A 140,453-nucleotide genomic window follows, 5' to 3' on the forward strand; every position below is an offset into this window, starting at 1 on the left:
TGCCTGCATTGGGCTCGTTGGGGCAATTTGCGTGCGGGGGGGGGGGGGGGTCTAAATCCAATTAATGCTTGTTTAAAAAAAATGCATGAAAACGTGTGCGAGTTTTTTAAATCCTGTCTCTGAGCGTGAAATGCCCCGCGGAGAACAGTCCGGGTAGCCTAATAACGCACAAAAACCAGCCAGGCAGCAACTCCTATCTGCACGAACAGCCCCGGCAGGGCGACACAGCTGCATTCGGCACCCGATCCCGGCCGGAATCCGGCCCGCGCTTTCCCTCGGCCTCGCAGCTAACTTTTTCCAACTAAGTTTAGCTTTTGGATCATTCCGAGCGGTGCGTCCGCGAGTTTCTTTTTTGGAGCCCTGAAGCCAGCGACTGTCGGACGCTGTGCAAACGCGGCTTGGCCAGGAAGGAAGGAGGGCGTTTCGAGGGGGGGGAACGGCCAGATCCCTCCCTCCCCCCAGCAGCCCAGCCTAGAGAGATCAAGGCCCAGCTGAGCTGACCCACCCCGCCTTGTCCTTTTATCAGTTCCGACCAAGAGGAGGCTACTGAGCCTTGGATCCAGTCGCCCCGATGCAAGTTTGGGGTTTGTTGTTGGCAGGTGGGTCCTTTGCTTGGGAGTGGGCGGCAGAAGGGGGTCTGACACCTGCCTGTCAAAAGACTTCCTGATGCCCAAGGAGAAGGCAGGCGACCGAGGCACCGAAGGGTGGAGTGGCTGGGCTGGCACAACACTGAATGTATGGGGTGTGTGGTCGATCTTACTATGTCAGGGGCAAGAGAGGGACCCCTCCCCACCACTTGCATGCCTTCTCCTGCAGCCAGCCCCCGAGCGATCGGGGGCAGACACCCAGACCCCGAGAAACCGCTTTTAACCCTTCAAACATGGGGGCATCTCTCTGGCTTAACTCTGGGGTGGAGGGGGCCCTGGGATGTGGCTGCAGAGCTGCGAGCAAAATGATGGGATCCTCTGATTCTCCCAGAAACGTGATCCTTTTCTCCAGGATGTGAGGTTCCCTGGCCCTCTGGCTCCTATGGTTGATATTGGAGCACCTTCCTTATGAGGAGAGGCTGCAGCGTTTGGGACTCTTTCGTTTGGAGAGGAGATGTCTGAGGGGGGATATGATTGAAGTCTATAAAATTATGCATGGGGTAGAAAATGTTGGCAGAGAGACATTTTTCTCTCTTTCTCACAATACTAGAACCAGAGGGCATCCATTGGAAGTGCTGGGGGGAAGAATTAGGACTAATAAAAGGAAACGCTTCTTCACGCAACCTGTGATTGGTGTTTGGAATATGCTGCCACAGGAGGTGGTGATGGCCACTAACCTGGATAGCTTTAAAAAGGGCTTGGACAAATTTATGGAGAAGTCAATCTATGGCTACCAATCTTGATCCTCCTTGATCTCAGATTGCAAATGCCTTAGCAGACCAGGTGCTCAGGAGCAGCAACAGCAGCAGCAGCAGAAGGCCATTGCTTTCACCTCCTGCATGTGAACTCACAAAGGCACCTGGTGGGCCGCTGCGAGTAGCAGAGTGCTGGACTAGATGGACTCTGGTCTGATCCAGCAGACTAGTTCTTATGTTCTTATATTCTTATGATACCAGTTGACTAGAGTTGTTGGCACTTTAAATGTGTGGGTGGTGAGGCCACACAGCCCCCATGAGATCCAGGGAGGGGGGGGGAATCTGCATCAGTCTGTTATGTGGTGACCCACTTTCTCAGTTGTTTTCAGCCAGCATCCCAGTCCCGTGCGGGTTTACAGGGAAAAACTCTCAGAGACCTTAGTGCGGTGATGAACCCTGAAAGGATTATATCTGGGGCGCCGCCTGTTGAGGAGTGAGCTATAAATGCCAAGGGAGCTAATTGGTCCATTTGGAGCAGCGCCTGACTTTCCGTCGGGTGCGAACTGCGGGCACTTATGAATGCCGGATTCACAGGATCACACTGTGAACACTGTTGTGTGCAGGGATTTTTGTCAATATTGTAAGGAAATGTTTCATATTTGGATTTTACCTAGAAAGCATCTTGAGGACCTTTGTTGGAAATACCCTAAATAAACAAATGCCAATTAATTAATCAATCCCAAATAACTGTTTCTTCTGTACTTGCTGTCACGAATGCACATTAGAACCCTAGCTGACCCACAAACGCAGGTGAAATGTTGGTGGTGATATCAGGCTTGCAAATTTGCCACGGTCCTGAAGGATGTTGAAGGTTTACCAGTTTGGGGTGCTGTGTGGTTTCCGGGCTGTATGACTATGTTCTAGCAGCATTCTCTCCTGGCGTTTCTGTGGCTGGCATCTTCAGAGGATCAGTTTGTCATTTCAGAAGGTGGCCATGTTGGTCTGCAATAGAACAGCTAGATTTGTGTCCTAGTAGTACCCTAGAGAGCAACTAAATGTTCAGGGCTTAAGCTTTCAAGAGTCAAAACTCCCTTTGTGAGATATGGTGACAATTTACAGCATGTGTCCTCAATGTGTGGTGTAGCAGATTGCTATTTAGAGCAATAGGCCAGCTCTATGCCCTATGTCTGGTTTTCAGTGGAGATGTCGTCTACCAAGATCTTGCATTCTGATAGAAGGAAACTTGCTTGGATGTCCCCGCCTCAGGGCTCTCAAGGTTGAGAGAATCCCACATATAGCATCCATACAGTTTAATTCTAGATTGCCATCACAATTAGACCCTTGTTTCAAATTTACTTAACTCACACCTGTCTTAATATGCATTGTTGAGTGGAAAAGTCCATTTTTTCCTTAACAAAAAGGACTTCAAGCCGTCTACATTTAAGTCTGCTTATCAGGATCATTCAATAGCGACTAGTAATCCCTTTGATGCACTCCAGCCCACCCTGGTGTGTGTACTTTAGCTGAAGAATACATAAAAGATAGATTTGGCTACCCTTTCAGTGCACCCTTATGAATCGAATCAGGGTCCTAAGTTGGGTTTGTGAATATGAATCAAGAAGGTGGCTATGATGCCAGTTTGTTTAATCCAGAGCCGTGGTCTGCAACCTGCGGCTCTCCAGATGTTCATGGACTACAATTCCCATCAGCCCCTGCCAGCATGGCCAGTTGGCCATCTAGAGCAGTGGTGGTGAACCTCTGGCACTCCAGATGTTATGGACTACAATTCCCATCAGCCCCTGCCAGCATGGTCAAGTGGCCATGCTGGCAGGGGCTGATGAGAATTGTAGTCCATAACATCTGGAGTGCCAAAGGTTCGCCACCACGGATCTAGAGAGTTGCAGGTTGCAGCCCCCTGATCCAGAGTAACCCAGTGCGTATTCTGAGCATGGACGTTTACCTAAGTGATTTTAACCTCAGCTCTCCTCCCTTTTTCACTTTGGGAACTGGATCTCCTTTTGTTGGTTTATTCCCCCCACCCCTCATGTTGGTTCTGGGGAAGCTGCAACCCCCCCCCCCCCAGCCCAGCTCCCTAATTATCTTTGTCCCTGGCTCTCTTTGAAGCTCTGGCTCCAGGGGATTTAAGGCTGAGAGAGCTGGCACCGTGCCTAGAGCAGCCAGCAAAGCGAAAAAAAGGGGGTTGGGGGACAAGAAGGATCCCGTACCTGCCCCACCTCCACTCAGGCAGCTGTAGGATTCCTGGCGGGTGGGAGTGTGCCTAGAAGAGGAGAGAAGAGACCCTTGAAGTTTTCTCCTGCCAGAGCTTCATCCCCCATCGTCTGATCTCTTGCCATGCTGAGCAAGGGAGAGGCCAGGGCAGCCTGAGGGACCCCGAGCTTGCTGAAGTTATGATCCCAGCTTGGTGTGTTGCCATCTCCTCCCCCCCCCCACCACCGTCAGGCATCCCATGGAGGTAGTCGCTGAAGCCCAGCCATACAGACACAGCTCCATCCCCCACAATCCCTGGCAGGGGGCCAGCCTGGCCAAACAACAGAGCCAATCCCCGACTGGGTTATTTCTGGCACTGTTGCTGTTTCCGCTCCCAGACCCCATGGGGAGGGGGCTGAGGACGGAGGAGCCCAGCTGAGACGCTGCTCCCTCCAGCCCCACCCTTGTCTGAGCAGCAGAAACAGGTGGAAGAGTGTCTGAGGGGGGGGCGGCGGTCTGAGGGGCGAAATCTCAGCTCGAAGGGAAAGGAGCACAAAAGGTGGGCTCCTCAAACTGCAGGACTGTTTATTTGTCCGCTAAGCCGTCCCGTTCTGGGCGTGGGTGGCGAGATTCCAACAGCAACGATCGGAGAGGAATTTTAGTCCTCAGATTTCTGTTCGGTAGGTGGGAAAAAATTGGGCCACAGAGATAGTGACTACTAGCCCATGGGCACACAAGGAGTCCCTGGCAGAGGTGAAATCTGAATCCAGGCTCCCACCCAATCTGATGAATTCATGTTCTTTCTTTGGAAAGCTCAGAGCAGATTATATGTGGGAAGGTCTACTGTGTGTGTGTGTGTGTGTGTGTGTGTGTGTGTGTGTGTGTGTGTGTGTGTTGCTTCCGATTTACGGCAACCCTATAGGAATCTGTGGCGTCCAAAATAGCCTGTTGTTAACAGCCTTGCTCAGATCTTGCAAACTGAGAGCTTTTACAAAGTCAGTCCATGGCCACTTACACCCTTACGACTCGTCTCAAGTGTTGTGTTCCAGTGATCCAATGCTTTCCCCCCTGCAGCATCTAGTATTAATTTTACACACCCCTTTCTCCTACCTTTCCCCCTGAATCTGCTGTGCGGCATCATTTTCTGTCCTGCAGAGGAGTCGGCTTTTGATGCCCCAGGTTTCCATTTTACCCCATGATGTCAAGGCTCGATGGTTGAGCACGGGGGCATTTAAAAAAACCCTGCATGCAGTTGGAACGTATGCACCAGCGCAGCATAGAACCAACCAGCTTGTGTTGGTCATCAGTGCAGGCACACGAGGAGAGTTGAATAATTGTACTTGTCTGTTGGGTCTTCCTTGTTTTCCTACTACCTTCAACTTTTTCTAGCATTATTGTCTTTTTCAATGAGTCTTTTTTTCTCTTGATGCTACCCAAGTGTGATAGACCCTGGAACATAGAGTTCTCCCTATCTATCCTCTCCTTGCTGTGGATTGGATGCTAAAAATTCTACCGAAGGGCAGGCTAACTTGGGATCTGTATTTCCCTTGAACAGCTGCACTGCCACGGGAAAACCCTGGTTGCTTCTTGACAACAAGCTGTCCAAGCTGAAGTTTCTACATTTCTGTTTCTAGAGCAGGGGTTGGCAACCTTTACCACCTAAAGAGCCATTTGGACCCATTTTCCACAACCCTGAAGATCTACCGAGCCGGAGAGGCAGCTCCACATGGAGCCACCTCTGGTTTGGCCCCTCCACTCATCTTTCCTTCCAGCGCTGCTCTGGAGGGCTGGAAGGACATATCCACAGTACCCTCTGACCTCCAGGCCATGTGGAGCCGCAGTACAAGGCTGAAAGAGCCGCATGCGGCTCCGGAGCCGTGGGTTGCAGACCCCTGTTCTAGAGCATTCCCTAGGTCAGAGTTTCTTAACCTTCAATCTACTATCACCCACCAAGTATATGATGTTCCACAATCCCCTTGAGACATAATTTAAAAATTAGAAGAAGAAGAAGAGTTTGGATTTATATCCCCCCTTTCTCTCCTGTAGGAGACTCAAAGGGGCTGACAATCTCCTTGCCCTTCCCCCCTCACAACAAACACCCTGTGAGGTAGGTGGGGCTGAGAGAGCTCCGAGAAGCTGTGACTAGCCCAAGGTCACCCAGCTGGCGTGTGTGGGAGTGCACAGGCTAATCTGAATTCCCCAGATAAGCCTCCACAGCTCAGGTGGCAGAGCTGGGAATCAAACCCGGTTCCTCCAGGTTAGATACACGAGCTCTTAACCTCCTACGCCACTAAACACTTTTTATAGATGAGATCCATGTACAATACGCAGATATCAGGCATATATTCAATGAAATCCTTGTTCCTGATCGCCATCAGCCAGGTGCATTAATGTTAGGTTTGATTTCTATTTATGTCGTGCCATTTTAAAATGGAATGGGGTGAGAAAGCTGGGGTTGGGGGGCTGTAATAAAGAAATGAATTAGGCAGAACAGAGCAAAGAAGCTAGCTGGATCGGTTTGTCCCTATATGTCTTTTCGGAATCTAAGAAAACCAATACATTTGAGTGGACTGCTCATTTCAGCCACTGCTGTTTTGACAAAGCAAATTTCAAATAAGCCCTCCTCACTGAACATTTTTTTGTGTGTGTACTTCTGAATCCCATGTTTGTGTATAATATCGCCATCTGTTAGGGATCTTGAGCAATTCCGCAGGGCCTGTAAAACAGAATTATTCTGTCGGGCTTTTGGTGAGAAATAGCCGTTGATAGCGCCATCCCCTGCATTTACATTTATAGTCTATTATTTTATGTTGAGACCACCCTCACAACATTTTATAGGCTGTATTGTTGAAGGCTTTCACACTAGGGATTGGTGTTGTATTGTTGGGGATGGTTGCTTAGTATTTTGATGTTGGCCAGAATCTGTGGCTGGGTATCTCTTCAGAGGATCTCTGAAGATGCCAGCCACAGATGCAGGCGAAACGTCAGGAGAGAATGCTGCTAGAACACGGCCATACAGCCCGGAAACCACACAGCACCCCATTTTATAGGCTGCAATTTGAATTGCAATTTTCACCATCTGATAATGTTATAATTGCAAATTGGCATTTGTTTTTGCTATTCATGGTTTTAGCTTGCTGTTATTGGTTTTATCTGTGGAAGTTTTTAATATGTATATTGTACACCGCCCAGAGCCCTCCGGGGGTGGGCGGTATATTAAATTTAACCAAAAAATAAATACAATGTAGTAATATAATATAATTTCTAGGGGTTCCACCTTCCAGGTGGTAGCTGAAGATCTCCTGGGAATACATTTGGTCTCCAGGTGACAGAGATCATCTCCCCTGGAGAAAACAGCTGCTTTGGAAGGTGTGCTGTATGGCATTAGACTAAGGTGACCAGATTTTCACCTTTTAAAAGCGGGAGCACACTGCCTTTTGGGGCACTCCCCAGTTTCCCGCCCTGTGACAGGGCGCCCCAGGGAAACGGGAGCGCCCCCAGAAGGCAATGCGGCGGCACGGGAGGCATCCCAAAAGACAATGCGCTCTAGCGGCCGCGTGCGCAGGAGGCTGCTGCACTGCCTTCTGGGGCGCTCCCTTGTTTCCCGCCCTGTGACAGGGCAGGAAAAGGGGAGCGCCCCAGAAGGCTGTGCGGCAGCCTTCCAAAAATCGGGAAATTGCTTAAAAGCGGGACTGTCCCGCCAAAAGCTGGACATCTGGTCCCTATGCATTAGACCCGACTGAAGTGCCTTCTCTCCCCAAACCCCACCTTCCTCAGACTTCACCCCAAAATCTCAGTATTTCCCAATCCAGAGCTGGCAACCCTTATAATTTCTTTTTTTGGGGGGGGGGGTTAACGAGGAAAAAAATACTTTGCTTTAAGCAAAGTAGAGTTGCATTTTGAAGTAGAGTTGCCTTTGTTACCCGCAGTCTCAGCCAGTCACTGATTTGACGTCTCTTTTGACTGTTCCCTGTCTCTGCAGTGCTGGGGGGAGCTCTGTGCCAAGAACCAGAGCTCCCCCATGGCTGTTCTCAAGGCAGTTGCTATCCAGCCACGGGGGATCTGTTGGTAGGCCGGGCCGACCGCCTCTCCACCACCTCCACTTGCGGCCTACGACGTTCTCAGCCCTATTGCATTGTCAGCCACCTGCAGGTAAGTGCTTCAAGCACAGGGAAGGGTCTGGTGAGGGGTTGGTTCCAGGGAGGGACTTGGAACCATTAAAACGAGAAATGGCACCTGATCTTGGACAACGTTCCTACTTGGGCTAGTCCTTGGAGGTGAGGTGAGTGGAGTGGAACGGGTGGGGAGATCAGAGAGGGGCTGTAGTAGGCTCAGTAGCCAAGCGTCTGCTTTGTTTGTTGAAGATCTCACCCTCAATCACTGGCATGTCCAGTTCAAGGGCTTTAGTAAAAGGTGATGTCAAAGATGGCTGCCTGGCACCCAGGAGAGCTGGTTCCAGTCAGAGCAGGTCTACTGACCTGAAGAGAAGCACTTGACCACTCTCTGTTTGTATGCCCTAAATACAATAAGATACGCCAGAGGCGTAGCTAGGGAAAATGGAGGCCGGTGCAAAATCTGAGTTTTGCTGCCTTCCCCCCATGTTCATTTGTGTTTTTTGTATTTTTAGTGTTTTTTTCAGCTTTCGGCCTGCAGGGGGTGCAGTTTTTGGCTAGCAGCATCAAAATTTCAGGGTATCTTTAGGAGACTCTCCGGATGATATCAGCCAGGTTTGGTGAAGTTTGGTTCAGGGGGTCCAAAGTTATGGACTCTCAAAAGTGTAGCCCCCATCTCCTATTAGCTCCCATTGGAAACAATGGGGGATGGGGGCACCCCCTTTTGTGAGTCCATAACTTTGGACCCCCTGAACCAAACCTCACCTAACTCATCAGGAGAGTGCCCCGAAAACTCCCTGAAAATTTGGTGCTGCTAGCCTAAAAACTGCATCCCCTGGAGGCCAAAAACTGAAAAACACTAAAAAATACCCCCCCAAAATCCTGAAAATGTTGCTGCCTCCCCAGGCAGGAGCCCGGTGCGATGCACACCCCAAAGTCCCCTTGCAGCTACACCTCTGAGATATACATGGAATATATGAATTCCATTTTCTTGCAATGTTCTCAGTGGCAAGAGTGTTATAAGATACCCCGCCTCCTGAACAGCTCTGATGTGGTCTTTTGTGAAAATCTTGCAAATTTTATTCTGGAAATTAGTAATTGTAATTGTGTTTTTAAAATCTTTTTTGCTTTGAAATTTTGTTCTGTTTTGTATGCCAATAAAGGCTACCTTGAACTTGAGGTCTACTGACCTTGATCGATGAATAGTTTGCCTCCCCAACTTTGTGCGTTCATGTATGAGGAAGTGTAGTGTAGGATAACAGAACAGAGCGGCACTTGGTGAAGTGGAAACTCACAGTGTTCAATGTTACCCTGGAGATTCTGTCACCCTAAATAGGCCATCTCCAGTTTCATTGGGGGAATTAGCTGGAGACAGAGAGCAAGAGGGGGTAACCAATAACCTTGCATACCAGGATGGTCCTGGGTGAAAACTCTCCGATGAGCAGGCAGTTGTATAACTAAAATGGATTTTATTAAAGAATAAAAATAGTCAAACAAGAAATATATTTTAAGCTATGAACACAGGCACGCAAAGCACACAAGCGCTGACCAAGAGGAAAAGGGAGGAAGTTGGATAAGGTTTCAGGGATGGGTGATAGTTACCAGTCTTGAAGGGACGTCCAGGGAAAGCAGTGCTGAAGAGGAAAACGACCAGCATTTCCAGGAGCAAAGAAAAGAAACACATACACAAGTGGGAGTGCACACATGAATCCAGAAAATGCAGCACAAATGACCAAAGGACCAACATTTATACCCCCAAATGAGACCTGAGGTAGTATGAGGTAAGCTGGAAGGGAAGCCAGGAACTTTTGGAGGGTTCAGACACAAAGATAGGAGAGGCTCGAGGACTTGTCAGGATCCAAGAAAAGGCCTCGACTATTCTTTTGAATACTGATTGATTACTGGGACTAGTGCAGATAGGATAAATATGGCCTGCTCAAAGCACTGATTAAATCACCTCAGGATGACACAGTGGAGATTAGCTAGCTTTATTATCCAGCTCAACATACCCTAGGTCAGCCATTCTCAACCAGGGTTCCGTGGTACCCTGGGGTGCCATGAGCATGTCCCAAGGGTACCACGGCAACACTACCGCCCCCCCCTCATTTTTGTGGTGTGTCTCCCACTGGCGCCAGCAAGGACATGGAGCTGGCCCATGGGCAGGGCCTGCCACAAGGTCAGCAGCCACCACCACCCCAGTGCTTCCTTTCACCCTGGGAGGGGAAGGTGGGTGTGTGTGGTAAACAGGGGCAATGGGAGGGGAAGGTGGAAGGTGGTGGCAGGGGTACCGTGAGATATGAAGAGTGAGGTCAAGGGTACCCTGACCTCGAAAAGGTTGGGAAACACTGCCCTAGGTTCAGGGGGAAAGTTTAGCGGCCATCCGTCTTCCTGCCCAGGCTTGACACAAAAGATGGATCCCAAACCTCTCCGAGAGTCAGTGTCTTGCTCTGAAGCCAATCTTTGGCCCCTGTGGCACCTTGGGAGGAATGAGTCCAACTGCTTACAGTTCCTAGTGCCAATGCCAGTCCTTGATTAGGGCTGGATTCTTCTGTTACATTCTTTGGTATCTTCAGTGGTCTAATGGTAGAGCTGGTCTAAGACTGGGTGACTCTGGTTGAAATGTTGACTCAGTCATCAAGCTTGTTTGTTGAACGTGTGTTGCTTTCCCTTTCAACCTTCCCACAACTTGAGAGGGTTGTTGTGAGGGTGAATTGAGGGAGGGGCCATGGGTTAGATCAGGGGGCGGCAACCTTTACCACCCAAAGAGCCATTTGGACCCATATTCCACGGCCCCGAAGATCTACCTAGCCGGAGAGGCAGCTCCACATGGAGCCACCTGCGGTTTGGCCCCTCCACTCACCTTTACTTCCAGCACTGCTCTGGAGGGCTGGAAGGACACGTCCACACTATCCTCTGACCTCCAGGCCACGTGAAGCCGCAGTACAAGGCTGAAAGAGCCGCATGCGGCTCCGGAGCCGCGGGTTGCAGACCCCTGGGTTAGATCAAGCCATTTTTTTTCACTCAATCCTACCCAATTCCCCCACCATACTATTGTCCCCATCCCTCATGTTTTTTTTTTGTTGATGCAGGTCCCATGATCCCTAGCATAGCCGTCTTGGTCAGATGTGTATCAAAGAGACCCATCCTTTCTTTTGGATTCAATGTCATGTATACCCTGAAATCTTTAGATAAAGAGGGGAACAACAATGTGATGCATTTTATATGTGGGCCTGTGTGAATTTGGGAATTTATGCAGAAAAAATGCAAGTATCAGAATTGAGCGTCCTGCAGATTATGAGTTTTATGTTTTTAAAAGAGGGTCAACAAGTTTCTACTTATTATTCCTCTTTTTTTGGCTCTTACATGAAGTACTTTAAATGCTAAAAAACATCATATAAATTCTTATTATTAGCCATTGGGGGTGGGCAGAGGCGGAGCTACCAGAGGACCGGGGTGTGTGCGTTGCACCAACAAAAAAATTCAGGTTTGTTTTTTGTATTTTTTAGTGTTTTTCAGTTTTTGGCCGAAAGGGGGTGTAGTTTTTTGGCTGGCAGCACCAAAATTTCAGGGAGTTTTCGGGGGACTCTCCTGATGATACCACCCAAGTTAGGTTAGGTTTGGTTCAGGGGGTCCAAAGTTATGGACTCCCAAAGGGGGTGCCCCATCCCCCATTGTTTCCAATGGGAGCTAATAGGAGATGTGAGCTACACATTTGAGAGTCCATAACTTTGGACCCCCTGAACCAAACTTCACCAAACCTGGCTGGTAACATCTGGAGAGTCGTCTAAAGATACCCTGAAATTTTGCTGCTGCTAGCCTAAAAACTGCACTTCCTGCAGGCCAGAAACGGAAAAAAACACTAAAAATACAAAAAACACAAACGAACAGAGGGGGAAGGCAGCAAAACTCAGATTTTGCGCCGGGCTCCATTTTCCCTAGCTATGCCTCTGGGGGGTGGGGGGAGCTATGGAAAACAGAAACATGCACAGCTATGTGAAAAACTGAAATTCCTGGTCCCCCCCCCCCCCCAATTGTCCAGCTTTTGAAATTGTATTGGGCACGGCACATTCACGTTCTTAGATCTGCAGCCTGAAGGACTGCAAATTAGAGGGTTTTTAAAAACGATATGATCATGGATGTAGTATGTACACATTCAGTCCTGTGTATCTGTGACTGTCTGTCATACAGGATGAGAAAAAGTGCTTTGTATGTGACTCCCGTCGGCCCTACGACCCCTTGGCCAATCCGAACAGCCATCGCATTGAGAATGTCATCACCACATTTGCGCCCCACCGCAAGAAGGCCTGGTGGCAGGCAGAGAACGGTAAGAAGCTGTTTTTCATCCCTGATATTCAACTGCTGTTTTGTGCTTAACAGTGCACTCGGTGCTGAACGAAAGGTAGAACTGCACTGGGAATGAATTGCTTTGCTTCCTGTCATCAGGGAGCATCTGTTACCATCTGGCTTTTTAAACTTGGGTCCCCATAGTCAAAACAGGATTGACAACAGGGCAATCCTTGGCAGATTTTCTCTGCTCTATGGTCTTTGCTTTCAAATAACTGTGCCTCAGATTGCACAGTTAGCTACTGGAGGTTAGTTCCCTGAACTCACTGTAAGTCATAGTGACTGCCACCGATAACGAGAACTGCAGAAAAGGGATGCAAATAACCAATAGGGTCTGGGAACTCTGGGGAAAAGGACAAAAGCCATAGATAGTAGTTCCTATCTAAGGAGCAGCAGTGGCGTAGTGGCTAAGAGCAGTGGCTAAGAGCAGGTGCACTCTGATCTGGAGGAACCAGGTTTGATTCCCAGCTCTGCCGCTTGAGTTGTGGAGGCTTATCTGGGGGATTCAGATTAGCCTGGGCACTCCCACACACGCCAGCTGGGTGACCTTGGGCTAGTCACAGTTCCTCGGAGCTCTCTCAGCCCCACCTACCTCACAGGGTGTTTGTTGTGAGGGGGGAAGGGCAAGGAGATTGTAAGCCCCTTGGAGTCTCTTACAGGAGAGAAAGGGGGGATATAAATCCAAACTCTTCTTCTTCTAAGTTCCAGGGAGATAAAATTGCATACACGGTGGTCGCGTTCCACTCCTAGACCAGAGCTGGCAATCTTGCATGCTCCTTTGAAAAGAAACGTAGCTGTCCGCCACCAAGCCTCTGTGTGTGCTTTGGGGGGCCCTACCTTGCTCCAGGGCTCCATATGGCAAGCTTGACTTGTGACGGATCAAGCCCAGCATGCCCTGGGCACACAAACAGGCTGTCTGCAGAGCGTGTTCCTCTGCTTGGGACTTGGCAAAGCCAAGGCCTTGCAGAGGGTGTCCCCAGAGCACCGTGTCTTCCTTTCTCTCCCACGCAGAGGAAATGTTGAATCATACCCTTTCTTTCTTGAGCCTTTGCCAGGCGGGGGTGGGGGACAGGAGCCCTGCTGACAACAGAAGAGAGGCTGGCTGAACACAGGGATGGCCTTCTTGCCACTGTGGGAGCCTTGTCCCAAACAGCTGGACCGTCTGTCTCTGTATCCCTGGGCAGCAGCGTGGCATGTGGGTATCTAAGGCTCTTCCATAAATGCCACTAGCACAAGATTCTTCTAGGAGTCACTTTCACCCTGGGTTCTGTTTTTATATTCCCATGCGCTAGACTTTCCAGCAGGCCCTGAAGGGGGTGCAAGTCAATTTTCACCAAGTCAAGGGTCCAAAATTAAAGGCAACAACGTTTTTTTTTGTTGCTATCAAATCTCAGCTGACATTATAGGGTTCCAAGGCAAAAGACCGACAGAGGCGGTTTGCCGTTGCACCGCTGGCCTTCCCCTCCAAACGCTAATTAGGGCTGACCCCGCGTAGCAGCTGAAATCGGATGTAATTGGGCCATCCAGGTCATGGCACAACAGCTCTGAAGCCAATAAAGACCCACAATTAGCAACAGCTGGCAAATACCGCATGTAATGCAATGTTTTACATCAGTCTAGGACAGTGGTGGCGAACCTATGGCATGGGTGCCAGACGTGGCACTCAGAGCCCTCTCTGTGGGCATGCGTGCACAGAGTTCGTCATGTGGGGGGGCAGAAAATCACCCCCACACACACACATCTAGGCTGGCCTGGGCCGCTGGGCACGACATGTAGGTAACCCTGTTAAGTGCTGTTAAACCCCACTGATTTTTATGGGAAGAACTGAAGCACAATTCTTTACCTGGGAGTAAGCTCGGATTTGCTGTGCAATGGGAGAAACTTTGCTTCCTAAACCCTCTAGGGTTAAGTGAATTCACCCATTTGAAGTGTTGCCACGGTTGCTTCCAAAGCAAAGCCACCCGACCACCACCAAGCTTACTCCCGATGTAATGCGGCACCTTGGAACCAACCGTTTTCTAAAATAAAACCTTCACTTTAGTATTCCAGGTTGTGGTTAATAAGAGTGGGTTTTGGGTTGCAATTTGGGCACTTGGTCTCGAAAAGGTTCACCATCACTGGTCTAGGACAGCGGTTTCCAACCTGGGCATACGTGCTCCCAGGGGTACCATGCCAAAGTGTTTGGGGATATGCGGGGAAAAAGTTACATAATCTGAAAACTGGAGACACTGAAAACTGGAGACATGGGAAAATCTGAAATATCCAGATATTTTTGCTAAATAGAGTTGGACCTAAGCCTTTTTAAAACTAAGCAGATTTCAATCCCACACAAATGCTTATCTCTGATATCAGAGGCTGTTTTTACCAATCAGTGCCATATCCCTTATAGCAGTGATGGCGAACCTTTTAGAGACCGAGCGCCAGGGGCGGAGCAAAGGGAAACTGCATTTGGGGCACGCGTGCGCACTGTGCCCCTGCCATGCCTTGTCCGCCCCCACCCTGCCCTGGAACATCCCAAAACAACCCTGCCACGCTCCCGGAGCGCCCTCACCATGCCCCCATAGGGGCACGCGCCTAGTGCATTGTGCACCCTTCACCCCCTTGGCGCTGTGCCACTGCCGAGTGCCCAAACTGGGGCGATGGCGCACGTGACCACAAAGAGGGCTCTGAGTGCCACTTCTGGCACGCGTGCCATAGGTTTGCCACCACTGCCTTATAGTCTCCCCTCCACCAAGCATCAAGGGCTTGGAACTTCCATGACAAATAGATGGTCTCGTCTAAACTGGTTTGTCTTGTCCAAAAGAGGTTAAGTCTGCCAAAGGGTTAAGTCTGGTCCAATGTGGAACGGAACTGAATACCACAATGTCATGTGATATAGGGTTCCAGATGCTCTGGGGGACACTCTTGAGCCTTAGGAGGTTTTTGGATCTGTCCCAGGGAAATCCCTAGAGATGTGGGGGTGGAGTCTGGGGAGGATGGGGTTCGGGGAGAGATGGGTCCTCCAGTAGGGTATAATGCCACAGAGGGCAACCTCCCAAGCAGCCGTTTTCTCCAATCTGGAGCCTGGGGTTTCATGGTAATAGCAGGGGATCTCCGGCCTCACCTGGAGAGTAGCAATCCTGTGTTCAAGCAAAATGTTGTTGACAGCTGTTGCACCTTAAAGACTGTGGCATTAACTGAGTTTTCTCCCTAGAGAACAGGTGTCAAACCCGCGGCCCTCCAGATGTTATGGACTACAGTTCCCACCATCCCCTGCCAGCATCATTGCTGGCTTTGGGGAAGAATGGGAACTGGCAGAACCCATAACCTCCTGGAGAACCCTGGATTAACACCCTATGCCCCTAGAAGCAGTGATTTTTCAATAGCCAGGGTTCCGTGGTACACCTGGCAAGGTACCGCGATCGGAGCATGTCCCAGGGGTACCGTGGCAATGCTAACCCCCACTCACTTTTGTGGTGTCTCCTGCCGGCGCCAGCAAGGACAGGGTCTGCCACAAGGTCAGCAGCCACTTCCTGCCCCCCCCCCCCCCCAGTTCTTCCCTTCACCCTGGGAAGGTGGGGGAGTGAATTACTGCTTTCTGAGGGCACTGGGGAGGAAGGTTAGGGGGGGGGGATGGCAGGGGAGGTACCGTGAGGATATGAAGAGTGGGAGTCCAAGGGTACATTGATGACATCGAAAAGGTTGGTAAACACTGCCCTAGAGTATACTTCTCAACTGTCCTGTGGTCGTACACTGCAGATGACAGACATCAGCCGCGGGCTGTTAGTATCTTCCTTTTAAAGAAGCCTTGATTATTTCAGAGAAAGCCCAGAGACCCCTCTAAGGAGAGACTGAAAATCACTGGCCTCTGAGGAACGGAGTTTTGCCAGGGCCTAACACCAGTTTCTGTATTTATCTAGGTATGGAGCAGGTCAGCATCCACCTGGACCTGGAGGCAGAATTCCACTTCACTCACCTCATTATGACTTTCAAGGTACATCCTCTTCAGGAATAGGTAGTCTTCTCCTGTAAAGGACTCCATGTTTTCCTAGTTGGCTTCCCTGGGAGAGCCAGTGAGTTGTAATGGTTAAGAGCAGGTAGACTCTAATCTGGAGAACTGGGCTTCATTCCCCGCTCTTCCACATGAATGGTGGACTCTTATCTGGTGAACCAGGTTTGTTTCCTCCTTCCTCCACATGGAGCCTGCTAGGTGACCTTGGGCCAGCCACAGTTCTTTCAGAACTCTCTCAGCCCCACCTGCCTCACAAGTTATCTGTTGTGGGGAGAGGAAGGGAAGGAGTTTGTTGCCCATATTGCCCCAGTAGGCCCCTCCGCTCCTCGGAGAAGGACCTACTCGTGATCCCTAGCCCAAAAATGATCAGGCTGGCCTCACCGGCCCAGATGGAGGCAGAAGAGGGGGCCTTTTCAGCCACTGGCCTACCTGGTGGAACCAGGCTCCTACAAGGGAGATCTAGGGACCCTCTGCTTGGGACTTACAGAGTTTCCATGGGGCCTACCACCGAGATCAGACCCTAGTTCCACCAGAGGGCGTTTGGCCAGCCTGGTTAAAAAAAAAAACATCTACCATGTCATCTGGCCTCCCGTGGGCACAAGGGGGAAGGGGAGTAGTCAGATGCCATCCACATTTTAAAATGGGTTCTGTTTTTATATAATTGCTATTTAAATTATGTTTTAATGTTTGTTTTAACCTGTTGTGAACCGCCCTGAGCCCTCAGGGGGAGGGCGGTATATAAAACTAGTAATAAATAAAATAAATAAAATTAAAAATAAGCTGCTTTGAGACTCCTTGCAGGAGAGAAAAAACAGGGCATGAAAACAAACTCTTCTTTCTCTTCTTCACAGTCACACTAGCTCAGAGATCTCTGGCAAGCACCAAAGGAGCAAGTAGGCGCCCATGCGTCTTGTTTACGTTCTTCTTCTGTCACCACTGATAAGTGGCCTTGTAGATTTCCTCACAAGCTAGGATTCACATTTGCCTGCTTATTGGTGGGAGACTTCCAGCCAATTGTAGCCCTTGCCCTTTGATGCTCTGCTGAATGTGGGGTGGAAACTGGGGCATGACAGTCCTGGTGAGCGAAACTAAAATGAAAAATAAGACCTTGGCTACTTAACTGGAAGTTCTGACCATTCAGTTCATGATTATTCCTAGAGCTTCCCGTAAATGACAAGAGTAGTTCTACCCGTTGCCAAAAGCTCTGTTCTGGCAATTACGAGAGCTACTTTCTAACCTCCAGGGACATTGTCAGGAAAATTTTGGTCAGAACTTCCAATAAGTATCCAAGGCCTCATTTTTCTTTTGCTTTTTCTCCAGGGATGCTGCCTCTCCCCCCACCCACCGTCTTACTGGTTGCCCTGGCAACTCTATCACAGGAGTAATACATTTGCTTTCTCATTCTTTCTCCTTAGAATAGTGGTTCTCAGACCAAAACCTAACAAATTCAGGAGTAATACAGGAGTAATACATTTGGTTTCTCATTCTTTCTCCTTAGAATAGTGGTTCTCAGACCAAAACCTAGAATAGTGGTTCTCAGACCAAAACCTAACAAATTCAAGACAGCTTTACAGACAAAGTAGCTTCAAAAAAAATCAATGTAATTCTTCTACATATAACTAAAATATGCAGTAGTATAATAAAAATGTGCAACGTTGATTGGTCAGAACTAATTACCTAAATCTATTTTCTGAATGCAGGGCAATCAAACTGAATCTTGCACATTTAGTCATCCACCTTTCTGAAAATAAGTAAATTAAAGCAACACATATGTTTACTTCATTTTTTTCAGTTCATTCTCTAATATCTAGAGTCACTTCCTTTTTCCAGCACCTAGCAGAGAGAATTTTAGCGATAATAATCATGTGTAACATAAAGTCTTGGAATCTTTTCAGGGAAATTCTCAGTGTTAAACTATTATTGACCTACAAGAGCCATAATTTACTTTTTCCGATTTTAAGAGAAGACAAGAATCACTAGAAGAGACAATGGGAAAAGTTGAAGGCCCAACATGAGGTAGATTGACTCTGTAAGGGAAGTCCCGGCCTTGAGTCTGCAAAACCTGAGCAAGGCTGTTAACGAGAAAGCATTTTGGAGAACATTAATTCATAGGATCGCCGTAAGTTGATGGCAGCTAGATGGCACTTAACAGACACTCATACAAATTGATATGCTGTAATTCCAGACTTTAACTATCTGATGATCTCCATTTTGATTTTTAAAAAATCCATGAACCCTTAAGCCTTCTCCTCCTCCCCTACTAATGCCCTCTACGTACCCCAGAGACCCCTTTAAAAGTGTGCATGGTAGGCTCCATATACCTCATGGAGCTTCTGTCCTATAGTATCTTTAAAATAATGTGAAGGAACTCTGTTAAAAGCAAGTTTGAACACCATATTTTGTGGCCATGATCTTCAAGATCAGACCTCAGATAGTAGCAGATTCTGCAGGGCTACAACTCAAAAGGTCTGACTTCCAATCAATCTCACTCCTTGATAGAAAGGAATTTTACACCAGAGACACCAGGACACTTCTGCATTGGTTAATAAGACATGGAAGATAAAGGCCGACTGAACAGAGATTGGAAGACCGCTGGCAAAGTTTACAGTGCTGATTAAGTGTGAACAGAATAAGAATTGCTTGTTTGTTCTTCCATTTTGGTGCCTGTTTCAATGGGGTGTCAAAGTGTCCTTAGTGCCGTGGGGCCAGAGGTGGGATCCAGCAGGTTCTCACAGGTTCCCGAGAGTCGGTTACTAATTATTTATTATTGTGCCCTTGAGTGAGGGGGTTATATGGTGGTGATTTTTTTTTGTTTTTTTTTTTTTTTTTTTTTTTTTTTTTTTTTTTTTTTTTTTTTTGGTTTTTTGCCACGTGATTTTTTTTGCCCTTGAATTACGCCCCTCCCCTTTTCAGCAGTAAGCGGCGCAGTACTTGAAGCGAGTCTAGCAGGAGGTGGACCAAAGCATCGCGGGGCGAAAGCCTAAGCACAAAATCCTTCGTGCATTAGTTTTCCGATCCAAGGACTGGCATAGCGACTGTGTAATCACTTACACTTTAGCCACATCCCCGTCATGCCCCACCCAGCCCCATTGGTGCTACACCACAGTTTGAATCCCACCACCATGGGAACCTGTTACTAAATTTTTTGGATCCCACCACTGCGTGGTGCGTCTCTATGGTCATCACAACAGTACCTAATAATGCCACATCATTATATGCCTTTACCATAATATTGTGGATGTTCCCTGTTGGTTGACATAACGGATGTAAAAATCTAGGAAACGATTGTATGCTTGGGTAAACTTTTATTGTTCTAATATTGTCTGAGGTCCAGTGGCGGAAAAATAAATAATATATAAAGATGAAACATATTTTTATTAGACAACAGGCGCTTTCAAGAGTATGTTTGCAAACATTTTATAATGTAGCACTAATTTGGTGTGCAGCCACTGCTTAATGCCACTTGTAATTCTACGCGTATTTCTCTTAATTTAATGGAATATTTAAAAAACCCTTAATGTACAGAACCATTCCATTCTATGTGCAAACACATATACTGCTGTGCTTTATGTAGGACTTTTTCTTGATGCACTGTAGGGTGGTTTCCTTGTTGCTGGTGTTGTTGCAGCTGCAGATAAAGCACAGAGGCAACAGGATTTCCAGATGGCAGATTTCCCCCATTTTCTTTCACCCGCCCCCGGATCACTCAGGCTTTTCAAATGTGAACAAAAGGCATTAGAGTACTGTTGTTTTCTCAAGCAAGTCTCTAGTCTTTTCTTTTGCAGAGAGACACCTTCCCCCTTATAGTTCCACAAGGAAAAGAGCCAGAGACTGTTTTTATTATAAAATGAAAGCTTAGGACTCAGAGAACATGGTACACATATTGTTACAATTGTGTATCTCTACACCAATAGTCCAGAAAGTCTCTTCCAAAAAGTACATAATTGGGTTTGCAGATGAGAAAAGAAGAAGAGGTCTTCTGTCCACCAGAAAATGCTGTGCAGGGATCATGTGACCTACCTGGACAAAGTCATATGGGATGGGGACTATGATCTAACCCTGGGGTGGCGAACCTTTGGCACTCCAGATGTTATGGACTACAATTCCCATCAGCCCCTGCCAGCATGGCCAATTGGTGCTGGTGCTGATGGGAATTGTAGTCCATAACATCTGGAGTGCCAAAGGTTCTAACCCAATGAGAGTATGTACTCCATAATATGAACGCCTAAGCACCCACGTAAGCTTACATGTGTGACTGGACTGCTGGCAGCTCTGTCCCAACCTGACCAACCAGGGTGAGCAATTTGGGTATATGCAGTGCTCCTTACTTCTCCTCCACCCTTACAGACCTTCCGTCCAGCAGCCATGCTTGTAGAGCGCTCAGCAGATTTTGGCCGCACCTGGCAAGTGTACCGTTATTTTGCCTATGACTGTGCTGCATCCTTCCCTCATGTTCCCCATGGAGCCTTGCGTCGGGTGGATGATGTCATCTGTGAGTCACGTTACTCAGATATTGAGCCTTCGACAGAGGGAGAGGTAAGTGCAAGGCCAGAGAGTCGAGAGGGTATGGGATACCTGCCTCTGTGTGTGAGAGAGATGGGTGTGGCCTCAGAGTTCCGAGGGGGGAGATGGGTGTGGCCTCAGAGTTCTGAGGGGGGAGATGGGTGTGGCCTCAGAGTTCCGAGGGGGGAGATGGGTGTGGCCTCAGAGTTCAGCAGCACCCAGGCCATATTGACTTATACCTTTTGGGATTGCCTTCTCCTTAAGATGGAAGTTTAGACCAAGGAGTGCTGATTTTATTTTTATGTATGGTATGTATGTAATTTATACCTGCTCCTCTCTCCAATGGAGACCCGGCTTACGCCATTCTTGTCTACTCCATTTTGTCTTCACATCAACCCTGTGAGGTAGGTTAAGCTGATGATAGGCGATTGGCCCATGAACACCACCCACGCAAGGTGGGGTTTCAAACCTGGGTCTCCCAAATTCTAGCCTTATTCTCTGATCGCTATACAGGCTTGATGTGCCCTGCACTTATTGATTTCATGCAATATGTCCAGGCTCTCCTGCCTTATGACACATCTTCCTTCCTCGCCGCAGGTCATTTACAGAGTGTTGGATCCGGCCATCTACATCCGAGACCCCTATAGTCCAAAAATCCAGAGTAAGTTTCTATGTGGGATGTGGGTTGAAATGAAGGAGAGGTGGACGGGGGCAGCAACTCGGCTTCCCTTGGAGGACGGTTGCAATCCTGAGCCACAAATAGGAATCTTGCACTTCAGAAAGACAACGTGTAATCTTGGAACACCGAATTTGTAGGGCCGAGTTTTGGATTGTTGATACTTTTAAGACAGAGCTTATTCTTCTTACGAAAAAGTTCATAAAACATAGCAGCCAGAATGCTGAATCAGTATCTCTAATTCTGCAAGCCACACACACTCCACGTAAAGGTGTGCAGTCACCCTAATCGGCTCCTGTGAAAATGGCCCTTAAGATGTGTCTCAGGTTATCCTTGATTTTATCTTAAAAAGTCACACCCAATGGTGTCTGAAACCTTTTTGAGGTGGCTGTCATGTTCACAAATGCAACGTGTACCACCTGTGTTTAAGAAAAGGCAGCTCCTTAATTGGAAAGGTTTGCAAAGATCATCCACGCACGATCATCCACGCCCCCCCCAAAAAAATACTAGGAAATTTGGGATGTTGCTGCATGTCAGCTATTGAAAAGTATCCTGTTTCATATGTGATCCCAAGTTCTTGAGTAAATGTATTACCGGCATAAACACCAGACCTTCCTTTTCGAGATAATGGTTTGTAGATAAAAGACATGGCACAGTGTGTATGTAAAGTGATGTCAAGTTGCAGCCAACTCCTGGTGACCCCATAGGGTTTTCAAGGCATGAGACAAATGGAGGTGGTTTGCCTTCGCTGGCCTCTGCATAGTGACCCTGGCATTCCTTCGTGGTCTCCCATCCAAATACTAACCGGGCTCAACCCTCCTTAGCTTCCTAGAGCTGACAAAATCAGGCTAGCCTGGACCATTCAAATCAGGGCACAGGGCACAGACACCCCCCCCCTTCCTGTTTCCTAAGGAAGATCTCTCTCTTTTGTACATATATAGTATGTGTCCGCAAGCATTAGTTAGTTAGTCGTCGTGATCCTGGTACGGTCTGCAGCCGACTCTGTGTCTGGTTCTATTTGGGACTGGATTATTTTGGTCCTAGACATATTTCTGTTTTGGCTGTGGATGGATTTAGCTGTTGGCTCCAGTCGCATCTGGGGGGGAAAAGAGTTTACCATAGCGTGCTCTGACTGAGAACTCAGATATTGCAGCTTGGATATCCCAGAACCCGCCTCTTCTGGGAGGTGGTGCCAACAGCAATGCTCCTCTGTGTGAATGTGTGTGTTTCCTTCCCCCTTCCCTCCCCCAAATACTTCCCTCCCAGACCTGCTGAAGGTCACCAACCTGCGGGTGAACTTGACCAAGCTGCACACGCTCGGAGACAACCTGCTGGATTCGCGCCGGGAGATCAAGGAGAAGTACTACTATGCCGTGTATGAGATGGTTCTGCGTGGCAACTGCTTCTGTTATGGGCACGCCTCGGAGTGTGCCCCTCTTCCTGGCAGCCCTTCTGATGCTGAGGGCATGGTAAGGCCCTGGTACTCTTAAAATTTATTTCAATATTGATGATACCCAGATTTTCTAACTAGTGGAGACCCGGATACCTTACAACATCATTTTCCCTTTCTTAATTTTATCCTCAATCCTGTGAGGCACTTTGGGCTGAGTGACTGACCCAAGGACAGCTGGCAACTTTTCTTTGTAGAGTGGGGGATTCGAACCTTGGCCTCCCAGCTCCTAGTCCAACACTATCCATGCTGGCTTTCACTTCTGAATAAGTGCATACATACACACTCTCTCTGTGCATATGTAACCTCAGCTTGTGGGTTCTGTGGGGCAGAACTTGGAAGAAGTTTGCAACAACTAAATTTTTAAACAAAAATGGTTTACTTTCTTTAACATATGACAATTATCAAACATTAAACCACAACCATTCGCGTTGCACCTGCCGCAATTTTATAAAGTGAACCAAATTCACACAGGCCCACATATACTCCTAGAAAGGGGAGCAATAAGAGACGTGATAGCATCACTGTTATTAACTACCCTCTGAAAGGCTGAACATCCATAGAAAATAACGTATCTGATGAAGAATCATCTCGAAAACGGCAAAAGTAACGCGAAAACCGTTTAGGTGGATTGAGATACGGACTCTTTGCTTTGCTAATGGATTGGAGATACGGACTATTTGCAGTGGTGGGATCCAACCAGTTCTCACCACTTCTCTAGAGAAGGGGTTACTAAAGCAACCTCCCTGCCAAATAGGGACTGGAGGTGTGTGTGTGCGGCGGCGCCACTGTTTGAATCCCACCACCATCGGAACCTGTTATTAAAATTTTTGGATCCCACCACTGACTATTTGTCCTTCTTGAAGCTTGAATTCCAGGACAATAAGGGAGAACTGTAATGTTACCCTTTTAAAGAAATTTCTGTAATAGCCTAATGTATGGAACTGTAGATATTATTATTGCACTTGCACTTCACGTATTATGTTAATTGCACTGTTCACTTTATAAAGTTGCGGCAGGTGCAACGTGAATTGTTGTTGTTTGATGTCATATTGACGTTGCACTAATGTAGAGAATATAACTGTGTTAATTATCAAACATTAACATTTAACTTAACACTTCAAGCTCCTGTTCAAGTTTCATTCCAAGTCCTTCCAATTACAGTCTGATAATGCCAAGTCCATTCTTCCTGCTGGTGGTTGGCTCATGGAGACTGCAGAGGCTGGGTGAACTGGATTCAAGATGTTGAAGGTCCCCAGAAAAACTCTCACCAGTTACATACCAAAAGCCCTGAAACAATAAATTCTAATATTTACAATATAGCAAAAAAATAAACAACTCCCTTCCTACTAGTTCCCAACAACATTGTAGTTACCTTAAACAAGGTGTTAAGGGTTTACAGGTCCCAGCCTGGTAGCCTTGCTTCCTCCAACCTCATGAGTTCTGCAGTCTTCTGCTTCTTTTCAGACTCCATCCCTTTCTGGGTCATCCCATTCTTAGCATAGGGGTTACACATACACACTCATTCCTTCTTTCTCTGTCATATACACACAGAAAGAATACGCATTTCATTTCATTAACCTTTGATTTCTTGGATCTTTCATCTTTCCTGAAATGAAAGAAAGAATACCCCTTATTCCCATCTTGAGGGATGCCATAGATAGTCTTTTGCCTTTAATAGTTTTATGTCATGGAGATATTCAACTGGTACAAGTTCTCTAATCAATACATAGCTGTAAAGCAGCTGCAGCCATTGTATGGCTAACTCCACCTTCTGTGGCAGCCCCTTCATGGCTATGCCCACCAGCCTGTGTCACAGTTCCAAAGGTGACCATAGGTTGGGGACCCCTGTAGTAAACGCCACACCATATTTGCTACTGTGAGAACTGGATTCACAGTGTTAGGTTGGTTTGTTGTTTAAGTTGCTTAAGGTGTTGAATTTTGTGCCAAAACAGAACATAACTCACAGCTTTTGTCCCATATGTGTGGGATGTAGCAGTGACATCTGTGGCTGCACACTGTGTGGGTAGGGCGAGGCACACGTGTGACTTGGTGTGGGAGGAAAGTTGGGTCTGCTGTAAGAACCCGTGTTCCTGAATGATTCCACTCACCTTGAGTGAGACCCGTGTCCTCCTTGTTCGTCAACAGGTGCACGGTCGCTGTGTCTGCAAACACAACACCAAAGGGCTGAACTGTCAAGAGTGTGACAGCTTCTTCAACGAGTTGCCCTGGCGGCCAGCTGAAGGGCGCCGCACCAATGCTTGTAAAAGTGAGTGGAGATTGGCTGCCTGAAGAGGAATGCCTGAAATTGGGCTGTGTCTCCTGAGGGAAAACTAGGCCAGAGAGAGGTAGCATCTGGCAAGTAGAAGAGCTTCCCCCTATACGCATGATAAAATTCTACTATCTCTTATCCCAAGAGAGAATGTGGGACCTTTAAGAACTTACTCTGCTTATAGGGGAAGGAGGAGGTTCGACCCATCACTAAATTCTGGGACTTCGTAGCTAACAGTGACAAGGTCAACTTGACCATTTGAGGGAGGTGACTGCCTCAGAAGACAGAATGAAAAGGCTGTGAATTGTCATTGAATTAAATAAATGATATCTATTTTTAAAATTGGGGTACTATGGGGGTTGGGCAGTGTATATCTTGAATGAAAATTGTGTGATTGTTTACCATGCTTCAACATTGCATCTAATGATACTCCCAAGTTTCTTGCAGGTTCAGCTTGTGGAACCCTTGAAAAACAAATATTTGCATGATATATTCATTGTATTGTTCTGTTTCTATCTGCATGGAGGTTATTTTTACATGGGACATCTCATCAGTGGCTTTGTTGTGGGATTTTTAAGGGATTTGAAATGGGTATTATAAGCAGCCATTCTCATGTCCATGTTTATATAGTGGTCCCTGAGTTGGATCAGTTTCTCCACCTCTACAGAGGAAAAACAAATACATTATTCCCTTGTTTCCTATCAGCGTGTTTTCTGGCACCCTCTTGCTTCTTCCTCAGAGAATCTCTTCCGAAAAGCAAAGGGTTAAGCCTAGATTTTCTCTACCCCATTGAAACAGGGGGTGCTTTAGAAAAGCCCAAACACCTTTGTGTTGGGGAACACACTTTCAGAGACAGTTGCCTCCACTGTAGGAAGATGCTGGGCTTTTTTGTGGAACCTTCTAATATTTTGAATTGACCCAGTGGCGGTCATTTTGTCATTGGTCCCATCCTTTATGGCTGCCATTTTGTGTCGGTGCCCATGGTCTCTTCTCAGAATTCCAAAACAATCCACAGGCTTAGTTTGGTTGGGGACCTCTCTAGCCCACACAAGAGGCAACATGAGAGATTGTGCTTTGCTGTTTCTCATAATTTCTAGAAGAGACTAATAAATATTTAGGTGTTATGGGCAGAGAATAGGTTTGTGACCCAGCATGTCAGCATGTGTTACTGTCTCCACAGAGTGTAACTGCAATGAGCATTCACACAAGTGCCACTTCGACATGGCTGTGTACCTGGCTATGGGCAACACCAGCGGCGGGGTCTGTGACAACTGTCAACACAACACCATGGGGCGCAACTGCCAGCTCTGCAAACCCTTCTATTACAAGGACCCCACCAAGGATATTCGTGATCCCAGCGTGTGCCGTGGTGACTATCCGTGCCTTTGCAGTGGGAAGTGCCCAGGAGGGGTGATGCTTAGGAGATGTCTCATTTCAGGCAGGGGTGAAGGACTTTCCTGAACCTCAGAAAGGAAGACTACCCCTCAGTGCTGGAAAGATTTTCAGAGGCTGGTAGCATCTGGATTTGCCGATGGTACCAAAGTTTTGCTAGTTCCTGACCCCTGTCTTCAGAGTTCAGAACATAAATTTTGAGACTTCAGGTTCTGATTCCACTGTGAAGTATCATAATCCTTAATTCCTAGGACCAGAATGAGTTAAGCTTCCTTCTGGAAAATGGTTAGTTCAGAGCCCGTTGTGTGCAAAGAATGCTGAGAACTTGGAGGGTGGGGCTCTAGTCTAGTGGCTTCTTTTAAAAGGGAACGTGACCTTGGCATGTTGCCCTGAGGACACTGGGGCCCCAACAGCGGCACACAGCATGAACAAAAGAACGTAAGAAAGAGCCTGCTGGATCAGACCAGAGTCCACCTAGTCCAGCACTCTGCTACTCGCAGTGGCCCACCTGGTGCCTTTGGGAGCTCACATGCAGGATGTGAAAGCAATGGCCTGCTGCTGCTGCTGCTGCTGCTCCTGAGCACCTGGTCTGCTAAGGCATTTGCAACCTCAGATCAAGGAGGATCAGGATTAATAGCCATAGATGGACTTCTCCTCCATAAATCTGTCCAAGCCCCTTTTAAAGCTATCCAGGTTAGTGACCATCACCATCATGAGCGAGCGTTTAGCTTTGAAAGCTAAGTTGAGCCTCCAAATTCTAACTCTTCCATTGGGTACCATTTCTTGCCTGTTGGTTGTTTGGAGAGGACACCAAGACTTCCGATTAGATTAGATTAGAGTGTTCTTCCTCCCCTGCCCCCACCTCCTGTGTTAAGTCAATGTATTCAACTTCTGTGTTGAATTTAGTCTGTGATTAAGTATATTTGCTGGCATTTAAAGGACAGAAGAGCCTGAAGTTAGCTTTAGGGCTGGATTAAGTTTTTCCCCCTCTAAAGCTCTCTTTGCATCTTGCATCATGGACTCAGTTCTGTTTGCACCTCTAACGTCACCTCCTTTTCACTTGCTTTCCAGCCTGTGACTGTGACCCTGACGGCACACTCAATGGCGGAGTGTGCGACACGCATGACGATCCGGCTCTGAGGCTGATTGCCGGACAGTGCCGCTGCAAAGAGCATGTGCAGGGACCACGGTGCGACAAATGCAAACCTGGCTTCTTTGGACTGAGCGTGGAAAACCCACAAGGCTGTCAACGTAGGTGCCCTTGTCTCTGAGGGGTTTGGTTGGTCTGTGTCGGCCCTCAAAGCAACATGGAGCTTCCGTTGCTATTTCTTCCACCATAGGGTGTGTTTGTGGGTGAAATTCTGGGAAGTTCTGGTATCACCTTTCAAGGGCCAGGTGTTGATCTTGGACAGGGTGACCTTGGACCTGTCTCTGAGTCTAAGTTTAGCCATAGTTTAGCCCTGAGGGGAAAATGAGATAGCTGTTTGTGGCCTTCTGTGGAGGCACACATTGCAAGCACAGTCCCAATGTGTGCCTGCACAGAAGACCACTCAAGTAAGTGCAACATTGTTTTAATTTCACATCCCTTGTCCTCAGGGCCTTGGAAGAAGGCTGGAATATGAAAGGAATAGCTATGTTTAAAATGTATTTCTGAGCTTAGAGAATGAAGGCTGTTTAGTCTGAATGATTTGATCCATTCTCCCTCCCAGGCTGCCAGTGCGACCCACGAGGCACTGTGCAGGATGGGCCTCAGTGTGACGCCATCACAGGTGACTGTTTCTGCAAACGTTTGGTTACTGGACGTAGCTGCAGCCAATGTCTGGTGAGTGTCAAGCAGTCCTTTCTTTAGATTCTTATAAGTGACATTGCTTCCTGGGCTGGACACACCTTAGTGCCGTAATGGCAAACCTTTGGCACTCCAGGTGTTATGGACTACAATTCCCAACAGCCCCTGCCAGCATGGCCAATTGGCCATTCTGCAGGGGCTGATGGGAATTGTAGTCCATAACATCTGGAGTGCCAAAGGTTCGCCACCACTGCCTTAGTGGAACCATCCATGTATCCTCTGCTGTTCCTGCCCAAAGTCCTTACACCTGAGAACATAACAGAAGCTGCCTTCTGTCAAGTCAGATGATTGATGCATCTGGCTCAGTATTCTGACTAGTAGGGGCTCTCCAAGATCATGGACAGAGGTTTTTCCCCAATGGCTACTACCTGAGATCGTTTCTTGGGATGCCAGATGTGTCTCTTGGACCCTTCTGCCTGCAGAGTGTGGCCTTTGCTGGTCACCTGTGCCCTTTCCCCAAGGCATGGGCTTGTCTGGCATCTGAGGCCAGGCCCTCTTGCCCTCAAACTCAGAATTGTACTCCTAGGCCAACAAGCCTCTTAGATCGAGAAGATCACAGCAGTCCACTCACCCACCAAGTTCCTCCTGTCTCCAAAGGAAGGGTGATTGCTGAATATGTTCTCCTCCTGGATGGATGTCCTTCTTTTACTTTCACTGTCTAGCTCTGTCAGATAAAAAGGGTCCCTAACGTGTTCTTTGTTTCTTTTCAGCCTGAACACTGGGCCCTGAGCCCTGACCTGCACGGCTGCCGGCCGTGTGACTGTGATGTAGGAGGTGCTCATGACAATCAGTAAGGAAATGGCAGAGTGTTGGGCCCCATGGAGGGGCGGCCCAGGAACCCAGCAGTGCGGAGTTCCTAAATGTGCCCAGGGACTGATTTAGTAAATTATAGGGGGAGATGTAGGGAGAGGCTGGTAGCACTGCTGTGGCAAAGGAACAAGATTGCTTTGGGAGGTGAGGTGAGGAGAGGCCCAATCTGTCATTCTGCAACTATCTACCCCTCCTTGCCATAGGTGCGCCACTGAAACGGGACAGTGCCGTTGCCGCAACCACATAGTGGGCCGGCAGTGCAACCAAGTGCAGACGGGCTACTACCACATTGCATTGGACCACTTCACATATGAGGCGGAAGAGGCCCGACTTCGCCAGGTGAGAAAATGGCTACCGGTATGAAGGGGCCAGGAACCGTCACCCCACCTCCCACCCTCCCATACACACACTGGGTCAGTGGTGGGATCCAAAAATTTTAGTAACAGGTTCCCATGGTGGTGGGATTCAAACTGTGGCGTAGCGCCAATGGGGCTGGGTGGGGCACAACGGGGGCATGGCCGGGCATTCTGAGGGCGGGGCATTCCTTGGTGGGGCTGTGGCAAGGACGCAGCTGCTGAGCTGGTCCTTGGGCGGGAAACGAATGCACGCAGGCGCAGGCTGCCACGCACGCCGGTGCACCTCCTGCTAGACTGCTTCAAGTTCTGCGCGCTACTGCTGAGAGGAGGGGCGTAACTAAGGCAAAAATCACGTGGCAAAATCACCAATTAGTAACCCCCTCTCGGCACACACAAATAATTAGTAAGCTACTCTCGGGAACCTGTGAGGACCTGCTGGATCCCACCTCTGCACTGGGTGAGGATCTGGAGCTGTGTGCTGGGTCCAGTGAGCCAAGAAGCACTTGAAAGGAGAACTGGAGTCAGGGCTAGTGCAGAAGGGTCTGTTAGCCTTGGCCCTCTGCCATGCTGTGGGTGTGAATGAAATAATTGTGTGTATCCAACTTAGACACAGTTGTGAATGCTCAGTGTACCTACCAGTCTTTTAAGACGGAAGAAACCCTGTGTGACTGATAGCAGATTTGTCCTTACTCATGCTTGGTGAAGATCCCGAGTCAGTATTGGTATTGTATTTATATCCCACTCTTTGTTGTTGTTGTTAATTTTGTTCAATATCACGGCTGCCAGTTCTTTAGCTGGTTGTTGGGTTTTCGTTACAATTCAAGTCTCACCCAGAGGCCTCGGACATTGTAATGTATCAGCGTAGTATTCATGCAGATCCCAGCAGGGCAGCCTTCTGAATCTGACAGATGTCAATTTTGTCGATTTGAAGATGTTTCAAGTGTGGTCCTAGTGTTTTCAGAATGGCGCCCAGGGGATGACCTCAGCTGATTGGCGCCCAGGGGATGACCTCAGTATTTTCAGAATGGCCACTGTCGATTTTCAAACTGTGGTATTTAATGACCTTCTCATGTTCTTTTTCAACAACCCGCTGTCAACAGGTATTGCTATGTCGATGATGGTCACTTTCTTGTCCTCTATCACTGTGATGTCTGGTATATTATGTGCCAACACTTTATCTGTTTGGATTCGAAAGTCCCACAGAATCTTGACCTTCTCATTTTTCATGACTTTCTCTGGACAGTGTTCCCACCAGTTTTTAGCTGTCCTAATGTTGTAATTTTTACATAAATTCCAGTGGATCGTCTTGGCCACATAGTTGTGTCTCTGTACTCAGTCTGGGCGATCTTTTTCCATAGCTGAATACATGATCTACCATTTGATCAGCTCCCTTGCACAATCTGTACTTTGCATCATCAGGACTTTCCATTTGGCCTTGATTGCATTTGTCCTAATTGCCTGCTCTTGAGCAGCTAAAATCAGTGATTCAGTTTCCTTTTTGAGAGTTCCAGTTGTTAACCACAGCCAGGTCTTTTCATGGTCCACCTTGTCCTTGATCTTCTCCAGAAATTGGTTGAGCAATGCTTTGTTGTGCCAGTTTTCAGTCCTAGTTTTCATCACATTTTCCTGTACTTCTGTTTGGTTTTCTGAGCTTTCAGTAAATGCCTGTTCCTCACTTCAATCAACGCCTATTCTTGGCTATCATTGATGTAATTGGCCAGCACATGTTTCTCCTCCTCCATTGTTCGTTTTACTTGCAGTAATACTCTACCACCAGATCTCCAGGGAAGGTATAAGTATCACTGTGTGGGTGTAAGGCATGGTCCATTATCATAAGCTTTTGAGTTTTTCTATCCAATGCATCCAAATCAGCCCGTGTCCAGTTTATTATTCCAGTGGTGTACCTGATGATGGGTATGGTGTTCATGGCCTTGATGCTATTCCTACCATTTAATTTGGATTTCAAAATTTTCCTGACCCTCTGAGTGTGCTCTCTGCTGACCACGGTCTTCAGTTGCCAATGCTTGATGTTATCCAGCTGCAAAATGCCCAGGTATTTATAGGTTTCCTTTTGGTTACACTTGATTAGTTGGTCATCAGGCATTTCTATGCTGTCACTCTCTGTGATCTTGCCCCTCTTTATCGTGGTGCATTTTTCCAGACCAAACTCCATCAAAATGTCTGTGCTGAATATTTGGATTGTGTTCTCTAGTGACTGGATTTCTGTGTCTGATTTCCTGTAGAGCTTCAAATCATCCATGTACAGCAAATACAAGATTTTTTTCTGAGTCTTTAGCCCAGGGGTCAGCAACCTTTAACACTCAAAGAGCCATTTGGACTCTTTTTCCACGGAAAAGAAAACACTTGGAGCCGCAAATACTTTTTGACATTTAAAATGAAGATAACACTGAATATATTGTTTTTTTACCTTTTTACTCCGCTCATTCTCAGAAGCGCATGGATGCGCCCCCGCCCTGCTGCCTGCAGGGGGGGCGAGGATGCGGCCGGTGGCTCAGCCTAGCCAGCCACCAGGAAAGCGCCCGCCCCGCTCCAACGGTGCGGGTGAGAGATAATGGATGTGCCCGCCCTGCTGCCTGCAGGGCAGGCGAGGATGGGATCAGCAGCTCGGCTCATGGAGCCACAGTGCAAGGGCAGAAGAGCTGCATGCGGCTCTTGAGCCGCGGGTTCCAGACCCCTGCTTTAGCCATTTGATATCCCAACTTTGTTTTCTTTAAAGTCATTCTTAGTGGGATCATGGCGATGATAGACAGTAAGGGAGATAGTGAATCACCTTGGAAAATTCCTCACTTGATGTTGATGGTTCTGTAGTTTTCATTTCTGACTGTCAGTTCAGTTCTCCAGCATCTCGTTGCTTTTTCAGTGACTGCTCAAATGTTTTGCTGACGCCAACGGTTTCCAAGCATTTCATGATCCAACTGTGGGGCAGTGAGTCGAATGCCTTCTTGTAATCAATCCAGACCATATGCAAATTTCTTTTTTTATTTTTATTTATTTATTATGTATTATTGGGTCTTGTATACCGCCCTACCCCCGAAGGGCTCTGGTGTATTTACAATTCTCAGTTATCATTTTGTCTACCAGGAGTTGTGCACACTTGATCTTTTCCTTCAGTTCCTATTGCCTTTCAGTCAGTTCATCAGTTGTTTTAATGGTAACTTGCTCCAGTGGTTGAACTATCGTTTGCTCTTCTGTATTGGCATTTTCCTCTGGCAGTTCTACTGTTACATCTCCTGATGTTTCTGGAGTATGTACTGTTCTTTCTTCTGGTGTTACAGTTGATTTTTTCCCCACAATTTTTCTGAATTTATTCCAGTTCTATCTCTGAAAACACTTTATTTTGCATGATGGACCTTCTTTGATCTGCTAGTCCTTGCTCAGTGATATTCAAATCTAGATATTGTTGTTCCCACAGGACGCACATTTGCTTCAAGTATCCTCTTTTTTCTGGCTCTGAGTTGTAGTAACAGGCCACAGTGGCATGATTTTCTTGTGCACTATACTTGTGCCTTTTTGATAGTTGGTCTGCTTAGAGCCCACTTGTTGATGCATGCCCAGGGACCTCAGCATGCGACATGGCCCTTGTTAACCCACGCAACGACTGATGTGGTATCAGATTATTTTGTATTGCTTTCATCATACTGAATGGGTTGGTGGACGCTCTTGAAATGGTTTCTTGATTGAGACCTGTCTGGCTTGGGAGACCCTTCTGGTAGAATATACTGCCTCCAGCATAGCTGTCAATGTCATCGAAGCATGCAAGCCCCTTCCCCACAACAAGGGGGTGTCCTCGAGAAGTTATTATTATTTAAAGTCACAGCTGCCAGATTTTCAGCTGGTGTTGGCCTTCACATGCATCAGGTTCTTCTCAAGAACCTAGGATGCTATAATGCAGTGATTCTCAACCTTCCTAATGCCGCAACCCTTTAATGTTGTGGTGCCCCGCAACCCTACCATTTATCCATTTTACAGATGGAGAACACTGATGCAGAGAGTCTTAGGCGACCCCTGTGAAAGAGTCGTTTGACCCCCAAAGGGGTCGCGACCCACAGGTTGAGAACCGCTGCTATAATGTATCAACATAGCAAAGTGGCCTTTTGTCATTGACGAATGGATATCTATTTATTTGGCATTTATACCGCTCTCCCCACAAACGGGCTGAGAGCATGGATATACAATTAGAACAATATGCAAAATAGTTCTTAATGTGAGAACCTTCTAAGTACATTCTGCCAGGGTTATGATACGAGGCTCCCAGGTTATTTCCCACTCAGGCACAGAGGAGACCTGAAACTGATTGGCTTTAAGAGTGTTGCAGCATCAAAGCTATTCCTCTAGGACATTTTTATTTGGGATAACGAGATACGTGTTCCTAAATAAGCATCAATTTTGGCTGCTCGTGTGCTGCGAGGCCCAGATAGCTGACAGTTAACATCCAGAGCAGCTAAAACTTTACAAACACGTCGCTCAGGGACAACACTCTTCTTGTCCTGATTCAAAGTCCTTTGCAATACAGAGCAAGGAGCTTCATGGTGTCACATATGCAAGCATGGCTTATGTTTTAGTCTGTTGTTAACGGATAGATTTTTAATGCAGGTTTGGCAGGGATAACACAACGGACTGACACTTAGGGCAGGGGGTGCTGAGGGAACAGTGGCCAGGTGGGAGTTGAGTTTACCTTGTGTTATCTGGCAAGATGGGCAAAATTTTATGTGGTTCTCCTCTTGGCAGGGAGCAGAAGTCATGGAGCGAATGCACCTCACGGGCCACCCGGCCACATGGACTGGGCTGGGGTTTGCCCGGGCTTTGGAGGGCAGCGTGGTGGAGTTCCAAATCAATGATGTGCCCTACTCCATGGAGTATGACATCTTGCTGCGCTATGAACCTCAGGTACCCTCTCTTTGGCCTAGCAGTAGAGTTAGGAGGGTGTGCTTCAAAATTTTTTCCAATTAATTTTGGATTTAAAGTGTGGGTATGGCGCTGTTCTCATTGTCCTGATCTAATGCATACCAGAAGAACATAAGGATGCCAACTTTTAAAACTGTTCAGGCTCCTGAGTCTTTCATGCTAATCTGCCGTGCCAAAATTGAACTTTTTCTGTAGAGGAAAAAGCTTTATTTGTGCCAATAAAAGCACAAAAGCAGGGTCAGGAGAAAAGCTTTTAGCATTCATGATATGACTCTTTTCCTCAACCCTGTGAACTAGAGTCTATTTTAAGAAATTATATACCAGACAAGTTACCTGTAACTGTCTGTCAACATTAGTCTCAGAAGTTATTGTTATGTTTACTATGTCTCTTTTGTCCCTTAATCCCCTCCCTACATCAAGGAACTTTCTAGAATATCTGCCTGTCTCTTTCCCCCTGACTAGAAATCTGGGTCTCTTGCAAGTTTATTAAAGCCAGAGAAATCTGTGGGTAAAGAGGGGCAAGCAAGTGGCAATCCTGTTGCAGTTTGTCTGGTAGAGGACTCAGCCAAGGGTAAATAGGGGATCAAGAATGTAAGCTTGCATTGGGAGTCTGAAGCACTTTCTTCCCTGAAGCTGTCCTATAGCTCTTATAAAAAATGTTCCTCCATTCCCCTCACATCTGTCCTTCCCAGCCCTTGGGTTTTTCCATCTCCTTACCTGAGGTGCTGAATTCCTTTGGCCCACAACCACTTCATCCACACGTTGAGTTGAGAGATTTTGACCTTTAAAGGGGGCTGTAAAGCAGTGCCAGTTTCACCCTTGGCCTGACTTCTCTAGGGAATTGCTGACTGTACCCAGTGGTGGGAGTCAAATAATTTAACAGCCGGTTCCGGTGGTGGGATTCAAATAATTTAACAACCGGTTCCAGTGGTGGGATTCAAATAATTTAACAGCCAGTTCCAGTCGTGGGAGTCAAATAATTCAACAGCCAGTTCCGGTGGTGGGAGTCAAATAATTTAACAGCCGGTTCCGGTGGTGGGAGTCAAATAATTTAACAGCCGGTTCCGGTGGTGGGATTCAAATAATTTAACAGCCTTTTCCGGTGGTGGGAGTCAAATAATTTAACAGCTGGTTCCGGTGGTGGGATTCAAATAATTCAACAGCCGGTTCCGGTGGTGGGATTCAAATAATTCAACAGCTGGTTCTGGTGGTGGGATTGAAATAATTCAACAGCCGGTTCCGGTGGTGGGAGTCAAATAATTTAACAACCGGTTCCAGTGGTGGGATTCAAATAATTTAACAGCCGTTTCCGGTGGTGGGAGTCAAATAATTTAACAGCCGGTTCCGGTGGTGGGATTCAAATAATTTAACAGCCGGTTCCGGTGGTGGGAGTCAAATAATTTAACAGCCGTTTCCGGTGGTGGGATTCAAATAATTTAACAACCGGTTCCGGTGGTGGGATTCAAATAATTTAACAGCCTTTTCCGGTGGTGGGAGTCAAATAATTTAACAGCTGGTTCCGGTGGTGGGATTCAAATAATTCAACAGCCGGTTCCGGTGGTGGGATTCAAATAATTCAACAGCTGGTTCTGGTGGTGGGATTGAAATAATTCAACAGCCGGTTCCGGTGGTGGGAGTCAAATAATTTAACAACCGGTTCCAGTGGTGGGATTCAAATAATTTAACAGCCGGTTCCGGTGGTGGGATTCAAATAATTTAACAACTGGTTGTTTACAAGCACCATTTTAACAACCGGTTCTGCCGGAGTGGTGCGAACCTGCTAAATCCCACCACCGCCTGTATCCCACCTGACCAACCTTCTCCATGAGCACTACTGTATCCTCTTCTCTCCCTGCAGCTACCTGGGACATGGGAGGAGGTGAAGGTGTCTGTTGTGCGGCCTGGGCCTATCCCCACCAGCAGCCCTTGTGGGAACACTATCCCTGCAGATGATTTGATGTCAGTGGCTCTGCCCTCCAGCTCCCGGTGAGTGCTGGCGAATTTGGAATTGATAGCATCTTGGCTTTAGTGCTGATGGAAACTTATGCCTTCCTGGGGAAAAAGAGGCTGGGGAGCTATGGATTTTGATTAGGGAGGTGGAGATGTTTAGTCTGGAGAAGTGTAGGTTAAGGGGTGACATGATAACCATGTTTAAATATTTGAAGGGATGTTATGTCAAAGAGGGAGCAAGCTTGTTTTCTGCTGCCTCAGAGACTAGGACACGGAATAATGAATTCAGGGTGAAGGAAAAGAGATTCCACCTAAACATTAGGAAGGACTTCCTGACCATCAGGGCTGTTCGACAGTGGAATTCACTGCCTCGGAGAGTGGTGGAGTCTCCTTCTTTGGAGGTTTTTAAACAAAAGCTGGATCAGCATATGTGAGGAGTGCTTTGATTGTGTGTTCCTGCATTGCAGGGGGTTGGACTTGATGGCCCTTGTGGTCTCTTCCAACTCTATGATTCTATGATTTATTGAACTATATGACCCTTTGCATCTGAAGGTTTGTGGTACTGCCTCAGCCAGTCTGCCTGGAGCAAGGAATTAGCTATACCATCCGGCTGGAGTTCACTCGCTATGGAGGCCGTGAGCATTTGCAAGGTGCCGCAATACTTCTGGACTCGGTAAGCTCTGGTACATTCAACAGGGAGGTCTATGGTTTGACGGAGGAACCACTCACCAAGTAATACACTGTCCTTCTCTGTGTCTCCCTCATTTCCTTTCTCCAAAAGTTGGTCCTGATACCACGTTACTCCTCCTTAGAGATGTTCATTGCTGGTGATGCTGCCTCTATTGCCCGCAAGGAGGTCTTTGAACGCTACCGCTGTTCCCAGCAGGCTCGCCCTGTGGCTAAGGCGCCCCTTCCAGAGCCTTGTGCTAACTTGATCGCCAGCATGTCTGCCATCATCCTCCAGGGGGCGCTGCGTGAGTGTTTATTGATTATGTTATTTATAGTCAGCCTTCCTTGCTTGGACTCAAGGCAGGCCGAGTGTTGAACTGCCCAAGCATGGAGACCTTGCCTGAGACCTCATCTCACACTGGAAAGTTTGCCCGCATTGCACAGAACTCCTGGTGGGATAAAAGCACAAAGGCAGAGAGGGCGAAATTGTGGCTCGTGTCAGATGGAGACATCTGTGACTCTGCATCCATATTAAGGGGCATGCACAAGTGGGAGCTGTCTGTGCCAAAAATTCATATGGTTTCACTGCCATCCTGTTTTGGCGTGGGGAAGCTAGAGATCTCCCTCCTCTTCATTCTCTGCTTAGGCCTCAAATCACCTTCATGTGATTTGGCCTCCATATGCCACCCGGGAAGGGATTCCCACTGGATTCTCCTCACGTCTCCCAGATCCAACCCAAACATCACATTGAAACACCCACGTGCTTGGTCCAAGATCATACCTCCTTCCCCTGAATAAACAGTCCACTGATCTTATAGCCGCTCCCTAGTTGACCAGGGCTCTGGGATTTTGTTCCCCTGGTCTCCTTCCCCCATTCTCGGCTGCCCTCCTGTCATCTTTCTTGCCACCTCCTTCTCACTCTCCCTTTGCCTCCAGCCTGTCTGTGTAACCCTCAGGGCTCCTTGAGCTCTGAATGCCATCCAAACAGAGGACAGTGCCAGTGCAAACCTAACATCATGGGCCGCCGGTGTGAACGCTGCTCCCCTGGCACCTTTGGCTTCGGACCCAGTGGCTGCAAAGGTGAGTGGAACTTGGGCCTTGGCCATCCCTTTCTCAGCCATTTGAGGGAATTTTAAGTCCTTGCTGGGCTACTCGGTTTCAGTTACTGCCAAGGGGCCAGGACAGAAATGTTCGGTTAGATAATCTATCTGGTGTTGTCGAAGGCTTTCATGGCCAAATTCAACTGGTCCTGGTGGGTTTTCCGGGCTGTGTGGCCATGGTCTGGTGGCTCTTGTTCCTAACACAATGTGTAACAGACTTTCCTCTGTGATACACCTCTGAAGATGCCATCCACAGACGCAGGCGAAACGTTAGGAACAAGATCTACCAGACCACGACCACACAGCCCGGAAAACCCATCAGAACCAATCTATCTGGTGTTTCTTATTCCTGACATATTGTGTGGGAAGAGGGTTGCTCTAAACTGCAGAAGAAGAGGTTTAAAGCTCCATGAGGTTTAGAAGAAAGAGAAAGGTGGTTTTGGAGAGGAGGAGAAGTAAACACCCTTCCTATAATCCATAGTGGCACTTTCTCAAAACAAAACATTGCATCAAGTTTTAAGACATTTATTTACAGAGTTTTTAGGTCTCTTATATGCATGTCTGCACCTCTATGTATTTACCTGGCATACCATATGATCTTCAGTCCCTTTTAGAACTAAACATCCTCCCTGTGTGATCCACCTGCATAATTTTGCTGAACAGTTGTTCAAATGTTAATACACTGACCAGTAGATATATGGAGCTTTTCAGAGAATCATTTTTCTCTTATTGTGTCCTTTTTTTTGTAGTCATTCTGATTCTTCGCCTCAGAGTAACATGTACTGATATAATGGCTTTTCCAAGTACCGCTACTACCATGTTATTGAACTGAAGCAATGGTGCATTTGAATACAGTCTTCAATGGTTATCTGACTGTTCCTCGCAGTACCTTTTTGTCTGACCATTGTTCTTAATAACAGATTCTACCAAAAAAATTAGAATACCAGATTCAGGAAAAGTTTGGCAAGGAATTAATGTCATGCAGAATAGACATAATTTCTATAACTTGATTTACATAACTGAATGAGAGCAGAATTTGAATCTTCTATACTGTGTTCCACAGAAAGATGATCATACGTCAGTGAAGGTGCAGCAATTGAGAAAATTGTACGCTTCTGCACTGTATGCTTCTGCATAGTCCTGAACAAATATTTTTATTTATTTATTTATTTATTTATAATCAATTTTATATACCGCCCCTCCCCCGAAGGGCTCTGGGCGGTGAACAACATAATCATAACAGAAATAACATTAAAATCCCAGTTAAAACAGCGAATTAAATAAAATTACAGCGGCATCCGACAAATTTCATAAAACGTAATACACCCACCCTGGAAGCAGAGACCCAAAAAGCTGAGGGCCTCCCCTACAAAGATTAAGGGCCCAGAGGCGAAAGGAGGGGAGGGCGCACTTCCAGCGGTCGGCCCCTCCAAAGCGCCCGGTGGAACAATCTTAGGTCTTACAGGCTCCTGCGGAAGGGGCCTCCCACAAAATTAAGGGCCCAGATGGAAGCGAGGGGAGGGCCTTGCACTTCAGCCGGTCGAAGCCCCTCCCAAAGCGCCGGTGGAACAGATTCGGTGCTTACAGAGCCCTCGCGGAACTCTCAAGATCCCGCAGGGCCCGGATAGCTGGTGGTAAAGTGTTCCACCAGGGCGGAGGGGCCAGGGCTGTAAAGGCCCTACAGCCCGAGGTAGAGGCCAACCCGCATCGACGGTCGAGGGGCTAGGGACAACCAAGGCAAGTTGGCCTCTGCCGAACGCAGAGAGCCGCGCAGAAGAGGGACATATGGGGTAGGACGGATCCCGAAGGTACGAAGGTCCCAGACCGCTGTATAGGCCTTAAAGGTGAGTACCCACACCTTATGAATGATTCGGAACTCAACCCGGAGAAGCCAGTGCAAGCGGGCGCAAGCACAGGTTGAATGTGTTCTTCTAAAGGCACCATACCCCTGTGAGCACAGCAGCGCCGCTGCATGTTGCAATCCAGTTTCAACTTCGGATCCAGCAGGCGTAAGGGAAGGCCAGCGACTAGAAGCCGAGAGTTACAATAGTCTAGCCTAGAGGTGACCGTTGCATGGATCACAGTGGCGAGGAGAGTCTGCTCTGGGAGAGGAAGGGGCCAACCGCCGGGACTGTCGAAGATGGAAAAACGCAGCCCGGGTTATATGCGAGCCACCTGGGTCTCCATTGAAAGAGCCGAATCCAGGAGTGGACCCCCAGGCTGCGGGGGCGACGGAGGAGGCTGAGAATTGCCAATGAAGCCCCTCCCACTCCGGCTGGCTGAAAATCCCCGCCTCCCGGCCGGCCCAGCCAAAGGATCTCCTGTCTTCGATGGATTCAGTTTTAACCTGCTCTGTTGCAACCATTCAGCAACCGCCTCCAAACAATGCTGTAGAGCTGCAGAGGCGGCAACTGTCCCCCTCCATCAGCGCAGAATGAGCTGAGTGTCATCCAGCATACTGATGACAGATCAGCTAAAGCTCCGCACCAACTGAGCAAGAGTGGTGCAGCATATAGATGCTGCTAAACAATATCGGGGAGAGCAATGCCCCACTGGAGGCAGCCACCACACACTGGAAAGTAGGCAGCACCTCTGGGAGGCTTGGTCCCCACACCACACTACTGCTGACTCCGGTCCCGGAGGAATCGAGACAATCCACTGAAAGGACAGTGCCCCGCGACCCCGGAAGCTGACCAGGCGGTGATTGGCCAAAAGGTGCGTGGGTTTCGACCATATCAAAGCGCTCGCAGTAAGGTCCAATTAATACCAGCAGCAGCCCGCATCCACCTTCGGCTCCAAGTTGTATCGCCCGGAGCTGATGTCCTCGTGATGGCGACAAGAACAGTCTCCGTCCCATGCCCAGCACGGAAGCCGGACTGGAAGGGATCGAAAGCCTATGCGTCCTCCAGGAAGCCCTGAAGCTGCTCCAACACCACTCTCTCAATTACCTTCCCCAGAAACGAAAGATTCGAGACGGGGCGGTAATTATCATTCATTTTTACAACCGGCCTTATTCAAATCCATTATTTTGTGCATTGTTGAGCATGGTACTTTGATACAAGACCATTTATAGTTCATTGAACGGCTTTCAAACAGATGGGAGGAGCAGGGCTAGGTAGGCACTAGGACCCAGATGGAATATTCTACAACAAAGAGGTCCCAGCATGCTTTGTTCTGTGGCGGAGGAATGTACAACCCTATCATCTTTCTGTGGAACAGAGTATATAAAAGCTTAATGACTGGAAACAATTCCCTAGATTACCAAGGTGAAGTCAAGACATGATTCGAGAATGGTGCTTTTGTAAGCGCAGAAGAAAGAAAGAATGATAGAAAGAAATAGAAAGTGGTAGAAAGTGAGAGCAAGAGAGAGAGAAAGAAAAAGGAAAGGATTTTAGATTTACCAGAAGGTTATTTCTTCCTTCTCTCCATTATTTAGGAAAATAATGGGGAGAAAAAAAAGATTCTGGCAGAAATACGAGAAACTTAAAAGTCATTGCACAGAGATCATAAAAGTGTCTTTGTTACAGAAAAAGCACATTCAATGTTCCTACATTTCCAGAAAAGATACATCTTATATTAGCTTGTGTGCAAGGAGACAAAGCTCATGAAAATAATGTCTTCAACTACAAACATATCTAAAGCTAACAGACCCAGGTAAAATTAGAAAATAGAAATAAAGCATTTAAAACATTTCAACTATACCTTTATAATGTAACTTTAGCAGAGTTTTTCTTTTTTATTATTGATTTAAGCAAGATTTTTTTGCAAGAACATTTTAGTATTAAGAATTATTGCTCCAGGAGATAAGCAAAGGCACTTTGCTTTCCAAAACAGCCCTTATTATCTCTTCCCACATTCCAAAGAAAAGATACTTTCACTTAGCAACGAGCTGAGAAAGTGTGTGTAAAGGAGAATAACTGATCAGCAGAATTAAAGCAAAGAGAGAGAGAGTCAAGCCATGTGAGAAACTATATTCTTAAGAATTCTATTTAACAATGTATCACCATGATTAACAATGATGGGAATACTGAAACGTCATGAATTGACAGGGTTTGGCTTTGCAACATTTATGATGCATCAGCTGTCTTTATCCTATAAGAACTGTGACTTTTGTATACTCAGCACGACTCCTCTGATTCTAAAACAGACTCTCTGTGGGTTTGGAATAAAAATTATTTATTTAATTATTCCTTGTCGGCTCAAGCTTATTACTCTTATTAAACACGTTACCCCGTGCTAACACTTTAATTAGATAATCGGGCATGTCATGAAGCGTGTTTGGGTCTGTGTGATGAGTTCAAGGCAGGTTGTGGTGGTGTGTTGGCAGGACGAGCAAAAAACAAGGATTTTTCCTCCCTCCCCTTACAGCGTGCCAATGTGACAGAGAGGGGTCCTTGACCAGCTTCTGCGACAGCTTCAGCGGACAGTGCCCATGCCGACCAGGGGCCTTTGGGCCTCGTTGTGACCACTGCCAGCCCGGCCACTGGGGTTTCCCAAACTGCCGCCCCTGCCAGTGCAATGGCCGCTCAGAAGAATGTGACCCGCGGATCGGCAGCTGCCTGCGTTGCCGCGGCCACACAGAAGGAGAACGATGCCAGAGGTGAGGGAGAACATTAAGACATTCAAGGGTGGCTGGCAGCTGCCTTTTTTACCAGAAACTGCCTTCTCTCACCCTAAGGCTTGAGGGCTCAGGTTTGACGTATGTGAGTGAAGGCCTCAGGATTCTACTTACCGTATATACTCGAGTATAAGTCAACCCAAATATAAGTCGAGGCACCTAATTTTGCCCCAAAAAACTGGGAAAACGTATTGACTCGAGTATAAGTCTAGGGTGGGAAATGCAGCAGCCAGCTTCCCCTGCCCACTTCCATCCAAGGCCCCGCTGGGTCTCCGATGGAGGTGGGCAGGGGATCTCTGCACCCTGCTCCTCACTCCCCCTGCCATGGCAGCTAGAGCGAGGCTTCTGCAAGGGTTTGGGGGGCGGGGGCTTCAAAGCCTCCCCTCTCTCGCTGCCATGGTGGGAAGACAGGGCACTGTCAGGGCTGTCAAAGCCTTGCAGAAGCCAGAAAAGACTCGAGTATAAGTCGAGGAGGGCTTTTTCAGCACAAAAAAATGTGCTGAAAAAGTCGACTTATATTTGAGTATATATTGTACTTATGAACCCAACTGCTAAAGGATCAGACGGTGGCCTGTAATTGTAGGTTGTGAACAACACTACTGAACCTGTGTCCCCTTTGACTGAAGTGATGAACGCGCCAGTCGTATCTGCTTATTACCATGAGATAATGAGTTACCCTAGATCAGTGGTGGCGAACCTTTGGCACTCCAGATTTTATTTATTTATTTATTTGTTTGTTTGTTTGTTTGTTCCACTTTTATACCGCCCTCCCCCAAAGGGCTCAGGGCGGTTTACATCATAATATAAACAAGTGGATAAACAGAATAAAATACTAAAAATTCATATCAGTTAAAATGCAGCGCTCCAAATACATAATCAGTTAAAACAAATGGCGTTCAACCATTAACTCCTCAACTCCTCTGAGAGGGGAACAGCGGATCTTAATTGTTAATGGGCAGGGGCTGGCAGGGGCTGATGGGAATTGTAGTCCATAACATCTGGAGTGCCAAAGGTTCGCCACCACGGCCCTAGATTATCATACCAATAGGCCGCATAAACTCCCAACCAACCCCCATCCTCACCCCAGAACTTCTTCCTTCTGTTCCAAAGAAGTCCAAATACTGTGTCAATCAATTATATAAAAAGTTCATTTCCATGTATGAACAGTTTTGCATAAAGGGATTAGATAGTTGGTAGGGCCTGAAGACAGAAAATAGAGAACTCTACAGGCCTTTTAATCATGGGAAGCCTTTGTCAAATTCCCTTTCTTTTTATAATTATCTCTTGGAGCAGCAGTAGGAGGTTAAGAGCAGCAGTGGCATAGGAGGTTAAGAGAAGGTGCACTCTGATCTGGAGGAACCGGGTTTGATTCCCAGCTCTGCCGCTTGAGTTGGGGAGGCTTATCTGGGGGAATTCAGATTAGCCTGTGCACTCCCACACATGCCAGCTGGGTGACCTTGGACTAGTCACAGTTCCTCGGAGCTCTCTCAGCCCCATTACCTCACAGGGTGTTTGTTGTGAGGGGAGAAGGGCAAGGAGATTGTAAGCTCCTTTGAGTCTCCTATAGGAGAGAAAGGGGGGATATAAATCCAAACTCTTCTTCTTCTTCTTGGTTGGAGTCTGTTCTCTATATTGCTGGGGGCTAGAAAATTTGCTGACAAAACCATCAAAACCTGCCTACAAAACCAGTGCAGGATGTGCTGAATGTAACAAACTCCCAGAAATGTGAAATATGCAACCCACCTCTTTTTTTTCACCTGCAGATGTGCGACTGGCTACTATGGAAACCCTGTGCTGGCCTCCGGTGGCCATTGCCGCCCCTGCCCTTGTCCTGAGGCACAAGGATCTGGACGCCATTTTGCTGCTGCATGCCATCAAGACAGTCGCTCTGGGACTGTAATGTGTAGCTGCCTCCCCGGCCACACAGGCAAGGCGCGCCTCCACATCCATCTGGTACAGCCAGTCATCAGGGGGAATTCTAGAAACCGTAAGACGAGCTGGAAGGATGTAATAAGTCAAGATCCCCAGCTCATGACCTCATGCCACAGCAGGCTTTGGTAGGCCGCAGGAGTTGAGCCTTGTGGGTTGCAATGCTGGTGGCTCTAGTGCCGTGGTGGCGAACCTTTGGCACTCCAGATGTTATGAACTACAATTCCCATCAGCCCCTTCCAGCATGGCCAATTGGCCATGCTGGCAGGGGCTGATGGGAATTGTAGTCCATAACATCTGGAGTGCCAAAGGTTCGCCACCACTGCGGTCTAGTGTATTTTCTGAGTGGGGCACTGGTCTGCTGCTACTTCTGTTAGCCCCTCAGAAATCAAACCTTTGTCTTACATAGGCCCACGCTGTGATGAGTGTGCTCCCGGTTACTACGGCAACCCTTGGCAGGCCGGAGGGCGATGCCAGCCCTGCACGTGTAACAACAACATTGAAACATCAGACCCGGAGTCCTGTGACCGTCGCACAGGCCGCTGCCTGCGCTGCCTCTACCACTCTGAGGGGGATCAGTGTCAGCACTGCCAAGCAGGCTATTACGGGGACGCCACCCGGCGTGCCTGTCGCCGTAAGTGTCTTCTGTGGAGAGACTTTGCTTCCAGCCAGCATTTAGCACAGGTTGCTGCTAGGTCTACCATTTTAGTCCAGTCCTTCTGTGAAGGATATATTTTTAAGACTGGAAGAAACTTCAAAGAGGCATCTGACTGGTTAAATGATGGGAGTGGATAGATTAGGAGAGGTTGAAGTCTAGTTGCACTGTACCTGCTTCATTTTGTTGTTGCAGTGGCGTAGTGGTTAAGAGCAGGTGCATTCTAATCTGGAGGAACCGGGTTTGATTCCCTGCTCTGCTGCTTGAGCTGTGGAGGCTTATCTGGGGAATTCAGATTAACATGTGCACTCCCACACACGCCAGCTGAGTGACCTTGGACTAGTCACAGTTCTTCTGAGCTCTCTCAGCCCTACCCACCTCACAGGGTGTTTGTTGTGAGGGGGGAAGGGAAAGGAGTTTGTGAGCCCCTTTGAGTCTACTTACAGGAGAGAAAGGGGGGATATAAATCCAATCTCTTCTTCTCTTCTTCTTCTAAATCTTAATGAAACTGTTGGTTAAAAACATTCTCTGTGATGGCATCGACACCCTTTTATATGAGGTGGAGGGAGACCGGTCATGCTTACAAGTGGAAAATCTATGCAAGGCTTGGCGGCAAAAATGTCCTGTGTATCTCTATTGCCATCTCTGGCATCTTTTTCAGAGCGCTAAGAATTTCTGTTCTGCGCTTTCTAATCCTCATGATAATTGAAAACATGAGATTAGTAATGGCCCATTGGGGCTGGATTTAAGGGAGGTAAGTCTCTGTCACATATAGGAATAGGAGTGACTGCTTCTCCTATCAGTGAGGCTTGATGGATCAGCGGAAAGGCAGACGGCCTTCATCCTCACATCAGGACAAAACAGTGGCTTTGAAGTGAGAAGTGCAAAAACAACTTATTCCTGCGCTCATGCTCCCTCCCCCTACTCCCTTTACCTTCTTCCACTCGCCGAACTGGGCTTATTGTTCTGCCCCCCAAGTGAATCTATTTTTGGTGCCCTGGACTTGGCTAGGACAGAGTGGGGGAGAGACAAGCCAGGTTCAACAGTTCAACAATAGGTTTATTACTGGAGAGAATCAAGACCCTAACTCCTCCCTTGGGTCTATCTAAATCAGAGTATTTGCTTGTCTTGAGAAGGTTTGAAGCTGTAGACTGTGTCTTCTCTTGGCTGCTTTCAAGAAAGTCCACTGTGTCTTGCTTCCTTTCAGTTCTTTCAGTCTTTGTCTAGTTCTACCTACTGTTAAACTTAACTTGTGCTCTATGGACCACCATATAATAATATGTACGTCACGAATATTCCAGTCTCCAACTACCCTTAGCACCTCACTCTGACTGACTGGCTATAACTAAAACAGGGGATTACTGGGTAAAGAAAGGAAACGGCCTCTTGGGAAATGTCTTAAAGGGACAGGGGCTAACTAAAATACCCTCCCTTAGAAGACTTAACAATGAAGTAAAACCATGCTAACTATGGGGAAACTGAAGCTTAATGGGGAAATAACAAAAGCCTCTGTGGGGGCATGACACTGATTGAGCTCCAGTATGCTACATTCTCCAAATTCAGGTGCTTCAGCAAATCAGATTTTGTTCATTTCCTCCAAACCAAGATTTAATCTCCCCTTCAGAGTTCCTGTTTGAACATATGGGTCTGTCTTATCCAAAATCAGGTCACTGACCTGACTCTGGATGAGGCAGAACCATATGTTCAAACAGGAACTCTGAACTGTCACAGGGTCACTGCTGTCTCTTTTGACAGTAGTGCGTCAAAAGCTGAAATCCATTGCAAGATCACTACCGTCTCTTTTGGCAGTAGGGTGTCAAAAGCAGTGGCCTTTCCCTTCACCTTCTACCTGATTCTTTCAAGTGGAGATGCCACAGATTGAACGTGGCATGTTCTACGTGGAGATCAGGTACTCTGCCACTCAGCCACGGACCCACCCAAAGGAGTAAATAGACAAGCTCCAGTTTGCAAAAGCTCCTGTGTTTGGAGCTCACGATGCATTGAGCTGGTTGAAAACCAGAAAGTCTTGACATGTTCTCTACTCATGCAGGAAGAAAGGGCAAATCTCTACTCATGTAGGAAGAAAGGGCAAACCTAGGCAAAAGGAATGAGGAGGGGCAAATCTCAATCATCATGATAGCATTATTTTTGTTTGTGCTCCTTCCTGCCTCACTGGACACAAACTCAATTACACCACAGCAGAGGCATAGTTAGGGAAAATGGAACCCAATGCAAAATCTGAGTTTTGCAAGGGGGCATGTTCGTTTGTGTTTTGGCCTGCAGGGGGGACAGTTTTTAGGCTAGCAGCACCAAAGTTTGGTTCAGGGAGTCCAAAGTTATGGACCCTCAAAGGTTTAGCCCCCATCTCCTATTAGCTCCCATTGGAAACAATGGGGATGGGGCACCTGCTTTGGGAGTCCATAACTTTGGACCCCCTGAACCAAACCTCACCAAACCTGGGTGATATCATCAGGAGAGTCTCCTAAAGATATCCTGAAATTTTGGTGCTGCTAACCTAAAAACTGTGCCCCCTGCAGGCCTAAAACTGAAAAAAACACTAAAAAATACAAAAAACACAAACCTGAATTTTTGCGGGGGGTCCCCGGTGCGCACCGGTGCAACACGCACCCCCTGTCCCCCTTGTAGCTTCGCCTCTGTACCACAGTATTGATGCTGCCCATAGATCCTCATGAAATGAAAGTCTTTTGTTCAGCATTCCAAATGAAGCACAATTTCCATTTCCCGCATTGGCATAATATTTCTGTGGCTTGTCAAGTAACCTTTGCTTTTCTCCCTGCAGGTTGCTCCTGTAACTTCCTGGGCACCTTGCGCAGCGAGTGCCCATCGCGGGACCACTGCCTGTGCGAACGGAGCAGCGGGCAATGCCAGTGCTTGGCCAACGTCCAAGGGCAGAGCTGTGACCGTTGTGCCCCCCACTTCTGGAACCTAGCCAGCGGGCAGGGCTGCCAGCCGTGCAACTGCCACCCCCAGTATTCACTGAACCCTGCTTGCAATCAGGTGAGGCAGGTCTCTGGGGCTGGTGAAGGCAGATGGGATTCTCCTGGGCAGTTCAGCGATGGAAACTGGAGGAGCACAAAACATCTATTGCGGAGGAATAGCAACTTCCCTGAGGCCTCCTAGTAACCTTCCAGCAGAAGCAACGTTTGAGCATTTGCTTTCTTGCTTCAGAGACTTGGGGGCGCTGCCACCAGCTCAGTAAAGCAATTACAGCGAGCAAGAAAATGTATGCAAAAGAGACCAGAGGATGTATTAGCCAATCAGACATCTGCGCTCATCTTTACTCACCCACACCCAGCGGCAGGTTCAGTTCAGACCGCTGTCTATCCCATGTTCATCTAGCACATTTTTTCTCCTTCGCGGAGCCTGGGATACATGGCTCTCCTTTCCCTATTTTATCCTCACAGCAGCCCTGTGGGGTAGGCTAGGTTTTACTCTGCTTTACAGGTGTGAAAGTTTAGAGTTTATAATGGAAAAAGCAAACACGTTGCGGGGAAAACCAGGGAAAAAGAATTAGAGCCTAGGCCAAGGCTATAGGACTCAACGTCCCGCAGGGGAAAAAAACGAATGAATAAACACTTAGATCAACAACACTGTGCATATAAATAGTCCTTCTAAACATCAATTGTATTGTGCAAATAAACCAATTAGGTGATAAGCTATTACATTAGGAATACAGATGCAAATCTAAACCCCACAGCCATATTCTGACAAAAGACCTCAAAAGTCCGGCAGATGTGAAGGTTGAACCACAATTCTTATTAAAGAGATAGTACAAATGAAAGTGGTATCCTGCCAGGGAAGGACTGTTTATATGCACAGTGTTGTTGATCTAAGTGTTTATTCATTCGTTTTTTTTCCCTGCGGGACGTTGCGTCTTATAGCCTTGGCCTAGGCTCTCATTCTTTTTCCCAAAGTTTAGAGTTTCCCAGTCCCATCCACAAGGTGGCTATTTTCCTGCCCCTCTTCCTATGGTGGCCATATCCTCCCTACCACCATTGGGGAAACTTTTATAGGTTTTATAGGTTACAGGTTTTTAAAATCAGCAATTGAATATCGTTATGTCATTAAAACATTACAGCAATTTGGGTATCAGGTCATCTGTATTCCCGGCTTTCATTTTACAAAGCAAGTTTCCAGCTGCTTTTGTTGCAGATATGCCATTTCTCTTCTATCTCTGCAACAAATAAGGCTGGAGACTTTTAAAATTGTATTTTACATGCTGGCAACCACCCTGAGCCCAGAGGGGGAAAGCAGCATATAAATACAATAAATAAAGAAAAGAAAAGAAAGCTAGGAAATCAGTGTGAACTCCACACACAGATTCTTATGACATTATAATCATAGTCAAACTGGGAAAGACCAGGTGGGAGATTGCTACTAGGGAAACTTCCCTCCTGGAAGCCTGCTTACTGCTGCACGGAATTGGCAGTGATAACAGGAAAACTAGAGAGACTAGTTGCCATGTGGAAGACCTTAAAACCATATGGTTCGTGCAATTGCTAGAATAAACTAGGCCTAGGATTGCTGGGAGGAGCACTCAGGAAAAAATCTGCGATCGTGAGTACTTTCCACTGGCTGATTGCTGGATCCTACCTACTTCTTTGCCCTGCTAAGAGTAGTAATACCCTAACCTTATATTTAAGAACATAAGAACAAGCCAGCTGGATCAGACCAGAGTCCATCTAGTCCAGCTCTCTGCTACTCGCAGTGGCCCACCAGGTCCCTTTGGGAGCTCACAGGCAGGAGGTGAAAGCAATGGCCTTCTGTGGCTGTTGCTCCCGAGCACCTGGTCTGCTAAGGCATTTGCAATCTGAGATCAAAGAGGATCAAGATTGGTAGCCATAGATCGACTTCTCCTCCATAAATCTGTCCAAGCCCCTTTTAAAGCTATCCAGGTTAGTGGCCATCACCACCTCCTGTGGCAGCATATTCCAAACGCCAATCACACGTTGCGTGAAGAAGTGTTTCCTTTTATTAGTCCTAATTCTTCCCCCCAGCATTTTCAATGAATGCCCCCCCCTCCCCGGTACATATTTCAGTGCCTAGGCAAGGTTCTCCTTCTGCCACTTGCCCCTGGGGGTAGTGTGCCAGGGTTTGCTTTTGGGACTCCTGCCACTTCGCCTCCAACTGGCCATCTTTTGCAGTTCACAGGGCAATGCCAATGCCGGCCAGGCTTCGGGGGCCGCACCTGCTCTGAATGTCAGGAGTACCACTGGGGAGAGCCCAGCCAGCAATGCAGAGGTGAGTGCGGTCAGCTTGGGGGGAAAAGATCCTTGCAGGAAGGGCACAAAACCAAGAGGTGACAGAGAGCCAAAAATATGCCTGACTTTAACCCAGGGGATGCTGCATATCTGTGACAGACGGCACAGTAATCCTGGAAACATCCATGTTTATTAACACACACACACACAAGACATATGCCATCGAGTGAGCTTCTAGCTCAGGGGTCTGCAACCTGCGGCTCTCCAGCTGTTCCTAGGCTACAAATCCCATCAGCCCCTGCCAGCATGGTCAATTGGCCATGCTGGCAGGGGCTTATGGGATTTGTAGCCCATGAACATCTGGAGAGCCACAGGTTGCAGACCCCTGTTCTATCTCTTATGACTGTGGAGTGAATCACTTTCATCCAAAGAACTGTGAGCCGAGTTCCACTTGGGCCTGTTCCTTCCCCTGCATTTCCTGGTACCCTAAGAAGGCTACTTTGGAGGGTCAGGGGACACTTTAGACCGGAGTTCCCCAACCTTTTTGAGTCTGTGGGCACCTTTGGAATGTTGGACCCTGCTATCAAATGGCTGCCACGGTTTATCTTCAGTCACACGATGAAGATTTTGTCCTGTGGTGGCAGCTACTGCCGTAGCAGCACTTTTAAACATCTGCCCAGCCAATCAAATGTCCAGTGACCAATCAGCAGCCTTGCTGGGCAGAAGGCCCATCTTGTTCCAACCACTTTCTAGAACCATCAGTGGGTGTCATGGCACCCAAGGCCCCCATGTTGACGACCCCTTCTGTAGACCGGCGTGTGAGCTATGGATACTTCTGTGGGAGGGGCTCTCTGGAACAAGCTAATGATTTCAAAAGTGGAATTCCTTGGGTGGTTGTTGCCTTGTCGTGGGAAAGTTCTGGAGTTGGATAGTGTCTTAGTAATAATTGTCTTATTTATAAATAATTATGTATTGAAAATATTGGCCAGGCCCTCTTTCTCCCAACAACTTGGGACCCAGGAGGGAAACAACCCCTAAATCACCAAAAAGCTAAAAAAAACAATAAAGACAGTATCTAAAACGGAGAGTGCAGATTCAGCCGGGATAATAAATAACACAGCAACCAGTCACGGCACCTTCATAAATGCGCCCTGAGAAATAAATTACTAATTTCCTTGCCTTCAACTTCACACATCCCTTTGAAGAAGCCACAGATGTTCTCCTGAATAATTCAGGCTTTCAGCTCCTCTGGAATACTATGAAATATACAAGCTGTTGGAAGCAAACAGATGTTTCTTAATGCAGCAAGCACTACTACTAATCCAGATTCCCAAATAGCACCAGCCACCAGCTGAAATGCAGCTCTCTCTCTCGCTGCTGCTGCTTCTATTCCTCCCTCTCTAAAAGACCGACATTCCAAAAGGCTGGACGGCCTTTTCAGCCGTTTCAGAATTTCCGCCCTTAGTTGGCACCCTGATCGGCAATTTGTTTTTAGGGAAATGAGGCACAACTAGAGCGATAGGTCTGGTGGCAGCCCTCAGGGCCTCTGAGCTTCAGAGGACGGGCTTGATAAAGCGAGGGCAGTCAAAGCAGGCAACCCTGTTGTGAATTTCTGTTTTAGAGAGTTGTGATTCCAGACCTCTGGCAGGTGGCCCATTTGGTGAGAAAATAGGTTTGTGTAAATAAGTGGAACTGAAAATAGGAAATGAGTATTTTAAGAGCCTGGCTTCAGATTCGGCTAGGGGAATCCCAGCCTTTTTGTCCCTGTGGAGGCACCTGTGGAATCTGACACAGTGTGGTAGGCACAGCCACAAAATGGCTGCCACAGGAGGCCATATAACAGCGGTGGCGAACCTATGGCACGGGTGCCAGAGGTGGCACTCACAGCCCTTTCTGTGGGCACACGTGCACAGAGTTCATCGGGGGGTGGGAATCACCCCCCCCCACACACACACATCTAGGCTGGCCTGGGCACGATCCTTTACCTGGGAGTAAGCTCGGTTGCTGGCAATGGGGTTTCTTCTGAGTAAACACTCCTAGGATCATGATTCACCCATTCGAAGCGTTGCACGGTTGCTTCACCAGGCTTACTCCCGAGTAACGTGCACCTCTGTTTTTTCTAAACAGTTTTTTCTAAACTAAAACCTCAGTATTCAGGTTAAATTGCCGTGTTGGCACTTTGCAATAAATAAGTGGGTTTTGGGTTGCAATTTGGGCACTCGGTCTCAAAAAGGTTAGCCATCCCTGCCATATAATCATTGCTGCTGCTTGTCCTCAGTCGCACAATGAAGATTCTTGTTTTGTGGGGGCAGCTGCTGCCAAAGCAACATTTTTAAAAAAACTGCACAGCCAATCAGAAGCATGGCTGGGCAGCAGCCCCACTTTCTAAAAACACCTGGCGGACACCTGGAAGGATGTTGGTGGGTGACATGATGCCCAAAGCATTGAGGATCGCTAGATTGGGGACCCCTGGATCATGTATTTGAAGACTGGGTTAGAGGCTAATGCCTTGTGGAGCTAGGCCTCAAAGATTCATGTGTTGCTCATAAACTCTTTCTTGCTTTCTACGTTTGTGTGGTGGGCAGCTTGTGACTGTGACCCTCGAGGGATTGAGACCCCACAATGTCACCATGTTTCCGGGCATTGTTCCTGCCGTCCGGGCATATCGGGCGTGCGCTGTGACCAGTGTTCCCGTGGCTTCGCCGGTGACTTCCCGGCCTGTCAGCCCTGCCACCAGTGCTTCGGAGACTGGGACCGCATTGTGCAGGATTTGGCAGCCCGCACCCGCAGCCTAGCTCAGCGTGCCCAACAGCTCCAGCAGACGGGCCTCGCTGGGGCTTACGAGAGCACCTTCCGCCGGCTACAGGATAAGCTGAGTGCGGTTCAGGCCATCGTCAATGCCCGCAACGCCACTGCCAGCGCCATTACCCATCTCCTGCATAATATGGATGAACTGCGGTGAGTAAGGGGAGTCCCGGTTCTGTATAAATTAGTGCAGGAGGTAGGGGAAGCACCCATTGGCTGCACCAACATATGTGTTCATCTGGTCCAGTGTCCTTCCAGCAATGCCTTGCTGGCTGGGAAATTCACAAGGGAGGCACCCTGCCTCCCTTCTTCGGTAGTCAACAATGATCTAGCAGCCATGGATCAACAGATTCATTATGATTCAGTTTGACATCTGTTCCTGGTAAATTAGTAGAATCTGTCATTAAAGATAAAATTATAAAACATGTAGAAAAGCAAGACCTGCTGAGAAAGAGTCAGCATGGCTTTTGCAGAGGCAAATCCTGTCTTACAAACTTACTAGAGTTCTTTGAGGATGTAAACAGGCATGTGGATAAGGGGGAACCAGTGGACATTGTCTACTTGGATTTCCAAAAGGCTTTTGACAAAGTTCCTCACCAGAGACTATTGAGAAAACTCAGCAATGAAGGAATAAGAGGGGAAGTCCTCCTATGGATTAAAAACTGGTTGAGAAACAGGAAGCAAAGAGTGGGTGTAAATGGGAAATTCTCACAATGGAGAGATGTAGGGAGTGGTGTCCCCCAAGGATCTGTTTTGGGACCAGTGCTCTTTAACCTATTCATAAATGACCTGGAAGTAGGGGTGGGTAGCGTGGTGGCCAAGTTTGCAGATGATACCAAATTATGTAGGGTGGTGAGAACCACAAAGGATTGCGAAGAGCTCCAAGCGGACCTTGATAAATTAGGTGAGTGGGCTCAGAAATGGCAAATGCAGTTCAATGTAGCTAAATGTAAAGTGATGCACATAGGGGCAAAAAATCCAAACTTCACATACACGCTACAGGGGTCAGTGCTATCAGTCACAGACCAGGAAAGGGATTTAGGCGTCTTAGTTGATAGTTCCATGGGAATGTCAACTCAATGTATGGCAGCTGTGAAAAAGGCAAACTCTATGCTGGGGATCATTAGAAAAGGAATTGAGAATAAAACTGCAAAGATTGTCATGCCCTTATATAAAGCAGTGGTGCGACCGCACTTGGAGTACTGTGTCCAGTTCTGGTCGCCGCATCTCAAAAAGGATATTGAGGAGATAGAAAAAGTGCAGAGAAGGGCAACAAGGATGATTGAGGAACTGGAGCACCTTCCCTATGAGGAGAGGCTGCAGCGTTTGGGACTCTTTAGTTTGGAGAGGAGGCGGCTGAGGGGGGATATGATTGAAGTTCTACAAAATTATGCATGGGGTAGAAAATGTTGACAGAGAGAAATTTTTCTCTCTTTCTCACAATACTAGAACCAGGGGGCATTCATTGAAAATGCTGGGGGGAAGAATTAGGACTAATAAAAGGAAACACTTCTTCACGCAACGTGTGATTGGTGTTTGGAATATGCTGCCACAGGAGGTGGTGATGGCCACTAACCTGGATAGCTTTAAAAGGGGCTTGGACAGATTTATGGAGGAGAAGTCAATTTATGGCTACCAATCTTGATCCTCTTTGATCTGAGATTGCAAATGCCTTAACAGACCAGGTGATCGGGAGCAACAGCCGCAGAAGGCCATTGCGTTCACATCCTGCATGTGAGCTCCCAAAGGCACCTGGTGGGCCACTGCGAGTAGCAGAGAGCTGGACTAGATGGACTTTGGTCTGATCCAGCTGGCTTGTTCTTATGTTCTTATGTTCTTATGTTCTTAACACAACACAAGCCTTTATTGGCATATAAAACAGGACAAAATTTTAAAACAAAACAAGGTTAGGAAATACAGTTAAAATTACTAATTTCCAGTATAAAATTTGCAACAGTTTCACAAAAGAGTACATCAGAGCTGTTCAGGAGATTGGGTATCTTATAACACTCATGCCACTGAGAACATTGCAAGAAAATAGAATTCATATATTTCACGCGTATCTTATCATATTTAGGGCATACAAACAGAGAATGGTCAAGTGTTTCAACTGTAACCAGATCACAAGTACAAACCCTTTTAGAACGTTCTATATTCTTAAATCTTCCCTCCAGGAGAGCTGATGGCAGTACATTACATCTTGCAGCAGCCAAGGCTCTCCTCTGGGTGGGATTAATCAGCAGACGAAGATATGCTGCCATAATTCCACGCTCGCATGGGATTAATAATGTAGTCGGAGAACAGGTTATCTTGGCAGCACGAGTCAAATTATGAAAATCAAGATCCAAGATCTAGTTAAGAATACATTATTAGTCGCAATTGCTATATGGAACCTTCACGTTCAAAGGCAGTATGCCTCTCGGGGAGGCATGGAAAAGCGGACCCAATTACTAACCCCCTCTCGGCACACACAAATAATTAGTAACCCACTCTCGGGAACTGGTGAGAACCTGCTGGATCCCACCTCTGCGGCCAAATCCACACACAGACCTTGCCCAGTTATCCTTGGGATTTCTGACCTGGCTCAGCACCCTTGACTTGCAGTTGTTGTGAAATTTCCATGGGATGACCTCTCTGGACAGTTCTGTGCTGAACTGCATGAGTTGTGTGTTTGGGAGATTCAAATGTCATCTAAGAGCTTCGCCTCAGAACGAGGACAACTGTAATTTTTATGTAGAAAGCAGAGGTGGTCCTTCACCACAGCTTCCCACCAGTTGTCAGGTTGCAAGACAGACATGCTGACAAGTCAAACTCTGAGGCAGCCCCCAGTCTTGTCCTTTGGCTGTGCCTCAGGCGAGCTGTCAACACTTGTATTATTGGTATTATTTTCAACTTTCATCCTTTCGCCCTATTTAAAATACTGGATTTTTAAAAATTCCATCTGCTGAAGTTCTCTATGAATTGGGAGGGCAGTATGGGTACTAGCCAGTTGGCACTGTACTTCGATGGCTATAGATGTGTCCCCACCCCCCACCCCTGGGAGCTTGACACTGGAAAGAAAAAGCTATGCTTCTACTGAATGGTGTAGGTTACACCTGTTCTAGTCCTTTCCACGCCACCCTTGCCTTAGACCAGTGATGGCGAACCTTTTCGAGACCGAGTGCCCAAATTGCAACCCAAAACCCACTTATTTATCGCAAAGTGCCAACATGGCAATGTAACCTGAATACTGATATTTTAGTTTAGAAAAAACGGTTGGCTCCAAGGCATGCATTACTCGGGAGTAAGCTTGGGGTAGTCGGCAGCTTTGCTTTGAAGCAACCGTGCAACTCTTCCAACGGGTGACTCACGACCCTAGGAGGGTTTACTCAGAAGCAAGCCCCATTGCCAGAAACCAAGCTTACTCCCAGGTCATGCTTTAGTTCTTTGCATGAAAATCAGCGGGGTTTAACAGCGCTTAACAGGGTTACCTACACTGCTCCCCCAAAACTAGGTCTTAGGTTTAATGCTAACGATCGAGTCCAGCGGCCCAGGCCAGCCTAGATGTGGGGGGGGCACTCTGTTTGTGCGTGCCCACAGAGAGGGCTCTGAGTGCCACCTCTGGCACCCTTGCCATAGGTTCGCCACCACTACCTTAGACCCTTTCTATGCTTCTCCCAACCCTTCCCCCCCCCAAAACTATCAGCACAGGAAAACATGCACGACTACCTTGTAGTCATTCCTCTAGCTCTGCTCTAACTAGCAGAAATTCTCCATGGCTCTCCATCCCAAATAGTTTTGACCCAAGTTTAATACTGAATCAGACCACTGGTCTATCAAGGCCAGTATTGTTGTCTTGGACTGGCGGTGGCTCTCCAGCATCATCTGCTCCCTGATTCTTATAACTGGAGATGCCAGAGATTGAAGCCGGGACCTCATGGATGCAAAGCAAATGGGCCGTCTCTGAGTCACAAGCCCTGGAAGAAGCGTTGGGAGCAAGGGCAACTGGTAGTCTCTTGCACTGCTTCCTTTACTGCTTCCGAAATTCTGGTTTGTTTTTTGATTTCCCCTGCCCACCCTTCAGGAGTGGAGTAGGTAGGAAGAAGAAAAGTTATACCCCATTTTCCTCTACCTGTAAGCAGTTTACAAACTCCTTCCCCTTCCTCTCCCCACAACAGGTATTTTGTGAGGTAGGTGGGGCTGAGAGAGTTCTGCCAGAACAGTGACTGGCCCAAGGTCACCCAGCAGGAGTGGGTCGAGGAATGGGGACTCAAACCTGGTTCTCCAGATTCCAGTCCCCCATTCATGTGGAGACACAGGGTGTCAAATCTGGTTCTCTAGATTAGAATCCTCTGCTCATAACCTCTAAACCATGCTGAAACTTGCAAAACATATTGGCAGGGGCATAATGAGGCAAACTGTAGCCCTGGGCAACCTGAGTTGGATGCCCGCCCCCCATGAGCGGCCACTCCACCACGACCACATTTTTTTTGCAACAGGACATTGGTGCCTGCAGGGGGTGCATTTTTAGACATATCAGCACCCAAAGGGGGGTGCCCCATCCCCCAGTTTTGAGGGTCCATAACTTTGGTCCCCCTGAACCAAACTGCACCAAACCTGGGGGGTATCATCAGGGCAGTCTCCTGATGAGACCCTGAAAGTTTTGCGACTGTGCCTTCAGGAATGCCCCCCCCCCCCAGCCTGCAACCCCCATTGACAGCAGTACAGAAAACTCAATGCAGAACAAAGATTCTTGTCAAATTTCTGGGATGTTCCTGCAGGGGACGCATTTTTGGATGTATCGGCACCAGAATTTCAGGGTATCATCTGGAAACTGTCCTGATGGGACCCCCCATGTTTGGTGCAGTTTGGTTTAGGGGGTCCAAAGTTATGGACCCTCAAAGGAGGTGCCCCATCCCCCATTCTTTGCTAAGCAGCTGCCCACCTTGCCCAATGGGCATTATGCCCCTGCATATTGGTCCCTGTGAAGAGAATGTGCCAGGGGCCTAGCACAAATCCAGAGGCTTTGCTTCCCAGCAGACTGGCCTTGAATTCTTCTGACTCATTCTTCACTCTGGACAGGCGCCTATGACAGTGTCCGCCAATCCTTTGAGCAGTCAGTCACTTCCGCGAGACGCTGAGCTGCCCGCAGCCAAGCGCCTCCCACTTTAGCCAGCAGCCCTAGCCCCTGTTAGCCAGTCAGAAAGCAGTCCGCCACCCGGCGCCATGCATAGAATGGCCTCCAGCAATGAACAGCCAGCTGAGAGATGCTCTTCTAACCGGCAGAACGCGATGGTGAGCACCCGGAGAGCCCTGACTGAGCTGTCAGGACGTGTTGGTGGGCTGAGCCTCCGTCGGATCAATGAGAAGGTGGGTGAGGTTGGAAAGGAAATGCTCCAGAGGTGAAGCTGAGGAGAGGAGACTGTGTTGCGAGTGGAGGATCATGGGAAACATGGGCAACAGCAATGAAAAGGAATCAAGGTCTGGAGGTTAGATAGAACCCTTGTTCATGTGCTTACTTGTTTGCTTTATTTATAATCCACCTTTCTCACTTTACAAAATTGGAAAACCGGGCATCTATCTATCAAGGAGAAGCATGCCATGCCTTCCAGACTGAAGAATATCCAGTGCCTCACTCTGGCCTCTCCGATAGATTCTTTATATCCCAGCCTTCCACAATAAAATAAAAAGGAGGATACAAGCTTTAAAGTAAAGATTGGTAGTGTGTAAGTTATGTGCTCCCTAACGGTTTCTTATTTGCTTTATTTATAATCCACCTTTCTCACTTTACAAAATTGGAAAACAGTGCACACAATATGAGACACGACAGACCATAAACACTGCAAAATGGACAGAATTAGTGTGATTGCATGCTGGCATCTTTTTTTGCACAGAGTTGACAACCTTAATTTCTGGTATGTGAAATATCACCTGGGCATCTATCTACTGGGCGGGAGAAGAAGGCCATGCCTTCCAGACTGAAGAATATCCAGTGCCTCACTCTGGCCTCTCCGATAGATTCTTTATATCCCAGCCTTCCACAATAAAATAAAAAGGAGGATACAAGCTTTAAAGTAAAGATTGGTAGTGTGTAAGTTATGTGCTCCCTAACGGTTTCTTATTTAGGAACCTTCTAGACAAAGGCTGTACTTATATGTGAGGTGAATAGAGACTTTTGCTTCTTAGATTTTTGACTTCACAGACAAGACACAGAGGGAAATGTACAACTAAGGTTTATTTATCAGAAAATAACACATTTAATAAGATAAATATTATGTGTGGATGATGTAAATATATATAAAGTAAAACTGGCTCTCAAATAAAGTAAATAAACCCTGAAGGGAGATGTGATCCCCCCCCCCTTCCTCTGGACACGATGCTTTGACAGGTTCAGTGGTACTCTTTTCAAATGGAGCACCTTTCCCCAGAAGCCACACACCACTTAGGAATGACAGGCCCTGAAAAGGATGCTCATTTTGTCACACTAAAATAAGCTTTCTTCCCTAAGCCAACCCCCAAACTCTGACTAGACAGTTTTATGATGGTTTCATGTATAAGCTCTTATGTTGTACACTGCCCAGAGCCCTTTGGGGATAGGGCAGTATATTAAGTCAAACAAACAAACAAACAAACAAATAAAAGCCTGACTAAACTGCCACCCCTTTCCCAAGCCACAAAATTTATGTCCAAAAGTGTTCTTTGCCCTTCTTAAGAAGAGGTTGGCTCAGCCCCTCCCACCCAACGGAGTTCCATGTGCTCTGATTGGTTGACAATAATTTGGATTGGCTTGAAATGTAAATCCAAGCTCAGACCCACAATCACCTAACAGTTAATTTTTAGAAACTGTATTTTTAAAAATAGTTGTTTACTTGGGGAGTGAGGGGCTAGAAGCAGCTGAAAAGGTTATAATTATTAGGTAGCGAAGTCTGGGAATATTTTATATTATAAGATGGATGTTTATGAGTATTTTATCTTGATAAATTGATGTATATTTGTGGATCTTAACTGTATAGTTAATGTAGTGGACAAATAGGCTTTTGTGATAGCAAATGATATTAACTTAGTCTAGAAGGTGGATGGTTATGAGTAGTTTATCTTGATAAATTGATGTATATTTGTGGATCTTAACTGTATAGTTAATGTAGTGGACAAATAGGCTTTTGTGATAGCAAATGATATTAACTTTATGAAGATTTTGATGGAATAACAGCTTATAGTTGGCTTAATTTGTGAATATTTAATGGGAACATTGTGTCTTCCACTATTTACGTTGTTTACTTTGCTAAGTACTCAATTGTTATCTGACTGATTATGTTAAAGATCGTTAACGTGTATATTAATTCAGGTTTTTTGTGATTAATTATGTAATAAAATTATTGATCTTTTTTAAAAGACAAGACCTACCATAAGCACTGCAAAAACGGGATGGCAAATAAATTAGACCACAGTGCTGTCAAAACAAGTTAGTACTTATGATGTGGCAGTTCAGGAAGGCAGTGAAGAGTGAGAGAGGCCCTCGGCCCCAACAGCTGTCACATTCATTTCCCCTGCCAGGTATGTGGCGCCCCAGGGGACGTCCCTTGTTCCAGCAGCCCCTGTGGAGGCGCTGGTTGCCGTGACGAAGATGGCAGACGTCACTGCGGGGGCCTCAACTGCAACGGGGCAGTGGCTACAGCTGACAGCGCGTTGGATCGAGCCCGTCACGCCGAAGGTGAACTGCGTCATGCTGTGGCCGATGTGGACCTATTGCTGCGTCAGGTAAGCTCCGAGGGAGATGGTGGGACTTGCTTTTGGAGAGGTGGGGGCGGGGCAAGTTTTCCTTCTTTGTGCTTATTTTATTTTATCAGGAGGCCTGAATGTAGTACAGTGCAAATGCCATGAAGTGAGTCTCAAAGAAATAGAGCATGAACTTTTTTTTTCTGTTGTATTTGTGTAAAGTTGGGTCTTTTGCATCCCTGTGTATCTGCTGCCCCCTCCTGGCTGACCAGGGAGTTCTTTGTGTTTGACAGGTAGCTGTGGCTAAAGCACAGGCGGCAGCGGCCAAGCGGAGAGCTCAAGCCGCCTTGGACAACGCCAATGCCACCAAAACCCGGCTGGAGGACTCCAATAAAGAACTGCGGAACCTCATCCAGCAAATCAAGGGATTCCTGAATCGTAAGTGCAGGATCTCACTGTGTCCCTGTCTCCAATGTATATAAATGCCTGCTCATACTTTCTGAACACTCAAAAGGGGTCTCCAGGCAGCCTGCATTTTAAAGAATCCAAAAATCCCTTCCCCATACACAGTTTAAACGTGTACAGTTGAATATATAAACCAGGGGTGTCCAACTCTGGCGCTTCAGAGGTTCATGGACTACAATTCCCATCAGTCCCTCCTGGCATTGCCAATTGGCCACGCCAGCCGTAGCTGATGGGAATTGTAGTCCATGGCTCATCTGGCGCCAGAATAAGTCAGTGAACACTGATACTTAAACTGATATAAACAAGAAACAAGAAACAGAGGCCTGTACAGTACATTGACAACATTCTTCAAGGTTTGGTCTCCACTTTCCCCTACCTGAATCAGGGCAAAAGTGAACTTAAGAAACTGCCTTATACTGAGTCAGATCCTTAGTCCATCCGGGTCAGTCTTGTCTGTGCAGGCAGAGGTCTCCTATGTCTCCTACTCAGTGGCAAAGCCACCAGGGGGCGGGGGGGCGCAACGCACCAGGCGCACCGATTCTGGTCACGTGGGGGGGCGGAAAAATCCCCGCGCACCCCCCACCCCCTTTACACGCCCCGGTGCCCCGTCCCTCACTGGCGCTACTCAGCCCACAGCGCACCACTTGCGCTTTTGGAATGGAACACATCCCAGAGAAGCCTGCCTGCGTTGCCTGGGCCTGGTGGGAAACTACATTTCCCCAGGGGCTCCTGGGAAATGTAGTTCCCACCAGGCCCAGGCAATGAGCTCCAGGCCTCTTCGACCTAACTCCTTTCCCTAAAAGTAAGAGTGGTAATGGAGCTCAGTGAATTAACTGCATGGGGAAGTGTCACAGGGGGGAGGAGATGCAAGGCGAAAAAAGCCAGAGTGTGCACCGGGCGCACTCTGGCCTAGCCATGCCTCTTCTCCTTCTACCTAATCCTGTTAACTAGAAATGCCAGGGATTGAGCCTGGGACCATTTTGCAGCAGAGCACTGATATTCAGAGGTTTATTGGGTCTGAATGAGGAGGCTCCCTTTTAGCCTGGAGAACTGGGGCTGGGACTGTATGAACAGAGCGTAAAATGTTTAATAGCGGGAGAGAGGCAAAGATCCAAGAGGAATGCCAATCACAGCTTTTTAGAAGCAAAATTCCTGCTTGCTTTCACTCAGCAATGCACTGGACACTGTCCAAATAATGCTTTCAGACTCTCCCCCCCCCCCCTCGGGATAGAAACTTGCTTTCTTTTAATTTTACATCTATGCCAGGGGGGTCCCTAGGATGCTGAGTTCAGTGTACTAGAGATCATATTTCAGTCTTGCTATGTATAGTGTGACCAGATGTCCCGCTTTTGGCGGGACAGTCCCGCATTTGACTAATTTGCCCCATGTCCCGTGGGGTTTTTTAAATGTCCCGATTTTTGGAAGGCTGCCGCACTGCCTTCTGGGGCGCTCCCCTGTGACAGGGCGGAAAACAGGGGAGCGCCCCAGAAGGCAGTGCGCTCCTGCGGCTGCGCGCGCGCATATGTGCATGTATGCGCACCCCCCCAAATGGTGTCCCGCTTTAAAAAGGTGAAAATCTGGTCACCTTGGCTATGTAGTTTTATAGATGTATAGAATACACACACTCCTGCCTGAAGTAGCCCAACCTAGCCTCCTTCTGAGGAATTTCTGTCTTTCTCCCCCTTCTATAGCATTAGGGTTTTGTTTTTGTCCTGTGGACTTACTTTGCAGAGGCTATATTCACATAAGGAAACACAAGAAGTGTTTGGCCATAAGCAGAACTGTTTGTTGGTAAGATCAAAGTCCTTGTCATCTAACGTTTCATTTCCAACAACAGTTTGGCAGGCCCCTCTGCAAACTTCCTAAGCAGGCCCAGGTATTTTCTAAAGAGAAAATAACCCTTGCCTGTCCAGCAGAGAGAGAAATTCCAGTAATCAGGAGATTCAGCCCTACCTTGGCAATGTTTTCCTACCTACGAACTTATCTGTGATATTGAAGTTTCATTGCTGCAGCTCCAGACATCCCTGAGAGTAGGTTATATGTGTAATTTGGAGCTGGACCACACTGCTAAGGAAAATGGGTGGTGCTGAACTCTTTCAACTTAGAGCTATTCCTCCCAACAGAAAATGTCCCTTCCTCAAGGCTGTTGTATGATTCTGTAGGGAAAAAGACAGGCACAGTATATGTGCCTGTCTTTTTCCTGTCTTTTCCCCTGTTGGTCTCTAAGCAGTCTGTGTGTGTGGGGGGGGGGGATTTCCAACTAAGTAAATGATGTGCAAGGAAGAATCACCCTCCCCTCTTCCCCATCACCCACAGTCCGAATCGCTGTGGCTGCTTTTTATGGCCAAATGATATATCAGGTGTTCAAGTTAGGAACTCCTGTGTATTCACATTTGGCCCCTTGGTTGTTCTTTTGACAAGAATGGCTTGTTTTGGGTTTGTTAGGTAGCAGCCAATAGTCTGAGGCAAATATTTTGGAGGAGATGCATACCCCAGAGGGCTGAGAATGGAGCACCACCAAAACCAGAAGCATCTCTAGGACAGACCTTGTGGGAAGAGGCTTTGGTTTTTCTCACTTCCGAGCAATAACTGATCCATCCCTCACGCAGTTGAAGGGGCTGATCCTGACAGCATTGCCCTGGTGGCCTCCCGCGTGCTGGAACTCTCCATCCCAGCCTCACCTGCACAGATCCATCACCTTGCTGAGGAGATCAAGGAGCGTGTCAGCAGCCTGGCCAACGTGGATGCCATCTTGGACCAAACAGCAGGGGATGTACGCAGAGCAGGGCAGCTACTACAAGATGCACGTCGTGCTAAGTGAGTGTGGAAAAGAGTGGGAAGCTGGAGCGGACACGGGAGTAGCATGGATCTGTGGGCCTAGATAGAGATGATAGGAGCTGAAGCTGTTGTTTCTCCCAAACTGCCTTCTCCCTGTGAGCGAGTAACATAATGGTCAGCAAAAAGGGAGTGAAGGAGGAGCGAAGCAGCTGAGGTAACAAACTGCCAAGAGACCCCGCAGCCCTTGGTGACGCCTCAGCTGATGAATAATGCAGTGAAGACGGCTAATTATTGAGTCTGGACATGAAGCTAAAATCACTCGTCTTCTATGAAGCCCCTGAGTTTGCCTAAGATAAAGCTGAGGAGACAGTGATTTGCGTAGCCTCCTTCACAGTGGTCTTGTAAGATTCAAGTGAGATAAGAATTGTGAAGGAGGAGGACCTACTCGTGATCCCTGGCCCAAAAATGATCAGGCTGGCCTCGACGAGGGTCAGGGCCTTTTCAGCCCTGGCCCCTCCCTGGTGGAACAGGCTCCCTAGGGAGATCAGGGCCCTGCGGGACTTACAAAATTTCCACAGGGCCTGCAAGACAGACCTGTTCCACCAGGCATTTGGCCAGCCTGATTAAAAATACATCTACCATGTCATCTGGCCTCCCGTGGGCACAAGGGGGGAGGGGGGTAGCCAGACACCATCCACATTTTTAAATGAGTTCTGTTTTTATGTAATTAATATTTAAATTATATTTTAATGTATGTTTTAACCTTGCTGTGAACCGCCCTGAGCCCTCAGGGGGAGGGCGGTATGTAAAATTAATAATAAATTTAAAAAGTTTTTTTTTAAAGTGCTTTGTGTGCCAAGCTGAAATCATAACTGTCTGCAGGCCCTTCTTTCTCAAAACATGTTGATATGCTAGGACTGTGGTGGCAAACCTATGGCACTCCAGATGTTCGTGGACTACAATTTCCATCATCTGATGGGAATTGTAGTCCATAAATATCTGGAGTGCCATAGGTTTGCTACCACTGTGCTAGGAACTGTATGGAAGTGGGACAGTTACTATTAGAAAGCCAAAATAAAGTAGTTCTTGGACTAGGGAAATGTAGGTTTAAATCTGTCCTTCTGCTTGTCCTTCTGTTTGTCCCTGACATCTCTTAATCTGAGGCACACTGCATCTGAAGCCAGAAGCTCTGTTGAGCAGTGACAGCTAGTAGCACTGTCCTCCCAGGAGTCCTCCCTGCCATCTTTGTTCATCTTCATGGCCTCAGTGCAGTCTCACATGGGGCCTGGGCTTGCAGAGGCCCCATGTGTGCTGCACAGAGAACCACTCGATGAACAAACAGTTACAGGTTAGCAACGCTGTTTTTTCTGGCCATCAGGATCACTAGTGGGGGTAGGACTGGATTTTAAGTTGGTACAATCCTTTCCTTCCAGTGCCCGGGCAGAGGGTGTGAAGAGTGCTGCCGAAGCCGTGAAGCAGGCCCTAGATGATGCCAAGCGTGCACAAAATGCTGCTGAGAAAGCCATTCGCAATGCGGCCACTGATATACACCACACCGAGAATGCTGTGAATAAGGTGAGTCCCGATAGGGCACCTCTTACCAGCCCCACCTCAGCCTCTGTCCTATGAAGGATATGCCCAGCATTTGCACAGACAGCTTTTGATCTCCCAGTGGGGAGCAGACCACAACTAAGAAAATGCATAGCAGAAGGCTCAGAGGTGAGTGTGACCTGAAGAAGTAATGGAGGGATCTGTTGCCCTTCTAGCAGGAAGAAAGACCTAGTGTTCATGTACCTTCCCCAGCCAGGCCTTAGCTCAGTTACTGATACAAAGATGAAGGGCAGATATCTTCATAAAGCAAAAAAAGTGGGGCTGCAGGTGAAGCCGTGGCTTGGGTGGGATTGTGGCTCACTGGTGCAGCATCTGCTTTTTACCCAAAAGGTACCCGGTTCAATTCCCAGTATCTCCAGGTAGAGGACCAGACTCTTTACTCTCAATTGCTGGTTTTAGTCTTATCTTTTTATGTGCTGTTATTTTATGTGCTGTTATTGGAACAGCTGTATCGTGAGCTGCCTTGAGCCCTTCAGGGGGGTGAGGCGGCCTATAAATCTAATAAATAATAGTAATCATCATCATCATCATCATCATCATCATCATCATCATCATCTTTAGATTTTGCTGCCCCCTGATGCACTAGCCTGTTTTTATTGTTCTATTATTTTTTAAATCTTCTTAGTCCTTTTTTAATGCTGTTTTTGCTGCTGTCTAACGCTTCAGGTTCTTTTGTCTTCTGCTGCTTTCATTATGATGTTTTCAGAGCCCCACGGTACAGAGCGGTAAGTTGCGTTACTGCAATCAAAGCTCTGTTCATGGCCTGAGTTCAGTTCCAACAGAAGTCAGTTTCAGGTAGCCTGGCTCAAGGTTGACTCAGCCTTCCAGCCTTCCAACGTCACTAAAGCGAGTGCCCAGCTTGCTGTGAGTCACGCGTAGACGACTGGAGAAGGCAATGGCAAATCACCCATAAACAAACCCTGCCTGGTAAACGTCATGGTGTGACATCACCCCATGGGTCAGTAATAAGAGACTACCTGTACCTTTACCTCTTCTTATTTTTTAGATTGCAATATGGATTTGGGTTTTGTTGTTGTTTTAGACAATTCTATAAGCTGCTCTCCGAATGTTCTTTTGGTAGAAGGAAGGGGAGACATTTCTGTAATAAACCATGCATTTTCTCAGCTCTGTATCTTTTTTGTTTTTATGGGCACTGGATGCTGCAAAGCACCCGGCCAAGTCAAGGATGTCTGTTAAAAGAAATGGCACTCTGACTACGGAGAAAGAGAAACGGCATCCCTCTTTGCTGCTTCACCGTTTCTTTTTTCCTCTTTTGTGGCATGGTGTTTAAGAGTGGTAGACTCTAATCTGGAGAACTGGGTTTGATTCCCCTCTCCTCCACGTGAAGCCTGCTGGGTGACCTTAGGCTAGACACAGTTCTCTCTGAACTTCCTCAGCCCCATCTATCTGACAGGGTGTCTGTTATGGGGAGAAGAAGAGAAAGGAGTTTGTCATCTGCTCTGAAACGCCTTACAGGAGAGAAAGGCAGGGTACGAATGCAAACTGCTCTTCTTCTCCCACCAGATCCAGCAACAGACAGAAAACGCCGAGGGCCAGCTGGCTGAAGCCATGGAACGGGTGGGCCACCTGGACAGGCAGGTGGATGCCCTCAAGATGAAGTGGGCTAACAACAGCTTGGCAGCCACCCAAGCAGAGAAGACGGCCAATGCCACTCGGGACCGGGCTGGAGAGGCCAAACAAGTAAGTGAGGATAGGCTCCATCTCTGGGAACCCAGCCGTGTTGCAGCCCTTGGGGTGAGCAGCGTCACTGCATTACCTGTGCAGGATCCAAATGTGTGGCAGTCCTTCTCTGACCTTTGACAGGTGGGGGGGCATTATATGGGCAATAGTTCTGTATCCCTTTTCTCAGAGTCCCCAGGCAACTTGGAATAAATAATTCACATCAAGTACCTCTGGCGTAAAATTAATACTTTAAAACTCTCCGTGTGCTTTGGCTGGTCCTTCATATATCCTCTTAGAGCTCTTTTTATCTCCTACCCCCACCCCCTCCAGTTCTGGAGCCAGCTTTGTTTGCTTGTTGAGTGCCTCCGGAGATTCAGTCTTGCCAATTTCATCCAGATGTCTCCTAGTTTTAACGGGAATCACACATGCCCTAAGAAACTCCTCCGCCATTACTCAATGATCCGGGTCAATTACAGCAGACAGAGGGAATGCATCTTACCTCAAATGGCTTATACCCGCAGGGAGCAGAACACAGAATCTGAATCTCTTAAAATGCAGTTCTGCGGGTGGTTGGGTGGTTGGATAGCAGCAAAAGCATTTCGCAGACAGACCCAAGCCTGGTAGATCTTCTGTCTTCCTATAATCAACAGGCCCAGGTCATTTAGCCTCTCTAAAGCAGTGGCGTAGTGGTTAAGAGCAGGTGCATTCTAATCTGGAGGAACCGGGTTTGGTTCCCCGCTCTGCCGCCTGAGCTGTGGAGGCTTATCTGGGGAATTCAGATTAGCCTGTACACTCCCACACACCCAGCTGGGTGACCTTGGGCTAGTCACAGCTTTTCGGAGCTCTCTCAGCCCCACCTACCTCACAGGGTGAGGGGGGAAGGGCAAGGAGATTGTAAGCCCCTTTGAGTCTCCTACAGGAGAGAAAGGGGGGATATAAATCCAAACTACTACTACTACTCTCCTCCTCCTCCTCTACAAGGGGCAACCCAGCGGAATAATAGAGCTGGAGGAGACTCAAAGGCTAAACCCAACATCTAGTCCAGGGGTCTGCAACCTGTGGCTCTCCAGATGTTCATGGACTACAAATCCCATAAGCTGATGGGAATTGTAATCCATGAACGTCTGGAGAGCCACAGGTTGCAGACCCCTGATCTAGTCTGACCTACCTAGACATTCTAATCTATGATGTCCACAAGCATAGGCACAGCACATAGAGAGAAAAATAGAGAGAAAAATGTCTCTGTGTTTCTCTAGCAGTTGTACCAAACCACACATCCCAAACACACATACACTGGCTAGTCTGATCTTGGAGGAAATCCTTTTTCCTAGCCCAAAACATTTTAGCAGGAGCAAAACTTGCATGCGGAAGCTTTTCCATTGAAACAATTCCCGCTTTTGGTTATGACTGTCATTAACTTCTAGATATGCTGGGGAATCACGAGGCTTCCTGGAGGCCTGCACTTCCTGCTCACTGCGTTTCCTGTTTCCTGTTATGTCCCCAGGTGTTGGAGGGGCCGCTGGAGGACCAATACCGCACAATGAAGGAGCTGGTGGAACACAAGGCCCACCACGTGCAGCAGGCGCGGCAGAAAGCCGAGCGCCTACGTGATGAGGCCAAGGGGCTGCTGCGAGACGCCCACGACAAGCTCCGGCGGCTGAGCGGTAAGTGCCGACGACAGAGAGGAGGGCATCGTAAGCAGGGATCTGCCAAAAGTAAATTGGACTTCTATGCCTGGTGCCAAGAAAAACCCCATTCTGCACTCTGAATAAATCATGCAAACTCTGAACAATAGCGTATATTTCTTCTCCCCAGGGGGCCCCCGCTCCCCTCAATGGCTGGGCTGGTAGTACCAGGGATGGGAAGATCGTAAAGACCGAGGAGAGACAAGAGAAGGACAGAGAACTACAGAAAGATACTGAAGTTCTTCCCTTTAACAAATAGAAGCCCAGACCTGTCCTTCCGGGCTTCTGAACTTTCCCCAGGCTCTGTCCACGCATTTCCATTCTGATCTTTCATGGACAAGGTGACCAGATGTCCCGCTTTTGGCAGGACAGTCCCGCTTTTGAGCAATTTGTCCCTGTGACAGGGTGGGAAAACGGGGAGCGCCCCAAAAGGCAGTGCACACCTGCGTCCCGCGTTTAAAATGTGAAAATCTGGTCACCTTATTCATGGAGAAACTTTTAGGCACTGTTGTGATGCAGAACTGATTCTCAAAGTATCTGCTGCTGTGCTTGGGAGAAGAACCTGCAAACAGGTAGACTAGACGAAGCTGTAGAATATAGCAGCGGAGAGCAGAAGCTGCTGTCATGGTGACTCTCATGGAGGGAGAAGGAGGGGGAAGTAATGGGGGCAGGGGAGGGAGACAGGCTTTGGGGGCAGGATTTCATTTGGGGAGCTGCGTGTGCTCTTGAGCAGAGTTGACTCTGCAAGCTCCCGAGCTGCTGTCTTAGTGCAGCATTCAGCATCCTGAGAACCTAAGTGCTCCATAGGGGGCGTCTGAAGCTCTCTTTTCGACTCCTAAAGATTGGGAAGGGGGTGTCCTGGGGGTGTCATCATAGCCTTTAGCAGAGCTGTGAACCCATGGATAACTGGAGCCTCACTGAGCCTAGAGAGCAAACCCAACACAGTCCTTCCCGCTGCCCTGTCAGCAGTCCAGTGGCCAGTAGGGAGCATGGATGAAAGGTCATGGAAGGGACACGCAGATCTGCCAGAATGTGCCGGCCCACTGGAGGGTTTTTGGCTGGAACTGCAAGGGACAGAACTTGGAACAACCTCTTTGGATGCTGCACGTGGGAGTGAGAATGTGCAACGATTGATGTCCTTTATTGCTCCCTCTCTCTTCTTGGTCATTCCTCTCTCCTCCTGCTTTTTTTATCCAGTGCTGGAAGGAGCATATGAAGAAAACGAGAAGCTGTTGGAAGAGAAGGCAGCCCAGCTGGATGGGCTGGAGGCCAAGATGAGAGCCATTTTGGGAGACATCAACCAACAGATCCAGATTTACAACACGTGCCAGTGACCTTCCTATTTCCCCCCACCCCTTTCCAGTGGGTGAGACCCATTCACTGCTTCCCCCATGTGCTTGAAGAACTCTTGGCCACCCCTGCCTAGTGCCTGGAGCACTGTTTCTTTGTCTATTCTTCCTTTGTCCACACGGAACCAATCCCTTGTGGCCACCAAGAGAACTAATTCAGATATGCTATGGGGGTTGGGTGCATCCCAGGCACACACAGGCTTGGTTCTGATGGTAGCTGTCGGGCTTGGGTAGAAGTGGCTTCAGACGCTCTCCTCAGCCCACCCGGGATCCTGAAACAGCCCCCAGTACCTGCCATTTGTGCTGCTGGGGAAATATACATGAAGCCAACATAACATGTAACTTTCACATGGGACTAAATAGCCAGTCTCTGGGGCTGTATCAGGAGATGATAACAGCACAGGGGAAGCCTGATGCACCTTCTGCCTATGCCGTGCGGTCATGGTCACAACTGGGCCTGTAGGCACATCTGAATTAAAGTCCCATTGGTGGCCACAAGGACTTCGTATTCGTATTGTATTTATTGGCCCTTAGCACTGTTTTACATGGGCCTTCTCCCAGCCTTTGGCCCTTGAGCAACCAAAAGCTTCACCAAACCTTCACTGAGAGAATCTCCTTCCTAGAATCATAGAGTTGGAAGAGACCCCGAGGACCAGCAAGTCCAACCCCCTGCAATGCAGGAACACACATTCAAAGCACTCCAGTCAGATGGCCATCTAGCCTCTCTTTAAAAACCTCCAAAGAAGGAGACTCCACCACACTCCGAGGTAGTCCATTCCAGTGTCAAACAGCCCTTATTGTCAGGAAGTTTTTCCTGATGTTTAGATGGAATCTCTTCATTCACCTTGAATCTATTACTCCTGATCCTAGTCTCTGGAGCAGCAGAAAACAAGCTTTCTCCCCTCACCAACATGACATCCCTTCAAATATCTAAACATGGCTAATGTCACCTCCCTGAGATCATCTTGCACGCCTAATATCCTTGCGATAGCCCTTACAAGCTACAGACAGCTAATTTTGATCCAGTTCCACCGTAGACACCAGTAAGGTGTCAGGGTAAAAGCTTTTGAGAGTCAAAGCTTATAAAGGCAAAGGGACCTTCGACTTTTGAAAACTTGTACCCTGAAGATCTGTTGGTCTCGAAATACTGCTGGACTCTAATGCAGCTGTTCTTCTGCAGACCGACGTGGCTACCCCCTGAAATGACTGCCACAGACAGAATCTCATTCCAATTTCTGCTGCTCTCTCTCTCTTTGTTATGAAATGTCACGAGAAAGAAGCCCCCTTTCAGAGTCACACTGAATAACATGGATCAGACAGTGTTTTTGCTCAAGGGAAGGTTGGATGAGACAGTTGCAGTGGCTTGTCTGTTGCACACAGCGGGCACCAAGGAAAGCAGCTTGCGTTGATATGCGAATAAAGGTCCGAAGTGGCATTGCTCTCTCTATCACACTGTGTTGTGTCTTTGTCTAGCATATCTCAACTCACAAGCTGCCCCAGAATCTAGACTGGGGGTGTCCAACTCTGGCCCTCCAGATGTTCATGGACTACGATTCCACGTGCCAGCAGGGGCTGATGGGAACCGTAGTCCATGAACATTTAGAGGGCCAGAGTTGGACACTCTTGTGTTGACCATATGTACACTGCTGGTTTACTTAAGAAGATTTTTCAGATATTACAGTTGTCGTACCAGGAGTCTACCAACCATGCGTAGATACTTTCATGGTCACTTTGGCTTGGATCCTATAAACAATCTAGTCTCTGTGGAAGAGACTATCATTTAAGTGCATCTTGTGTTAACAGGGATATTGTGTTAACGGGGACTTACCACACACACACTGGATTTTTCAGGGTTTGCATTCAAATGTGCAGGAACCATCCATATATGTTAAATGCACATATTACTCGTTGTTTACACAGCACAGCAACTGCATGTACTGGAAAGATCATGGGTAGCATGAGCTCCTGATATGTACAGTTGGTGGACTCCTGGTATTGGGATATTTGGTTAATATAGCAAAGTTTGCCCAGTCATAGAACTGTGATGGTGAGTGCAGTAAATAGAACTCCCCAAGAAGTAGGTTGCAAACAGTAAAACCTACATTTATTCAAGTAGATTCTGTTCACATTCAGGTTGCAGTCGAAAGGAGGAAGAGAGCAAAGCCTAATCTAAAGGTCACTTTTCCTGCCACCAGTGGCCAGGTGATCTGGCACTATGTGTATGATGCATTTTTTTTCTACACGAGAGACCTGTAGATATGTGTGACTCCATTAAAAACCATGTGGAGAGCAGGAAGAACAAAGGACCAAGATGGAGGAAGGGTCAGAGGGCAGTTCCCAGGTTGAGACAAAGAGAGGGACATCCCATTCAAGTAGGTAGCACATATACACCTTAGAATGATGCTGAGTCGCTCACTTCAACACTTGGTATGTACAGCTTTACCAGGGCTATCGTCTAGCAGGAATGGATTTCATCTGAAGCAGATGGGAGGAGGGCAGCGAATGAATGAATGAATGAATGAATGAATGAATGAATGAATGAATGAATGAATGAATGAATGAATGAATGAATGAATGAATGAATGAAATATATGGCAGAATCCCTTAGGCCAGTGGTTCCCAAGCTTCTGTATCTCACATTCCACTAGTTGCTCTGACAAAGAATCAGAGTCCCATCATGCTAGAAACAAAAGGCTCACTTTTCCCAAGAAGAAGAAGAGTTTGGATTTATATCCCCCCTTTCTCTCCTGTAGGAGACTCAAAGGGGTTTACAATCTCCTTGCCCTTCCCCCCTCACCCTGTGAGGTAGGTGGGGCTGAGAGAGCTCCGAGAAGCTGTGACTAGCCCAAGGTCACCCAGCTGACGTGTGTGGGGGTGTACAGGCTAATCTGAATTCCCCAGATAAGCCTCCACAGCTCAGGCGGCAGAGCTGGGAATCAAACCCGGTTCCTCCAGACTAGATATACGAGCTCTTAACCTCCTACGCCACTGCTGCTCTCAAGGACATTTCTGTTATATTTATCATTTACGGTAAACTTTTATGGTCAAAAAATTGGAGGCGTATTAGTGGGAGTATATTTTGTTGCTATGGCTTTGACCATATAGACCAAAAGTAATTAAACATACCAAGTACTTGCTCATCGACATTTTTCTTCAAAACCGCTAACTTATTTTTGACAGCTGAGGTGTAAAGGTGAAGATAAATGGCCCTTTGCATCTGCTGATTCAGTTCATGTAGGATCTCTCAATTGTGTCTGTTGCTGTCAAGATCCATTCAATATTATCAGCCCTGCTAGCTAAGATTTCTTTCGTACCGAGAAATACTTCAGTTCTATTCTCAGCTCATAGACTCTGGACCACACTTTTTCATGTGACAATAATCTCACTCTAGTCTGCAGCCACAGTATTTTGCGCATGGCACCCATCGCCTTGCAAAGGACTTTAACAATTCAGCTGTTCTGTGCATTGGATTTAATAAGGTTTAGTGTTTTTATGCAATCAGACGGTTCAATTCTTGATCGTTCTTTGAAAAATATTCATCAATCATATGAAACATCTCTGCATTTAGTTTTTCATGTAGGCATTCTGTGAGCCATGAACTCATCCTCGAGCACTTTCTCACTAAAATATTGGACAAATACTGAAATATCGATCGATTCATCAATTTGAAGCGCAAACAACTTTTTCAGATGGGCAAAATTCTTTGCTGTCACGAGATACGTTTCTAATATGATGAGCTGCTGTATCGTTTATTTGCTGCTTCGTCTCCATGATCTTCGCTGCGGGCATCTGAGCTTGGCTGGCTTTATCACTACTTCAGATCAAATTACTGCGACGATGAGGCATTGATGATGAGGCAATGCTGTGACTTGAAACAGCCACTAGGAGGCATGGGATCAGGGCCAGAGTTGGACACTCTTGTGTTGACCATATGTACACTGCTGGTTTACTTAAGAAAACTTTTCAGATAAGTTTCAGATAATGGATCATCCCTGAGAGGTAGAGTCAGCAGAATGCAGCAAAGTCCCTTGCTGGTGACAGGGAACATGGGATTAGGAGTGTCCAGGGTTACTACCATCATACTGGAAAGCCACAGATTAATAATATCTGGCAGGCACCCTCCAAATCAACAGGTAGTTCTCAACTTGCAACTGGCATGCCTAGTGGACTGGGATGAGACGACAGGCTCCCCGCCCAATGGGGGAGGAGGGAGAGGAAGCTTGTCTCCTGAACTGGCCACCTCTGAGTCTTTCCAAGCCCTGCATGGGACTCAAGTCGGCTGGCAGCTTCCCAACAGAGGTTTCAAGTTCTGACTTTCCAGGCCATGCAGGTTTGGGTGGGCCAGGTGATATTTCTCCCAGACATATTGACTTTCAGGTGGGCAGGGCACCTCTCCCAGGCTACATGGGCTTTGGGGCAAGCTAGGCACTGCCTCCCCCAGCCAAATGAGCTTCCAGTGGGCTAAGGTGCCACCTCAGGTGAGTAGGCCAGGTGCTGCCAGTCTTCATGGGTCCTTCTCACCACTGGACTGGTGGACTGGCCTACCAGGAAAAGTTCCATTGAACTTAGAGGCCAATTTGCCCCTGATTGTGGGATAACTACTATGAAAACCTTGTATCTAACTGAGACTACTTCTGAGTCCCAGTGGTGGTACACACACCACCAGCTGAAAACCACTGCTCTAAGCTCTGGTCGATGCCCCAACTTCAAGGTGTGGCCACTAGAGATAGAAGTGGGGCAGACAGGGAGAAAAAAGCTGTTATAAATACTCTCAGTCACCCATTTCAGCAGGGTCTGGAGCAGTGTTTCCCAACCTTTTCGAGGTCAGGGTACCCTTGACCTCACTCTTCATATCTCACGGTACCCTCAACCTTCCCCTCCCATTGCCCCTGCTTGCCACACACCCCACCTTCCCCTCCCAGGGTGAAGGGAAGCACTGGGGGGGGGTGGCTGCTGACCTTGTGGTAGGCCCTGCCCCAGGGGCCAGCTCCATGTCCTTGCTGGCGCCGGTGGGAGACACCACAAAAATGAGGGGGGGGGGTAGTGTTGCCACGGTACCCCTGGGACATGCTCATGGCATCCCAGGGTACCACGGAACCCTGGTTGAGAATGGCTGGTCTGGAGACACAAATCATTGGACCCAGTGGATACAATTTAAGGTAGCTTTATTAATAAAGGGAGCACAGCAGGTGTTGTTTCCTGTTCTACTCAAAGCAGCACAGTGATTACACTTGATTATGTTCCCCTTCACTCCCATGATGCAACTGCCTGAAGAACTATACTTCCCAGGAGACCTTGTGAGCCCCAAGGTCTCCTGGGAACTGTAGTTCCTCAGGCCATTTTTGAGCCTGAACTGTAAATAGGCTGCTTTTTTCAGCCTGAAAAAGTACTAGAAAAAGAAAAGGAACTAAGGTAAATGTGGGAAGGGGGCGGGGGAGCGGGGGGGTCGCAAGGGAAAGGGGGAAGGGCCGGGGGCGATTTTCCGCACCCCAGGCGTGCGCCCGGTGCACGACACACACACCCTGCCCCCTTGCTGCTCCGCTACTGCATACTTGCATCACCTGGAGCTGGGGGACAAAAGGGTCTTGTGTGGAGGTGAGGGGTATTTTTCTGTGGACGTGGTCTCTCCATCTTCCTCTATACAAATCATTAGCACGATGTTGATTCCATCACTTCTTTAAAAAGTCCAAAATCAGCAAAACCAGGTCATCTGCAGAAAAAAAATATGACGAACAGCTCAACCCTGAGGGTTCCAGAGGTCAGCGATGGTGCCACTGATGCACCCCTGCACTGCCGCACCACCTCCAGGGAGCTTCCAAGCAACATTGGGAGGAGGCAAATGCCAGAAACTCCCTGGCCTCCTGAATGCCCTTCATAGCCTTGAACAGATCCAAAGCTCAGGGGAAGCCAACTAGAGTCGTCTCCACTCCTGGGAATGCCCTTAGCCTGCCCTCAGCCATGCCGATGTCCAACTTTGGGTCAATACAGTTCTGTGGCATGTAAGGTTTTCCAGGTCGGCGCCTGCCCACCTCCCAGTCTGCCCTTCCTGTTGGTGTAAGAGCCATTTATGCCAGCAAGGCAGGCAAACACACTGGCGCAGCCCCGCATTGGCTTCAAACCTGATTTCGCACCCCACCCCACCCCCAATTGGGCTGTTGGTAAATCAACTAGAAAGGTCGGGGGGGGGAGGGAGAGAGTCCAAACATCCTACTCATGAGTACTGCAAATCCACCATAAGATAGGATATTGAGATTTAAAGTGCGGGGGGGAAGGGGGGATCAGCCTTTTGATCAGTCATCTCAAGCCTGTGAGATCTTACAGAATTCTGGACACAGATCTTTCGTGGGTGGGGGGAGGTCCTCAAATTGTTCTTTTCCCATACTGTGGCTCCTCTTAGGGGCCAGTTTGTTGACTTGTGTAGAGGAAGGAGGAAAAAGGAATGTGATCCGCACAGTTGATGGGCACAAATGAGTTGCATTGCCATGCAGGTTCTATGCTCACATCTGAGGCAATGGCTAAGAACCACTAAGAGCCCCACTTGACCTTTCGCCAGCGCTGGACACACTGAAGTGCTCATCAGGGAAATGAGATTACAAAGGGAAGGTGATCTCAGGGAAGATTTGGTATCCTGCACATTCTCCCTCCCGAGACTGAACAGCTAACTTTGAAACTATACACTACCCTGCAGCTGTATAAACATTTTTTCCATATGCTATAAAAAAAATCTCCAAGCTGGCCATAATACATTTCACAGTCACGTTTCCAGTTCATTTGCTCTTTGAGCCATTACATGATTTAGCATGAACTTTAAACTTGTTAGTGTTAGAGCCGCAATTATAACCAATCAAGGAGAAGCATGACCATAATAAGCCACATAAATAAATACAATCTCGAGAACAATGTATGAACAATTTTTAAAGTGTCACTGTATGAATGAGGCAATATCCCTTTCTAATCTGGTTGCATGCAAGGCAGAAAATGGGATATTGTGAGTCAGGGACCCCCTGTAAAGAAACTGTATATATTTCTTTAAATTTGCTCAGAGATCATTTATCTTGTATAGAAGGTCTTTTATGAGGCAACCATCTGGTTTTGCTAGTTCATTTACAATGCAACCATTTGGCCTCGCTGAAGTTGTAAACTGTGTTTGTGTTTAGTTTAAGTGGTGTTATTCTTTAGACAATGGAATTGGCTTTCACAAGGCTACATTTTAAACCAGACAGATAGGGTTTAATTGCCAGGTGGTGGTCATCTCCATCATCATCTAGAAGATTTGACTCTTTTTGACATTCAATTGGTTAATTACTGATCAAATGGTCTAAATGAGCTAATTCTATAAAACCCCTAATACCATTTTAGAGAGACGTTCATTCATAAATTCTTCTTCTTCAGATTTTCTCCTTGTTCTTGTCTTTATTCTTGCTATTCTTTTGCCTTAGGCTGAATAGCCTTGCATTGTATTGTCTTTTTTTTATACTTGGAACTGTCTAGAGCTGACAGAGAACTGTTTTTTTATTATTTCTTGTCCTTTCCTTTTAATCAAATTTTAAAATTTCAGCTGTTTGAGAGTTCCTGGATAAAGAACCCTGGTTTCGGTAGTTATATTTATTCATTTATTTATTTATTAAACTTATAGGCCGCCTCATCCCCGAAGGGCTCGAGGCGGCTCACAACATGGCTGTTCCAACAAACAGCAAATCAACAAATCAAATCAACAAATCAATGGATCAGCAAATCAACAAATCAACGGACAGTTACTGGTAAGGTAACCTTTCACACACACCCAAACTTTTTCAGCCAGGTGGCACCTTTAAAACACTGATACACCGGGGAGAGCGGGGAGAACAACCCAAAAATGCTTGCCACATGTGGCAGAGCCTGCCACAAAATAACTGCTGAACACCTTACCCTCAGGCAGACCGTGAAGAACCTTGTGCTGCTGCGAAAGCAACATTTCAAAACATCTACACAGCCAATCAAATTTCCAAGGACTAATCAGCAGTCTTCCTAGGCCGCAAACATTTTCTAAAAACACTTGGCGGGCATCAGGAAAAGTGTTGGCAGCTGCCATATTGCCCACGGGCATCACACTGGGAATCCTTGTTGTAAGTATTTGCTTTGGTATGTATTTAGACCTAGGTCAGCACGTAGACAGAGATTGTGCTAATGCATTATCCACAGCAGCCTCTTGCACAAGGCAAGCAGGGCCGGTTTGTTATACTAGTTTTATTACCATTGTAAATGGACAGTGTAAAATATTAAGCTGGTAGGCTTATGCTTACATAGATAAAGTTATGGATGCTGAAACACCTTGAGGTGAACTGGCTCCAGCAATCTCTTCTGGCAAACCTGAGAACTTTCCCCCAACACTAACCAGAAACGAGGACAATAGCAACCAACATGGTTCCCTCTGCCTCCATTTTATCCTTATGACAACCATCCTGTGGCAGAATGGAGATTCAGACCTGCTTCGCCCACATCCAAATCCTTCATCCTAATAGCTACATTGCGCTGCCACATAGGAGCTGCTCTTGTTCTTGTGTGTTTGTGTTCAGTGGCATCAAACTGCTTCTGACTCACGGCGACCTTGTGAATCAATATGCTGCAAAAACATCCCATCGTTAGCAGTACTGTCAGAAAAGCTTATGGATAAGAGCTTTACACATACATCAAAGTAGGGGTATCAAATGTGGCCCGTGGGCTGGATCTAGCCCCTTGAAAGGGCTTATCAGGCCTGCTAGCCAGCTGAGGCAAAAAAACCCCTTTATTTCTTTTTTAAAATTGGTATATTTGGATCATTCTTACAAACATATCTCACCATTATATTACATCCATAATATACCGTATATACTCGTGTATAAGCCGGGGCACCTAATTTTACTGCCCAAATCTGGGAAGACTTATTGACTCCCGAGGGTGGGAAGCCGTGAGGCAGAGGGAGCTCCTTATTTGGGCAGTGACATCAGGGGGAGTCACTGCCCAAATAAGGAGGTCCCTCTGCCTCCCGGCTGGATTTGACAAAGCCCAGCTAGCTGGCAGGCAGAGGGAGCTCCTTATTTGGGCCTTTAAACAGGTCTGAAAAACTCGGCTTATATGTGAGTATATACGGTACTTCCCCCCCTTTGTCCCTCCCACCCCCAGAAATTCTTTCTTTTTTCTTTAAGTGTGCAGCAGCAGATTCATCCGTTCCACTCTCTTCTCCCATCTTTCTTCTTTGATTCCGGCTTCTCTCATCCAATCTACGAATTCAGCCCAAATCTTCATCATTTCTGTTTGTTCCTCTTGCCATTCATGATTCCTTGCCATTATTTCAAAAATTTCTAGTTGTACTTGTTCCCACACATATTCTAACCACTTCTGTATTGTCCATATCCTTTTGTCTTTCCACCCCAGCGCAATTACTGCATGGACTGCTCTTATCATTTTATATAATCTCCTTCTCCGTTGTTCCATTTTCCATTATACCCATGAACAATAAGTCTATGGTTACCATTATCTTAACCTTTACATATTTCTCTATATACAATATAACCTGATCCCCCCCCTTTACTCCTGATCTGGCCTGATCTGGTAAGCCACCACCACCCATGCCAATCTTAGCTGGAGAGGCCACTGTGGACTTGCCAGGTGAGGCAGCTGCTCATCCAGGGCCACCCATCTTCCCCAGTGCTGATCTGTGCTGGTGAGGTTGCCGTGGGCTTGCCAGCAGAGGCAGCCACCCTCCCCCACACACAGTGTTGACCACCTCCCCCATTCTGTTGGCGAGCCAGCTGTGCACTCACCAGCTGAGGCAACCACCCCCTTCCCATGGGCTCCAGCCTGACCACATCACATGTATGCAATATCCTGCCCTTGTTAACAAATTGGTTTGACCACCCAGCATAAGGGGCTTCAGGCTGAACAGCTTATATTTTGGCCAAGGAAATTTGGAGTAGGATAGGAAGTCGAACAGCAGCATCCTGTCATGTCAACGTAGTGTCTCGGTTGCACTAGTCACAGTCAGCACCCTACCACAAACTGTGCAAAGGGGATCCAAGTATGGAAGGAGGGGTTAACGGTACAGTCACAAGGTCCACGAAGGCCTGGCCTAGGAGGGACCGAGGGTTAGATATGCAGCAGCCAGTTCCTGAGCTCAAGTCCTTGCTCTACCATGGAGCTCATTAGGAACAGTCAGACTCTATCAGGCTAGCCTACCTCAGGGTGTTCTGAGATTGGTTTTCTTTCTTGACTCAGAGGCTGTTTTAGCTAGTGAGATGGTGATGGTGTGTGTATGTGAGTTTTTATTGGGCTCAAAGAAATTATGAAGGGGCCTGAGTGGGAAAACAAAGGCTGGGATGCTATGAACAAGCTCAGTGCTCTCCAGTTTCTGTTGCAAGCACCTTTCTTCCTTGTCTGAAGCAGAGACCTCCAACCTTTTTGAGCCCATGAGCACCTTTGAAATTCTCAGACAGGGTGATGGGTACGATCACAAAATGGCTGCCACAACGGGCTGAGTCAGGGAGTGAGATCATGCATAACGCTAACTGTCACTCTTCAACATTTGAGACAGAAGCTGTCTTATAGGATGCCTTTGAAAACCACAATGTTGTCTAAAATATTTTGTTGCACACACACGTTTTATCTTCAGAGAAGCCCATTGGGCTGCAATGGCACCTGCTGGCAAAGAAACTTTTTAAAAAATCCTAACAGCCAATCAGATGACCAACGGTCAATCCGAAACCCTGCTGGCAAAAGTCTCACCTGGCCCCACCAACATTCTATAAACACACCAGAAAAGGTGTCTGTGGCTGCTCTGGCACCCGTGAGCATGCCAGTGGGGAACCATGCACTCAAACCTTCATTTTCACAAGATCAGTGGATTTCAATGGGCCAACCGAAGTTTAAGCACTCTGGCTGAAACTATGTGGCACAAACTGAATTTGATCCTAGGATTCAAGCCATAGCAAGGACATCATAAACTGTGCTAGGATATTTAACATGAAGCTTTATTTTAGCACAGTGGAAAAGATCCCCAGTTCTTTATCTTATCCAGCAGTTCTCAACCTGTGGGTCGCGACCCCTTTGGGGGTCGAACGACCCTTTCACAGGGGTCACTTAAGACTCTCTGCATCAGTGTTCTCCATCTGTAAAATGGATAAATGTTAGGGTTGGGGGTCACCACAACATGAGGAACTGTATTAAAGGGTCGCGGCATTAGGAAGGTTGAGAACCACTTATCCAAAATGGAACTCGGGTTTCTGTTTCAAGTTTTACAGACCACAGAGCAGGAATAAAAAAAAAATATTCCCACAAAAATTTAATAGTGGTGATAGTGTCCTGGGGCTCATATAATATCTGCTGTCCTACACTGGCATCACATTTTCAGTTCTGGCTGATCCATCAGACAAAACTGAGACAAGCACAGGAATGACTAATCTCAGAAGCTGCTGGAAAAAGAGACAAATTCCACGGACAAATTAATGAAAGTAAACTCCATTTAATACCATGAGACTGACTTGCTGAAGAAGCCAGCTTAGACTGGCTCCCTGTGCATACTGATTTCGTATTAGAATTTGGGGCTGGGCTGGCAACAATGAGCGAACCGCTCTACTGCAGAGCAACGCAACTACCCTCTGAAACAATGCTGTAAGGATTAACATCGGGGTAACCCATCAGTCACATCAATTTATAACATAACTGGTGTCTAAGTGGTTAGCAAACCATCAGTCCTTCTGTCATGGTGCCAGACATGATTGTCACTGAATAGTACAATACATTGAATGGTACACACAAGGCACGGATAGCATACTAGGCTTTTTGTAATAAGAAAAGGTCTCAAAAAGTCATTTTCATCTCTGACAGCAGACTTTAGCCTTTCTTTCAGCATGGTTGCCATAGTGTTGACAGCATTGCTGTGGCACAGTGATAGTCATATTGGCATGGTCAGCCGCTAGCATCTTTCTGGTTTCCATGGAAGCAGTGTGGTTGCTATGGTATGAATTTGGCTGCCAGTTCCATGCCTATTTTGTTTTAGGAATGTAATAACTCAAACCATGTTAGTGGTCTCCTATGAGTGGTTTAATATGAGTTAGCTCATGGATTAAAAACAGCAGTAAGAGCAGTGAAGTAGTTTACAAAGTGGATTTCCCCCCATAGGCTATTTGGTAAACAGGAACCTGCTTGGAAAGCGATGCTTTTCTTACTGTCAGGCAGCTATTCTTTCTCAGGAAATCAGACAGCTGATGGATTTGGAATAAAAATTGCCAGGAAAAAGTATCCTTCATTTTTCCCTTTGCCAGTATGTGCTTAAAGTCACAGATCCGATTTACAAGTTATAGGCCCACAATCTTAACCGATCAGAGTACCAATATGCTGTGACAAAATATGGCAAGAAGAGCTCCATCGGTGAGATTACTGGCTACAAATCATATGAGAAAAAGTAGTTCTCCATCGGTAGAAATAAATAATACCACAATAATGGGTTGGTTCCAACTAGTTTTACTGCTCATAAAAAGGAAGAATAGTCTCATTTGTCCACCCAAAGGACTATGCTGGGGCTTCCATAAAACAAAACAAAGGGAACTGGAATTGTAGTAGGATGGGGAATTGAGTAAGGCAGTGTGTGTGAAAAGTGGCTGGCTGGATCCAACCCACTAAGAACCACCCAACAGCTTAGTCCTTTGTATGTTTGTCATTATGACCAAAAGGAATGGAATTACCTAGAGATCTTGGGGAAATCTAATACAGAAATACCCATGAACTCAGCAATAGGTAGTGACAAAATGTGTACTCTGGATTAATAAATTCTGAGCACAAAAGCTTAAGGGGCTGTGATCAGAGCCCAAGCATTGGCAGGGCAAGATGGGTACAGTTTCCTAAGGTGGTGCTTCAAAGTAGTCTTGCCCGGGCTGCCTGTCCACTACATAACACAGGCTAAGTGTGTAATTTCAGAATTGAAATCCTTTATTTTTGTTTCTTTCATGACTCCTCACATCTGCTGAATAGCATACATGTGTGTCAGGAAAGCGGTTGTTTAGGCTTGCCATGGATTCCTTGTTTATTTCAAAAACAGTCATGGATGAATCATAGGGTTGGAAGAGACCACAAGGGTCATCAAGTCCAACCCCTGGCATGCACAAATTTACAATCAAAATACTCCTGACCGATGGCCATCTAGCCTCGGTCTAAAGACCTCCAAAGGAGACTCCACCACCCTCTGAGGAAGTGAATTCCACTGTTGAACGGCCCTTGCAGTCAGGAAGTTCTTCCTAATGTTAAGGTAAAATCTCTTCACCTGTACCATGAACCCATATTCCTTGTCCTAGCCTCTGGAGCAGCAGAAAACTTGCTCAATCTTCAACATGACATCCCTTCAAATACTGAAACAAGTCTATCATGTCACCCTTAACCTTCTCTTCTCCAAACTAAAAATGCCTGGCTCCCTAAGCCACTCCTCATAAGTCATGGAATCCAGACCTTTTACCATTTTGGTTGCCTTCCACTGAACTCATTCCAGGTTATCAATATTCTTCTTGAATTGTGGTGCCCAGAACTGGACACAATATTCCAGGTGAGGCCTGACCAATGCACAATAGAATGGTACTATTACATCCCTTGATCTAGACACTATATTCCTATTGATGCAGCTTAGCTTAGCATTGGCTTTCTTGGCTGCTGACACATGTTCAGTTTGTGGTCTACTACTTTAAGTCTCCCAGTCCCCTTTCACATGTATTGTTGTCAAGCCAGGTGTCACCCATTTTATATCTGTGCATTTCATTTTTTCTGCCTAAGTGTGTTATCTTACATTTATGTCTGCTGAAATTCATGTTGTTAGTTTTGGCCCAACTCTCTAATCTGTCCAGTTCATTTTGAATTGTGACCCTGTCCTCTGGGATATTAGTTCCCCCTCCTTATTCGGTGTCATCTGCAAATTTGATGAGCATGCCCTCTATTCCATCATCCAAGTCGTTAAAAATAATGAATAGCACAGACCCAGGACAGAACTCTGCGGCACCCCACTAGTCACCTCTCTCCAGGATAAAGAGCCATTGGTGAGCACCCTTTGAGTTAGATCAGTCAACCAATTACAAATCCATCTAACAGTAGGTTGGTCTAGCCTACATTTTACTAGCTTGCTTGCAAGAATATCATGGGGGACCTTGTCAAAGGCCTCACTAAAATTAAGGTACGCTATGTCCACAGCAGTCCTTTTGTCTACCCAGTTTGTCACTCTATCAAAAAAAGAGGTAAGATTAGTCTGGCATGACTTGTTTTTGAGAAACCCATGCTGACTTTTAGTGACTACAGCATTCCCCTCTAAGTGCTTACAGACTGTCTGTTTAATGATCTGCTCTAGAATCTTTTGTGGCATTGATATCAGGGTGACTGGCAGTAAATGTTTGGGTTCTCTTTTTTCTCTCTTGTTGAATATGGGGACAACATTAGCTCTCCTCCAGTCTGCTGGGACTTCTCCTGTTCATTAGGAACTCTCAAAGATTATTGCCAGTGGTGCTGAGATTACTTCTGTCCATTATTTTAATACCCTGGGATGTAGTTCATCAGGCCCTGAAGATTTGAATTGATTTCAAATTGCCAGGTATTCCTCTGTACCTCTTTATTTATTCTGTGCCAAATTTCCTCAACTGCATCTTCTGTTCTATTTCCAGATAGTTGAGCAATGTTTTCCTTTTGGACAAAGACCAAGCCAAAGGTGTTGAGTAGCTCTGCCCTTTCTCCATACCTCGTTACCGTGTTTCCCCGAAAATAAGACAGTGTCTTATATTATTTTTGGTCCCCAAGATGAGCTATGTCTTATTTTCAGGGGATGTCTTATTTTTCTGTGTTCTGTTCGTCAGGCATGCTTCCAAACAAAAACTTTGCTACGTCTTACTTTCGGGGGATGCCTTATATTTCGCACTTCAGCAAAACCTCTACTATGTCTTATTTTCAGGGGATGTCTTATATTCGAGGAACAGGATAGTATTTTTCAGTCTTCTCCACACAGTGCCCCATCATATTTTTTTCATCCTTTTGCTATGGACATAACCAAGAAAGCCTCTTAAAATTGTTTTAACCTCTCTAGCAAGCCTGAGCTCGTTCTGTGCTTTAGCTGTTCTGACTTTCTTCCTACACATCCTGGTTATTTGTTTGAATTTCTCTTTGGTGATTTCACATTGATTTTTTCCACCTTAATTAATTTTCACATTAATGCATAAACAATATAAAATAAGCCCGCTACCAGATAAGACTGATCAATTTACAGCGGATTAACACAAGAGAAGTGCATAAACTCGAGACGCCTCGGGACGTAAAATGGGGCGCGTCCTCCTTTCAGCGCCCAGTCTACGTATAGCCTGGTTACCGTCTGCAATTACCACGTGACGTCACCACCCTCACAGCTGCTAAGATCCCTCCGCGTCCCTGTATGCTTTCCACCCCCTCCTCGCTCCGTCTCGTGCGCCCTCCCTGGTCATGTGACTCCCTCCTCTCGCGCGCGGCCGTTTCTTTTCTTGTCACGTGGTCGGTAGAGCTGCCGGCTTCCGGAACTACGTCACGCGCTCGGGCCTGGCTCCTTCTGAGTCCGCCCGCTCCGAACTTCGGTTCGAAACAAAACAAACCTCGGGGGCGGGAGCCGCCGGGGCCACTGGGGGGAGGGGGCCGGTGAGTGACGGCGGGACGGGGTGTGTGGAGGCGGCGGGCAAACGGGCGGGGCCTGGCCGCCGGGGGAGGGACGGGGGGAGGGCGGGGGCAAGTGAGGGGGTGGTGCCTGGGGACCCGCAGGGAAGAGGCCCGGCGGGGGGGCCCGGGAGCCCGCCGGCGGGTCCCAAGTAGTTGTGGGTTGGGCTGCCCCATTCCTTGGCCCGGCCTTGCAGACCCCCTCTCGCCGCCTGCGGGGTGTCTTCCCGTCCGGGTTTAAGGACCTGTCACTGTACATCTGTCCCCCCTCCCCTGAGTCCTCTCTTGGCCTGAGAACTTCGTGCCTCTTTTGCACAAAGGAGCCACTGTGGCTGCCCGGGGCCTGCTATTAAAACCTTACAAAGTTCCTATTGTTGCAACAGTGTTTCGTTGCGTGCATGCTTGTGCTTTTTTGTTCTTCACCTCTGGGCATGACCGCTTGTAGCATCTTTTCTCCTACTTTTCCTATGTGCAGAGGGGTACACTCAGATGCCTTTCCACATATTGCTTTTGTCAAAAGGGTTTTATGCACGTGCCAGTGTGCACCTGGGTCATCAGAGGAACCTTTTCCCAAGTGCACAGGATAAAATGTAATAGGCTTTTTTAGGCTGCTGGTGACGTGTGGTGTACTGGAAGAGGACCAGGTGGGAACAGGGCTAGAGATTAATCTTCTCCTGTTCCTCTCAAATAAACGTCTCCAGGAGCAGAGAGCAGAGATGATTGTGGCATGTGGAGCAGGCCAAGTGTTGAGAGGTGGGCAGAGATCCTGAAGTGTGGGCAGTCAAGAACTTGGTTAAGTCACCATGGTGAAAATAGCATAGTGCAACCGCTTGGTGGCACAGCACAAGCTGGACTGAAGGCCAACCATATGCCTAGGAGAACACAAGACAATAAATTGTGCCATAATGACTTACATGAATTTGCCATTCAAACTGAACTTGAATTGCTTATCAAAATTGGCAAGCCTTTATGAAAAGATGCATTTTCAGGTAGTGTAATTTTTGTTGCTGTCTGCAATAACAGAGTTAGTTTGGTACAAAACGAGGCACCTGGAAGCAATGTATTATCATTTGTTTGATATAGACCCTTCCAATCTGTTATCTCAGTAATCCTTAGAACAAATCTGTACGATGGACCAATGTTCGAAAACTGCCCTGCATTGATTTTGGTTCTTTATACCTGTAAACCTGCATGAAGGACAAGATGTATCTTGTTGCACATGCCCTGCCTTTGAGTGCATGAGCCATATTTCAAAAATGGATTTAGTGTTCTGTTTATGCCAGTGCTGATGAATAAAACTGGCTCCTTAATCCTCTTCTGTCCTAAACATTATTACTTATATGGAAGTTATGTTGAACCTCAGTGGCTTTGATTTATTAATTTTTGAAAGGATTATATCCTGCCTACTCAGTTGAGTTCAAAGTGGCTTATGATATCATAGTTAAGAGTGTAATAAACTAAACCCAGTGATAATAGGATGTTAGAGCAGAACTGGGTTCCTTTAATAAATTAATGCATTGGAGGCAGGTAAGGAAGAGCTATACTTTCCCTCTCTAACCGCCTGTTCTTGCTTTCTAATCTTGTTCTCTGCCCCCACCTCACTAGTCTCATTTGTTTATGTATATACATAGGCTATAGGATCTTTGGAAACTGAAGATATGTTGTTTGGAGGCTCCCTGTCACATTAATTGCATTGGTTCACGAACTTTTTAACAGTAAGAAATACATGAGAGGGGTGCTGAACATTCCCATGCTTAATAGGTTGCTGCAATTGGAAAGGATGAAGAATGCCTTCCACAGCAGACTGCATGGAGGGAAAGCAGTTGAGTTGGGTGCCCAGAATCCCCCTCTTGTTTATTTTCTGTTAAGGACCTCCCCCTTATTTCTTTAAAGGAAATAAATCTAGTCTGTACCCCAATTCATAAAACTCCACATCTGTGGGGCTTTGACAGATTGCCATACTGAGAGGTAGGTATTATTTTGACATTTGGCAAGGACGCTATTTTTGTTCTTGTTTTATTTCTTCTTTTGCAGAATGTGGCTTGCCTTGCCTGATGGTCTGGTAATGTTTGCTCTGCGGACACCTCTGTGGTTCATCCAGTTTCTCATTGAGGCATGGGGGGTGGTCTGGATTTCTGAGACTGATCTGTGGAAGGATTGTGCTTCCTTGGCAGGGATTAAGCTATAAAATATTTGGATTTTCTTTATTGTAAATCTTAAGGAGCAGAGATTATATGGGAGGTGGATGGGTTTACTCGAACTGGAATTGATTTTCTTACCCCTCTTTTCTCTACCTTTAAGGAATCTCAAAGCAGTGTATTGTCAAAGGCTTTCAACGGCCTTGTTCAACTGGTTCTGGTGGGTTTTCCGGGCTGTGTGGCTGTGGTCTGGTGGATCTTGTTTCTCAAAGCAGTTTACAATGCCTTCCTTCCCTGCCCCTCCTCACAACAGTCACCTTGTGAGGTAGGCGGGGCTGAGAGGACTGTGACTAGCTCAAGGTCACCCAGCAGGCTTCATGTGGAGGAGTGGGGTAGGGGAATTCACCAGATTAATCTGCTGCTCATGTGGAAGAGTGGAGAATCAAACCCAGTTCTCCAAATTAGAGTCAGCTGCTCTCAACCACTATGCCGTGTTGGCAACTTATTTGCAATGGCAGTGGTTGGGATTTCAACTGTAGCCTTTTTTTAGCAAGATTTTGTGGTGTTTGTGAGGTTTTTAATCTTGCAAATGGAAACTGTCCTAAGCTGCAAGGAATTTTTTTTTCCTGAGTGTGTTGTAGTACTTGATGTATTCCAGAAGATAAACAGGCTTTCTGAGCTAACTGGCAAAATGACCACTGTCAAAAGGCAACTCAGAATTATTCCAGCTGTGTGGCAGAGGGCCACCTGAGTGGGTGACAGCATTGTGGGGACTTCCACTCTCTCTGAGGTAATGGAAATCAAGATGAATCAGTAGCAACCATGTGTAACTGCTGGATTTCAAAGCACTGGGCTTCTGTCAATTATTGCCTGTTCTGTGGTTTCTGATGTCTGGCATAGAAGAAATAGGAGTTCAGGACGAGTGGTCCTGGCTAAAACTCTCCATGTTACCTTTCTGCTTTTTTTCAGAACTGCGGCTGCTTTTTGAAGCCGGTGCTTCTTTCTGTCAGGGGATCTGTGTTCACAGTTGGAAGCCAGAAGCCAGCCCCTGCTTCCTTTTATCCCCAATGCAGTCCCAAGCATTGTGATTGCGGGAGGGGGGCAGTGAGGTTGTGCCCAGCCTGCAGTGCCCCCTCGTGCTCAGACCAGGAGAGCTTTTCCTAGTCCTCCGTTTCTTCTGTATCATTGCTGCTTCCTTGGATCCCATCATTGTGTGTGGCGTGCCTAGCCCTGAGTCACGGACTCGATGCTGGGAGTCGTTTGGGCATGTTAAGTAGAGCCTCCTTTCCCTCACTGAAGCCAGTTAGAGCACTCCTGGGAGCTCCCTTTTAACTTATCTCAGGGAGAATTCTCTCTGCTTTGTGATTGGTCCCTTGGCTGCATTGAACTGGTCTTGGATGTGAAATCCCAGACATTTTCTTGATGTCAGGTTCTTCTGAGCTCTCAGGTGATTCTGAAATGCTGGAAGAAGCATGGTCAGTGTAGTGTTAATCTTTGGGCTCCTAGGCTGTCCAGGTGAACCTGTGTGCAAGAACGGACTGTGTGTGGAGGCCTCCTTGAATTTGAGAAGAGTTCCACATAGTATTGTTATGGTTGGTAGCCAGTCTCTAAGTTAGGGCTTGCTGTGCTGCATTGAGTAGGTTGCATTGAGCATGTGTCCCAGTCTTGACTGTTACGTTCCTTAGTATACTACCCATTCAGAATAATGACCAATAGACTGATGCTCATGGATATCCACTGGGAGCAAGCAGCAGGCAATGCAGTGCCACTGGTGATGGAACCAGAAGAGGCATAGGCTCAGTGAGTTGCTGGGAGAGCCTCCGTGGCTGCCTTTTGAGAAGCAGGGCTTGTTAACATGTATCTCTGAAGTGTGTGTAGACTTTACTTCAGAGGCCTGGTTTCTCTGGTGAGGCTTCGCATGTTCATTGCCAGTGAGCCTTTCTGGTGTGCGTCACGGTCAGTCAATATCTAGTGTGCTGAGATCGCTCTTGTTCCCTTGAGTTCATAGACACATCAGATCTTCGAGTAGGTGGCTGCTGTCCTTGAGGGAACCCTTCTTGAACGAGGGGTGGTTTTTCCAAGTAAATGTTCCCAGGCTTCATCTCCTGGTGATAACTGTGGAGAAGTCGTAGAGTGAGTTGAGAGGGCAGCCGTGTTGTGAGCTCTTTGTAGCTCTTTGTAGCTGAACTGGCAGGGTATAAATCTGAAAAATACCCCCCTGGTGGTCTAAACCTTTCCTAGTTAGGACCAGACGCTGGAGAGTGAAATTGACATTTGTCTATCAGGAGCCTGTGCCAAACTGAGAATATACCAATTGGTGTCGTAGCAGGGGGAAGATTCTGACCAGTGCCTGCCTGGAGTGCAGCAGGAGATCTGGCTGGCTGTAGCAAGCTGGGGTGTCTCCGATTACCTCTTGAGGGAGCTGCTCTCACTCTCTTTCAGCAGTACAATGATGAATATTTTAAGGAGCAACTAACCTCTGGAATGTGTGGTGCTCAAAGGGGCGAATGGCTGAAGGTGGCTGCCAGAATTTAATAAGTGCCAAAGGCTCTCCATAGCATCAAAGAAGCTTGGTTGCTGCCTGCCCCCATTATCGGCTCGTATTGATTCCTGAGGAGGTGGCAGTGGCAGCGGCAACCTGCACAAAACCCAGCAGCTTTGGGCCGAGCTGCACCTTGCAGTGCAAAGGGATTGAATAACCGTATGCCTGCTCTTCTCGGTTGAGCCACTCATTTGTGCTGCTAGCTCCTCACCAGGGCAAACTTGCTGTGTTAGGTGAGAAGCTGCTGGTTCAGGCTACCATTTTGTTCTTGGGCGCATCGTGCAAGACTGCAGAATAAAGCTCCATTCTGAAAGTTCTTGTTTTCAGTGCTGTTCCTAAAACGATTAAAGCCTGACTGGGCAATTTTGCTCCTTCCAGTTTAGTAGTCTTGACTTCCCCCAGGAAAATACACTTCTTGCTTGGAAGTTTGCTATCCCTGTTGACATAGGTGGGAGTTTGCTATCCCTGTTGAGCAGGGCACACAACAACTCTTTCCCTCAGCATTAGTAATGCTGCCAGCAAAGATCTTAGCCTCTTTTACTGCCCTCCTTATACCTTCCTCCGTTTGCTCCCAGGACATTTGTTCCTTGCCGGAGGGATTGACCACAAAGAGTCGCCAAGATAGCTGGCCCAGGAAGAAAGCGTCGCACCCCTGACCCAGACTCCGTCACTGACCCCGGCGGGCCGTTTGTCTCATCCAAACGGCTGAAAATGTCCAGCAGTGCCAGCATTCCTGGCCAGAGGAGAACAGCCCGGGGAACTGAGGATGCAACCAATAAGAAGAAGCAGAAAGACCGAGCCAACCAGGAGAGCAAGGATGGCGAGAGGCCAGTGGGCGGTGACGCGAAGAAAGGTAGGACTTCGTGCTTTGGGGAATATCCCATTCCTGTGTATAAATGATGAGCTGGTGAGCTATTTGCGCAGGATTGATTGTTTGCCAAGCCTGTGCCATGTCTGAGACTTGGAAAACCATTGGTCATTTGAAAGGGTAATTCTGTGATTAGGGCTGGAAAAACTATTCCAAGTCCCACGTTACTTTGTAGTGGAACGTAGTGTGGGATTTATCATGCAGAACATAGTTTGGGTGGTGCCTGTGATCAGAGGTGATAATTGGGATCGGGGTATGCACCCAAAATCTTACCTTTGTCTTGGACTGGTTGATGGATGAATCACCACCTACTGATTGTATTGCTGCAACAGCTAGTGAATTAAAAATGTCGCTCTGCCCATTAAATATCCTGAAAGTGTTAAATCCCTTGCTGACCATTCTTACAAAGTATCTTAGTTATGAGTTCAAGGAAATAAGTAAAGGTCATGAAGGAGTAGTTAGTCTATATTGTGTGGTCTTGAGTATGTGTCAAAGAAAGATGGGATCAGGTTAAAATGTGGAAGTAGCAGCCGTGGCTTGATAAAATGTAAGGGTAATGATTGACATGCTTTGGAAGGCTTTCTTCAAAAAGCAGTTTTTGGCACAGATAGGAAGGAAGATGTCAAAATGCCCAGAAGTGCAAATGGGGGTGAGGAAGAAAGAGGACCTGTGTGCAGGTGTGGGGGAGCACAGAGCAAGAAGCTGGATTGAGGAGGAGAGTCTTTTTGATAGGACTAGATACATTATGGCAGAATATGGCAGGGAAACAATTCACAGACAGTGTTAGTGACTGGAGTTAACTAAGCATATGGCTGTGGCTCTCTTGGCATGCCCTGGCCACTGTGTGTTTTTCTTCAGTTTCAGTATCCTAATTTTGGCTCCATATCTGGGCCTCTGAAGCAGACGGGTGTAGTTTTTGAAATAGCAGTGGGGTGGGTCTAAAACTCTTTGCCTCCTGGATGTTACATCCATAGTGGTAAGTGGTACTTGTCAGTCACACCAAACAGTGCTTCAGCACCAATTTCTCCGCTTGGGTTGGTTCTGTTTTATTCTCTTGTAATGCTCCTTCTCCAGACAGGGTAGTTGTTTTGCAAGGGATGGGGCAAGGAATTTGTGTACTTGTCCAAATTCGAAAGCCCGCATTTGCATCCTGGCTTCAATGCAAAATTGCCGTTCTCAGGTCTGTTCCCTGCTTCACACTTTTTCCTACACAAATGTCTTGCAAATTGTGGGCGACTCTTAGCACTGACATCTTGCAGGCGGGTGTTTTTCTGCGCTCTCTAAGCCTTCTTAGGAGAGAGGAGTATCCCAGTCTAATCACCATCTCTGTAGAATAATGCACAGTCGCTCATTCTAGGGGGGGAAATGTACTGGCGGCATTACCAGTCCGGAGAAGTAGGGAACTATAATTTCATGAGGATTGCAGTAATAAAATTACCAGCGACTCTCTCCCATATACTTTTTGCTGATTGTGTTTGATTGTATCTAGTGCCGCTCCTACCTCTTGTGGTGTGGCATAGAACAATGCACTGTTGTCGTGAACACTGCTTCTAATTAATAGGCGTATGGGAGGATTGTGATTCTGTTAAGTTGGTTAGATATTCTAGATAGAGGTTATTTAACAAGAAAATTATACTAACAGCGTATTCTGAATGGGACCACAGAAGAACTTTTAGTAATGACTCATTAATTCCTCTGGCAGCAAATCTTGTTGCTGGGCTTTTATGGCAGTCAAACGAGCAGCAAGCTCGGGGCAAGTTTAGCGATTATTCTGTTCTTAGGGACGCAGTTTCTTTGCAATTTTATTTATTTATTTTTGGGTAGCTTGGTCTTGTTTGGAGAAGCATGCAAAGTAGCCATTCTGTGGTTTGCCTAGAAGTCCTTAAACTTCTCAGAATGCAAATAACAGCTCTTTGCTACTCATGGGGCAAAACAAACAAGAAATACGGGCACAGCAGGCAATTTTTATCAAGCCCGCTTCTGTTGGTATTGGGGAGTGTAAGAGAGGAATGGGCTGGGAAGTTTAGCAGGTTGGAGCCCCAGAGAGGGAAATTTTCTACGACCCGTTCTAAGCTTTTTCCGCACAAGTTGTTTACAGCGAATATTGCTGCCATATACTACATTTTTTTCCCCTTTGAATTTCTGTTTGTCATATCGAACTAGCGATGTAATGTTGAGGCAGAGATAAGAGGCAGGGGCGATTAGATCAGTTTTGTCCATTCCACCTAGAGCTTGATGTTAATGTTCAGGCACAGATTAAAAAAAGCAGGGCGATTGAATCATCTTTGTCAATTGCATATCGAACTTGTGATGTAAGGTTAAGGAAAGGCTACACCACACCCAGGTTAGGAGTGAGTGAAATTGACAAGGAATTGCAGCAATAATGATTGTGCGCTACTTCATCTCTAATTTGGCGAGAAGATGCATTTTGTGTTGAAGGGTGGGCTTCGTGTTTCCGTTCTTTCAGGTAATAGCACCTGCTGCCATTTTGTGTGAGTGGTAGAACTGGAGGCTGAGACCTTTTTTTGAATTGCCACTTCGAAGTGCAATTGCACAGTAATGCCGAACACCTGTGCAAAGAAAAAAGGGGGGAGGGTTGATGTCCTGCATCATGGATGATGTCCCATCATCATTAAAAATTATACATTTTCAGCAGTAGCTTGTGGAATAAATGCAATTGAAGAGACAAGGGGGGAAATGACAAGGGGGGATGGAGGTGTGTGGAATAATTTCACAGGAAGCATTTCCAAGGTGCAGGGCGTGACCACTGGGAACATCTGGCCAGCTGTGTGTGTGGAAAAGGCCACAGGTTCTTTCCATCCCCAGAGGTCTTTCTTTCTCTTTTGGTACTGAATCGCTGCATGTACCAACTTCTGAGAGTTGACTGGGTGGTGTTTTATTAAGTAGGATAACACAGTGGCCTTCTGAAATTCCACATCTTGAAGAGAAGTTCTTCAGGTTTACAGTGTGTGGAAAGAATAATGCACACAGTGCCAATAGTACCTGGCAACTTTATCCAGCCTTAGAGTGAAGGTCCTAATCACTGAGACAGTGATTAGGCATTCTCTCCACTGCAGATGAGTATACAGAAAAAGAAAAGAGTGAAAGAAGACGGGGGCAGGGGGCGTAGGAAGTGAAGCAGGGGGCTTGGGATGCAGCCCTTTCTGGAGGGACAGGGCAGAAGCAAGCCGCAGTGTTGACTGAAAACAGCACTCAGACTGCCTCACTGCCTTCGCCTCCGTGAGGCAGCATCCACTGCCTAGAAAACTTGGGGTTCTCAATCAGATAATGCAGCTCTAAGAAAAACACTGTTGTTTGTGTTTCAGTATTTCAGGGCTGTTGGTAGATTTGACCCCAACGCACCATCATCCACTTTGCTCTGTTTTACCAGCGTACCTTGCATTTACTGTAACAAAAATAGATGGATGTCATTCCCTGAGCGTAGCCATGTCTATTTTCTCTAAAAGTGCCCTGCACCCCGGTTCAAAGACATCATATAATTGCAGAATGGGCTGTGCATGAGGGGATGGCTACCTGTAAAACCACCGACACCACGATAGATTCCTTGTATTGCTCTGTTCTGTAGGGCAACATGTCTGCTTTGTCTCTCTGATCTCATAATTCTTGAGCTCTTGCTTTCAACCCCCCAGTAGCAATGCCACACTTTTCACGGGATCTCCTTCTACACGAGGGATGCAGGCTCTCTGCCTGGGTGCACTGTAGCTGTGTGGGGGCTGCGGCCAAGTGGCCAAGAGGGAGGCAAGAATGCCTGTTTCTGTTCCCCAGTGCAAGCAGTTGTGACCTGCCGTGTTACCTGCCATCTGTTGCATAGTTGGCCCAGCATAATGGTTCTCAAGGCCTGTTTGGCTCATGGCTTTCCTTTCATGGCTTTCCTTGTCACCTAGTACAGTCTGTAGGCCAGGGTTCTGCAACCTGCAGCTCTCCAGATGTTCATGGACTACAATTCCCATCAGCCCCTGCCAACATGGCCAATTGGCCATGCTGGCAGGGGCTTATGGGATTTGTAGTCCATGAACATCTGGAGAGCCACAGGTTGCAGACCCCTGGTGTAGGCTCTTCTCCAGGCAGCAAGGGATTGGTATGAAGCAAATCCACCTGGGGATGTGCTGGTCAAAAGCCATGTGACCCATGGGGGACCCTGGTCTGATATTGGGAACAGATAGGACTCGTGTATTTGGGAGAGCCGCTGCAGCAAGAAGACCCTCAGCTAGTTCACCGCCAAGTAGCACACTTTTCCTCTGTTTCTTTGCTCGCCAGAGCTTTTCCCTGATCTGCAGTTGGTAGATTCCAGTTGGCAGAGGGACTCTGAGGACAGTAAGTCAAGAGAGGCGCATGTCCCAAGTACTAAGCTGCCATATCTGTCCTCTTCACATGTCTACCTACTTGCTTGGTTTTTCTTCTGTCACCCCCTTGGGTTGCTTCTTGCCTGCCTAGCCGCTGTAGAAGTAGTGCAAAAGAGAATTTGGGTCTTGGATGTTGTAAAGAATGTGACTACCTGAATGGGGATGGGCTATCCTGAGCGCTTGCCCTTGCTCACATAGCAAAGAAGGATAGGTGGTGGTGACTGTGGTAAAGGGCACGGAAGGATTGGTAACCACAGCTTCCAGAATCATTTTTGGGTTGGGACGGAGAATGTCCAGGCATCCGTGTCTGCTTCGGGGGTGTGTGTGTGTGCTTGAGAGCCCACAAATTCTTACGCTGTTGGCTGTTGTGGGTTTTCCAGGCTGTGTGGCCATGGTCTGATAGTTTTTGCTCCTATTGTTTTGCCCGCATCTTTGGCTGATATCTTCAGGGGCCTGTCATGGAGAGATGCTCCTCTCTCCTGGGCACCCAGTGATCAGTGTAGCTCAGCCAATGGCTGCCAGACAGATGGGGTTCAGGCAGGGGGAAGGGCCATGGGTCAGTGGTTGAGCCTCTGCTTTGGCAATGCCAAGGGTCTCAGGTTCAGTGTCTGGCATCTCCATTTTAAGGATTTAAGGTAGGTGGTTATGAAAGATGTTCACCTGAAAACCTGGACAGCTTCTGCTCGTCTGAACAGGTGGGACATGGTGGTGCTTTCCATCCTCCCAGGATTGATTAATCTCCAGACCCATACTCAAATAATCTTGCTTCAAAGCATGCAGAGTGCTTTACAAACATAATCCAGCAATCCTTACATGAGTGTCAAGGTTGGCTATACTTCACTTAACATGCTGTATCTGAACATTGTTTGAGGTGGGTGTGCCATGCCTAATAGCTACCAGTCATCCTGTTCTCTGTGTATTGATCTAATGGATCTAAAAGTTTGTTCTAGTTGTTGTCTGCATATAACTGGGAGAGTGGGTTTTTAATGCTCCCCCCTCCCCGCTACCTTGGTAATAACTGTGACAGCATTTTATGCTTTTAATGTATTTTACTCATTCAAAGCTTTCTTGAGCAGGTTCTCTGGAGAGGCTGCACAGAGAATTTCAAACGAAACAGACTTTGTGTGTGGCAATGGGTTTCATACAGCCTGATTTGTTTTTGCTGTTTTGTGCAAGGAGCCCACCCCCACCCCTCCTTTCATCTTGTCACTAGCGAGGTTGCATGCTGTTTCAAGCCCTTCTCTCCAGGCTGAGAAGATGCTGATTCACTGAGTCACTTTTAAGCCTCTGGCTTGACAGAGGGTAAACAGACCTTGCCTTTTGACCTTTTGTCCCCTAGACCTGTTGCTGGACTGGAAGCAGAATGCCCACGAGGTCATCGTGAAGCTGAACTTGGGCAGCAGCGCCCTGAAGACAGAGGAAGTGGAAACGGCTTTCACGGACACCAGCTGCCTTGTCAAGTTACCTGGTGTGTGGTAGACGCTGACTCTTTCACCTGTATCTTGTAGGCTTTATGTTCAAGTAGGAGAATAGATTCTCTTTTTGCCTGTGTGTGTGTGTGGTTGCTTCTTTTGTTTTGTGGAATTCAAACAATAATCACCAGCAGAAATAGACCTTCATGTAGCAAAACATCAAGCAGGGCCAAGGTAGGCAGGAGGGAATCAAAAGCAGTAGCAAGCTTTTGTGTGGTATGGATGTGTAGAGGTTCGGGCCACTTGCTATTGCCTGTCTTTAACAGCCATGAAAATTAGGTGCTCTGAAGAAGGTGGGTTGGAGACTTTGGGGGAGGAAGGGTCAGGTTCTTCAGTTTACACGTCTGTCTCGTGGGTGAAGAGAATGCATGCCAGGACTGGTGTAATTCCTACCCTGAGGAAAATAAAGAACTCTTCCCATGCCTGGAAGAACTGCCTGCGGTAGACAGCTGGTGGTAGAAGAGGGTGAGCGAGAATGAAGCTAAGCACTGTAGTCTCTGGAGACTATAGAAAGAGGTGCTACACGTTTTGCTTAGTGGCCTCTTCAGCATTCACAAGCCAGAGGCCCAAACGGTACATCAGCTAGTCCCATTTTGGGAAGTAGCATCAACTGCGGTTGAGAATGAAAAGCTAATTTGACTGCTGGAAAGAGGACTGGGCCGATGTTCCTCAAGGTGGAGAGTCCTCTGCATTGTGCCGTGTCAGGTCATGTTGCTTTTCCAGTTCCTACCCTAGGAATCTGAAATCCCCCAAAGCCTCACTCAGGTTTTGATGGGTTGACTGCTGGTTAGTGTCCTTGCTGGAATTACTGTTTGTGGCAACAAATAAAGCGGAAGTAGATTTCCTGAATTGGGGGGTTAGGAGAAGAGTCTGACAGATGCAGGCGTATTACACCATGAAGGGCAAATCAGGTGATTTCTTCAGATGCTTGTATCCTGGTTTTCTTTCTGATAGGGGTCCAAAGCAGCTTTCAGAATTATTCTCTCTCCGTTTGATTCTCACAGCAATATTGGGAGATGAGGTAGGCTGAGAGTACACGATTGGCCCAGGGTCACCCAGTGGGCATGACAGAGTAGCCATTTGAGGCCGGCTCTGGCAAATCCTTGTGTTACATTTTATCCTCCGTGCCACACTAAAGCCAACAACTTGTGCTGGGTGCTTGAAGGCAAAGTTACAACGTAAAGTCATTCTGTCCCATATTCTGCTGAGATGACCTTTAAAACATTTTTTTTGGTGTGGGGGTGGGTGAGTTTTTTTTTTTAAAAAAAAAAACCCTAACCCTCAATACAGGTAATAGCTTCGTATTCCGGTTCTTAACTGTGGCCCCTCCGTTCTATCAAATCGGGAGAGGAAAATTTAGTAATGTACTCTCTAGCAGCCCCATCCAAAGCCGGAAGCAGTGGGATGTGGCGCCGTCTCGCTGCCTCCAAGAGCGCTTTCCAGCACCATAGGGAGTAAGAAACAGCTCCACGTCTGGAAAGCCCTCATAGGGGCTTACAGGGCTTACACTATCAAAAGGACGACATAATTCTGAGCGTCCAGGCACGGTGCCCCTAGCCCTAAACCCCAGGAGGGAGCCGGCTAATGTTGGCTCTGCCCCCAGGAAAGCCCTGCCCCTACCCATGCTGGCATCTGATTGGGACACCAACACAGCCCTGCCACAGCCTGGGCTTCCAGGTTTTCCGACATGGGCTTGAGGGATTGGCGACCACTGGCACTGGGCTAAGTGTCTTGGGAAGGGCAAACGGGCCAGCACGCCTCTCCCTAGAGCCCTTTTGCCCCACGCCATTGGATGGGGCTGTCAATCTGAGGTCTTTCAATATGCCCTGTCTTGCCACTGCTCTAGATGGTCGTCAGTGGAGCTGCCAGTTCTACGAGGAGATTGAGAGCTCCTGCAGCAAAGTGCAGTGGAAGAAGGGCAACATCCTCCATCTGGTGTTGCAGAAAAAGATCCCTTTGCATAACTGGGCTTCGCTCTTGGTAAGCTCCACCCCCCGCCCCCACCACTTCTGTACATCTAGTTTTCTCTCTTGCTCCTGAGCCCTTCTTGGCTCAGTGAGCTGCTGTTAATCCCACTTTCTCATGTTTCCTCCAGAAGCGCAGCAAGGATGTCCCAAAGGAGCAGCCGAAGAGGACTGCATGTAAGGAGAACGGCAAAGAGAAGCCCGCTTTGACGGAGGCGGCATCCGAGCAGCCCCATGCTGATGGCGCTGCGGAGCCATCCAGGGGCAAGCGAGAGCCCTCCAATCCCAAGCGAGCCCCTGGGAGGAACGAGGCAGTGGGAGAGAAGAACCCAGCCAGCCCTGGGCCGCCGAGTGGCCCGAGTGCCAAGCGGGCTGTGTATGTCAGAGCTGCTCTGTCGGAGGAGGAACTCAGCAGCAGCAGCACAGGCAGCTCATGCCTCAGGGAGATGATTGGCAGTCACAGGAACGGCCGGGGGGACCAGGAGGATCCCCTGCTGGACCTGAAGGTAAGGAGCAAGGGAGAGGAAGGAGTTTCTACTGCCTTATGTCACGGAGATAGTGGGCAGCTACCTTCCTTCTGCTCCACGGAACGTCTATCAGAGATGCAGACCTGTCTCGCACAGAGGCGTAGTTTGGGGCCTGTTATACTCCTGTTTAACAGCCTGAAAACTCACTTATGGTACCCCAGCAATATAGCCCTCCCGCCCCAAGCAAAAAACTGTTGTCCTCATGCTGGAAAGAGTACAGGCTGGAAAGGACCCAGGCCCAAGCAGAGAGTGAAAGCTTGTTTTGACTCTCCTGGCTCAGCCTCCCTGATTCCTGCCCAGAGATTCATCCTCCCACCTGATAGATTAAGATCTATGTCGTGTTCTCATGCTGTGGGGCAGGAACAGCAGTGCAGCGGTGCTTAGTGACACTGCCCTGAATCAGACCAGCCATATTACCCAGGGACTTGCTCTGAAGAGAGTCAGTCCCAGGTTCTTTATGGGGCAGCAGGCCATGTTTCCAGTCGAGCTCGTCACTCGTTTCTGGCCACCAACAGTTTAAAGCAGTCGTGCTGGATACAAACTTTTCCACTGCTGTGTTTCCTAATGGAATTTCCCCCCCTTTCTAAACTTGCATTGTTTCCAAGAGCGGATTGTTAATACAGTACATATTACTGAGGCGTTTCAAAACTGTGGTTAACTTTTTTCAGGCCCCTGTTCCTAAAAGCCTGTGTGTAAAGAAACGAGCACATGCATGAATATTTCATATTTACTTATCTCCGCATGATCTGTGCATATATATGCACGTATATTTGAACATATGACCTGAAGAAGTTTCAGATACTGGAAAAATGAATTTTTCAGTATCCTTCTTCAGCTTTGTGTTCTTTGTACTAATCAAACATGCTCAATCAAATTAATATTATTTTATTATTGTTTGTTATACTTCCTTAACCGCTCAACCCCCAGAAGGCTCTGAGAGGTGTACAAGGCCCATAAACAAGGCTGATGAAACAATAAATACAAATATAAACATTAACATTGAAACCCTTAAATTTCCATAGCAGCATCTACATAAAATTGAATTGAAAATACATTGCTTATTTATATTTATGGCATCCGATCCCAAGGCTGGGAGGAGGCCAGCAGTGCCGAAGATGATGGACTGCAGTACAGGCAATGCTGTAGATGTTGCAAATACAAAGCAGCGGCGTCAAGAGGGGGCAGGCAATCCGTGGCCGGCCTCCCCAAAGGCCCGGTGGAACAACTCTGTTTGCAAGCCCTGCCGAACTCACCAAGGTCCCGCAGGGCCCTAACAGCTGATGGAAGAGTGTTCCACCAGGCAGGGGCCAGAGCCGTAAAGGTCCTAGCCCAAGTTGAGACCAGCCGCATCAAGGGGCAAGGGACCACCAGCAAATTGGGACATATGGGGTAAATTTGTGTTGGGACATATCCTTGGGACATATGGGGTGAATTTGTGTTAGGACCCTTTCCTATCCAAAACTCCCCAGAAAATCCTTGCCCCTGATGTGAAGCTCTTTCAGAAGAGGGCAGCCTTGAGCCCGAGGGATGCCAACAGTGCTCATTGGTTGTTCCAGTGGGCTTATTGCTGCTTCTGATGGGTTGGCGGACCTGCATGAAGTTCTTCTGTGTGTTTGACAAGTTCTGCTGTCACCTCCCCAAAGCGTTGTCATGCTCCGTTCCTTTTAGACACAACATGCACACTGACAGCTTTGATCTTTCATGACCCCCTGGAACTCTGCCTGCCATCCCTCGACGGTGGTGGTAGTAGAGATGAGAGTGGCTGAAGCATAAGGCCTCCTTCTCTGATGGTGCATCTCGTTCCCCCTTTATTGCCAGGCTGACCACAGAGAGAAGGAATTGGTGCCCATGGAAACGCAGCTGCCTGCCGCGCCCGCAGGCTCATCGCCCCCTCCACTTGGCTCTTGCTCAGAGGAGAGGGTCCCACCGCCAGCCAGTTCCTCTGAGGCTCTGCAGGAGCCGGAAGTGGCATCTGCCTTCAGTGAAGGCCTCTGCTCCTCTCTTCAGTCCACGGATGCCGAGAAGAGAGTCTGGTCCCAGGACAGTGATACTTTAGAGGCGGTTCCGAATGGTGAGAAGACCTTCATCTGGCAGTGGGGAAGCAGGCATTGCCCAACACCCGTCTAGTGCAGCACATTTTCAGCCCAATTCTTCCTCCAAGGAACTCAGGGTGGCGAGCATGTCTTTCTCTTCCCTCTTTAATCATTGTGAAAAGTACAAGGTCGGTTAGGCTGAGGAAGTGCAACAGGCCCATGGGTTCCTGGCAACTCAGGGGCGTTCATAGTGGCAAGAAAGGATCCACTTGAGGGTATTCCATCATTTCTGCCATCCCTTTCCTTCTTATTTTTGCTGGCAGTAGGTACATCAGAAAGCGTCGGAGCACTATATTGATACACCCAGTACAGTTTTTAAGCTGGCAAAATACTCTGGCAGCCTCCCTACTGTTTTTTTTAAATCAGAACTAATGTAACGCTATTGCAGAACATCTGATGTGGATATATTTTTAAAAGAAGCTGAAGGGCTAGGCGTGGCCTTCATGAGAGATACAGGGAGAAAATAGTGCCGGATGTGGGCAGAAGTACAAAAATGCACACCCCTTTTTGTCTGCCCAGTGACCAGATTGGCTTTGACTATGATTTTTCCAGAAATGATGTAACTACAGTTGGTTTGAGAAAAAAAAAAAAAGTTAAGCAGGGGAAAACACAGAGGGTAGAAATTCGCAGAACAAAGTCATGCAAAAGCTTTATTTTAAACATTCTGCAGTTTGAGGGTAGGAACATGGGCCTAAATGTCTGCATGGAAGCAGCCAGGGTGGGGGGAGTAGATCCAGAGGCATTTTTCAGGGTTCCTCTGCTATTACTTTTTGTTTCTCCCCTTCCAGAACCTGAGCCTATTGTGAACCTGACGTTTGTGAAGAACGACTCATATGAAAAAGGGAACGATTCTATGGTAGTGCACATTTATGTGAAGGAGATTCACAAAGAGACGTTCAAGATGCTATTCCGGGAGCAGGACTTCACTCTGTTGTTCCAGACAAGGTACGGCGGTTCCCGGATCGGGTATGCCTAGAACTGGAGGTTCTCCTGTGGGAAAACCAGGTTCTCATAGGCTGCATCACCAGCTCCCAATTAAATTCTCGCCTCTTTTTGCAGTGACGTCAACTTTCTGCGACTGCATCCGGACTGCAGCTCTCGTACCATGTTTCGGTGGCAAGTGAAACTCAGGTATTTGAACTCCGTCAGTGTGATTTACACAGTGTTTGACTTCCCCATCTGTATGGCTGTACTAATTTAACGTTGGCTCTTTTCCATTCTGAAGTAATGAATGTACATTGCAGATTGATACGTGTTACTTTACCTCAGGCTTCCCGGGCAGGTCTGTAGCCAGGAATCTTATGGTAAGGGAACATGAGTACACGGGGACCAGTGCAGCATTGGCAAAGATTCATTAAGTGCAGGCTGATGGTTTTGCATTGAGTAGTTGGATTAAACAGAAGCCACGTGGCGTAGTGGCTAAGTGCTTGCACTGCCACTCACACGGTCAGGAGTTCGAGCCCCCTGTGGGTCAGATATCCTGGCAGCTGGCTCATGGCCAACTCAGCCATCCATCCATTCCTTGGTCGGTAAATGAGTGCCTAGCTCATAGCTAGGGGGTAAAGAATAGCCGGGGAAAGCAATGGCAAACTACCCCACAAAAGAAGCTTGCCTATAAAATCACTTCTTGCAGTGGTACCCCAGGGTCGGACACAACTGAAGGGGAAACTTTACCTTTAGTTGGATTAATAATAATATTTCACATACTGCTAAGTATGTACCTTCTGTTTCCCGTGCGTCATAATAGTCTGGGGCTTTTCCTTTGATGAGGAAGGCCATTTACCAGACTGAAAAATTAAAATGAAACCATGAAAGTGAAATTACAATGTATTTGAGCTCTTAGAGGCAGTTGTTGCTTTCCATCCTCCAATCTTCATGTGGTGGTTATCGCAATCAGAAACCCATAGGAGTCTCGGTGGAAGCTATATATTTGTAATACAGAACACCAGCAGCTGTTTCGGGAAAACCGATTTCCTTATGGTTATAGTAGGAGCATTTTGTGGACTTGAGTGGTGTGCTTACCGTCTGGGATAGAGCAGATGATTTTGGTCAGGGGGGAGTCATCCCCACCCCCTTTTGCAACTTTCCCTTTGCTATTCTTTCCCAGACAATCAGGGCAAAACCTAATTGCGTACTTTGTCTTCACAACCAGAAGAGCTAGAGACTTAACTTACTTTTTTAAAAAGCATCTGGAGGTGGGATATGGTATATTTAACTGCTGGGGCATTGCCCCCCAAACACTTCCCCGGCCCAACCCTGGGGCAGGCTGAACAGAAGAGCTGGATGAATCCGGGCTCTTCCTTTCATGAAGGCATTCCTATGTTTTTGAATGCTTTTTATTCTGAGTGATCAGTTTCTGTAATACCTTTATTTTCCTAATGCACAAGGGCAGGTGCAATAATGCAGCTGCTGCCCCTCTCAGGCACACTTTGCTTAAGATCTCCTGCCTGTAGTGTGAGCTCCAGCTCGTGCATTGATTTCACCTTGCTGATTAGTCAGGCCAGTTAAGGTGTGTGTAGGCCAGGGACCAATGACATTCTTTTATTTCCACCACTCTGCTCCCGTCTCCTGCCTCATCTTAACTGTGCCATGTAGCGGGCGATTGCATTGACATATACTTGTACTATTTTTATTTACTGACTCCCCCCCTTTTCTCCCAAGTGGGGACCCAAAGCAGCTTGCTGCATCACTCGTCCTTTCTCTTCTTTATCAAGCACGAGGTCTGTTTGTCAGAACGGCAAAGAGGTCAGCAGCAAAGGGACTTCCAGTTTTCCAGACTTCCAGTAGGAGCAGCAGTGGTGTAGTGGCTAAGAGCAGGTGCACTCTGATCTGGAGGAACCGGGTTTGATTCCCAGCTCTGCCGCTTGAGCTGTGGAGGCTTATCTGGGGAATTCAGATTAGCCTGTGCACTCCCACACACGCCAGCTGGGTGACCTTGGGCTAGTCACAGCTTCTTGGAGCTCTCTCAGCCCCACCCACCTCACAGGGTGTTTGTTGTGAGGGGGAAGGGCAAGGAGATTGTAAGCCCCTTTGAGTCTCCTACAGGAGAGAAGGGGGGGATATAAATCCAAAACTCTTCTTCTTTTCGACGCTTCCTTTTACCCTTCCTTTTCATAGACTAAGCAAAGTCCACCAAGATTTAACATCATGCAGCGTTGCCCCTTTTTGCCCCATGCCCTACCTACCCCTATTGTGCTGTCTTTCAGGAACCTCATAGAGCCCGACCAGTGCACGTACAACTTCACCCCTGCTCGCATCAACATCTGCTTGAAGAAGCGGCACAGCCAGCGCTGGGGGGGATTGGAAGCTCCTGCCATACGAGGTCTGCACCATGACTTTTTGGAGCTTGGCCCACTGAGGTTCCTTGGGGCACCAAGGGGGCTGGGGGGGGGGAGGTAATCGGTGGGTAATCGGAAAGTGGGTAATCGGAAAATGTTGAGCTTTGGAAGCTACTGTAGGAGTCTGAGCTTCTTTCATGACAGAATCAATGTTCAGATTAGGGCCAAGGAAAGAGGTTTGATTTGGGGGGGGGGGGGGGGGTCTATTAGGAGCTCAGCTGTTTGGATGTTACGGTGTTTTTCACAGCCCCTTTGTGGAGCCTTACTGGATCAAGGAAGGAGTGCGGCGCCACTGGTTAGCTACAGTCTTGGTATCCGGGCAGTAGATGGTAGTGAGCAGCATGTCTCTCCCCGCTGGAGCATGTGGTGCTGCTAACCACAAGCCCATTTCTCCCCCTTTTTAAGGTGCAGTGGGTGGTGCGAAGGTTGCCATGCCAACAGGCCCTACTCCTCTGGATAAAAGCCAGCCCGGGAACAACCAGCACCCGCTGTCCACTAAGGAGGAGCCACGAGCGGGTGAGAAGGAAAAGCCACGAACGGAGGACGCTGGCCTGGACGGCGTGGCTGCCCGGACAGTGTCGGAGCACGTGCCGGTGAAGCAGGAGCCACACGTGCCCTCGGTGAGAACTCCTGCACAGCACTGGGGCCTCTGTTTCCTAATCTGCTGGGCTGTGATGTAACTAGGAAAATTCAGGGTGGGGGGGGAAGAGTATGTTTGTTTGTACCTCTGTTTCCCCACAAAGGGACCCAGGACATCCTACAGCCACAAAGAGACTATGTACATACATTTTTCTCTCTTTCTCACAATACTAGAACCAGGGGGCATTAATTGAAAATGCTGGGTGGAAGAATTAGGACTAATAAAAGGAAACACTTCTTCACACAACGTGTGATTGGTGTTTGGAATATGCTGCCACAGGAGGTGGTGATGGCCACTAACCTGGATGGCTTTAAAAAGGGCTTGGACAGATTTATGGAGGAGAAGTCGATCTATGGCTACCAGTCTTGATCTGCCTTGATCTCAGATTGCAAATGCCTTAACAGTCCAGGTGCTCAGGAGCAGCAGCAGCAGAAGGCCCTTGCTTTCACCTCCTGCATGTGAGCTCCCAAAGGCACCTGGTGGTCCACTGTGAGTAGCAGAGTGCTGGACTAGATGGACTCTGGTCTGATCCAGCGGGCCAGTTCTTATGTTCTTATGTTCTTATCCATAAACAAGCAAACAGCAGAATACATCTTGGGATGGTCCTGGACTTGTATTCTTTGAAAGTCTGACTTGTAAGCCACAGACTTAAGAGCTATTTGGCTCGTGCCTCTGGCAACAGCCGTGCCTGTAGGGCTAAACAGGAGGGGGGAATCATCCTCAGGAAGGTGGCGCAGCTGATGTTCTTCTAGTTTTCCCTGCATGGGTCGTGATTTGGGTTTTTACGGGAACTGCATTTTGCAAGAACATTGATGGTGGATAATAGCAGTTGTGATTATCCATGAAGTTCAGATCCTTGCCAAGGAAAAGCAATCCTCTGGATTTGGAATTAGCATAAAACAAATATAAGAATCACTGAACTGGGTCAGACAGTCCCTGCCTAGCACAGTGCCTGGGTTCTGGCAGCAACTGAGAAGATGCCTCTGGAAAGCTTGTCAGAAAGTCTAGAATGAACAACACCTAAATCCAGTGTTTGTTCAGTGCCGGGGACAGTGGGAGCTCTGCAGCTAATTGGACCAACCACCACCCCCCAGCCTTCGCATGGACATGACTCTTCCTAGTTATGGTTGTGATCAGATTCTTGTAGTTGGTGTGGGACCACTGTTTGTGGCATAGGGACAAGGATTCTGGATGGGAAGGAAGGTTGGCAGTAGGACTGTTGGGGCTAGTGACCGTGGGGGAGCCAGAGAGCCCAGAAACCCACACTGTCTGATGGCCAGAAGCCCTTTCCCTTCCAGCCCAAGCCGACATGCATGGTCCCACCAATGACTCACAGCCCCGTCAGCAGCGAAAGCGTGGAGGAGGAAGAGGAGGAGGAGGACAAGAAGGTCTGCCTTCCAGGCTTCACAGGGCTGGTGAACCTGGGCAACACCTGCTTCATGAACAGTGTTATCCAGTCTCTTTCCAACACCCGGGAGCTGCGGGACTATTTCCATGGTAGGTTTTATGTGCCTGGCTGGGATGGAGGGAGGGCCACTGTTATAGCCCCCCCCCCCCGCCTTCTTTGGCCTGAGCAGTAGTTGCAGAAAGGTACCCTGAGCCTTTGTATGCCTCCTAGATCGCTCTTTCAAATCTGAAATCAACTACACTAATCCCCTGGGGACTGGGGGCCGCCTGGCAATCGGTTTTGCCGTGCTGCTGAGGGCTCTCTGGAAAGGCACGCATCATGCTTTCCAGCCTTCGAAGCTGAAGGTAAGGCGTCCTGTAAAAACATGTATAGACTGAAGGGAACGCTGTGTGTGTCTGGAACGTCAGCGTGAAGCTGGTTCCTAACCATCAATTGGCCAGGATGAGGGTGTGTGAGTGAATAGGTGTGGGGCTATGCAGAGAGGAGCAGGCTTCGTTCTCGAGGGCTGGGGTTCAGCACGGGCAGGAGACATGCTCAGTTCGTACCTGTAGAATTGGTTTTATATCCCTCTTCTTTCAGTCTTTGACAAAAGGGCTGACAAACTCCTTTCCCTTCCTCTCACCACAACAGGCCCCTTGTGAGGTAGGTGAGGCTGTGAGAGTTCTGAGAGAACACTGTGACTGCCCAAAAGCCACCCCAGCAGGCTTCATGTGTAGGAGCAGGGGGAACAAACCCTATTCACCAGATTGGGAGTCTGCTGCTCATGTGGGGAATCACACCAAGTTCTCCAGATTAGAGCCCACCTCTCTGAACCACTATGCCAGTCTCCAGGACTGACCCAGTTTTATTTTCTTCCATATAAATCAGTAATTGCTGGGGACTCTGAGCAAAGTGCTCTTCACAAAGATAATTTGCAGTGGCGTTAAAATCTGCCCCTTCTCTTTGAATTTGAAGTGTCTTTGGTAGACTGAAATGTTTGAGTGCCCTCTGGCTAAAAAAATTAATCCAGATTCCCAGTTATGGACAGCAAGTGCTTGAGCGGCACCCTTTGGGATATGTTCAGCCTTGATCCTGGGGCTACAGCAATAAGTAACTCTTACTTTCCCCAGTATCTTTTAAGTCTTCAAACCTGTTTTCATTGTGCTTGCCATCACGTCTCCCACTGCAGTTTGGGAGAAGCTTTCCCGTTCTGGCATTCTACCCAAACCCTCAGCAGCAGTGGCGTAGTGGTTCAGAGCAGGTGTACTCTAATCTGGAGGAACCGGGTTTGATTCCCTGCTCTGCCGCTTGAGCTGTGGAGGCTTAGCTGGGGAATTCAGATTAGCCTGTGCACTCCCACACACGCCAGCTGGGTGACCTTGGGCTAGTCACAGCTTTTCGGAGCTCTCTCAGCCCCACCCACCTCACAGGGTGTTTGTTGTGAGGGGGAAGGGCAAGGAGATTGTCAGCCCCTTTGAGTCTCCTACAGGAGAGAAAGGGGGGATATGAATCCAAACTCTTCTTCTTCCCTGCAGGCGATTGTGGCCAGCAAAGCCAGCCAGTTTACAGGGTACGCTCAGCACGACGCCCAGGAATTCATGGCTTTCCTGCTGGATGGGCTCCACGAGGACCTGAACCGCATCCAGATCAAGCCCTACACGGAGACGGTGGACTCGGATGGGCGGCCCGATGAAGTGAGTCCTTCCTTGAGAGAGGCTGGTGAGATGGGCAGCGGAGGGGGGTGGGGCTGGGGAGGCAGTGGCTCACCGTTTGCTTTTGTTCTCTGGCTGCCAGGTAGTTGCTGAAGAGGCCTGGCAACGGCACAAGATGAGGAACGATTCCTTCATCGTGGACCTGTTTCAGGGCCAATACAAGTCCAAGCTGGTGTGCCCTGTGTGCTCAAAGGTAGGATGCAAAGACCTTGTGAGCATCCTGCAGGGGGCAGCAGGTCTGCAGTCAGTGATGCAGACTCGGAGGGGCAGGGCTCGGGGGTATTTTGCCTGTTGTGGCAGCACTTGAGCTCGCTATCCTGGCCCATGGCTCCTTCCCAGTTTGCTCCCTGGCGCTTGTGGCCTGCCATTGAGGACTTCGGGGGTCCTTTGTTCCTGTTCAGCTACTTCACCAAGTCTTCATTTTATTCAGGGCGGTGTCCTCTCAGTCTCTCTTGAGCGGCCGGTGCTTTCCAGCTTAGTGCATTCTAACTCACAAGCGCTGACAGCTGATTTCTGTTGGTTGCAGGTGTCTATCACGTTTGATCCCTTCCTGTATTTACCCGTCCCCCTCCCCCAGAAGCAGAAGGTGCTGACGGTGTATTACTTTGCGAAAGAACCCCACAAGAAACCTGTCAAGGTAAGAAGAGTCTCCCACTGTCTTGGTTGTTCCCCGTGACTTGTTCTCTGTTTCCTGCAGCATGAGCTGATTCGAAACAATTTGGATTGGTGTTTTGGCTGTGGAACTTCAGAGTTCCCTGAAAATGTCAATGGAAATCTACTCTTGAGGGACAAACTAGATGTTCCAGCGACAGACACCCAGATCAGTTTCAGTCCCCACAGAAAGCAAGAACAGAGAGTCCAGTTTTCACAGTATTTAATAGATTTAGAGGAGAGGAGAGGCTGCAGCGTTTGGGACTCTTTCGTTTGGATAGGAGGCATCTGAGGGGGGGATATGATTGAAGTCTATAAAATTATGCATGGGGTAGAAAATGTTGACAGAGAGAAATTTTTCTCTCTTTCTCACAATACCAGAACCAGGGGGCATTCATTGAAAATGTTGGGGGGAAGAATTAGGACTAATAAAAGGAAACACTTCTTCACACAACGTGTGATTGGTGTTTGGAATATGCTGCCACAGGAGGTGGTGATGGCCACTAACCTGGATAGCTTTAAAAGGGGCTTGGAGAGATTTATGGAGGAGAAGTCGATCTATGGCTACCAATCTTGATCCTCCTTGATCTGAGATTGCAAATGCCTTAGCAAACCAGGTGCTCGGGAGCAGCAGCAGCAGAAGGCCATTGCGTTCACATCCTACATGTGAGCTCCCAAAGGCACCTGGTGGGCCACTGCGAGTAGCAGAGTGCTGGACTAGATGGACTCTGGTCTGATCCAGCTGGCTAGTTCTTATGTTCTTATTTGCTGCTTGTTCTCATCTTAAGAGGCATCTTAAAATGAAATGGGAGATAAGCATAGGATCCAAAAACCCCAAGATCATTAACATTTCAATATAAGCCGCCCAAGCTAAGGCAAGAATCCACAGAACATCAGTGCCACTGCCTGAACATTTTAAACAAATCTGAAAGCTTGTCAAGACCAGACAGATATAACTGTCACCTGAGTATTGGAGGGGAGCCATAGGAACCTTCCAGGTCAGGGCATTCTTTCCTTGGTATCACTATTAAAAAGACCCCATTGTACTTCCGCTCCGTGTACATTTAAAGGTAGGCCATGCAGTGAGGCCTGAGAGACTAACCTAAGTGTAGGTGAAGTTCATATGGGAGGAGGTGTTCCTTAAGGTATCCTGACCTAGACCAAGACTGGCAGGGCTTTAAAGGTCAAAACCAGCACCTGCCACTGGGACTTGCCAGCAGTGCAGTTGTTGCTGTACTGAAGCAGCTACAATTTGGTCCATTCTTGGATGCCCCCCACACACACCAAAGGTACCCTGGCGTAGAGCACTTCAGGGCACAGAAAACTGACCAAATCCTTCCTCTCAAGGTGGTTAACCAGGTGCTAAACAACACCTCTATCTGCTTCTGCCATTTGGATACCCAGAAGTAGCCCTGAATCCAGAATTATTCCCAGAGTGTATCTGTGTCTTCAGTGAACATGCAGTCCTGACTAGCACAGGAATAAATTAATCACTATCAGTCATATTGCTTGTATTGTCAAAGGTTTTCATGGCCAGAATCGACTGGGTATTGTGGATTTCTTGGGCTGTGTGACCGTAGCCTGGTAGTTTTAGCTCCTAATGTATTGCCTGCAACTATGGCTGACATCTTCAGCGGTATGTCACATTAAGATGCATTTGAACCCAGAAGACCCATAGCACCCAGTCACGTTTCGGTCTTAACAATTCATGTTTTCTGGATTAAGTTTCTCTTTGTTCATACCATCTGGTCTATTTCAGCCCTCATATACTGGTTCAGAATCTAAATTGCTCCTCTGAATTGTGATGGCAAAGTGAGTGACTGGTTGTCCAGAGATGGCATATTTAGCATAAATAGCATGGGTGATGATAATTGTAACCTTGAGACATGGAGGTGGAACACTGTCTTCCCGTGCAGCCATCTGGAGCCTAACCACCCATGAGATGCTCAGAGCCATTATTAGGCAGTGGCCTCCTAAATCCATCCACGGACTGCTGTCCCTGGGGGATAGATAGCCCGGTCAAACGGTTATCGACAGCTGCTGAGAGATTTCAGAAGAATCAGCGGAAAGAGCATCTCTCTGAGCACAAGTTTGTCAACTAGAGGATTTTGAGGTGACTTGGTTCCAGAACCAGACTACGATCCGGAGAGAACCGTCAAGGGGTCATCTGATAATCTCCGGGCCTGGGGTGCCCAGACAACTGCTGAGGTTGCTGCCATTAGAACATAAGAACAAACCAGCTGGATCAGACCAGAGTCCATCTAGTCCAGCTCTCTGCTACTTGCAGTGGCCCACCAGGTGCCTTTGGGAGCTCACATGCAGGAGGTGAAAGCAATGGCCTTCTGCGGCTGTTGCTCCTGAGCACCTGGTCTGCTAAGGCATTTGCAATCTCAGATCAAAGAGGATCAAGATTGGTAGCCATAGATCGACTTCTCCTCCATAAATCTCTCCAAGCCCCTTTTAAAGCTATCCAGGTTAGTGGCCATCACCACCTCCTGTGGCAGCATATTCCAAACACCAATCACACATTGCGTGAAGGGAAGATTTTCATTTAGTTTTCATCATAGCCGTTTTAAAGGCCGTGGGAACCGTCCAATCCTACATCGAGCCCTTTGCTGCCTCAGGCACCCAGCAGGTCAGTTCCTTTCTGACAGACTGGAGTAGCCAGGATGTGCAAGAATCCCAGTGCGCCCATTGGGCTTCAGTTCCCACAAGAGTCTTGTTAGCATCCTCAGGTTAGGTAAGCTGGAAAGTCTTCAGCCGAACCAGATCAGCAGGATCCTGGGGGAGGAGGGCAGCCAATGCACCAGTAGCAGTAATAGCAGTGTCCAAGTTAGATGAGATGTGAGTGACTTTGCAGTTTACAGTGGAATTTGACAACTTGCCGTACTGTCCTTTGGGAGTCAAGGTGTAACAGACACCCTCACAACTTGGGAAAGCTCTGCTGAGATGCCGTAGTAGCAGAGAAATGGGCGAGGTCCGCTGTCACTGGTATAAAACGTGCTTGAAAACGAGCTTTATGTTAGCATCAGTTTGAATTCAGTGTGAATTGGAGCTGCTGTTTGAGCCATTTCCTTGCCCCTTGTTCCCTCCATAGACCGGAGAGTGGGCACCCAGGGGTGATTGTACTGGGCTGGAGGCAGTCAGCTTTCCCAATCTTGCCCAGTTCTCTTCCTTGCTGTAGCTCCCACCTCACAAGGCTTTTTGTCTGCATGTCCCACAACTTCCAACAGAGTCTTTTTGACAGTTGAAGGGGAACCGCCCTCCCTCCTGTGTCAGTGGAAATGCTGTCTGGATCCAGTCCACGGACTGCTCAGGGCATTTCCCTGTTCCGTAGATCAACAAGGGTTTTTCAGCAGGCCCACCAGACGTAATGGAAAGGCCATTTGCCACAGTCCTCAAGGGCTAATTGAACTTAAGGGGCAGGCTGTTCAAAGGCTTCATGGAACATGCAGGCCAAAATGTCACAAGCAAAAGAGCTCTGCGGTGAGAGGAGCTTAACCCTTTGGTCCACCCCTGGACTCCTGTCACTGACTCCTGTCACTTTTGCTCCTAAAATAACTCCTTTCCCCGCACTGTATTAATGGTTTTGCATAGCAGTAGCAGATTCAGCTTTCAACATGTTCCTCTCCCACCGTTGTGCCCAACTTGCCTCCTGAGCAGCTCTGTTTGGGGCACAGCTCAGCAGTGGGTCCCAGGTCTTTGTGTATTGCTGGTGAATGTGGACTGGGAAAAGAAACAACCATCTTGCCCCATGCTCTGGATTAGCCAAGGGGTTTCAAAGCCATCAGCTACATGGCAGGTTTGAACCTTGTGGAATTTCAGCTACATGGCAGGTTTGAGCCTTGTGGAATTTGCCTTGCTGGGGCTTCAGAGTTGAAATGGAGGCAAGAATCCAGCCCAAACACCCACCTGTAAGACCTGCTGCTGCCCGGTCATGATAGTCGAGAATTATTTCTACAGAGCGCTGTGATTGCACTTAATGTCATACACTCGGTGAAGGAGAGTTCGGGTTTATAACCCGCCTTTCTCAAAGCAGCTTTCAAACTCCTCCCCTTCCTCTCCCCACAACAGACACCTTGTGAGGTAGGTGGGGAGAGGAAGGCCAGCCGACCGGCTCCATGTGAAGGTCGGGAAACAAACCTGGTTCTCCAGATTAGAGTCTACCATTGATGTGCAGGCACAGGGAGTCAAATCCAATTCTCCAGATTCGAGTCTGCCACTCTTAACCGCTGTACCATGCTGGCTCTAGAACTGAGGCTGGGTGGGGGACCCTCTAAGCAACAGACCGTGCATCAGTTGGAGGAGAGGCAGGGTTACGGGACAGGAACAGGTATAGCAGAGCATGCATGGTTCAAGGATGGCATTGCTTGATTGTGGACTTCATGGGGAAATGGGGTGTGTGGTGGTTGTTATAACAATAATGATTAGGACTAGCGTACTAGATATCAATAATAATTGTGGAAAACACCGCCAGTTCTACTGCTACTACAATTGATAGCCATACATCAACACCTGTGTTGAACAAAACCATTTACTTAGGGAGGTGAAAAAGTAATTAAGGGGCCTTGATAATCTAGAATGGTATAAACACAAAACCTTCCACCATACAAAAGTACACGACACACATAAAATCAAACAATTCCCTTCGTGACAGTCTTGGCTGTATCGTAGGGAACTAAAGTGATGCTGTCCTCCTCCTTTGGAGTGCGAAGTGTTCAGCAGAAAGCCATTCTGTCTACAACGCCGTTCGCAATAGCAGAGCGTTTTCATAGGTTACTTCCTCAGTAGATGTAAACAACCTTCTGCGCTGTGATCAATAACCAAAATGTTATGCAGTTATAGGTATCGATTGTAGTAGCAGTAGGACTGGCGGCGTGTGGTTGTTGACCCTGACACTGCCACCCTCACGTTCTCTCTCCCAACAGTTCCTGGTGAGCATCAGTAAAGAGAACTCTACTGCCATGGAGGTGCTGGAGTCCATATCTCACAGCATGCGGGTGAATCCCGAGAACTTACGCCTGGCTGAAGTGAGTCCTGTTTTTGCCTACTACCCCGTGAGGAGGGCCGAGCCTTGTCCCTTGCAGTCCAGTTAAGGCTCTTGCTTCTGACGGTCTTGAGAGTTGCTGCCTGCCCTGAGCGTTCTAGCTTGTAGCAGCAGAGCGGGGAGGGGGGGGGGGGCGGCAGGGGATGTCTCTTACCAGTCAGATGGGAAAGAGGCTTCCTGTAGATGCTTTGCCAGGAACCTGATTTTTGAAAGTAGTAGTAATACTGCACTCTGTTCTTTCCAGGTGTGTGTGTGTGTTTGCTTTTTGTGCCTGTGGCGAAACGAGCTTGCTTTTGGCTGGCAGGCCCTATTTTGCACTCTGCACACCCCCAGGAGTTGCCAACTTTTCCTGGGGAGGGCTAGTTTTCTCTTTGGGTAATCTGCTGCCACCACCTGATCATTTGAGAACTGCCCGCTGGGGGAAGGTCAGGATTTCCCAGCTTCCTTTCCAACTGCGAGGCCTCTGCCTCAGTTTCCCCTTGGTTACCCTCTCCTGGGCTCCACAGGGTAGACTGGAGATCCTGGGGGAAAAGCTGCTCAGCCTTCCTCTACCTCCTGTTTAAATAGCGTGTCCAAGACAGTGGGGCATATGTGGTACAGAGAACTGTCCTCCACATCTAAGGTTTTAAAAAGTATTTATTAAAAGTAAAATAGTCACAAGCATCTTTTAGCACTGCACCAGATGAAGCAAGGGTTTACAAAACAAAGGAGATAACACACAAATCCCCCCATTACTAATACATACACTGGCTAGTGCCAGTACCCTTGTCCCTTGTGTTTTTTTGCCCAACCCTGTTTTCAACGGAGGCGGCCACTGTGCCATCCTGTGGCCGTGGCTTCCTGGGTTTTACAGTCTATATTGTGAGCATCTGTCACAAAGGCCTTTGCTTCCCTCCCTTCTCGGCGTAGGTCATCAAGAACCACTTCCACCGCACGTACCTGCCTTCCCACTCGCTGGACTGTGTCTCCCCCACAGACCTTCTGCTGTGCTTCGAGGTCCTGTCGCCTGACCTGGCCAAGGAGCGTGTGGTAGAGCTGCAGGTTCAACAGGTAGGGCTCTGGAGCTGTGCTGGGTGGCCTCTGCAGAAAGGGCAACCCTGGAGCGGGCAGGAGGGGGAAGGCGGAAAGCACGTGCGGGCACGCTAGGTTCGCCCTGCAGCCTCCGCTGACCTGTGGGAGCACCAGCATGCGCTTCTGGCGCAGGTGCTCTCCTGGTTCTGGCTCAGCCCTCAAATGTGCTCCGTTTCCCTTCCCAGCGCCCTCAGGTGCCCAGCGGGCCCATCACCAAATGTGCCGCCTGCCAGAAGAAGCAGCAGTCGGAGGAGGAGAAGCTGAAGCGCTGCACCCGGTGCTACCGTGTCGGCTACTGTAACGTGTAAGTGGGCGTCTTTCCCCGAGCCAGGGGCCGTAGCAGGATTTTTCCTTGGCTAGCCCTTCTCCCAGGGATGGCTTATTCCTGGGCAGTGTCGGGAGGAGAGGTCCCTCCGGTGGCGGGCTGGTGCATGTGAAGGTGTTTCTCACGAAAGAGAAAGCTGTTGGTTCTCATCGTGTTGTGGGAGAGGAGCAGGCAGGTGTGTGTATTGGGGGTGGGTTGCCTGTCTCCAGAAAATCGCAGGTTCAATCCTCATCATTTCCAGTTTAAAGGGATCTCGGACAGAAGGAGTGTGGAAACACCTTTGTCTGCCCTGGGCCCTGCAGAGTTGCTGTCAATGGGCTCTAGATGAACCAATGGTTTGGTTCTGCGTGTAGGGGCAGGGGGGGTACACACAAACCCCCACTGTTTTGTGTCCCTTTCAGAGAGTGCCAGAGGAAACACTGGCATGACCACAAAACTTCGTGCCGCCCTGAGAACATCGGCTTCCCCTTCCTCATCAGCGTGCCAGAGTCACGTCTCACCTATGCACGGCTGGCTCAGCTCTTGGAGGGTTATGCCAGGTAAGGCATGTTGGTGATATCCCCGGATGCCTTCCAGGCCTCAGCTGGCCAATGAAGGAGCTGCGTTTCCCTCGCAGGCGTTTGCAGTGCATGTCGTGCTGACAGTGCAAGACCCATATTACGGCTTGTTTCCCCCCTCTCTTTGCCTTGTCCCCCCAACCCCCGGCTAGGTACTCAGTCAGTGTATTCCAGCCGCCGTTCCAGATGGGCCGGATGTCACCTGAGCAGAGCTTGCAGCCCCAGTTTCCTGAGAAACAGGACCCTCCCTCTCGGAGTAGCTGCGCTGCAGCAGCCTCCGCAGCCACCACCTCAGCCGCCAGCACCGCCACGGAGTCAGGAGACAGCGCCAGAGCCCCCCACCTCTTGCCGGAACCTCAGGCGTCTCCCTCGGCCTCTGAACTACAGGCCGAGCTAGGGGATGGCGGCGCCTTGAGGAGCAAGGCTGCCACAGGAAGGAGCTCCTTGCTGAGCTTGGATTCGGGCTTCTCTGAGCCCCCGCTGGATGCGCGGGCCGAAGGCTGCCTGGAGAAGGAACTTACCTTCGAGAGAGCCTCCAAGCCGGAAGGTTAGTGTTCCAACCTGGACCAGAGCCAGCAGTTTTGACGTAGGCAGAGGTGACGTAGCTGCGCAGCCCCACTCACAGAATCACTCCAGCAAAAAAATTCAGAACTAGTTATCTGCTTCGTGAAGCTTGTTTTCTTTACTCGGTCCCTCCTCCCCACTTGGCATTCACGCAGAGCCTGCCAAAACTGGAAGGGTGGGGGTTGGGGTTAGGAAAATTTCTTCGTCCAGGCAGTTCTCCAGTGCTGCAAGGGGTGTGCAGCTGTTGAGAAGCTGATGTTATCCTGAGGCCAACTTTTACGTGGCTCTCATAAAAGACCACCTCTGTCTTGATGTCCAAGATGTGTTGTGGAATATAAAGTGTCCCAGCTATTTATATCATCCACATGGGAAGGTGGGGCGCCGCTGATTGTGTTACAGCATGGTGTAGTGCAGCGATTCCCAACCAGGGTTCCGTGGTACCCTGGGGTGCCGTGAGCATGTCCCAGGGGTACTGTGGCAATGCTACCAGCCCCCCTCACTTTTGCAGTGTCTCCTGCCAGCACCAGCAAGGATATGGATCTGGCCCAGGGGGCAAGGCCTGCTGCAAAGTCAGCAGCCACTTCCCACCCACCGTGCTTCCCTTCACCTTGGGAGGGAAAGGTGGGGGGGTGGCAAGCATGGGAACTGGGAGGGGAAGGTGGGGGGAGGATGGCCGGGGTACCATGAGATATGAAGAGTGAGGTCAAGGGTACCGTGACGTCGAAAAGGTTGGAAAACACTGCTGTAGTGGTTAAGGTCAGCGGACTCTAATCTGCTGGGTGACCTTGGGATAGTCACAGTTCTCTCGGAACTCGCTCAGCCCCACCTACTTCACAAGGCTTCTTTTCTAGAGGAGAGAAGGAGTTTGTAAGCTGCTTTGAGCCTCCTTACAGTTGAGAAAAGCGGGATATACAAACCAACTCTGCTTCTTCTTACCACTTGATCCTTCCCTCCCCTGCTCCCCTGTAGCTGCCATCCCTGGTTACCAGCATCCAGCCGAGGGTCCAAGTTCCCACACCGTTCAGTTCTACATCAACAAGATTGATGCCTCCAACAAAGAACAGAAGCTGGAGGATAAGGGTGAGTCTTGTGGCGACGGAGCCAGGAGCATCCCAGTCAGCAGTGTCCGGACGCTTGAGACTTGGCCACTTTTGTGGAGCAACAGGGAGAGTCACCCGGCCTTAGGGAGAATGTTTCAAAGTGATAAGTGCTGCAGGCTCAATCTAGTCCAGGGGTCTGCAACCTGTGGCGCTCCAGATGTTCATGGACTACAATTCCCATCAGTCCCTGCCAGCATAGTCATGCTGGCAGAGGCTGATGGGAATTGTAATCTGGAGCACCTTGGGTCTGGGCTCAGTCTAATCTGACCAACACAGAAAAGTCAGGGAGGATACTACTTGACTGGCTGTGTGTGTTTCATGCTGAAATCATAGCAGCTGTCAACCACTTTTCATAAGCTGGAGCCATTGAGATGAGCTCGTGACTTACGTACTGCTGCGTGTGCATGTCACTTGAAACCAGCTATAGCAATGTGTGTAGATGTGCTCTTTAAAGGATCCTGGAGAGTCAGAACCCCGCTCTGTCGCTGAAGCGCACTGTGTGATCTTGAGCCAGTCGCGCTCTTTGTCAGTCGAATCTACCTCGTGAAAGGGGAGGGGGGGTTCAGGAAGATCCAACAACACAGAGGAGAATTCTGTCAGCCACTTTGGGTCCCCCATTGCGGAGAATGGGGGGGATATAAATAAGGAAAATAGCTCAACGATGTCAATGCTGCACGGTGCATTTCTGCCGGGCGGGGTCAGGGACAGCTTAAAAAGGACAATGCAGGAGAAAGAAGCCCTTGCTGGGACTTTGGCAAGCTGCTGCCAGCCGTTGTTCTTGAGAGCCAGGCTTCCCAGGCGCTCCCCCCGCGCAGTGGATGTTGCCCTGTGCTACACAGTTGCCGAAACAGACAATGGGGACGATCATGAGCTGCATTCCAGAGAGCTGAATGTCTCTCTTTGCCCCCCCTCCCCCCCCACTTCCTATCAACATATTTTTCTTGTATTGCCTGCAAGAGGGCCTTTTTTGTCCTTCTGTGGGTACAATGTCGATGGGAGCTCAAGTGGGTGGTTTTGGACAGGGCAGATCTGCTGCTTCGAACCTTAGTTTCCCACATAGAAAAAACCTTGGATTAATAGCAGCTTGCCTTGCACAGGGTCATCGTGAGATAGGATCTCATTTAAGGCTTCTGTCTAATTGTTGAAGAAACCCTGTCGAAGTGGTCATTGGTAATAAATGCTTTTGTTTCCACTCCCTCTCACCTCTCATTCCATTCCCCCTTTGCCTAAGCTGTCTAAACAGGAGTCCCAGGTGGTCTACGTCAGTGGTCTGCAACCTGCGGCTCTCCAGATGTTCATGGACTACAATTCCCATCAGCCCCTGCCAGCATGACCAATTGACTGCCAATTGGCCACGCTGGCGAGGAGCTAATGGCCAATGGGTATCATGAACATCTGGAGAGCCGCAGGTTGCAGACCCCTGGTCTACGTCTAGTTTGCATTTCGTGGGCATCTTCAGTGGGAAGGAACAGTACATGGGCTCACCTGTAAACATCTTGTCCTTGCAGGAGACACCCCGCTCGATCTGACAGATGACTGCTCCCTGGCTCTGGTCTGGAAGAACAACGAGCGGATGAAGGAGTTTGTGCTGGTGGAGTCCAAGGAGCTGGAATGTGTGGAGGATCCAGGCTCAGCCAGCGAAGCAGCCAGGGCCGGCCATTTCACCCTGGAGCAGTGCCTCAACCTCTTCACCAAACCGGAGGTGCTGGCCCCAGAGGAGGCCTGGTAAGAAAGAGGTCTCAAGAGGTTTGACTGTAGGTTGTCCGATCTCATGAATGGGATGCAAAACCATGGTCAACGTTCTCGAACTGGCCCGAAAAGAGACATTTTGAAGATGCAGCCACATTTGGGTTTTCAGGTGCTTTAGTGTTCTATTTCGTTAGCCTGGGGACAGGTTGTCACTAAGAATATTGGAGTGCAGTAGACGCGAAGGGTGTTGGGGATTTTGTGTGTGCGGGTGAGAATTGAGAAGCCAAACTAAACAGTGTGAACTTCTGGGATTCTTACCAAAGGGATTCCCCTGTGCCATGCGCCCATTCACAGCCATTCACGTTCTTCTCTGAAACCATATGCTGCAGAGACCTTATGCTGAATTAGGAAGATCAGATATCAAAAGTCCACGTACAAACCCCACAGAGCAATCCTGGCTGGTCCATAGAGGAGGAAGAAGAAGAGTTTGGATTTATATCCCCCTTTCTCTCCTGTAGGACACTCAAAGGGGCTTACAATCTCCTTGCCCTTCCCCCCTCACAACAAACACCCTGTGAGGTGGGTGGGGCTGAGAGAGCTCCGAGAAACTGTGACTAGCTCAAGGTCACACAGCTGGTGTGTGTGGGAGTGTACAGGCTAATCTGAATTCCCCAGCTAAGCCTCCACAGCTCAGGCAGCAGAGCAGGGAATCAAACCAGGTTCCTCCAGATTAGAATGCGCCCTCTCTTAACCACTACGCCACTGCTGCTCCATAGATCCCTTGATCTCAGAAATCCGCCCACCACTTTTCTGGGGTCCCCGTCACCCATAGCAGTGAAATAAATTGCTTGGCAGTGACAGCTGGGATAGTGAACACCCCAGGCGGAGCGGGGGAGGGGCAGGGTTGTGGCTCAGCAGCAGCACCAGGCTTTGCATTCACAAGAGTCCAGGCCTTGTTCCGGACAACTCAAGGCAAAGTGTCTTAACTTCCCTGCTTTAAGAGCAGCCAGGAGTCAAGTGAGGAGGACCAGCGGAGCAAGGATGGTCCCCAGTAATCCGCCACTCTCTGTCTTCCCTGCCTCCTTTTCCACAGGTACTGCCCAAAGTGCAAGCAGCACCGTGAGGCATCCAAGCAGCTTATGCTGTGGCGCCTGCCCAACGTCCTCATCATCCAGCTCAAGCGCTTCTCCTTCCGCAGCTTTATTTGGAGGGACAAGATCAATGATATGGTGGATTTTCCTGTCAGGTAAAACAGTGCAGACGGGCAACACCTTGCGTCGCATGACTGTGCCACTCAAGCAGAGTGTGATCTCTGTAGAACAGGCTTATAACCCCTGTGTGTGTGCACACGCATTGCAGTGTTCCCTCAGACTCTGCCCTGGCATTCTTTAGTCCAGACCTCTCAGTGAATTGGTCTGCAACTGGGGCTTTCCAGTTGTCCAAGAGGACAATTGGCCATGCTGGCAGGGGCTGATGGGAATTGTAGTCCATGAACATCTGGAGAGCCGCAGGTTGCAGACCCCTGGTCTAGACCACACCTTTACCTTTGGTTCTGGGTGGAAGTGCCAGTTGGAGTATCTCTTTTGTGTCATGCTGAGGGAAGGATGAAAGTTGGGAGTGGAAGGGACTCATATCAGGGAGGAGGGTGTGTGTGAAAAAACAGCCCTGTGGTTCCTTGATTTATTTTAGAGTCAGTTTTCGCAGGCAAGGATTTCAACAGATGCACAAATGAGGAATAATGCATCAGACCTCTGCTGGTTGTGCGGATATACATATATCTAGCATGTTTTATTGGCCATTTCCTGCATTTGATAGCCCAGGCTCTTGTGCTGCTGGAAGCATAGGGGTAACACAGATCTTTGTCTCGCTTTGCCAAAGCCTGGCTGTTCTTCAGAGTTCTGTTCATGAAATTTCTGAGGAAATGGAAAAAGAAATTAGAGAGGCCAACAAAAGCAAAAATGTCGTGGTAATGGGCGATTTTAACTATCCCCACATAAACTGGAAAAATGCATGTTCAGGTCATAGTAAGGAGAGAACATTCCTGGATATGCTAAATGACTGTGGCTTAGAGCAGATGGTTGTAGAACCAACCAGGGGAGATGTGATCCTAGATCTAATTCTATGTGGGACCCAGGACCTGGTGCGGGGAAGTCAGTGTTGTTGAGCCGATAGGGAACAGCGACCACAATGCTGTCAGATTCAGTATCTCTGCATGCGAACAAGTAACTACTAATGTAGTTACATTAGCCTTCAGAAGGCTCTCAAAGATGAGGGGATAGTCGCAGAAGAGGAAGCTGAAAAGGGAAAATCAAGAGAGTCAAAAAATGTCAAGGTGCTTGGAGGTTATTTAAAAACACAGTCTTAAAAGCTCAGCTGGAATGTGTTCCGCAGGTTAAAGGCAGCCCAGTCAAGCCACCATGGTTAACAAAGGGAGGTTGGTATTATTAGGAAAAAAAAGATGTCTTTTAGAAAATGGAAGTCAACAACTGATGAAGAATACAGAGAACACAAATGGTGGCAAGAAATAGAAGTTAGCTGTAAGGGGAGGCAAAAAAGGATTATGAGGGCACAGAACGTGAAGACTAGCAACAAACAGTTCTTCAAGTACATCAAAAGCGAAGAGGAAGCCAGCTAGGGAAGCGGTAAGGTCCGTTAAACGATGAAGGAACAAAGGTGTGCTAAAAGGTGACAGGGAAGTGCAGAAGCTGAATGAATTCTTGCATCTGTCTTCACCCAAGAGAGGTGAGAACATTCCTGCACCTGAACCAAGCTGTAGGAAGTGAATCCGAGGGAACTAGCGAAGTTAGTGGTAGACAAAGGAAGAAGTTCTGGCAGCCATTGATAAACCGTGCTACCAAATCCCTGGCCCAGGTGCATTCATCCAAGAGTTCTTAAAAGGCTCAAGCATGAAATTGCTGATGTTCTCACATTAATATGCAACTTATCCCTGAAATCCAGGGCTCCATCCCTGAAGACTGGAAGATGGCCAATGTCACACAATCTTTAAGAAAAGTCTAGGGGACCGAGAATTACAGGCCAGTCAGTTTGACATCTGTTCCTGGTAAAATTAGTAGAATCTATCATTAAAGATAAAATTATTAAACATGTGAAAAGCAAGACCTGCTGAGGAAGAGTCAGCATGGCTTTTGTCAGAGCAAGTCCTGTCTTACAAACTTACTAGAGTTCTTTGAGGGGTTAATGAAAACAGACATGTGGATAGGGGGGGGAACCAGTGGACATTGTCTACTTAGTTTCAAAGGCTTTTGACAAGAAGTTCCTCACCAAGAGACTGTTGAGAAAACTCAGCAATGAAGAGGGAATAAGAGGGGAAGTCCTCCTATGGTTAAAAACTGGTTGAGGAACAGGAAGCAAAGAATTGAGTATAAATGGAAGTTCTCACAATGGAGATGTGAGAATTAGTGTCCCCAAGGATCCGTTTGGGACAGTGCTCTTTAACTTATTCATAAATGACCTGGAAGTAGGGGTGCAGGTAGTGTGGTGGCCAAGTTTGCAGATGATACCAAGTGTAGAGGGTGGTAAGAACCACAAAGGATTCTGAGCTCCAAGGACCTTGATAAATTAGGTGAGTGGGCTAGAAATGGCAAATGCAGTTCAATGTGCTTGAAATGGTAAAGTGATGCCGTAGAGGCAAAAATCCAAACTTCGCCTGCTACAGGGGTCAGTGCTATCAGTACAGACCAGGAAAAGGGAGATTTAGTCTTAGTTGATAGTTCCATGGGAATGTCAACTCAATGCATAGCAGCGGTGAAAAAAGGCAAACTCTATGCTGGGGATAATTAGGAAAGAATTGAGAATAAAACTGCAAAGATTGTGTGCATATATAAAGCGTGGAGTGCGACCGCGCCGGGTACTGTGTTCAGTTCTGAGTAGCCACATCTCAAAAGGATATCGAGGAAAGAGATAGAAAAGTGCAGAGAACTAGCGAGGATGATTGAAGGATTGGAGCACCTTCCTTATGAGGAGAGAGCTGCAGCGTTTAGGACTCTTTAGTTTGGAAAGGCGATCTGAGGGGATATGATTGAAGTCTATAAAATTATGCATGGGGTAGAAAATGTTGACAGAGAAATTTTTCTCTCTTTCTCTAATACTAGAACCAGGGGGCATTCATTGAAAATGCTGGGGGGAAAATTAGGACTAATAAAAGGAAACACTTCTTCCGCATAGCGTGTGATTCCAATTGTTTGGAATATGCTGCCACAGGAGGTGGTGATGGCCACTAACCTGGATAGCTTTAAAAAGGGCTTGGACAGATTTATGGAGGAGAAGTCAATCTATGGCTACCAATCTTGATCCTCCTTGATCTCAGATTGCTAATGCCTTAGCAGACCAGGTGCTCAGGAGCAGCAGCAGCAGAAGGCCATTGCTTTCACATCCTGCATGTGAGCTCCCAAAGGCACCTGGTGGGCCACTGCGAGTAGCAGAATGCTGGACTAGATGGACTCTGGTCTGATCCAGCAGGCTAGTTCTTATGTTCTTATGTTCTTATGAGTTCACATTTGATGAGCATCACCTGACGTTCCTCTCTACCCTTTCCGGGAACATGAATCTAATTTCCATGTCTTAAAGCAAACTATCTCTGCCTCGCCTGTCTTCTGGGCGCTTCGGTCCTTGCCCATATTTGAACATGGCTCAGATGATAGCCCGCTTATTTAGAGAAAGTGTATTCTGTTTCTCCATAACTTGCCTCACAACCCAAACAATGAAACAGATCAAGTCAACAAAAACTGGTTCACGTTTGACTAATGGTTAGACCCCCAGCTCGGTAGCCAAAGATGTATAGCTGAGATCTGTTTCATGTATTTGTACCTCATAGTTTCTTTTGGGTTGCTTTGGTTCCCATAGTAGTGTTGCCTGGCCCAACTTGTAGGATAGGCTCCAAATCTAATTAAAGAAGCATGGAGGATTGCCCTCTGATGGAACAATCAAATGACAAGTTGGGTAAATTTTTTGCATCTGGTTCTGGCAAAGAAAAATGTTTATTGGACCAACAAAAAAATCTTATACCTGTTGAACAATGATGTTGATAATATAACCAAGACAAACAGCCAAAGGGCACTTTCGCACGTGCAGAATAATGCACTTTCGATCCATTTTCAATGCACTTTTGCAGCTAGATTTTACTGTGCAGAATGGCAAAATCCACTTGCAAACCATTGTGAAAGTGCATTGAAAGTGGATTGAAAGTGCATTATTCTGCATGTGCGAAAGTGCCCAAGTTTCTACGTCTTGCTTATTGAGATGCGTCTAAAAATGTAGAGTAAGACTTCCATAGTACTGCAGCCAATTCTTAAGATTTGTGATGTTATATATGGATATATATATTGTCTTTTATTCTGATATGCAATAAAGCATGACTTGACTTGACAAGTTGGGCAATCTGTCAGAGCAGGATAGCAAATGGGGCCTGCGTTTGTCTGGACTAAAGTTGGGGAGCCCTTCTCACTCGCACAATCTGTCCCCTCAGGAGTTTGGACCTGAGCAAGTTCTGCATTGGCCAGAAGGATGAACAGCAGCTCCCCATGTACGACCTGTATGCGGTTATCAATCACTACGGAGGCATGATCGGCGGACACTACACAGCCTACGCCCGGCTGCCCAGCGACAAGAACAGCCAGCGCAGTGATGTGGGTGAGTTGGGGGGAGATCAGCAGGTGGTGTGGTAGCCATTGGTTGGCTAAGCCACTTGTCAGTCACCCATGTAGACGCAGGCACAAGTCTCGGCTAGAATACCACCACAGCGGCATGGCCACAGTGTCAACTTGGAAAGCCTTTCCTCTGATTGGCTGCAGTGGAAACTAGGATGCTGGACTAGAGGAGCCATTGATCTCGATACATCAGAGAACTTCTGAGGAAAGGGGCTGTGGGTGGGGAGAATTCAGGGTGGTGCAAAGGAGAAAAGGACTTTCTTCACGTGACAGTTATGTTCTGAGAGCAGAGAAGCTTTTGCCTCTTCAGTTCAGCTCAGCAGTCTCCCTCACCCCCACCCCAGCTTGAAGTAACAGTGTCTCCCACTGACCATCATCATATGCATTGTATTGGTGCACCTGTGACCCTTCTGTGCTACTGCCAAAAGCGTTAGATTCTCAAAGTAGTAGGAGTCATGAGATCATCTGTGAAAAACGTTGCTATCTGGTGTAAAGTGGTTACACCATGTTTCTGCACTGAGACATCAGGAAATTGGGGTGGTTGTCTGTTCAATTGGCTTTGGTTTTTAGGAAAACAATAGAATGTTGAAGGGAGCAGTTCACTATGATTTATAAGGACCTCCTTTGGTTTTCTGACACTCTGGTAAATGAGCAAGATGGACCGAAATCCGGTAGCTGGTGATTTAGCTCCACTTTTGATCAGGATACAGTTCTGGCATCTTTTGGTTTGTGGAGATGCAGGCAGCATGCTCGAGAAGGCTCCCTGTTCACAGGGTGGGGCTGCAGTGTCCTAAACGCCGTCTCCTCCTTAGCTTGTCCCAGTTAGCGTCCCCTTGTCATGTCTGGATTGGCCTCAGCCAGCAGAATGGGATTGGGTGAACTGGAAGGCAACCCACTGAGTTTCCTAAATCAAAACATGGCCGTATCGTTCATTGAGTACATCTAAGAGGAAGGGGGTGAGAACCCTCCTTGTTCCTCTCCTGTCCCCCCACCAGCAGTTTCATCGTAAGCCCAACTCACTTGTTCTTACTGTTGTTTCATACTGTAGCACGGAAGACCAGTCTGTGTTTGTAGGGAAACCTTCACATCTTGGAGTGATAAGGAAACCCCGTTTTTCGAGTTTCCGTTCTTTCAACTTGCAGTAGTAACACAGGGAGCGTGAAGGGGAGAGTTGGCAGCCTGACACATTCCTAATCAGTTCTTCGAGGCTGTTTCTGTTGTTCCAGCAAATGACACACCTGTGAAAGCAGTTGTGATGGCTGAACCAGGCGCTAAAGATGAGACCTAGTTCTCTCACCTGGGATGCTTCTGAGGTTGAGCTTCTCTTGTGTGATGTATAAAGCAGGAATTGTCAACTCGTCAGGCAGACCTTCCTTCTACGTTGGAGCTGGAGAGAGAGGCTTGTGCGCATTGGAGGATTCTGTGCTCACCTCTTTCTGTCTCCCCCCCCGACACAGGCTGGCGGCTCTTCGACGACAGCACTGTCACCACAGTGGACGAAAGCCAAGTGGTGACCCGATATGCCTACGTTCTTTTCTATCGCCGACGGAACTCTCCTGTAGAGAGACCCCCCCGAGGGCCACCTCACCCCACAGATCCTCGGGCAGAATTGGCTCCATCTGCTGAGGCAGCAGCCAATCAGGTGAGAACTCAGGTAGGAGAGGATATTAGTTGGGGGGGGGGGGGAAGTTTAGGGTCATTATTGACTTTGATGGGCCCTGTCAGTTTGGGAGTTGCAATGCTACTACTGGAGGTGGGCTGCTATTTCGGGCTTACATCTCTGAGGCCCCTTCCGCACATGCAGAACAAAGCACTTTCAGCCCACTTTCACAGTTGTTTGCAAGCGGATTTCGCTGTTCCGCACAGTAAAATCCAGCTACAAAGTGGATTGAAAGTGCTTTATTCTGCATGTGCGGAAGGAGCCTGATTGGTGATCATGGCTTTGGTTGCTGTGGGCGAAGGAGGAGGCTCTTGGGACTTCGGGGAAGAGTTCCTCCTCTGGAGAGGGAGGGCTGCTGTGGCTTGTAAGAGTGGAGAGGACAGGGTTTTCTTGGACAGAAGGGTGCTGCCAATTGCAAAGCCTCGAGTGGCAGTCCCAAATCCTGTGCCAAATGAACCGAAAAGTGCCCTTGAGCATGCAGAGTGATGACAGGCATGGTCACGAGTGACCCTCAAGCAGCCATGGTGGCATGGATTGTAATGAGGCTGGCTGGGGGGGCTGGTCTACTGTGCCTTCATTGCCGCTGCAATTTGAGACATCTTTCTCCTCCTCCTACCCATTAACATGTTGGAGATGGGGCACGCAGCATGCCAGCAATACACACTTACACACCTCCACTGCCAACAACCCTGGCAGAGTCTCAGACATGAGCCTTTCCCAGATGCGAGCACCGCGGGGGTCTGCTGGCACATCCTTTTCCTACTCCCGGGCAATAAGTGACTTCCTGGACACAGAAGGCCAAACTGCTGCCTCCTAGACCTTCTGAGGCAAGGCCGCGTTCTTGGGTCGCCTCCCTTTTACTAAAGCTGAGCGTTCCGGCTTTTTCCGTGCCTGGCATCTTTGTAGACCTGGATGCCTGTTGGGTCCAGAGTAACTGGGAACCTCTTACTCTGGGGGGAGGAGCAGGCTCGGCGTACGTCTCTTCAGAGAAGCTGCCAAAGAGAGGCCTACACGCTGAAGCCAAGATTCCCTTCGTGCCTGCGGACACTGGCAGCCAGCCTCCTGTGGAGAGAGTGTGCCACTTCGGGCCAGCTTCAGCGTCACCCTCTCTGTGCTGCGGGTGCAGGGGAAGCAGCGAGCCCTTTTGTCTGCCGGTCCCAGGGGGATGGAGTGGGGGAGACGGATTCTGTGGATTCTGCCTGCCTCTATGGACCTCGCGTAGGAAGAACAATCTCTGTGATTGGCTGACTGGGCTGCATGAGGCATTTGGACGTGGAAGAGCTGGTCTGAATGGTTGCCCCCGTTACTAATTCTTCCTTTTGCACCTGTTTTAATGAAAGCAAGCAAGCAAGCAAACAAAAAAAAGAGTGAGCTGTGATTGGCTTGTCATTTCTTGAATGTTCCTCATGGCTTCCTCCCACTTGCCAAAAAGCTGAGCTGTTTTTTGATTGGCTGTTGTCTTTTGATGAAAGATCCTCGTGTGCTCAACCTTCAAACACCTGGATGTGACTGGCGGTCATCCTCAGATCCTCATGTTCTCACCGGCAAAAATGCAGCTGTGGATGGCTGTTTTGTGAATGATCCTCCGTGTTCTCTCACCTGTTGTGACTGGTTGGTCTGCTGAATAATTTCTGTGGGCTGTGCTTACTCGGTTCTTGGGCTCTGTCGAAAGGACTCAGCTGTCACTGGTTCTCGAGGCCCAGGAAGGGGGGGAAAAACCCCTCTTCCCATCACGAAGCCCAAGTCATCATGGATGCCTCACTCTGAAAATAGGGGCTTTACTGTCCGTCATCCGATGGCTTGTGTTAACTGTGTGCTCAGGAAGTCTTTGAGGAATGAACTGGCTGTGCCGCCGGCGCAGTAGGCGGGAAGGGGGGAGCCCCGTGAGGCTGTCATTCAGACACAGCAGCAGTGAAGGGGTGTGGGGAGGATAAGGGGCAGAGTGTGGGTGCTTTGGATATGTTGCCACTGTGTTTCTCCCCAAGTGCTGACGCAGGTTTCCACATCGCAGGCTTCTCTGCTCTGGCAGGAACTGGAGGCTGAAGAGGAAGCCGCCAGGAGGCTGACGAGGAGCCCTTGGAGGCCTTGCAGCCGGAGAGCGAAGCGCCTCACCTCGGACTGCCCCGATGAAGGCCACGTCCGCTATTTTGTCCTGGGCACAATGGCGGCCATTGTGGCGCTCTTCTTGAATGTCTTCTACCCACTCATCTATCAAACGCGTTGGAGGTAGCAGCTAATAACTGCAAGTCCCAAGGAGGGGAGGGGGCAGCCAGCCTGCTTACTTTGCAACTGGACTCTCTCCTCCTTCACATCTTTGCGGCGAGGGGCTGGGAAGCTCCTTGCCAGGTAGGTTGCAGGAAGAAGCCCTCGCGCTGGTATCTCCCTGAGGAGAAGACGCCTATCCCCAGGCCTGCTGTATCCCGCTTGGCTGACTACATGAATTTATAATCTGGGAAGAGTCCTTATGGCTCATTGCCTGGGGAAACTCATTTTGGACTTGCTTTTCTCATAGGCGGCTCTGGTAGTCTTTGGCCGCTGTGCAACAAGCGCTGGCAAATATATATGTATTCCAGCAGGAGCTGCAGATCCACGTCGGTCCCTTTAACTAGATGGAATGTATTTGTCTTGGTCGCTCTCTCTGCCTTGGATCAATCCGTCCCTTCATTAGTGCCTAGTGTTTAAAGGTTGTACCAGCTTTCCCAGTTGGGCATTCTCCCTGTGCTGGGAGTTGGAGGGGAAGAGATTTGTGGCCTCTTGTTTTGAATGCTTAGGAGGGTGGTGGGCATTGCTGACTCTTCAGGCATTGGCAGATTGGATTAGGTTCCTTCTCCCCAACGGTGGGTCATCTTGCGACCTAATCCCTCTGGCCACCCCACCCCCACAGCTCAGGTGTTTTCTATCCAGGCATGACACTAGACAGGGATGTAGAGTGTAAAGGGAAGTCTCTCTTCTCGTCCTTGTCCCTCAACCATTATACTAAGCTGTCTGTAGCAAAGGGCTGCCACAGAACAGAAGATGCTGCTCTGATTTTGTACGTTGGCTCCTGCATGTGTCTTTGGGAATGCATGCACATGTGCCTCTGCACATGCAGTAGTGAAAGAGGAGGCCGTTGCAGATCCGTGTCCTTAATCCTACCCTGCAGGCCAAGGTTCCTCACACAGGAGGCAGCACCCCTCTTGCGCCTCCAGGTCACATACGAATCCTTAGCTTTGCTAACGTAGGCCTGGGCTGAGGCCAAACGAGGGAGAGTTGTCTTGGAAATTTGTTCTCCAGAGGAAGCGATTCTTACTGCAACCCCCTCCTTTCGGTTTGTGTATGATTGACGGTTCCTTTTAATCACATGTATTATAAGAAATCTTTTTTTAAAAAAAGATCAGCACTTTCAAAGAGGGCTTTTTTCTCTCTGCCCCTGGAGTAAAGTTAACTGGCACACGTACCTACTGTGCCCCAGGCAGTTTCACCCGTGCCAAAGAGCACAGCCTGATCCACACGTCAGTGTGGTGGGGAGCATTTCCCACGCTGCAAAGGAAAGAGCCCCCTGCCTTGTTGGTGGAAAAAGGCATTGCATTGTGAAGAGAAAAAAGAACAGAAAAAAAGCTTTCGCTGTATTTATTTATTGTATTTAATAAAACTGAAGTTGTTCCAAAGATATGGCTGGAGTCTTTTATCTCCCCCCCGCCCCAAATCTGTTGATCTGTTATTTAAGCATCTGCTTGGTAATATTATCAGGAGGATCCTGTCTCACCACCATGTCCTCTCACTCCTTCAGGTTGCACCTCTCCATTCACGGTGTCTTCCCTTCTGGTTTAGTGGGGGACCAAGGAACTGGTTGGCTGTTGGGAACGGTGTTCAGTAAATTGCCAAAAGAGGGCCATACTGCAGATGGAAGGCTGTCCCAGGGTGGGGCAGACCTCTGGAATGTATAATTCTGTGCAAGTGCGGGATTTGCTAATAGATGGGACATTTGGCCATTTTCAACATTCATGGAACACAAGCAGCAAGTTGTGTGCCTTATGGCTGCAAAGGATTTAGAAAGTTATGGCTGATATCAGGTGCAATTTTAAATGAGGGATTGGGCGGAGTTTCTGTACTTTTGCAAAATGCAGGATGCACAATGAGTGAAATCAAATTTGCAGAAATTAGAGGTTCCAAATTAATTTTCCGTGGGTGTAGAATGTAGGTTACCTTGAAGAAGAATATTTATTTTTATTGTAGAGTGAATCTAGTCCTAGATTGGCAGATGACAGTTCTTTGTATAGCAGCCAATATTTTATTGCAGTCATGAACCAGCAGAATAAAACATACATTAGCAGAGTAGTGATGAGAATACAGACATATTTTTAGACAATCTTCCATTAAGAGGTATAAAAACGTAAATCTGAAATACTAAATCAGTACTACCTCAGTAGGCAATGTATAGCTTTAAACACCTAGAAATGTTTTTTTGGGGGGGTACAATCGGTATGCGAAAACATTCTAAAGAGAGTAGCTACCCTGTTCCATAACCAAATATTTGCATACCTATCAAGCACCATAACTGTGCCACCAAACAGAGGGGATGGAATAGCCAGTCTTCGATTACCCAAAATGAGCTAATATAAAAATTACTTTTCAGAATCTGGTTCTGCATCTTAAAACCTTAAGAGTGTCGAATAGCTTAGATGTTCAGAACAAGCAGAGAAACCTCTTCCTGGGGCTTATGCCAGGGTGGGAGGATACGGAGGGGATCTGTGCATGGTCCGGTGTCTCTCTCTTCTCCCGCTGACTGTCCGATGCTTTGTTCTGCTTGCAGGGAATTAGCTCGCCATCCTTCGGAACCAGCCTCGCCCCTGAAGTCGCTCCCCTGCTGGCACCCGAGGGGGTGACCGAGCACCCCACTCCATCCTACAGCAACATGGAGGAAGTTGACTAAGGCGTCCCGCACTGGAGGGGGAGAGGGTGTACATACAGCTTTCGTTTTTTTGTGGCTCCCCTCTCTTTAACCCCCCCCCCATATCCCCCTTGCAGTGGGAAGGAGGAGGAGCTGCTGTGACCTTTTCTTGAGCACACAAGCACTTTCCGCTCCACCCCTTCCTCCTCCCCTGCAATTTTGAAAAGGTTCCTTGTGTGTGTGTGTGTGACCCTTGCGAAGAGGCTGCTCTGTGGCCTGTATGCAGAGGGAAGCCCCTCCCCCACTCAGCCTCCGATGCATTCCCCTGTTGCTCCTGCACTCAGCCCCAGAAGGTCCCAGGTAAGTCTCCTTGCATTGAAGCAGGAGAGTCATCCTCTCACACACCCAGCCTGTCCCCCAGGGGAGGGGCAGGGGTCACCGGCATCTGCCCCTAAGGGGCCTCCTCCCAGTTGGCCATACCATGGGTGCCTGCTTCACAATCTTCCACAGTCCCTCTTCGCCTGTCCTTGCCCTTCCCCTGCCCCAAGCTCAGGGCATCTTGGCTGCAAAATGGGGAGGACGTGTGCCCTTCGATGTCTCCTTGATCTTGTGCGCCCCTCCACCAGCATCACTTGGACTGGCAGGGGAAAGGGGGCTGGAGACTTGGCCCCTGCTGTTGCCTTCTCTTGCTCCACACAGAAGGCCTGGGACTGTGACTCGCCCTCCCCCTTGGCTGCCTCTGCTCAAGCGTTTCGGAGCTTCTCGGCCCCTCGTGTGACTTCTCTAGGATTGGGAAGCCGTTTGTCATCTCTGTTCAAACCGTTGGCTCCCTGGCCTCCATCACCCGCTCTTGGAATCGCTGTAACCAAATGAGGCTGCCCTGGACCCATTCCCAGGAAGTCTCCATCTTGCTCTCTCTTTGTATAAAATTGGTGTTTGTCTTGGGTTTTGAGTCATTAAATTCTACTTAATGCTGCTTGTTCCTGTGTTTTGTGTACTGTTCTGTCTGCTGCCATGCCATCTTGGAATGAATTTCCAGCAGAGGCACCGCCTCAGAGATAAAAGGTTTGGTGCAAATGGCAGGGGGCAAACAGCCAACCAGAAAACAATATGTATGCATGGACAATAGCCATTTGGAAGAGGGGCTGTGATAAGGAAGAGGGCATTGGGCAACAGTGGCCAAAAACGCTCACTGGACTCATCCCAAACTTGTCACTTGAATTAAAAACTATATTCTGTGCTGCCTCCTTGCCGGTACATTCCGGGCGTTGGGGAGGAGAAGGGCCCCGTTCAAGATTTCTGTATAGAAATTACTGTTGTTCTACCCTGATTTTTAGCTATAGGGGGGCTCCTAAATAAATGATTCTGCAAAAGTATGTGGTCCTTTCTTACTACCTTGCTTGTGTGCCTTTTGCTAGTGTGCATTAAGTTTATTTCCTTTTCTTAAAACACATATATGTTATGTGATTCTCTTTGAGCTACAGTCTACCAGGAAATCTTAAGAATGTGCAATATAAAGTCTTGTTGACATCCGGAATATTATAGTGCTTGCTAATTTCTCAGTCATTGGAAACCATTCATTACCTTTACCTAACAAGAGACTCAGTTGTGCCAAGCTTTGATTGAGTTATTTTGTCCACAACTCTGGATGTTGCTGGTCTGATTTTTTTTCATATTGAGATGATAATGTCGGTATACAAGATCTCTACCATGTGAAAAAACCTAACAGTTGCAAAGTCAGACAAAATATTTGAAAACTAGCATTGTCTCCTATGTGGTTACTGTTGAGATTTCAGGACAGCGAGCCGTTGGTGGGAAATGATCACCATATCTTGATAGGTGGGAGGAAACGGACACTGACTGTCAGCAGAAGTTTCCACTTGGCAAAACAAACTTGATTCAGACAGAACAAATGAGGGGTCGCGTAAGATAACAGTGACGACTTTGGCCCCATTTGCAAAATAAGATACACAGAGGCTGTAAAGGTTTGGAAAAGAATTGCTGCGTTTACTCAAAAGAAAGCTAACCTTCCCTAAAAATGTTATATACGCACTTGTTTGTTTCTGGACATACCTGTAACTTGTATAGACATTTAAGACCATCCCTTATATGGCGTAGTGTCATAGGAGGTTAAGAGCTCGTGTATGGTGTAGGACAGGGGTAGGGAACCTGCGGCTCTCCAGATGTTCAGGAACTACAATTCCCATCAGCCCCTGCCAGCATGGCCAATTGGCCATGCTGACAGGGGCTGATGGGAATTGTAGTTCCTGAACATCTGGAGAGCCGCAGGTTCCCTACCCCTGGTGTAGGAGGTTAAGAGCTCTGGAGGAACCGGGTTTGATTCCCTGCTCTGCCGCCTGAGCTGTGGAGGCTTAGCTGGGGAATTCAGATTAGCCTGTGCACTCCCACACACGCCAACTGGGTGACCTTGGGCTAGTCACAGCTTCTCAGAGCTCTCTCAGCCCCACCTACCTCACAGGGTGTTTGTTGTGAGGGGAGAAGGGCAAGGAGATTGTAAGCCCCTTTGAGTCTCCTGCAGGACAGAAAGGGGGGATATAAATCCAAACTCTTCTTCTTCTTTATAGCATACCTGGGAAATTACTTTTTTTGCAACTGAGTCAATTTAGTAAGAGTTGTTCTCTTGAATAGCTTTCTATCCCTTAAAGTGGGGTGGCTGAGCATTAGTATATTTGCATCCCCTCCTGGCCTAGAATATTTTATTCATGATTTTTACCCCGCCTTAAACGAAGGTCTCTTGGCGGCTCACAATACAATCAGTATGCACCAGGAGGCCTTGAAGAGTCCCTTGCGGGAGACGCTAAGCTTCTGCTGCCAGTTACTCTTGAAGGAGGACTCCTTTGTAGAGGAAGAGCCACTGAAATGGAGGGGATGACCACTGGAGGTGAGAGTGAATTAAAGGGGCCTGTGGGGCTTCATCACATCCTGGGGTGGTTAGCAGTTTGTGAACAGGAAAAGGTGGGTGGTGGAGGAGGGAGTGGATTGTGGGTCTTCTGTGGAACTGAGGGGAAGCTGAGGGCTGGAATTGTACCTGGTCTTTAGTAAGACGACCACCAAAGGCGGATGAGACTCCCCAAGTACAGGCTGTTCACCAGTATGGGTCATCCTCTAAAGTGTGCAGTCTAAGGGTCTGTGCTCAGTTCCCATTGAGCAAGGAGATAGTCAAACTACAGGCTTGGCCAGGTGGGTGACGCCGAAAGTGCCATCAAGTTGCTGCTGACTTGCGGCAGCTTTGAAGGGTTTTCAAAGCAAGAAACGTTTGGAAGTGGTTTATCATTTCCTGCTTCTGCATAGCGACCCTGGTGTTCCTTAGCAGTCTGCCATCCAAATGCCAAACAGGGATGCCTTTGCTTACCTTCTAAGATCTGACTGGGTTAGCCTGGGACATCCAGGTCCGAGCAATTTACCAATGATAGTAGTAATAATGGACTTGTTCTGTTGAATTACAGGCCTACCCCAATTAGGGGTGGCTCTGATTTATAGCAAATGGCAGGCAAGTGGGACGCAGGGTAAATTAAAGTTTGTTTGCTATTGGTTCCGGGCGTTGTAATTCAAGAAGGATATTGACAAGCTGGAACGGGTCCAAGGGAGGGCAATCAAAATGGTAAAAGGTCTGGGCTCCTCGCCCTACAAGGAGAGACTTCGGGAGCTGGGTATGTTTAGTCTGGAGAAGATAGCCATATTTAGATATTTGGAGGGATGTCATGTCGGTGAGGGAGCAAGCTTGTTTTCTGCTGCTCCAGACACTAGGACCCGGAGTCATGGGTTCAAGGTGAAGGAAAAGAGATTCCACCTAAACATCAGAAAAAAAACTTCCTGACAGTAAGGGCTGTTTGACAGTGGAATGCACTACTTTAAAAAAAAATAACATTTCTGCCCTCCGCTTCATATATTATTGGGCAGACCTGGGTTTAAGCATACAAACCAGTTGCCATCACATTTAATCCAACCCTGAATTCTTCCGGGGGGGGGGGGGCTAAACCACCCAAGGGTTCTTTGGAAGCCCAGTCGATGTAGACAAGGGTTCTCTGAAGCCAGGAAGCTTGCAAATTGCTGGGCAGCACCCTTTGGCCTTGCGGCTCAGGCAAAGGAGCCAGCAGCACTGTGGGGCCGGGTGCGGGGAGAAGCCCCCCCTCGCCTTCTTTTTGCAGGCGGACAAAGGCAGCAGGCGTAGGACCTACCTCAGCCGAACGGTCTGAGGCATTTCCCCCTCCCCAGGTTAGAACAGGGGCCCCTGAGAAAATGGTTGCTGCCTGTCGCAGGGAGCCTGCTCGGTGGCGTGGAATTGTTTCCTCGCTGGGCGCCATGGCAACGGGGCTGGCTGTCCATGGGAATGTGCGCCAGAGCTTAATTCTCATGAGTTTTGGGAGGAGGGACCCGGCGAGAACAGCAAAGGTTGGAGCAGCCACGCTTGGTCACGTGCACGCGGAAACGATAACCGGGCTAAGGCAGCGCGTGCTTTCCCCTTAACAAAAAAAGAAATCTCCCAATAATTCGCATGCATGACATCAGAAATCTTTGGAGCAATGCTCTAACAGACGTTTGCATTAACATACCAGTAACGCTTTAAAATGTTCACTTCTGAATGGCAGGCAGAGATCTGCCCAAAAAAGGAGGCAGAGCCCCCGCCCCTCAAAAAAAAAAAGAGTAAAGTTTCCCCTTCAGTAGTGTCCGACCCTGGGGTACCACTGCGAGCAGTGCTTTCACAGGCAAGCCGTTTTTGTGGGGTAGTTTGCCATTGCTTTCCCCGGCTATTCTTTACCCCCTAGCTATGCGCTAGGTACTCATTTACTGACCAAGGAATGGCTGGATGGCTGAGTTGACCATGAGCCAGCTGCCAGGATATCTGACCCACAGGGGGCTCGAACTCCTGACCGTGTGAGTGGCAGTGCAAGTCTCCTTTTATTCCCCTGGGCTACACCTCTCCCGTCGTCCTGTTTGGTCCCCCCTGCGTCTCAAAAGACGGCCAGGCTGCTGTGCTGTGCACCTGCCTCTCCCTCCATCCTCCAGCATCTCCATGGCATCCAGCAGCAGCAGCAGGGAGGACTCTACTTACCAGAATGCAACAGGCACGGCTGGTGCCAGCCGCCCTGGCCAATGAGGCGCAAGCTGGGAGGGGAGCCGGAGTCGATGCAGTGCCTTTCTCTGCCCATTCTCTTCCAAGGAGCAGAGCTCGGTGCTGGAGCTGAGGGATGGAGCATCGGCTCAGCCCTGTCCGTGCTGCGCGGTTCTGAGCTCCAGGCCCTGCCCAGCCACTCGCCCACTGCCCATTTTCCTGGTGTAAATCCCCATCAATGAGGTTCTTCCGTCTCACCTTCAAGTGCTTTGTGGATTGCTTCTGAGCCTGTCCCCAGTTCCCCTCCCAGACCCGGAGCCGGCTTCCCGACCCAGCGCCTGTCTCAAATCTTCTGCCGCGGAGCCCTGTCACCAGCCCAGTGCCATGGCACCCGTGCCCGCCGAAACATGCTCAGGTAAGGACGGAGTGCTGCGCTGCCTCTCAGGGAAAGGAGCAGTGTCGGATTCAGCGAGGGGAATGTGGGGCAGGTCTGGGCCATCTCTCCTGTCTCTTCTGCTTAAATAACAGTTCTTGTGTAAGAAGCAGCAACTTGACACCTGTGTGTCCTCGAAGAGGTCAGTTTGGCACCTCTGCTGTTCCGCCGGTTCCTTCCGAAGTGGATTCAGGCTGCTGACAGCAACCGAGCCCAGCCTTTGCTCGGGAGCAAAGTTATTCAATGAGCCCCCCCATCCTTTTCAAACACTGCCAGCACAATGCTTCCTGTGACTCCTGGATTCAGGCCTCTTGAGCTATCAATCGCTGCCCACACTCTCCTCCTCCAGCATGTCAACAGAACACTTTTCTTCCTTTGCTACTCTTCCCATAGTTCCTCACAGCCAAGATTTCTTTGACCTTTATGCTAAAATGTGTTCTTTTCCTCCTATTTCGTGCGTTTTGTTTTCCCCAACTCAGTTACGATTCCCTTCCTTTTCTTGACTCTCCAGAAGGGTGGTTGAGTTTCCAGTCTGAGTTGGCGATGGTTGAATGCAAAAACCAAGGTGGGTGGTAGTAGTAGTTCCCACTTCATTCAGCCGGAGCCAGCAAGTGTGAAGTTGTGTGGAAGGGGCATCAGTGTGGATGTGGCCGTGGCTGGAATCTGGTGTCACTCTTGTTCGTGAGCATGGCGCACTCAAACGCTGGTGGTGCCTTTATAGTGAAGGCCAGTACTTACACACATGGGGAGCTGGCACAGCAAAGAGTTTGTTGGGTTTGGAGCAACAGCCCCTTATAAGGAAACAGCTCGGAATCAGCAGTTGCGGCTGGCTGGTGGGGAGATGAAACATTGGGGGTAGGATTGTATCAGTCAAACAAATGCATCATTTACCAGCCATCTTCTCCTCTCTGCACTGTGCCCTGGGTCTTTTATCTTGTGCTCTTGATAGTACTGGGCCCATAGAGAATGCCCGTTGGCAGTGCCAGCCCCAATGGCCGAACTGAAGCCGGACAGGGCTTCCAGCGATCCCTAACCCCACGGGAGGGGGGTGGGGTGGATTAGCTCAGTCACATGCTGGAATCTTGGCCGCATGTTGGCTGGGGGGGGGGGGGGGGGGGGGAGCCAGACAGGAAAAAGGGGCTTTGTGTCTGGGCTCAAGTGTGGCTCTGCTCTGCCCACAACTCTGCCTTCTGTATTCGCACATCTTCCCGGGCTTCGTTGCAGCCCACTGGTACAAAGGCGATTCATCAGATGGCTCTGGGACTAAGTGGTTTCCATTGATGGATTTGGGATATGGAGGAGAAGACGGGAGGCTAATGACAGGAAGCAGGACCGCTAGGGGCTTGCCTTTGACTGGGATGCTTCTGGATTAAAGAGGAGGGGGGTTTGATTTTTATTCTGCCGGGTCCTACCTTTTTTTCTGTGAGCTTTGTGTTGGCTGTGGGCTGGGGAATTGGAACTTGGCTGGGGCGTCCTTATTTCAGCGAGTTCTGAATAAGCAAGCTTGAATATAGGACAGCCAACTTCACCTCCCTGCTGTTTGCCCCCAAATCTGAAGGGAGGGGGACAAACACAAACCAGCATGTGTGGCAGTTCTGCGTGTGCTGTTGTGAGTGCGAGTCCGCTGTGAGTGTGGTTACTGCCAGATGAGTTCAGGTGACTGTGTGTATTTGAGTATGTGGATTCACAGTCGCTGCCTAGCGAGTGACTCACCACCCTGCATTGTGACGTAGAAACTAGGACTCCAGAATGAGAAGAATAGTTTCTTTTTTAAAAAAATCCTTATTATGTAAAATGCCAGCATCTAGGCTCTAGCCCAGACAAACCACAAATGAATAGACAACATGGTCAAACGATGGGTCCCACTTCCAGCACCCACTGCTACCCCTTACCTTCTTAGTGCCCCCTAGGTAATCCCACCATCCAAGAGAATCAGGAATTGGAAGCCATATTCTACATTTGTGACACATACATTCCATTATTTAGATGCCATACGGTAACGCACAAAATGATCGTATGAAATGCTGCCGGGGAAATTCCTCCGTTGGTCAGGCTGGCAAAGTTTGTTTGAAGTGAGTGACAGGAAAGCAAAATGAGGAAGCAGAGATGGGCCTCAGCAGGTTACGGTCTCTTTGGCTGGCGAGCAAGGAAGTACTGAGATGTGGATTTATTATTGTTATTATCCAGGAAAGTACTACTCTAGATCCAACAGGGAAACAATTGAGAACAGAACGAGCTACTAGCTTGGAGAGAGTCCAGTATGAACTGTTCTCTTCCCCTTCTGTCTCCACTGATGTATGACCCCTCCAGACACAAACCGTGCCCAAAGGTGGTGGGGGAGAGGGGGTTGTTGAAGCCAAACAGAAACCCTCCAGCACTTCCTACACACAAGCACATCTTTGTACTCTGGGTCAGTCTGGAATGACTCTCTCTGTGCTCTGCTTACATACAGCAAGCCACCAACTTAGATAATCCTTGCTTCACCTGTCATGAAAAGATGGGGAAGGAAGAGAACCTTGCTGCAGGCAGAAGCTATCTAGCTATCTGGTCTCCTCAAACAGGGAGCAGCAGTGGCGTAGTGACTAAGAGCAGGTGCACTCTG

At 48.1% G+C, this 140,453-nt stretch overlaps 2 protein-coding genes across 5 annotated transcripts; both read left to right on the plus strand.

Moving 5' to 3' along the window:
• The first annotated feature begins 327 nt into the window (after positions 1-327).
• On the plus strand, positions 328-71,177 carry LAMB2 (laminin subunit beta 2). The gene is made up of 33 exons (XM_048487312.1): positions 328-599; positions 7,533-7,702; positions 11,851-11,986; positions 15,906-15,979; positions 20,345-20,533; positions 21,098-21,161; positions 22,443-22,645; positions 24,775-24,895; positions 26,079-26,267; positions 27,362-27,541; positions 28,000-28,112; positions 28,847-28,926; positions 29,150-29,285; positions 34,052-34,210; positions 36,087-36,214; positions 36,731-36,851; positions 36,960-37,152; positions 37,784-37,927; positions 42,316-42,547; positions 44,329-44,492; positions 44,904-45,128; positions 47,950-48,167; positions 50,315-50,411; positions 52,957-53,329; positions 57,240-57,246; positions 58,328-58,525; positions 60,710-60,913; positions 61,165-61,309; positions 63,946-64,153; positions 65,548-65,689; positions 67,250-67,426; positions 68,913-69,072; positions 70,291-71,177. Exons 1-33 carry the CDS (start codon positions 572-574, stop codon positions 70,425-70,427), a joined length of 5,115 nt encoding a protein of 1,704 aa, XP_048343269.1. The 5' UTR covers positions 328-571; the 3' UTR covers positions 70,428-71,177.
• A 14,751-nt stretch (positions 71,178-85,928) lies between these two features.
• Positions 85,929-133,717, plus strand: USP19 (ubiquitin specific peptidase 19). 4 transcript variants are annotated; one of them, XM_048488584.1, is made up of 26 exons: positions 85,929-86,023; positions 91,355-91,632; positions 97,351-97,479; positions 99,330-99,463; positions 99,579-99,953; positions 101,793-102,045; positions 102,856-103,012; positions 103,127-103,198; positions 105,274-105,389; positions 105,811-106,025; positions 107,344-107,542; positions 107,664-107,797; positions 108,968-109,126; positions 109,227-109,337; positions 109,671-109,781; positions 114,724-114,825; positions 115,752-115,892; positions 116,099-116,217; positions 116,640-116,777; positions 116,948-117,342; positions 118,329-118,439; positions 119,968-120,184; positions 121,242-121,394; positions 125,634-125,797; positions 127,272-127,456; positions 129,486-131,121. In XM_048488584.1, the coding sequence occupies exons 2-26, from the start codon at positions 91,491-91,493 to the stop codon at positions 129,702-129,704; spliced, it is 4,251 nt and encodes a 1,416-aa protein (XP_048344541.1). In that variant the 5' UTR covers positions 85,929-86,023; positions 91,355-91,490; the 3' UTR covers positions 129,705-131,121. The 4 variants fall into 4 exon arrangements, with proteins under 4 accessions (XP_048344541.1, XP_048344543.1, XP_048344540.1 ...); XM_048488586.1 differs by lacking the exon at positions 129,486-131,121 and adding an exon at positions 132,267-133,717 and having other exon boundaries at positions 85,950-86,084; XM_048488583.1 differs by having other exon boundaries at positions 85,950-86,084.
• The last annotated feature ends 6,736 nt before the right edge of the window (positions 133,718-140,453 follow it).

The sequence above is a fragment of the Sphaerodactylus townsendi genome, linkage group LG03 (genome assembly GCF_021028975.2).
Source record: "Sphaerodactylus townsendi isolate TG3544 linkage group LG03, MPM_Stown_v2.3, whole genome shotgun sequence".
Lineage (NCBI taxonomy): Eukaryota > Metazoa > Chordata > Lepidosauria > Squamata > Sphaerodactylidae > Sphaerodactylus > Sphaerodactylus townsendi.

Coding starts and splice junctions, on each gene's coding strand:
- LAMB2 (XM_048487312.1), top strand. CDS start 572: ATGCAAGTTTGGGGTTTGTTGTTGGCAG. Junction 27,542..27,999: donor AAACCCACAAGGCTGTCAAC/GTAGGTGCCCTT, acceptor TCTCCCTCCCAG/GCTGCCAGTGCGACCCACGA. Junction 28,113..28,846: donor GTAGCTGCAGCCAATGTCTG/GTGAGTGTCAAG, acceptor GTTTCTTTTCAG/CCTGAACACTGGGCCCTGAG.
- USP19 (XM_048488584.1), top strand. CDS start 91,491: ATGTCCAGCAGTGCCAGCATTCCTGGCCAGAGGAGAACAGCCCGGGGA. Junction 103,013..103,126: donor ACTCTGTTGTTCCAGACAAG/GTACGGCGGTTC, acceptor CTCTTTTTGCAG/TGACGTCAACTTTCTGCGAC. Junction 114,826..115,751: donor AGAACTTACGCCTGGCTGAA/GTGAGTCCTGTT, acceptor TTCTCGGCGTAG/GTCATCAAGAACCACTTCCA.